Below are 141,421 nucleotides of genomic sequence, written 5' to 3'. Positions count from 1 at the left end.
AAAAAAACATGTTGCTATTTATTGGAGTCGAGAGGTAGCTAAAATTATATATTTACTCATATTGGCCCTAGTGAATAGCTGATAGCTGTAGTTGACCATATTAGCTGCTGGTTTGGCTGCGTTTGGTTAAGAGCGTTTCGGGGGAAAAAATAAAAAAAAATAAAAAAAAAAAAGGAGCAATTTGAGCATTTCAGCGGTTTATCCATTTCAATCAGCTGATTTTGGTGTTTAGTTGAGAGCCCAAATAGCTCTTTTCTTCTAGATCAGCCCAAATAGCTCTTTTCTTTTAAATCAACTATATCACCATTTCAATTAACTAACTCTCAAATACTTCGTATAAATGTTTAAATACTATGTATATAATTTTGATTCTCAATACTAATATATGTTAATGTCTTTATTGGTAATTTTACACACTCAAATTGATATTAGCTAAAAATTATTAACCAAACATTCTTATACAATAAGCTAATCAACCCAACTAATACAATCAACTAGTCAATGCCTTGTTTGGTAATAACTTTTAGCTTATTGAGCACTATTAGAAGTTTGACCATTTTTAAAACAAATTTAAATATTTGGCAAATAATTTATTAAAAGAGCTATTTTGGCTCAAAAAGCTCTGTTAGAAAAAGCTCTTAATAAGAGCTATTTGAAATGAGCTTATTAAATAATTAGCTTTTAGGGTATAAAAAAAAACTGAAATAACGAATAATAAATAGCTATTTACCAAACACTTTTATAAAATTAGCTATTTACAACCAGTTAGCAAAATAATGTACATACATTAAAATGAGGAAATTTTGTTAGAAAAAACCACTTATAACAACTATTTTGTTGGAAAAAACCTTATAAAAATTTTTTTGGCAAGAAGAAACCAGATTGTAAAATATTTTTGTTGAAGACAACCTAAGATCTCTAATCAGTTAATTAACCACTAATTTCCCCTTAATTCTTCTAATTACTCGTAACTCTCACTAACTATTTAATAATTAAGTTGATTTATAAATTAAAAAAAAATAAAATAAAAAGCACCCTCACCACCACCAGTCAGCCACCCTTTCCTTCTCCCACTCCCAGGGCAGCAGCCTCCTCCCCCATCCATGCCGGCGTCCAACCCGCCGGCCAAACCCTACCTCCGATTTCCTAAACGCAGCTAAAGCATTATCCAACAACATGAAGACCCATCGCCAATCCAAATTGGGTTTACCTTCAACCGCACATCTCTCTAACAATTTCAACGCTTAAATTGCAAAATCTAGGGCCTTAATCGGGCCATCCTCATAAGCTTCAAAAGGAATGGGCATACATCTGGGTTATCAAGGGAAGATTCGTCTAAATTGAGTGGGATTTTTTGTGGGTCGGCTTTTTCTTCCATGAGCTACAATCAAGGGAGGTTTTAGCCAGCGAAAAACAAATTGTCAAACCAGTTAGTACAATTAGCTATATTAATCAACTAATAGTTAATTACCAACACAGGCCAAAGTCACCTATAAATCCTTAATAACGAGAATGAATGCGTATTTTATAAAGCCTCAGCCTCAACCCTCAATTCTCAATCCAAATCTTACTCTTAAATGCTCAAATTCTCATTTCCACATACCATACGTAGGAGTATTTTTTATTATTATTTTTAATTTAAAAATTTAATTTTGAGTTTCCCACATACCAAATGTCCCATTTTCATTATTTATTTATTTATTTACAAATTTAATTTTGAATTTGATGCCTTCCTTAATCTTTTCCAAAATCACCAAATATATAAAAAAAAAAAAAAAAAAAAAGCCAACCAAACAAAGCACAACAACATAAAGCAATTCCATCCTAAGATACTGCCACGTGGATAAACAAAAAGATCAAACGTCTGGCGCACAATAAAACCGTAGGTTAAAAGCACTGAATCCAATCTCCACCTTTATAATACCCTATTTTCTCTCTCCTCTCACAACTGCTTTCCAGAGACTTCTAAATTTCACGGTAAGTTGCGTCTTCTTCTCGTTTTTTTCTTTTCTATAATTATTTTCTTCTGATTTTATTGTGCTTAAATCATCGAAAATTCAATTTAATTTATAATTCTTTAATTAATAAGTTGTTCAGTTAACTATTTCATCGTACTAGCAGTTAAGTTCGGTAATTTCGCTTTTTTTTTTTTCTGGTTTTTTTGGCATATTTTTTTTAATAGCTTGATTTCTTAGCTGGGTTGATTAAAACTAGGTTTTGGATTATTATTGATTTGTGGTATTTCGAATTAATTTTGGGATTTTTATTGTCAATTACCTTATTTTTTGAAATTTGATGACATCGACGTCTTATTCTATTAAATTAACGTTGAATTCTTGTTTTCTTGTGAGTTTTATTGTCCATTTTCAAAAAAATTTAAGTTTTCTTTTTTTAGTTAGAATTGTCATATTACTTGTTTTTTTTTTTTTTTTTTTTTTTTTTTTTTTTTTTTTTTTTTTTTTTTTAATCGTAATTAGCTCAATTTTGGGAATTTTTGTGATGTTTAATTGATTCGTCAGAATGAAGATTATCCAATTTATTACACTTAAGTCTTACTCCGTAGTATGTAGATTATAGGCAATTGCTGTAGTTTTTGACACGAGCTCGAAATATTGTTCTAAAGGAAATCTTTTGATTGTTTAAGTTTTCGGATTAAAATTTGCGTATTCGAATTTAAAATTTTGATAGCTAGTTCAATATGTGAAAAATTAGATTTTTCTAAATTTTAGTTAAAATAGATTGTTTTCTTGTTTTGGAGGGAATTTTTTTACAGAATCCTGGAAATTCTGATAGTTGGCTATATTTTGCTGTGCAGCTTTTGTCAAGTTTTAATCTTTGTGAAGGGTTGAAGAAAAACATGACGAGACGAATTTACCGTACTATCTATGTTGGTAATCTTCCCGGTGATATTCGCGAGAGAGAAGTCGAGGATATCTTTTACAAGGTTGGTCTTTATATAAGTTTATGGGCCCTATCTTGTATATGAGTATTGTCCTTGAAATGAATTATTAATATTCTACTAATTTATTAATAAATATCCAAGGTTAAGTTTGTGTAGGTAGAGATGAATATTCTATATGTGCTATTGTTGATGTTGTCATGATGTATTGATAACCGCAGTAGTTATTTGACATTGTATTTCACTGTATTGCGGAGGCTTTATTCTAGCCGTTTGAGATTGACAGAAAATATTGTAGTAGCTGAGTTAGGCACACCTATTTTTGGAGAAGCGAAGGCAGAAGAGATGAGAAATATTTAGGCTATTGGTATGTCCTTATGTGATATTGTGTTACTGAACGATAGATAATAATATATTGATGATCAATCTTTTCAAACCAAGATGTGTGTAGTGTGCAAGACATACATGGGCATTAATGGTGGGGAGTACGACTCTAATATATGTCAATTTTGAAAAAAAAATATTTGTTATGTAATAAGTCATTCACAGTGTCTCGTGATGCTCTCGGTTAAAAGTGTCAATTAAGAATGGTTGAATGATGATCCTACATGGGCCAAAACAATATAGAAAAGAAATTAGGATTGTGCTTCTCGCTCAAGAAAAAATGTACATAGGAGACAAATATAGCGCCTGTATGTGGATTTTTATATTTTATTTTAAATAAATAATAATGACAAATTTGTGTTATTGTGTGTGTGTGTGTGTTGGGGGGTTATTATTCTGTTTTAAACCAGTGTTGGTAGCAATCAAAAAATATGTTAGTATGGCCAACTCAGAAATTAGAAATTTACTTTAGTGGTTCTTGATCAGAGATGTAAAAAATGTAATTATGGTAGCTAAGTAAAACAAGCGACTACTCACTATTTGTTTACGCTCTGATGCAGTATGGCCCAATTGTTGACATTGATCTGAAGATTCCACCACGGCCTCCTGGTTATGCTTTTGTTGAGGTGAGGTCAATTTTGATTGGGAGAGAATGAGCTGGGATTAGATGGATGAATGTTATGAACTTTAGTTTCTTTCCCTTATTTCTCAGTTTGTCATTTTTTTTTTTTGTTATATGTTCTTTACAGTTTGAAGATGAACGAGATGCTGAAGATGCTGTGTATGGTCGTAATGGTTATGATTTTGACGGGCATCGTTTGCGGGTTAGTATGCTTGGGCCCTATTTTGCTGCCTGTCTATCTGAGCTTCCGTTTTTTATCTGTTTAGTGTTGCAACACTTACAATGGTGTTCTTAACTCTTTAGGTGGAATTTGCTCATGGTGGTCGAGGATCCCTATCATCTGACCGTCACAGCAGTTATGGAGGCAGCAGTTATAGGGGTGGAGCACCCAAGCACACTGACTATAGAGGTTAGTCTTGTACTCTTGCTTCTCAAGTGATATCTTTTTGGTTGTTTTACTGCTCTAAGAAATCCTAATGTTGGTGTTTGTGCAGTCATGGTCACTGGACTACCATCATCTGCTTCTTGGCAAGACCTTAAGGTGAGTGATAAATTTTTTTAAGCTAGATAGGATTAAGGAATCATTGTGCTGTGCAGTTGTGTCTCGTGCATGATTGTTATGTTAAATGTTCCCTTTCCCATTGTATATCCACTGTCTATTGTTCATGCTTTTTTCTGATCTACTTATTATATTCTTCATTATTAGGATCACATGCGACGAGCCGGAGATGTTTGTTTTTCAGATGTATTCAAGGATCGTCGTTATGGTGGTAAGTTGGTGCACTGGATGCCTTGAATTTCTGCTTTCTAAGTGCTTCTTGCATCCGTGTCTATGATTGCTTGCTCAATATGTGGTTTGGTGATATGGGTGCTTTAAGGTGGAATTGTGCTTTGCTGCAGTGCATCCTATGTTGAATATATATGTAATGATTTAAGCTGTCCCAGCAACATTTCAGAGAAGAATAATTATGAAAAAGAGACAGATCAAAGCAAAGGAGAGAGAATAACTATTATCATCATGTACGGTGTATTGATTTTTCCAGTAGAAGTGTGCTGATAATCAAGGAATTCAAGAGGCCTTGAGCTCTCCTTGTAATAATATGGAAAACATTTTCTGGATACTATCAAAATCCATAGTGCCCTTAGGTACCACACTTGGAGAGCCGGAGTACTTCAGCATGATTGGGAGACCCTAGGGTGGATCATTACAATGTAATCACTCAACTTTATGAAGATGAAATATGTAAGGGTTGGATATTTATATATTATCTGGGTCACTGGGTGACAAAAATGGAAAAATAGTTGGACTATTAACTTAATCTTATTGCTTTAATTTTAGACAGAAATTGTGACATCTGATCTTATATTTATTTGTTGACTAAATACTCTCCTTTCTGTTTGACTTATATATTTCCTTAAGCTTTTTACACCCTCTTGTTTTAGACAATTTCTTAGTCTTATCTGGAATCCGTCACTATATTCACTATTTACTATGGGATATTAATCATCTTTCTACCTAAAAAGGCCAATGGTCCTTTTTGCAAGCTTGCATGTGATAGATGCTGATGTGTATGTACAACGTAATAAAGTTGAAGGATGAGTATTATCTTGCTGCATTAATTTGAACTTCACTCATTTTGTATCATAGTTTGGATTATTGTGAGCTCAACTGTCCAGAAAATATATACATATATGTATATATATGTATATATATGTATACATATATGTACATATATATATATATATATATATATATATATATATATATATATATATATATATATATACATATATGTATATATACATATATGTATATATACATATATGTATATATACATATATGTATATATACATATATGTATATATATGTATATATATATATATGTATATATATGTATATATATGTATATATATGTATATATATGTATATATATATATGTATATATATATATATATATATATATATATATATATATATATATATATATATATGTATGTTTAGGTCCTTTGGGTTCATCTGTAAAAGTTGGGATGTTTTGTGCATTGCATGCTTATATCTGTATATAATACCCTTCATCTGATTGACTATTTTTTTGCAGGCATGACTGGAGTAGTTGAATATGCAAGTTATGATGATATGAAGCGTGCTGTAAGTTAGTTTGGTTCTGTATGTTGTTAAGAGGCAGTTTTTACTTTCTATGTCCCTTTCCTTGGGGTTTAATTCGGCATTACTTATCATGCAGGTCAGGAAACTGGATGATTCTGAGTTTCGTAATGCATTCTCTCGTGCTTATATTCGAGTATGTCTCACTTCAAACTGATTCTTGAAATGTGTATATTTGTTTGAATAGATATATATATATATATATATATATATAAATTTTTTTTTTTCCCCTAATCTATACTTTGCCTGTAGGTGAAAGAGTACTCTAGGAGTCTGAGTCCAGATGATAGGTCAAGAAGTAGAAGCTACAGCCGTGGCAGAAGCCGAAGCCGCAGCTACAGGTGCTGTTATTTGTTTTAAGTTGGAAATTGTTGTGAAGTTCCATGATATGATAGCATGTTGATGTGGTTTATTCTGATGCAGCATTTCTCCAAGAAAAAGTTCACGACGTTCTTATTCCAGATCTCCTTCAAGGTCTCCCTCGAGATCCCCTTCTCGTTCTCGTTCTAGGTATGTTGTTGTTCTTGTAACTTGTGCTTATTAATCAGACATTTTCTAGTATCAATTACTTGCCTGTTTAAAGGTTAATTAGATGGCTATCGGTGTTTCATTATATTTCAAGAATCTGCTTAGCTTATACCAATGACATAGCTAGTTGGTTTATGTTTAGCTTCTATTGATGGGCCAGATTCTGGTGACAGGCAATATTCTACTGATTATCCCTGCTTAATCTTAATTTAAAGATAAATTGGTTACATGTTTAGCTTCTAGTGTTGAGCCAGGATTATGTAATTGGTAAGATTATGCTGCACTATATTTCCCTGATCTAACCTTGGTTAAACAATGCACTGTTTGATTATCCTTTTGGCTGGTATAAGAGGGAACATTATGATGTACTCCACTTTGGAGTATAACAGCCCATTTACAGGAGGGCTTCTTTCTTGGTAATAGCAAGAATAGTACCAACCATAGTGTGAATTTCTGTGTTTTATTGATGGGCAAGCATCTCTATGGGACAATATAGTTATCTTGGTATCAGCCAGTTATAGATAATGGCATAAAATATACTGGATCAGCATACAAGAGTATGTATCTTTCAAATTAGAAATTACTAGTTTTGGGTGCTGCAAGACTGGATCATCTACAAATACGTGGATCATTCTTTTTCACTCTGTAGATTATTGGGAAGGCCATCAAGGATTCAGCAAATGTTGGGTTGTTATTACAAGTTGTAACCTCTTCCCCCTCTAGATTATCTATTTGTGTACACTTTTTTTTTTTTCTTTTTTTCTTTTTTTTTTTTGTTTATTTTGTTATCTATTTTGTTATCTGGTGCACATTCTCTTTCTTTATTTTCTTTGGTCTATGGGTGTTCTTTGTCTTGGGTGATGCCAGAATGGGAGTATGGAATAGTATGTAGTTTAGGTTTTTTGGGACCTAGAGAAATGTTCTTCTTTTTCATTGTCTCTTTATGTTCTATCTGTTTTAATCATTTAACATCTGCACGATATTGGTTATTTGGCTTGCTGCCTATCAGATGCATTTATGTGCAGTCGGGTGTCATATTTGTAGGCTATTGACCTGTTTCTGTTTTGGGTGGCGATTTGTGCTTTTTATGTCAGCATTGTTTGCATTTTTTCTGTCAATGAAATTGTAAAGTAAAGGATGGTGCCAAATTTCATTTTGATTTGTTACTTAAATTTTTGTAGTTGGAGCGATGGACTGTGGTGAGTAAAGAGGAGTCATTGGATACATGCAGGTAGTTTGTCTCGTATATGCCATATGATGTGATGAATTTGTTAGGACATGGCATTCTAGTGCTCTACCATGTCTAGTGACATTATGCTTTTTACATTTAGATCTGAAGAATTTGGAACCGTGTTTTTGTTACTCATCTTACTATGCCTTGTTTTTCAAGTTATGTGGAGTTTTGTCCAGTAAATAAATATGCATATTCTAGGGATAAGTTAAAATTAAAGACAGAACATTTGAAAGTGAAAATGTAGATAAAACAGACAGATTTTCCAAATTAAACCTGCCTCTTGATGGATTTTTAGGACACGGTCGTATTTGAAACATATGAGATGTTGCCTAATTGTTTTAATGAGTTTATGAAGCTTGTCTTCTTTGTTTCGTAGATCCAGCTCTTTGCGGCAGTCTGGGGATTGGACATAGGGGCTTGGATCTATTGCACATCAAACCTTGCTCATTTCCATCCAGGCTGGCGTTGTTTTATATTTGTTGGATGTGTTCACTATTGGGAATTATGATTGTTGGATAAATAATAAAGGTATTATGTTTGGTGGAGATTTTGGATGTGAGCTGGCAAAATCTTTGGTTCTATAAGAAAGAACTGGATTCTCATATGTGTTCTAGTGTCTTGGAACACAGAGCATTTGTAGCCCAATTGCATAAGCATGAGAGTTGGTAGGACTCATGGTAAAAGGATATTGGTAGATACAATGTTCTATGCAATTTAAGTGTGAAACATGGTTTTGGGCCTTCTTTGCTACTCATTGGTGAACATGATATTCCACACCGATCTGACTGGATGGTAAGGTTGGAATTTCTTGCTCTAGTCCAAAATGGCTCTCTGATGGTAAGGTTGGAATTTCTTGCTCTAGTCCAGAATGGCTCTCTTTCCACTTCCCCTTACTGGTGTAATTTTTCTGTATAGTTTTGAGTAAAGGCAAACCAAGGTCCAAAATCACCCTGTTGAATTCTTGTCAACATCATGACTAATTGCTGAATCTGTTAAATTTATGACAAATTGCTGAAGCTGTCAAATTTATTTAGACTGACATTTTACCAATGCTCTATTTGATTTTCAGATCTTTATCAAGGTCCAAATCTCCAGTTGGCCGTTCTGTTAGCAGAAGTGTCAGTCGATCACGTTCACCAGCTGTATGATTTCTTCTGTTATGTTCTGTAAATCATATTCTCTTTTTCAACTGCTTTGTAATCTACAATTTTGTGAACATGCAATGTTGTGTATTTTAGGCAAGATCTGATAGAAGTCGTTCTGTTGAGTCTGAGGAGCGTTGCTGAATCGAGAAGATTATTACTGCACAAAATAGTGGATGAGTGTAACGTTAAAGAGCTGTGCTGTAGCATATACTTGGGAGTAGAATTGTTAGAATTAGCTGATTATGTACACTCTTACTATATTGGGACTTGGGCGCGAGGAGTTTACTCAGTAGATCAGATTAGTGAATTTCTCATCAGGGGATCTGAACTTGTTGCAGATTTTTAGTTTTCTATTAAGCAATTGACTAATTTGGTCGACTTAGTTGGTCAATAAATGATCTAAGAATTGTGGTTGTAAGATTCTTATGTATTGGTTTAAAATCTATTGCTTTTATAAATGTTTGGTAAAAGCTGAAGCTACTACACTTAAACTTAAGTATAAATGGTTTTCTGACCATTGTTACGTTACAGTTTTCAGAATTTCACTTCAGACTGAACCTAACTTGGCTAAAACCCTCTTAAATTTATGCTAAAACCCTTGAAATTGTGCGACTATTAATGGCTAGAGAATTCGACTTCTTCAAGATAACCTCACTTTCTAATTACTAACAACATAATACGGAGTATGAATTTTCGAAGGGAGTAAATAGTCTCAGTCTAAGTAAAATATTGAGGCCCGCTTAGAAGAACCTTTGAAGGTTGAATATAGCAAAGGTGTTTTGGAAATAAAATTGCAAAGTTCAGCAAATTAGTGTTTATTTTTCATTCCTCAAGTTATGAAGTATATTACTATCTTGATTGATTAGTTTCATGCATGATGATGCCGAAAGTACATTGTAAGCAATATTGGAAAATCACCACGTTACTCCCTTATATCTTCTTTTGGGCAATTTTCGAATTTCTTCCTTGCAATTTGAGTGAATTTTCTAAATTTTTGAATTGATGAAGTGCAGTAAATACTTATAAGTAAATCAATGCAAATGAGGGACCTTATCTATCAAGTCTCTCGCATCAAATAAAAATTGGTGTTATGTCACAATTATTGGTGATTTTTTTTAGGTAGAACTATTGGTGATTTGCTTTAAAAGATCTCAACTTTCAAAGTGATAAGTTTAGGTGACATTTTATACTCAAAACAGTCCCCAATTGGTTAATGTTGTCAAGGGTTGCATATGCATTAGCCCTTGTGGCGGAGACAATGTTAATACTAGGAGTAAAAAATCAAGATTTATTCAAAAGAAATTTATAAATTATTGTTTTTTCATAGAAGTTATATAAGTATAACCTTATCAATCATGAAATATAAATGTCATTAAATCGTAAAAACTATAAATCACACGTAGGGGTGGCAATATCATTCAGACTCAATGGATAACCATCCACCCGATCCAAATATATGGATGAAAACCCGAACTTAAGCGGATGGATGATGGATGGGTTGGGTGACGGATCGGGTCGGATACGGATGATGATACATCCTACCCATCACCCGACCCATCCATCCACCCGTTAAATTTATATATAAAAAATAAATATCTTTTTTAATAACTTAATGTCTATTGTAATGTTAGGAACTGACATTTGTTTTTAATTTAGTAAAAAGGAACGAGTCTTAGAAAGATGTATCAAAGTTTTAATTAATTGATCAATTTTTTTTTCAAATCTTGATTTTAATTATTAAAGTGCAAAGTTGTATTTATATATTTATTTCACCCGATCCACCCGATTCATCCATGGATGACGGATGGATCGGATGTGAATGAAGGAAAATTAGGTGATGGATGGATTGTTGGTGGATGGAGGCGGATGAAGCATCACCCGACCCACCTCCAATCCATTGTCATCTCTAATCACACGATATCTTCATAATAATAATAATAATAATAATAATAATAATAATAATAATAATAAATAAATAAATAAATAAATAAAAATAAAAAAGTATCTTCATTAAAAAAAAGTTCATTAAAAATAAAAATTAAAAAGAAAATTGACTTTTAACACCAGACCAAATTTGTTTGTTAATTTTATTAAACAAAAAAAAAAACTTGTTTTAACACCACAACAAAAATTTAAAAATTGTTAATAAACCTCCATTATCACCTTCCTTATCTCTATGACCATCTATTCAATCACCTACTTGAATTTTATTCTCTTTTCATTATCAGTGCTTATATGATCTTTTAAAGGTTATTTCTCCTAAACATGTCTCATCTGACCTCATTAATTCTTAAACTAGAATTTAGGTGATTAAGACAAGACCTAAAGACTAATGACTCTAGCCTACTTTGAACCTACTCATCAATGCCATCACATCTAGTTAGAACTGAAAAAATATGAAAAGAGAGAATGGTTCAAAACTTCTTGAATTTTTGCATACAATTACCACAAATATACGGGGATAAGTTAACATGCAACAGAATTCAGTCCCCCCTTTCTCACAAACCTTCAGGCATTCTAGCAAGACAACCCCAATTCGCTTTCTAAGGCAACAGACACCTCTGCATAAACCATCGGTCATCTACAATTCAATGTCTTATCCTAAATACCCTTGAGGCTTAAGCTTTTCTATGAAGCCACTGCCAGAAAGGACCATTTCAGGATCCACTCAACATCATATAGGAGTCTCGCTTTTCCAAGCGAAACATCAAATAAAACCATTCTGCATCATTTCACACATTACATATTTCATTGGTTTCTGCAGTTGTAATATTGGCAATTTGTTTTCCGCTTTCACCCAATAACGGAAAAAAGGATAGACTGTGTGGTCTTATGACCGATTTTGTGATGGTGTCCGTTCAGATCCATGTCGTTGGCGGAAACTGCTGGACCCACCAACAACCTGGTGGGGAAGCCAATTGGAGTCTCTATCACCCTGAGTTAATGGGAAAGAACTCAAATGGTCTCTTTCCCACCCATGGAACCTGCTAGATATTGGATTCTCCGCTTCAGGAAAGCTCCGAGTGGATGTACCTGATGGGTAAACAAAAAAGCCTCCATTCGTCTGATCAGATGAGGAGGGAATTGGGGCCCCTTGAGACAAACCTCTATGGCCACCGGATCTTCTTGTATTGGACATGATGGGTGCACGCATGGGCGGGGAGCTGCTAGGTGGCTGAAAATATGCCTGAAGAGCTTGTACACGATCACGAGCTCGAGCCGCACTGCCTGGATATGGTGGAATCATAGATGAGGTGACAGAACTTCCAACCCTGCTGCCAGAACTGTGATAATAAAATAACAAGCAGTCATTAGAGGAAACACAAAAGTGGTCAAACAAAGTTTGTCATCAAGCCCAATTAGTTATACAATAGTAACACCCAGGTGTTTCAACCAACGAAGGAGAGATAATGATGTGTACACAGAATTAGAAATTGCCTGACAAGCTCCCTAAACAAGATGGTAAAAATTGATGTTGAAAAGACAGCAAACATTGTCACATCTAACATAATGATCAAACACATCTCATTGTGGGAGAGCAAATGTCCATCACCCAAAGCAAAAAATGGGAAAAGGAAGCAGGAGAACCATACGGTTGTCTCTCTAAAAAGACTTGAGAATCAATATAAGGCTGCTTTACTAGATTCAAGACTGTAGTATTTGTGGAATTGTGGTAGAAATTATACCGAGAATAAATCAGTTTCAAGTAGGAGACAACTCAGTAATTTTCCAAAACAAAATCCTTAATCCTTACCATTGAAAATTCTATATTATCTGATAGTCAGTGCTTTTCTGAAGTCCACCTTATTTTCCCTTATCCTTCAACAAGTAGGCTAGATTAAATAGCCCGAGCAGCTGGACCAATCCCATAAAGGCCCTAAAAGCTAAGGAAAGCTTAAAAATATACTTCTAAACAAATAACGACAGGCCAAAGGAGGATTGCCATGGTTGTCAGCACATACCTGTGGCTTACAACAAATGGATGGACAAATGACCCTGATCTTGACAAATCAGAATTCACCCGTGAAGATCTCGAAGTCAAAGATGGAGCTGAAGGTTGATCAGAAGCACCCATCCGATTTACATTAGAAGAGAAACTCAAGGACTGTTGCTCCCAACCATGATAATGGGGGTCCATGGCAGCAAAGGCATAAGAAGCTGGCATTTCACTGGGTCCAGATGGCCCTCCCCATCGATTATTAAAATTGGAGCCATCAGATACGCTTCCAACAGAGTTTGAGGATGAGGAATGGATTGGTCCATAATATGCTACATAAGGGCATTGATGTGTAGAAGATGAAACAGCCGTATGTTCAGCATAGACAGCTTGTTGACCCAAAAAATCATGATCTGTAAAAGCAAAAGAAATTTTAATAATTGAAATACCACCATAGTCAAAACGTTATCAGCATAAGGCGAATGCAAAAACAAAACTTACAAGGAGTAGATGGGAACTCTCCTTCCCTGCAAAGATAAGAAAAGTAACTCGTCAAGAAGCAGTCATCGATCAACAATAGAGTAAAACTGGCAGATCACTCATCAGGTAGTCAAATACATGGATTTAAACATGGAGATCCAACAAAATAATGGCCAAGAGCCCAGTTAACCAAGAAAGCCATCACAATCTTAAAGTAGGACAACGCAGAGGCACACTACATCTTGAAGCAACACTGGAATGAAGGAAAATCATGCAAAAACAACAAAGCCCAATTGGAAACAGCTACACTGGATCGATGGTGTTCATATAATAATCACTCACTCCTAGCATGAGATCAATGTAAACCAGTGACCCACTCATGATACAGACATGGATTGGAACATATAATTTAAATTGGTAAGATTTCATGACACGAGGACAGAGTGTCAAAATGACATGAGATGCTTTTACGTAATGCATGGCGAGCAAATTTTGGGACGATTAATATAATTACATCATTGATCGATGATTGAAACAAAATAGATTGAAGAGGGCAGCTTGAAGCCTTGAATGATATATGTTGCTCTAAATGCAGAAAAAACTGACAAAAAAGGTGGTTAACTTGTGACCGAACAGAACAAAAACATTACACCATCATATCCCTCATACCAGTTCCAAAGAGAAACAGTATGAGCCATGTGAGCAATGATGCATCCAGCTGAGAGCTATAGTCTTGAAGAGCATGAGAGCCACTTGGAGCCTTGGAGAGGCTTTTAGTTAATTTACAGAAACCCAGTTATTATACATAATGTTAATAAGATATATTGATCACAAAACCAAACTAATAAGCGTCTGTATTAGTTTGAAGTGTCCGAGAGTCTTATCAACTCTGAATGTTCCTAGACAGGGCAGAAGTAATTTAAGATGCAATAAAGGATCAAAATCCATAGCACATCTATTGATCTATTGTCGCAATCATCTTTAAGGGCATATAACATAAAAATGGTAGTCTTTATGTGCAAGTGTTTAAGACAGTAGTTGATAAGAAACTAAAAAAGACAGGGTTGGGGAAGTAGTTGATCACAGAGACATTAAAAAGATAGAAATAGCACACAAACTAAAAAAAAAAAGCCAAGAAATCTAGAAAACATCGAGTATAAAAGATCCTAATTTGTGAAGGCATGCTTACTCAAAAGAGGGAATCCGTGAAAATGCAGGTAATGGACACCATTGAAGACCAAACTGCACATGGAAACAACAAACAAATCAAAGTAAATAAACCTTTGCATATCAAAGCATTTACAGCTAATTGTCTTAATATGGTATTGTGGAGAGATTAACAAAAGAAACAAACTTATTGCTTTATGAACAGTTGTAATATAGAATACTAATGATATGAACCAGAAGGTATGTAAATCCAGCAAAGCTGAAGGAAGCTTCATCAAGGATACTCCAACAAAAAAACCCTAAATCATAAATACACTAATATCCCTGCATCAGCAATACAACAGCAGACAATAACGGGGTCTTTAAGAGGCTTAAAGAGATGCAGATTATTCACAATGAGAAAAGAAACAATCATGTAGGGTCATCACAACAGTCAACACTCTAGAACTAAATTAGAGCTTAAATTACCAGAGTTGGCCTAAAAAAAAAAAAAAAAAAAAAGGTCCACAATATGAACCCTTCAAACAAGGACAACCACATTTCTTTAGGGGCAGGATTGGGTCCTTCCTTAAAGCCCAAATAAATTAATCACATCCGATCTTTATTCCTCAATTAGTGAGGAAGAAGCAAAGCAGGTAAATAATTTCAGTTTCTTTGATTTGACGGCAAACAATGCAACATTTCCTAAATTTTCTCAAGGTTGTTGAGTACAAATAAGACAGTAATTGGTCAGTACACATGAGCATTCAACATTATATTGTGGTTGAAAACTCAATTTCCACAAAAACCTATGTGAGCTACTGTGTCGATAAATAAAACTATATTTGAGCAACAAATGAATGTTTTCCACTTCGGCCCTGTTCACTTCACCTTAAAAAATAATATTAAGTAAAAATAAGTTCAGTTCATTCAGTAAAATTAATTTCAGTTACTAAAAATAAGTTCAATTCAGTAAAATTCAGTTATCTTAAAGAAGAGTTATAATAGAAAATCAGTAAAAAAAAAAATTACAGTTTAGCAAAAATAATTTCAGTTCAATAAAATTAATTTAAGTTCAATATAAATAATTTAAATTCAGCAAATAAATTTTGTTTCATTAAAAATAATTTCAATTTAGCAAAAATAAGGTGAAGTGAACGGGGCCTTCATATATTATAAGAATCCCTCATCACTCACTGAAGCCAGGCGAGGCCTTAAAGCAAAAGATTGGCTCTTGAATTTGGTAATACAAAAGTGGAGTTAGATATAAACCTACACAGTTACAATACACTGAGATGCTTTAGTTTTCCAAACCGATGCCCCACTACCCTTCCCCCTAGGGACCCCCAAACGGCCAAACTGCAGGGCATCTTACTTTCACATTACTAACAAAGAATTTTGAGCCAATGAGAGAAAATGGGAAAATTGCTACAAGTAAAAATCAGATCAATTTCTTGTCTTAAATCTAAGGTAATAAATTCTAATAATCCTTTTCCATCATGGTTCCAATTTCTTGTAAGATTAGATTTGCTTGCCCTAAAATATGAAACTGGGAAGACTCTTTAACTCACTCTGACCCATCATTTTTCAACCAACCAAATACTCTCCTCCCATCCCCCTTATCTACTATATATCCTCAATGTCTCATAAATCCTCAAAGCCCTCTACTCCACTTAACAATTTAACACCCATGACCTTTGATCAAGACTCAAGGGCTTGCACATTGATCCTAATAGTGGGCACCAAGGTTGATTCTTTGTTTTTATTTTTAGTAGCTACTGATATTGTCAGAATAGTGGCAGAGATTTTGACATCAAGGGTGGGGCTGTTGGGTAAGAAAATGGGGTGGCTGTGGATGGTTGGGGCTTGAGAAAAAGGTGTTAAACTTAGGCAGCCGAGTGTTATGATAGACAAAATTGAAAAGGTTGAATAAAATATTCCCATAAACTTAATGCTCCAAAATAAGCAGATGATAACCCAAGAGTCACCGGACACCAATTTTGGTAATGAAAAAGAAATGACTAACAGTAACCAAAAATATGGATTATAAATGAGGAGTGTGCAATCCACTACAGCAAGTCGGTGGATCTATTGGAGCGTTAAATGAATATACACTCTGCTTTATTTTGAGTAAGCTTGAGTGCGCAATCCACAATTTATTGAGACCATGTAATTCACTCTACTTTATTTTAAGAAATGTCAAGTGTATAGTTGCATGAATACACACCCAAATTTTTTAAAATAAAGCAGAGCGAATTACATCGTCTCAGTTTTGGGGGCAGTGGAGGAAGTACATAGAGCCAAGAGAATGACTATTAAGCACATGAGAAGTCTTATGAATAACTGCCAACTCATAGGCAAGATTAAGTTGTCAGATAACAAAAAAGAAGCAGCCAGCCGAAATGAACAGAAAAAGGCTGAATGGCTTTACTAAATTACTAACATTAATGTTCATGCGCATACAATGCTAAGTACCCAAGGAAAATATGAACATAGCTTGACTCGAAGTTGATATAAAATAAAGCAACCATTTTGATGCTCATAAAAACTGACAAACTATTTTTTATACTGACTATGTTAATAAACTTATATTGATCAAAATATCTGTTAAATAAGTACCATCTCAGAGTAGTTTAGGTCATAAAGATCCTCATCATGGGGCCAGTCATCCATCATATCCGTAAATGAACGACAACCATTGGAAAAAAGCCATTGACCTTTCTCAATCTTCCGACAGTTTGGGCATTGCATTGATCCCTTGATATTGAAAGCAGAACCAATGCAATCTGCAGATCACCGCAGTTTATAAATATAGGATTGAAACATCAGCAAAGACAAATAGAGTAACACCACATGAAGCAGACCATCTACTACACAAGCAGCTTCCAACATATTCAACATTGAAAAAATAATAACAGCATCAATTATTAGAAGTCGTGAGCATACTCAGAATAAACAACAATTTTCTCACGACGGAAGAAGAAATGGGAGAAAAATCCCACAACCTTGTTTCAAAGCTTCTAAGGTTTACCTTTTCTTCTCCCTACAATTCCTTGGCACAATTTTCACACATCTCCAAGCTAAAGCATTGGAATGCCTTTAACATGTACTAATAACCTAAGTCTTATTTCCAGCATCTTAACAACAAAATGTAACAACCCAATTATTAGTATCATTTGTAATAACCTAACTCTTCTAATTTAACTACAACGCTGATAAGGTATCCTCATCTCTTATAACCTAAGAAATCTTAAGCCCCGACCCTTTGTCTCATTAGAGTTTTCGATTAAGTTTGGCAGATATTTTGAGGAAGCCTTGTCATTTAAGCCATCCCTACTTTCTCCAAAATTACACTTCAGGCACATTGTCGAGTCTACAAAGTCCCTTCAAAGTTCTCACTTGCCATTGACGCCTTGATCCCCTTCAAAGTTCTCACTTGCCATTGACGCCTTGATTAATTACAATTACCATAATAATGAATTGAAACAGAGCATAGACAAATAGGCTAATTGCCTTGACGATCCATGTAAAGTTCTACCTTCTGAAGTTGTGATGAGAAAGAATTAAGGAAAAAATCATATGATCATATCACTAAGAAATCACGATATTCAACACAGGTTCACGAAACACTAAAACTTAAGGACATACTCAGATTATCATGGAATACTAGAAGGCATGAGAGCATGAACAGCAAGAATTAGCCAACAATCGCCCCGTGTTGCCCATAATATTAATCTTACAGGTTAACATCAATCCATAACTCACAACTCTCACGCTTAAATATTTTAAGCATAGCATTAACCACCCATCCAATCCATGCAAAACTTCAAGCTCAATTTAATATTGTGATCATCTTTCTCAACAACCCAATTGCCTTAAATTAATTCCCCCCAATCATGCATCAACCCCAACCACTAATTTTCCTAATTCCCAACTAATGTTTCAATTCTACCAGTTTTTCACGATAATCAGTAGCATAATCAATACAATTTCCGGCAAAATTCAGCACAAGAATCGGATCAAACAAGCAGCAAAACTAAAAACCTAGATCTCAAATTTCTTGACAAAAACACATACCCAGATGAAATTCGTGACCACATTGAAGCTTAGCCCAAGATCTATCACCATTGTCGGTGACAGGTTCGAGACAAATTGAGCAAGAAACATTGGATGAACTCAAAGATTTACCCCCACCATCAGCATCATCAATTGTATCGGATTCATCAAGTCCCATGACGTTATAATTAAGTTTAAATCCTCCCCCAATTCGATTAAGGAAACCCTAATTCATAAATTTCCGAAAGATTCGATTATCACACACCCCAGAACAATCAAGCATAAAAATTAAAATGAAGATTAAAATTGAACAGTTTTTTTCCGGTAGAATTGAATTGTTGGTTGAATCAAAGTAGAATCGTGAATCCAGAAGATAAGATTAAAGGGATTTTAATGGGGGAATGTGTGGTGAAGCAGCGGGGTGGTGTTGGAAGAGGGGAAGGATGGAGGAGAGAGAAAGAAGACATAGATTATGGAAAACTGAGGAAATTTGTGAGAATGGGGGACCCACCGTCAATATATTGTCTTAATCTATATACGTACTCCTTCTTTCCTTTGGTATTTTACTATTTTTAATTGCCCTAGTTTAACTTTTCAGTTTTCACCTCGGTTAATGCAAAACTTTAACTAATATTAGACCTGGTAGTTTTGATTCAAACCCGATGATTCGACCCCAATAACTTAACCCATGACCCAAAATTGACAAAAAAAAATTGACCCGACCTGACCCATACCCGACCCGAAAATGGAGTTGACCCGATCCTAACCCGACACCCGAACTGACCCGATTCGAAATTGACCCGAACAGACCCAATACCTGAAATTGACTCGAACAAACCAGATACCCGAAATGTCCTGAACTAAAATTAACTTATAATTGAACTTAAAATGTCTTGTACCAAAAATAACTCAAATTGTTCATCTTTAATCGTAGATAAGCTCATAAACTAAATTGGCAGTGTTTGTTATAACAATAACAAAATATATACTGCGTATAAAATTATTGATTTGAGTTTGATTCACCAATGAAACAACCCGAACATGACCCGACCAGATTTTGACCTGACCTGACCTGACCCGAATATGACCCCAACATACTTGACCCAAAATTGACCCGATTCCTGACCCGAAGTTGACCTGAAACCCGAATCGACCGAACCCGACCTATACCCGACCCGAATGACCCATTTGCCGGGTCTAACTAATACTACCTCCGTTTTTTATTAGTTGACACGTTTTGACTTTAGCACTATTCACACACTCTCCTTTGACCATATTCTGTGCTTTATATGTAATGAAATATATAGTGATGTGGGATCTTGTTAGAAGCGTCACGATGTATATTTTCTAAATATCAAATTTTTATAAATTTTGGTATCGGAATTAAAGATATTAATAGTTGAATTTGTGCATTGGCAAACGTGATTAAAGAAACGTGTCAATTAAAAAGAAATGGAAGAAGTAATATTTTAAAATATTTCATAATTCGGACTAAATTGTACGGAATACTAAATTAATAAATATGAGTTGTTCCTAAATTTAAGTATGGTTCACTTCATCTTAAAAAAAATATATATTCAATAAAGATAATTTCAGTTCAACAAAGGTAATATTAGTTCAGTAAAAGTAATTTCAATTTAGTAAAAATAAGATATGTTCGATAAAATTAGTAACTTCTAAGAAGTACTATAATAGAGACTTAGTAAAAGTAATATCAATTCAGTAAATTAATTTCATTTCAATTAAAATAATTTCAATTCAGTCAAAATAATTTCAGTTCAACAAAAATAAGGTGAAATGAATGGTGCCTTAGATTACTTTTATTAAAATTATATTATATTTACTGAAATTAGATGGATTTAAATTAAACTTAAATTATTTTTTTACTGATTTTTATTTTTGGCTAAAATTATATTATATTTATTGAAAAATTAAATTAATTTTATTTAGCTTAATTTTTTTCATTAAGATTATATCATTTTCCTTAAAACTAAATTAAGGAAAATTTTCAGCTGTAACCTTTAACTTTTGCTACACTAAGGTTTACTGAACTGAATATTTTATGAGAGAAGAAAATTAAGAACTAAACGAAACTAAACTTATTGGAGCTGAACTAAACTGAAAATAAGCCGAAGAGAACAAGCCCTAAAAAGATAGCCCCATATTTCTTTAAAAGAAAAAAAAAACTTACAAAATGACACTAATTATAATACTTTCATTAACACGTTAACTATAGTTAAAACATATATAAATTACTTAAATGTCAATTGTCATCATCACCAATCTACCTCCTTACAACCTCCATCTCCACCACCATGGATCCCCCTCTTGCTCTCCATCTACTAGCCTTCTCCCTCTCGATCTATCTCCTTCATGGATACTAACACGAAATCCCAAATACTCATTCCTTACTTAACCCGAAATCAAAAGCTGAAACCTCAATCTATCCCCATCCTTACCCGACCCAAAACCCTAGCTTTAACAGCCAACCCCCTAACTTGTTCCAAAACTTCAACCCCAAAACCCCACCCCTTATTCGACCTGAAACCCCAACTGCCAACTGAGTAAGGGCCCGACCCCCTTAGATTTTTATAAGTTGTTGGCTATAAGTAATATGTTGTCCAATAAATGCACATATAAAGTTGTGGTATAATGGTTAAGCATTGTTCTTTTTTAGCTTATAAAAAAATTCGCCTCCGACGATCAAATTTGAGATCGAAAACTAAATATTTAGAGAGAAGAAAAAATGAAATAAGTTGAAGCATTTTAGGACTCTGTCTTGAATATTGCAATAATGTGGATTGATTGGCTGCCCATTGTTGAGAGGATGACATGTGTCCTTGGGGGGGGGGGGGGGGGGCACCGTCGTACGATGTTTACTTGAGATAGTGGGCTTTTAAGCCTTTTATCATTAATGTCTTTCTAATGTCACATATCATGCTCTAGTTGGCCACTTTGACCTGCGTTGGGTACCACGAGTTAGCTTGAGATTAGATTATCCGACCATGTGTTGCACTCTAGTTAGCCACTTTTGTAGGTGAGAACTGTCATATCAATCAAAAACCTCTCAGATCAGCTTGATTTGGGTTAGCGGACTAGACATATTGAGAGTGACGGACTATACCTTACATGCTAGCAACTTACTTATCTTGTTACGTATCATGTATGTATGCCCCTAATTTATTAGATGAAACCCAAACCATCTAGTTCATTGTCGACGTTGTTTGTTTTCTTAAATAATTAAAAATAATAAGGGCAACCATTGGTTGATGAATATAAACATTGAGGAAATTGGATATCAAAAGTAGTCTTAAATTTTAATAAAGGGAATACAAGCATTTTGGCCTTTTGATCCTCAAAACTTGAAAATGCAACAATTATCTAAGAACAAAGTTAGTTAATCTTAGACTCATGACTACTCCAACTTCAACTTGATTGATCCTTTTGGAGACCAACTCTACTTACGCGCCCTTAATATTGAGATCGATATAGTGATACTTCAATAACATGGGATTTGATTTAGTGGTATATATATATATTCAACCTGAAATTTACATATCTTATGTTATTAACTAGTATGAAATATATAAACATATTAGCTTTTATTTTACCTTATCTAATCTTATTACCCCTTATCTTTTGTATTATTTCATTCGTACTAATGAATAATTATTTTGCACATGTTAAGTTTGAAACCAATTAATATATGGTGAGAAAAGCCTTTGTAGAGATAAAATAAAACAAACTAGTTACGAATACGACATTTTTTCGCCATGTGAGACCGTCCCATACTAAATTTTCCCGAAACGCGAAATCTAGAATTGTCACAATGAAAGTCCAAGTCCAAGTCCAAGTCCAATCATAGAAAGAGTTGCACTCTTCCACAATTGCACAAACGGAGTACTAGTAGAAGAGAAGTGTCCAAAATAGCAAAAGAAAAAAAAAAAAAAAAAAAAAGAAATATTCCTGAGAACAAAGATAATATACTAAAACCCTAGATATATAAATATAGAAAGGGAGTGCACCACTGAAAATCCTCTCTTGTTCACAGCCTTTTTCTCCTCCTCTCTTGGTTGCGTAACGAATCTCAAATTACTGTTCCAAGGTAGGAGAGAGAGAAAAAGTCTGCAACCATGCTCGTTTACCAGGACCTCATTAGCGGTACTTATTCTCTCTCTCTCTCTCTTTTTTTTTTTTTTAAAAATTTTTTTGGGTAATTTTGTATGTATTTTTCTGGGTATTTGGAATGTGTTTGATTTTGTGTTTGACTGGAAAGTTAGAATTTTAATTTTGTGGGGTTTAGTTGGTTGATTGGATTGATTGCGATTTACTGTAGCTGCATGTTTTTCGTATGCGACAAAGCTTATGGTTTGATTAGTTGTTGGAATTTATTGTTGATGATTAGATCTAGGTGATTTGATTTATTTACTGGGGGTTTTAGATTTAGGGTTTATAGATTTATTTGGATTTCGATGTTGATGGAATTGCGATGAAGGTTTATGTTATTTTTGATCTATTCAGATAAATAGATCTGCGTTTCGTATGATTTATCTTACAAGATTTCACCTTTTGTGAGATTTGATTTAAATCTAACTTGCAAAAAACTTTGATGGTTATTTTTCGTTATCTGATCAATGTTAAATTTTGGTTTGTCTATAAATCACTGAATTCTTAAGGAATAGATATGTAGGAAATCAATTTTGGTATAAAGGCGAGCATTTTAATTTTGAAGTACTGCTTTTTGCTCGTGAGATTTGTCAATATTTCGTGTGTTTAGTATTCGTTTGATTGTTATCTAATGGATTCATCCGAAACTTGGAATTATTAGGTGATGAGCTTTTGTCCGACTCATACCCCTACAAGGAACTCTTCAATGGATGCCTTTGGGAGGTAGATGGAAAGGTATGAATCTGTACAAATCTTTTCATTTCTTGTGAGTTTGTGAATTATGGTTTTCTGGGCTTGCATCTAAATTGATGTGGTATTATATGCACTTGCAGTGGACTGTTAAAGGTGGTGTTGATGTCGACATTGGTGCCAACCCTTCTGCTGAAGGTGCTGGGGAGGATGAAGGTGTTGATGACCAGGCTGTCAAAGTTGTTGACATTGTTGAAATCTTTAGGCTACAGGTAATGGCCGTCTAGTTTTGTGGCTATTTGAGAAGTTGCTAGATAATTATGCGATGTCACTGATATTCTCGTGTTTCAGGAGCAACCTGCCTATGATAAGAAGCAATTTGTTGCATGGGTAAAGAGATACATCAAGAACCTCACTGGCAAATTGGAGCCTGAGAAGGCTGATGAGTTCAAGAAGAATGTTGAGGCAGCAACTAAGTTTCTCATGTCAAAGCTCAGCGACCTTCAATTGTATGTTTTTATGCTTTTTGACAAACAGTAACTGTGATGCTAAACTTGACAGTTCATATTCTACCATAGTTGTAAAATTAATTACCATTGATGGGAAAGGTTGCACATAAATCCGAGTGACCTTGCTATTAGGGTAATGAAACTAGATGTGGTAATTTTGTTAGGATCTGATTAGTTGAGAGGATGTTTAGTACTGTAATATTATGCTGTTGCATTATTAGTTGATTGCTATTGAAGTGTCATCTGTTGTCTTTAAAATCCTGAATAAGTGGTTATTTACAACAGAATAAGCCTAATTATTTGTGCTGTGCAGTTTTGTTGGTGAGAGCATGCATGATGATGGTGCAACAGTCTTTGCTTACTACAAGGAAGGTGCTTCCGACCCAACTTTCTTGTACTTTGCTCACGGCCTGAAGGAAATTAAGTGCTGAGTGAACGAGCTGTGCAAAACATCTCTCAAGAGGTGTTTGACGTAATTTAAGCTTTCTAGGTTAAGCTGTTCTAAGTTTTATTTTTGCAGTATTTTTGTTAACTCTTGTTGTCGACTTATTGTATGTTTTGACAATGTGGGATGGTGGCACCAGTTGGTTAGCCTTCCCTCGTGTTACTGTTTTGCTTGATTGAGACTGGATATATTAATATATATACAAGCGATTTGAGAATAAGCATTCTGTTGATTGTACGATTCGTTATCTATGCTGCATCTTTGGTCCCTACTCTGTTTCTGATGTAGGCTTGGGGTATGTGCATCTGCACTACTTCGTACTTGTCCAAATATAGCAGTAGAGATTCTCAGGGTATTAGAATTGTGCAAATCAATGGGTGCTTGTCTTCTGCAACCTGCTTAATTTAGTTACATATTGGAATGAGAGCTCATCTATTTGTCTTGGGTTGAGATATACGTTGTATTTTACAGCTGAACTGATACAAGGGAAAGGAATTAGAAATTGAATGTGCATCTTGTGTTGAAATTTGATGGTATTGGTAGTTGTTTACCATAATGCCTCACGCCATTTTTGTATTTCACATATACATGCTCGATTTATGTATTTGTAACATTTTTAATTAGAACAGGGTTGTTTAGGAATGAACACAATGTAGACTGGATAGATGTGGTTGTTTAAAAACATCGTGAAAGTATGGGGGAATAGACGAATAGTTATGGTCGAAATTGAACCGAGTGAACTCGTGGATTTAAAGCCTTACCCATAAATGGTTGGGGATTTTGTCACAGGAAGACAGGACAACCGATCCTAGGTTCTTACTTCTTAGTAACTTCAATTAATTTGGGTTGACATTATGTGATGACTGATGAGACATGAAACTTAGATAATCTTAAAATATGCGGCAGATGGACATTTATTATTAGCAAACATCATCTTATAAACATTTGGACAAAAGTGCAATTTCAACTTCATCACTTGCTTGTTTAATAAAGGAAGTGCAAATAGATTGTTTAATGCAACTAGCGGTAAATTTGCATATATGTAGAGATTATACTCAGAGAACTTCATTGATGAATTTTAGTTTTTGATAGTTAACATGATACACATGAATGAAAAAAATAAACTCCGAAATTTGCAGGTTATACGTAGAATCTCATAAGTCGTAACTGACTCCTACAGAACATCTACTAAAAAACACTAGATTATTGCCAGACACCATGCAGCAAGGATTCAACGATCACACAGTCTCACTATTTTTATAAGGGGAAATAAATGAAAATGCTTTAGTTTAATTTTGTTGAAGAATTTTGTTGAAGAATATGGGAAAAACTGAAAACACACTGACATGTCATCTCACGCATGGTCTTGTGTTCTGGTTGTTTAAAGAAAAAAAAAAAAAAAAAATTCAAATTACTGAGAAGATATTGAATCCCCGTAATGCAAGAAATCGAAGTTGAATGAATCATCAATGAGTCAAATTTATCATCTATTGAAACTTTGGAAAATACCACGAACGTTTGAGCCACCAAGCTCATCAATGAAAGCCTATTTGCAAAATAGCTAAAATCTCATATTACAGAAGGAAAGAGAGCTCTAAGCATAGTAATTCAAGCTTGCTTTCTTCTTAGCTTGAACTTGAATGATGCCTTCGTTGAAGTCTTCATGGTTCACCTGAAAAAAAAAAAAAAAAAAAAAAGCAAGTTTAATAGAGTAAGCGAGAAAGAGAGGGAGACAATTAAGTCAGCAAATTAGCCTCAGAGAGAGAAAAGCACCTCAGTGGCATCTCGGCGAAGAGCCAACATGCCGGCCTCTACACAGACAGCCTTCAATTGTGCTCCATTGAAATCATCTGTCGACCGAGCTAATTCTTCAAAGTTCACATCTGGGTGAACATTCATCTTCCTTGAATGGATCTGCAACAGAGATCCAATGAAATCGATAATTTGAACAAAAGAGACAAATTTACCAAAATACTAAGATATTTCTGGAATACAAACCTGCAGAATTCGGGCTCTAGCCTCCTCAGTTGGGTGAGGAAATTCAATTTTACGGTCCAATCGACCAGAACGCATGAGGGCAGGGTCCAGAATATCAGCCCTATTGGTAGCAGCAATGACCTGGAATATATAAATTGAGATTAAAATTGTTACGCAATCTAGAAGAAATTGATGTTAAAAGAGCATTTAAATCTTTTATTTGGAAGAGAGTGAAAAAGTTAACCTTGATCCTTTCATCACTGCTAAAACCATCAAGCTGATTTAGCAACTCTAACATAGTTCGTTGCACTTCTCTATCACCACTCACTTCACTGCAGTGCAAGAAACACAGCAGAAAATTACAATAATGAACCATCCATCACTGAAGATGTCTTGGTAGATGACTTAAGCTTGCTTTTGATTTCTCGTCAATCTATAGAGCAGAAACAGAATATATAATTGAACAATGGTGACAGGATTGCTCACCTGTCAAACCGCTTGGTACCGATGGCATCAATTTCATCAATAAATATGATACAAGGAGCCTTCTCTTTTGCAAGTTGAAAAGCATCACGTACAAGCTTTGCTCCATCTCCAATGAACATCTAAATCAATTGAAAAGAAGAAACTTAGACAACACCTAAATTTGTCACTGCAAAGATATTCAGGATCTGCCTATAACATTTAAAAAATCCATCACATGACAAGCTACTTCTTCCATCACTTTTAAATCTTTACATTTGGAATCTTTTTGTGAGAGAGAAATGGTCAAAGCATAGAGATTAAAAGTGACGGAGGAATCAACAAAAACTATTCGTTAAAAGAAATCAGTCACGGATAATCAGATCAGTTAGCAAGCAAAAAATTCTTTAAGTGTCCTCAAGCTATTAATACACAACAGATTTGCAGCCACATCTAACCAATGCTGTCAACAATTATAGGGGTCAGCATTCCATAGCAACTACTACTACCTCCGGATCGTATTATATGCAACTTTGGGGTATTATTTGTGAGATATAAAAAATTCCAAAGTTGCATATAATACGATCCGGAGGTAGTATTATTCTACACCAGCAAAATTACAATCTCCATGAGCTCAACCTCACTATGAATAGGAGCTCTTAAACATGTTCCAAAAAATTGTCATAGCCGCTAACGTCTTAGCTCTAGTCTGGAGAATGCAGAACATACATTGTACGAGTGGTCTTCAACTCTCAACATCGTTCCTGTATGCATATACCTCCTCTCTTCACTACCCTCTCAAGTCCCAACCCAAGCACTCCATGAAAACCATAACACATGATAAAACCCAAATTTTAATCCACTATCACCACCATTACCAACCTCAAACGACACCACCAATAACAGATCATATTTTACTGACACATAGGGATTCAAATTAATAGAATTAGAAATTGAGGGCTACATAGGACGATTAGAAACTAGAAACAACAGAATTTGAAATTGAACGCCTAGATTAATGGTTAAAGATAATTTGGTCTGAAATATAAAGGTGTCATCAAGAGTTGTCCGGATTCAGAGAAACAGCAGCAAGTACAATGATGAGGGTTTCCATGAGCTGGATAAGAGGAGAGACACCATTGATAGAGTAAAGGAGAGCTGGTGTGGTGGAAGATAGGATTACACTGTTGGTTGTCAATCTTCAGGAGGCATTTTAGCGGTGACAATAGAGGAGGTAGAGTGGGGTAGGATGGTGGGATGTATGGGCCAGGGTCAAGGAGGGAGGAGACGTTAATTTGGTAGAACGTGGAGGGAGAATTATTAAAAGATGGGACAGTCATTTTTTTTAATAATAAGTTTCATTTAATGAGCAAAATGGCTACCCAATAATAACACATGTTGAAGTTTCATTTAATGAGCAAAATGGCTACCCAATTAACAGTTTGGTGAAGCTCCAAATTCCAGTTTTTGGGATTTGGGCTAATTGAGAACCTATTTCTACAAATATCTAACCATTTAGTTGGCTCAGTTGCTTTTTTCGTAATCTAGAAACCTTTTCAAGAGCTTGGCCAAACACTATCTAAGTGGAAGATACAAAATGCCAGATGCCAACAGATTTAACTGGATATTGGATCAAGATTAGCAGGGTATAATTTCATACCATAGAAATCAACAAACCCCATATAGTGGAAAAAAGCAGGTAAAACTTCCTAGTTCATAAATTTCTGCAAATTATAATCTATAGGAACCTCCCCTGAGTAGAGTTTCATATAATATAATCATTAAGCAAGCATTGTCAACCCTTCTTGTCTTATAAAGCCGACACATTAACATAATATACAGGTCCACAATCTGAAAACAGGTGAGGTAAAAAAAAAAGGAGCTTTTCCCCATCTTTCCAGTAGTGTGTAAATGAATCAAATCAGAGGCAGAAGCAAACTCTTACACAGACCATTCAGGAAGGAAAAAAAAAAAAAACTCTAAACTAGCCTGAATCGGCAGCATCTAATAGCAGAAATAAAACAAACCTGGACAAGCTGAGGGCCGGCTAACTTCAGAAAAGTGGCATTTGTTTGTGCTGCACATGCTCTTGCCATGAGAGTTTTCCCAGTCCCAGGAGGACCATAAAGAAGCACTCCTTTGGGTGGACGGATTCCTATTGTCTGGAATCGCTCTTTGTGTGTCATTGGCAAAACTATAGCCTCAACAAGCTCTTGGATCTGTAGAAGTGAGAACAATTATTTATACGTCAAAAACAAGCTCTAAGTTTTACTAATGGTAGAGAAACATAGGGGGAAAGAAAAATTACCTGTTTCTCTAAGCCTCCAATGTCACTGTAATCCTCAGTAGGTTTCTCATCAACCTCCATTGCCTTTACTCGAGAATCATATTCTGAAGGTAGTGTGTCCAGGATCAGATAACTATCTTTGTTGACTCCAACTAAATCCCCAGGCTTTAGCTTGTCAGGATCAACCAGACCAACAACAGGCAGAAATATTGTCTGCGTATAATCAAAATATAAACGCAAAATTTGCGTATGCAAGTCAGAAATCCTAAAAATGATGCAGCAAAATACTTGTCTCTGTTGCAAAGTGACATCACATATACAAACAAGGGCAGTTTCTAAACCAAATATTCACATTGACAATGTTTCTAGTTTTGTTATCAGACAAAGTTAAGTCCAAAAACCCTACGGCAAAGTAGTAAAATTGTCAGATCACTTAATGTAAAGATGTCACAGAATACAGAACCTAAACCACCTAAAAACTAAAAACACACAATGCCTCCCCTCCCCCACCCCAACCCCCCAAAAAAAGGATATTAGCCAATAAACTTATCTTGCACAAGGTCCTAGATCAAAAATATAATACACATTAATAATTTCAACACCAAAGATCCTTAATGACAGAGTAAAAGCACCAAGATAAGCATACCTGTCTGGTTGATGTTTTAAGCACAACACACTTTCCTTTTCTTTGCGAGTCAAGATCAATATTAGCACCATCTTCCTCAGCTTCATCTTCTGGATTCATTTCCAAGATCTGTGAGACAGAAAAGTAAGAAATTAGATAGCTAGGCTGCAATAGAGCTATCATAAATCATATAAATATATCTCATGTCCACTAATAAACATTTGATTGATTCGTATCTCACGTCCACTAAGGGGGCGTTTGGTTCGCAGAGTGGTATAGGTTTGAAATCAGGAATAGGGTTAAGGTGGTATCGGGTTGGAACTTGATACTTAATACCATGTGTTTGGTTCAATTTTGGAATAAAATATCATCCCCTTAATTTCATATATTTGATACCTAAGGGAATGGAATGAGCCAAACCCACCTTCCCCCCAAGTTTTCTATACCCCATACCTCATGAGTTTGAGGTATGGGTTTAAAAATCATATTTTTGACAACCAAATATATGGTATGGGTTTTGGTCATTCTAAACCCATACCTAATACCTATAATCCGCGAACCAAACGCCCCCTAAATGGGATAAATGACATAAATCTCAAAATGGGATTAGTCTACCATAAGGAGTACTTGAACAACAAAAGATGTATACATAGATGAAGTTCACCAAGGCACATGTAAATGTGGATAATCGGGATTATGCAAGATAAGAACTCAAATTGATTAATATCCCTGTGCGTATAAATAAGATAAATTTTATTTAAGGACTTATCAATTAAACAAAAGAATCATTTTATAATACTATCTCTGTTTCTTTTCCATTATCTCATTTGAAATCTTTGTAGATTCTATTATAAACGGAAGCTAATACTCTTAAAAAATAAGGAAAAACGAAGTTGCATGGGAACTTGTTTGATTCATCTTAAATCTCTTGATGTATACTTTTAATATTATCATTTTTAATACGTATATGAAGATATTTACTTTGATGATTGAATATGTGCATTGGGAATTGTGCAAACAGTGATATGAGGCAATAAAAAAGAATCAAAGCAATGATTATTTCAGAAATTGGCACACTCCCAAATTAGGCCACATATACGTAACCCTTTTGGAAATCACGGTCAAAGAAATCTATACTTATGGAAGTCACGGTCAAAGAAATCTACACTTATGGCAGATTTAAGAGATGTAGTCCATATGCCAGAAAACCAGCAACATAGATATATCAATTAATCCTCTAAAAGTACCTTCAAACATGCAATTATGTGGGGACTTTCAGAAATGAACACTAAGCAGAAGCTTGATTATGCATTTTTAGCATATCAAGCAACAAACTGATACCAGATCACTAATTACAATCTCAACCAATGTGGATTAAACTACTCCATGACAACCATTACATTTGATGTAAAAATCCGAGATTTCACCTAAAAATAAAGTTAATTTTCCTTCTTGGTTTTCAATTTACTTCATTTGTCATTCACAATGAAAGGGCAACCACAACCCATGCTACACTTTGAAGAAGATCAAATCTTAATCTAGCAGGCAATTGACTCCCAGATGATAAGCAAAAACAATAACTCGTGAATACTCTAAGTGAAGGCAATTGACTCCCAGATGATAAGCAACGAAAATAACTCATCTTGCCCTCGAATACTCCAAGTAACTTAATCGTGACCCCAAGAAAAATTGAATCAGCCTACATGAGTGAGTTTCTAAATACCAGTAGTAAAAACCCTAATTGTACATAAGTATAGTTTAGCAATCAAATCAAATCAACATTAAAAAAACTGAAGCATCTTGCTCCTATTTGATAAAATTCACTGCAACTATAAAGTAAAGTTCACTGAAATTCAATAAACAAAATTAGAATCTATCAAGAAAGCTAAAATCACAATCAATACCTCAACAATATTGCCGACGAGGTAAGGAAGTTGCTTATTAAGCTTGATTTTCTCTTGATTCTCCTTTATCTTCTCCTTGAATGAATCCAATTCTAAAGTCGTCCTCTGAACATCCTCCTATACAACCAAAAATCACAAAATTAATCCAATCAAACTAATTCACAAAACTTCAAACCCTAAATCGAAATCCCGCCATTATCAAGCTAAAAACAATCAAAAAAAACGAAGAAAAAAGCAAAAAAGAGAACCTTAAGGATGCGAATCTCGTTATCGAGAATGCGAGAAGCCCTAACGATGTCTACAGTGGTCAAATTGGCGAGTTGGTCTTCTTGGAAGTTAGGATCTTCCGACATCGCCGCCGCTGACGCCGACGCCATTGAAGATACTGGAAGTTTCCGACGAGCTGATGCGGCGAAGAGAGAGAAAGACCGGCGAGTGGAGAGAAGGGGCAGAGACGGTGTGTTGCGCAAGAAATGAACCAAAGATTTTACGAAGCGAGAAAGTGTGTTGAGTCGAGTTGTACGATTTTTTTATAGGGTCTCTCACTCTCTCCTGGTGAAATCTTTTTAGTCAAGCAATATGAAAACGGCTCAATATCTCACATTTGCAAAGATATAGAACTAAAAGTTGGGTCGTTTAGGTCGGGTTGGGTCACCTTGTGAATCTTTTCGATTATTGGTAGAAAATACGAATAATGGTTAATCTAAGACTCTTAGTATTGAAATATAGATCGAATGCTCAAGTGTTTGACCTAAAAACCTAACGTTGAATGGGCACGAGTTTGCATATGAAATTTTATTGGGTTGTTCGAATACTCAAGTTTAGAGCTACATTCTAAGTTAATGAAGTACTTTGAAAGTAATTGAAAATTTTATTATGCTCTGTATTAAATATTTTTAGGATTTAATCATATGTACTACGGAGTAAAAAGGCTAATTAAACATATAATAGTGGTTTCGTAACTCGTTGATTTTTTTCATCACAATTCGATCAACATTAGTTATGGATGTGTTGCCACGTTTTTTCACCATGTACATTTCTACATTAAATAAAAAAAAAAAAAAAAAAAAACAACTCCAAGATTAAAAGTTAAAAGGATTTTTTTTTTCTGTTAGAGAAACACTTACACAGTTACATCTATCAAAGTACCATGGCATGGGTCTATGAAACCTTTTCCATAATACAAAGTAGATCTAAATTTCTGTTGCAAAGTTTAGGATAGGAAGATTACAACAACTGAAACTGTTACATGATTTGCCAATCTTTACAACGGTATGGAAGTATGTAACAACGGAAACCATGACTATACAATGGTGAAGTAAGTAAAGCTAGAGCTTCCAGTATATCTTGAGCTGGTGCAGAAAGCCAGAAACAACAGCCCAAAACAGGATTTCTGCAAAGATCACGTACAACAGGATTCCAACTCTTTTTGAATGCCAAACTCCAATGAAAACATGCTGTTGAATCCAGTATACCTGCAGCATAGTTATCCAACAATACTTTTAGATTGCGGCATGAATCTTATCTCGAGTCTCTTTGACTAATATCAAACTGAACTGAATTTAAAAGTGGAAATATTGACTCAGATTTCACACGGCGAAGTAGGGAACTAACTCAATATGATTTGGTAAAGATACAGTGTGAGTCATGTGGTACAAACTTACCAGTGTATTATGTGGATCATCATAGTACCACCCGTTAATAAATCCTGCAAAAATCCCCTCAGCAGCCATAACAAAGACGAGCATAGCATTCATGCCAATCCACTTGAATGGAAGAAACAAAAACTTAACATCTAAAATGTCAACCTGCCATGAAATTTCCATCACAAGTTGGAAGGGATACGGAAGGGAAAATCATAACTGTAGAAGCTTTTGTCAAAGTAATGTACCAGCACATAGAAGACTGAGAATACAAAGGCTGCTGCACCAGATGTCACACAAACGTAGCTGAAAGTATATAGCTGCTTGTTCAAAGGGATCGCTGTTTTTAGAGGTCAAGAGATTGGTGAAAACTTTCAGGAATAAATAGTCAACAGATCAACTGAAGATTTAAGAAATTCTTGGATTTACCATTGGTGAAATGAAGCAAAAATCCTAAGATAAGGAAGGCAAGACCCATTGAAACCCAATGCTTCAGTCTGCCAGTGTGATCCTGTAATTATTGAAGGAAAAATTCAGTGGAGCGGAAAAACATTACTTGAAACTGATTGTGTTAGTATTTCACTATAAAAGGGCCAACCTTAATGTGAATAAGTACATGGCCAAAATGTACTCCAATGATCGTTGAAAGTATGGCAGATATTGAGCTGCATTTCCACGAGGAAAAATGATTTAAAGAGCAATCTTTCACGGCCAAAATCATTGCAACCTCTTGGACAGTATAGTTAGCAAGGTGGAAGCAGAAAATAAAAGGTGTAAAAAAAACAAAAATGAAGTTATCGTTCAATTAATCATCACTCATCAACCACAAACACGAACATAAACTCATTAAAATGAAATTAATGAAGTATCAACCTTAAAATCCCTTCGGGATCAAATGGTGCATGACACCAGGAGGGAGCATTGTCCAGAAGAGGCCCCTCGTAAGGAGATTTTGCAGTGCAAGCCTGCAGTACTTCCAACAAGCACAACAAATCATAGCTTTTATTAAGGATTTGATAGGACTAATTAAGATTTTCCTTTCAGCTAATCTGTTCTTTGTTTAAGTTCTTTACACTATAATACATGCTTAACTTTATCTCTCACCTTAGATCTTCTCCATGCTGGATGTTTATACACATGATTAATCCCTAGCAATATTCTATCAACATATCCAACTGCATTACATGGAGGGTCTAATTTTCCTCTGACACCACACTTCACCTGAGACAGTTCCATAAACATAGTGAAAATTTAGCAAATTTAACAACAGGGAAAAAAGGCAAAATGTTATGGCTTGATTCTCATCAGCCTTCCAAGTCTAATAAGTTTCTGGAATTGGAAAAAAGGTAGGAATACCAGAACATAATTTTTGTTAAATATAAATCAATTTTTTTTTTTTCAAGTCCAGTATCCTTGAAGAGATTAAGGAAGATACCAAGACTTAACAAATTCAATAAAAGCAAGACAAAGATGTCACTTCATGCATCGATATCCCACAGACTTAACAATCAAAGACAAAAATAATCAGTGATTTCTGTAAACGGATCCCATAATAAGTTAAACCACTCAATATTGATTACACATTAAGTAAGGTCCGCAGAGGTCAATTTGCACATATTTTTACCCTTAACAAGTCAAGATTAGTAGAAAGGCTGTTTTCTGAAGTCCCAGTGAAACCATTTTCGAGTGAAAAAGTACTTACGAGACTATTGAAGCCTTGAAGGTAGTACTTAGGGTAGCAGTTTAACATTTGGCAGTCCTACTATAGTAAGACGAGAGTTTCCTCTACATAAATACAGCTAAGATATTGTGGGCAAAGTGCAAGCAAGGGATGACTAACAGTGAAATGTCTCCCATAATCGGGGCTCTCTGCATTCTGAACAGTGAATTCCCAATCGGGGACATATACTCCATAGAGCACAGAGAAGTAAATAATAAGAACACATGCTCCAACCACCCTACAAATTCAAGATCAATAACAAAACTGTTGATGTCAGGACCATCCCAAATTTACAAGCCTAGAGTAGATGAAATAACAGCGATCAGCAAGGCCATTTAAACAGGAAATTTACGCACCACTGCCAGCAGTATAACTTAAATATGGTGAATCGGCCAGATAATTGATAATTGTCTTGAAAGGATTTAGTTGCAATCTCCAGCAAGGCTACAACCAGATATGACAGAGCAATTCTCTGCAAATAGATCAGATTTGGTTCATCAAACCCAAAGTTTCACTTTCAGAACTTCAGTTTGATGGTTTCGATAGGGAGAGAGAGTTACATCACCTGGAGAATTCCACACCACCTTATTCTTTTCATGTCAACTCCATATGTCAGTTTGTCAGGAGCATGAGAGTACCCTCCTTTAGATCAATGAAAATATAGTTTCAGCTTCTAACTTTTCTTCTTGTTATCTTTCTTGATTTTAATTGTTCGTAAAGATTAAGAACATATATATAACGACTATACACATGTTCAGTTCATTAAACTAACCTTGCAAGAGGATGCCCCATAAAAGAAGTTTAAGGGTTCTAAAGATTACTTTTCTGCTAGCCATAAGTCGGTTCGGTATCCTCTGATAAAGATAAGAACACACAAAGCACAACCATATTATATGTATATTCTTCAAATTAATCGGAGCGCAAGGAATTTGTATGTAATTAGCATTCCAAAAAAAAAAGTCCAACCTTGAGGGCTAAAGGAATTGCCATGCCAACAATGAACAAGAAGAAAGGCATGACGAAATCAGCTAAGTTGCAGCCATTCCATGGTGCATGCGTAATCATAGGCCATTCTCCTCCAGCATCATCCACTAAAATCATCAGCTACAACAATGATAGTTTTAAGTCAATAAGAGCCAACAGCTGGTGTAATAAAACAACACCAACAACAACAAAGCCTTAGTCCCAAAATGATTTTTTTTTTTTTTTTACATCATTCCATATTTATTCACATAAATGTTTAAACACCTCTTTTCTACCCAATTAAATCTATTCCACCCACAAGGCCAAAAGATATCCAAGTAAGGAACAAAGAAAAATCTCGACAGTAGCATGGGCCCGCTGAACCAGTACACAAGCCTCACAGCTTAAATGCCCAGGACATGTTCTATGCAAGTAGCATGATGTTTATTTTATATATTAAGGAGATTGTATGAAGATAGAAAAAGAATATCCAAATTTCCTCTTGATCCCCATGAGATAATAGGAGGCAGATATATTCATCCCACAACACCTATTGAAGTTTCTGAAGCAATTCTTAAAAAAAGTTCTTTTGCACTGGATAATCAATATACCTTGTGTATCAATATCAACATGACATTCAAGTCACAAAAACAGGTCAAATGGCTGACATAATGAGACCTTCAATCTCATATACAATGTGCCTAGTTATTCTTTCTGATTAAATTGTTTGGTCAAGGATGAACACTATAATGATTTATAATCTGCCATGAAAAGGAAAGTGATGTAGACGAAATTTAATCTCGGGTCTTGGGGGTATTTAAGTCCTTAACCAACTAAGCTCATTGGAATTTAATAAAATGGTCACATTCAGAATTTCAATATTCAAATTCCCAACTCAAGAATTTAACTTTTGCAGAGAAAGAGTTTCTTAGCAGAGAGTTTTACAACTTCAATCATAAAGCAAAAGCAAAAAATTGACAAATTAAGGCTATACAAGTTAAAGTCTTACTCATTTAAGGTTAAAAACTAACTTTTGCTCCTAATTTTGACCAAAACTAGCTATTTGATAAGTACGAAGTATTGATTAAAGAAATTTAATTCAGTTACTAAGCTAGATGTTAAGATATGTTAAGAAATTCAGAACTTTGAAGCTAAAAATGACGAACAAAGCCAAAAAAAAAAAAAAAAAAAAAAAAAAAAAAAAAAAAAAAAAAAAAAAAAAAAAAAAATCAGAATTATTATTGAAGCAAGCAAAGAAATGAAAAGGGTGAGGAAAAAAAAAGAGAAATTACAGCAACAGTGAAGCCTCTAAAAATGTCAAGAGAATCAAGGCGCTTTTTCTGGTTGGAATTTTCAGAAGAAGGCAGCTCGTTCTGTTTTTCATGGCCAAAATCAAGTGATTTGGTTGGTTGTTCTTCATCAATTTCAATCTGACTTTGCTGGTTTTGCTGTTCTGCTCTCTGCAATAACTCGCTCATCTTGGTAAGTGTCTACCCCCTCTACTCTCTTTGCTACTTTGGTTATCTTTCTATCTTTTCTACTCCTCGAGTTCAACTTTAGAGCCCTTTTTTTATTAAAAAAAATAAAATAAAATAAAAATTGGTTAAGAGTTTTGAAGTAGGTGGTAAAATGGTTGTATGGATTTTTACTTTTTGATTCAGAAATTATTGATAGTACAAAACACATAAAGGCGAGAGAGATCTCAACCTTAGTCGTTCGTATAGGCTAACATTAGTCATATACCGTCATACGGAGTACACACATGGAAAGAAACCACCATGATACCCTAGACCTCCCAATTATGAAGTTGGTATGATGAGAATCGGACTTTTAACTCTAGGTCGGAATACTCAGAGCTCCCACTTAGTGATTCATGTTTTTTTCAATTTTAGATCAAGCGGGTTATTTCGTTTGTGTTTCCGATTTGCTTATTACGAGACATTAGTTATACAATGGGATTTTTAGTTTTTGAATTAGGCTTGGACCAAAATATACTAGTATTATTTGTTACACTATGATACACTCCTCCTATTATTCTCCATTTTCATATGTTAAGAATTATTACAAAACCTAATTGGAGAAGGAAACTCTTATATAGAAAACGGGGAGGATCTTGTTCTATTATTTGAATCAGGCTTGGACCAAACGTTATATTATTTGTTACACTTTGATACACTCCGTCTATTATTTTCCGTTTTCATATGTTAAGAATTATTAAGAAACCTAATAATTGGAGAATGAAACTCTTGTAGAAAATGGGGAGGATCTAGTTTTAGTTATAAACTGTAGTACTTCCCTCTCAAAAAAATAAAATAAACCATAGTACTCTATATAAGAGCAGTTTTTAATGTTCCGAGTATAATATTTTTCACTTATTTCGAAATACATATCCAAAATAACGCGTAAAGGTACATCTTTTTGACACTTGAACAAAAGCGTCACATTGATGGTCTTTACTACTTGTTGTCCTGCCTAACTTTAAAGGTTAAAAAAGATGGAAGTTTTTAATGTGAAAGCGTCACATTGATGGTCTTCACCTCTAATGAGGTAGAAGATATGTATACGGTATACCCTTTGGTTTAATTTAGTAGGCCTACTTATAGCAATGCAAGTTCGAAAACTGATAAAATTATTGCATCACATGATAGTGCGGAGCCAGAAATTGTAACTCGGGGGACAAATTTTTGAAATCTAATAGTTCAATAAAAAAATCACAAGAAAAAATATCACATAAATTATTTTATATTTGAATTGCATGCATATGAGTATATGACAATTATTCTTATTTGGTAAAAGAGGAGTTGTAACAAGTTTCATTGCATATTAAGCAAAATTAGAAAATTATCCAACAACACCAATTTTCTGAATTTAGCAAAAATTGAGATTTGCCGTGTAGAATTTTTTAAAACTTTTTTAAAATTTTGGTTATCTGGTAGTTAAAGAAAATAGAAACTAGAGAACAAGTTCAAAGTAGCTAGTTTTGGAGGTCTGACCTCCATCTTGCCTACAATTATTACAGACCAAGTTCAGTGCCATGATAAATAGTACAAGTACGAAGACAATTAATTAATTATTTTTTAGTTGACATTAATAAATGAGGTTACTTGTACAAATAAATACGAGTAAAAAATACTCTTAAAAATAAATGTAGCCACACACAAGACTTATCGAATTGATAATTGTATCATAGTTTCACAAATTTCATAATTCCCAAATACACAATTGTTTTTACAACAGAAAAGATAAAACATGCAATTTTTCCCTTGCAAGCTAAGGTTATTACACATAAATTGTTCAAAAAAGGAAACTAATTAATTATCAAAGAACACGCATAAATTGAAACCTAGGTTTACTAGCTAGCTAGCAAAACCAAGTTTAAAGACAAAGAAGGAAGCCATTCACATGAAAACTCCATTATCATTCTCATTCCATTTTAACGATCCAGAGAAAAATTATCACATACATACATTATTATGGAAGAAATGACAAATAAAAAAAAAAAAAAAAAAAAAAATAGATTTCAACTACTTATTGAAAAAGATGAAAAAATAATTAGGTCAAAAGGATCGAAGTTTTGGAGACAGGGAGAGAAAAATGATAAAATTGATCAAGAATAAAAAACGCAAAATTAATCAAGTATTTTATTGAGGATTGAAAGCATCCGTAATAAATGAGACGACCATAATAATCATCCACATAACCTTCATCCAAGGCACTATATAAGGACGGACAATTAATTACTTTTGTTGTGCCTTGAGGTACAACATTTTTAGCGTTTTCAGTATCAACTGTCAGTTTTTTGAAATATGCGGAATATGCGGTATCATAGCTTGCCATCCTACCACAACCCATTTCAGGACCTGGGCTAGTTGGTCCTGGATCATTGATCTCTCCGCCCCATTCAACTTGGTTTGCAACATCCGCTGAACTAGTAAATAGACTCTTGGGCCAATATCCAACTGGAATGATTTTATCATTTACATCATATACAATAAGCCACCAGTTTCCGTCTTCCGAATGCTATATATAAAGAGATACATACACAAGAAAATTGATTAACTAAATAACAAAATTTAAATATACAAAGTATGAGATAATGTGTCAATTCGTAGAAAGCTTGATTAAAATAACGCAAACAAAAATTATAAGTTGTATCTTGTATGGAATTAGATGAGGTTTTTGTATGGTGATGATGGGAACTCTTTGTGTGTGTTGTTTAGTTGTGTTGATGATCATGCATGTGATATATTCAAATTGTTACTTTTGATAAGATATACTGAGAACCCCCTTCTACCACAAAATGAGGGATGAGGTTTGAACCTCCGTCACACGGGAGGAGATATAGGGACTAACCATCCCTCCGTCTCTTGGATAATCTCTTGATATCATAAAATACTACTTATATTAGTATGATTTAAAAATAATTGACTACAAAAATTAAAAAAGTAGTATGAGTAAACCTTTTCAAGAGTTATACTCCAAGTATATAGTTTCCCACCAATTTCGGAGTATACACCTGGGATAGAGCCTAGAGGTACATTTGTTGGCACTTGAACAAAACCACCACATTCATGATTTACACATACTTGTTGTCCTACCTATAACAAACAAGGTTAATAATTCAATGTGCACATTCATGATTCAATAGTTAAATAAAATGATAAAAGAAAAGCTAAGAATAATAATTCAATGTACATATATTGATATATACTCGTACAGTCGTACTTACTGTATATCTTGCATAGAGGTGGGCCTCATTATCGTTAAACAAAGTTGGATTACCTATAAATGACAGTGAAAAGACTCTAGAAATTATGACAATGAAAACACTCAAGGAAAAGCCACTATGAAGCAAGAAGTGCCAAACATTTTTAGATAGCTATTCAAATGAAAACAACACATTTTTAGATAGAACTTTGGTAGTACTTGATTTAGTTAAATAATATCCCAGCTTAAAAAAAGGGGGTAGGGGGGATCAAACACACCATCCATCCAGCTTCGATACTATCTCCACCATTCGATAGTTTAATCCGAGCTGAAGACCATTGACCGCTCTGTACTTGAGGCTTATGTATGGACAATTCAGCATTTGATCTCAATAATTTTCTATTTGAATCATCAATGTTTGTTTGAATAACAGCAACCTGCATTAATAGATAATACTCCAATAAAAACTTTACATACTGTATTTATTGGTGCTATTTCTTTTTTTTTTTTTTTGGTAAGAAGAATGGCCGCCCTATTGGGTCGGGAGGACCTTGTGAGAGGTCCCGACCCGGGTTAGCGGGTTAGACACTTTGAAAGTGAGGGGGAAGGGTAAGGGAATCCTCACCCCAAAGTGTCTCTAATGGAGTTTGATCCCACAAAACTTGACCACTAGACCAAGCTCTTGATAACATAAGGATAAAGAGACCTCTAAACCAATAGCTATGCTTGGTGCTATTTCATATTGGTGTCTTTAAACTTACATATGGGCGTAGTATGTTCATGTGTAGTAGTGTTGGTAGTATGTTCATTTGGTGCCAGGCCACATGTGCGTCATGTGTCAACCTTATTTATTATTTAGTGCCGTATGTGCGCCATATGTCATCATTCTTATTAATATGTATAACCTCCATGTTTAAATTTGACATTTTTCAATACACATTAATGAAAATAATACTAGATTATTATTTTTCACTCACTCATTTACATTGTTCAACATTAACTCTTTTAATAATTTTGATCAAATTTATAATTTACAATAGGGGCATCGCCCGGAACAATAACATGTGAATAGAGATTAAACATTTAAGTCGTGAAAAACTCGCACAATGTTCTAGTGGTCCTGGTACGAATGTTGGTCGAAGTGGATTAGGATCTTGAACATTAGCTCTTTAAATGGGAACAGTGCCAGATGGACAGCCACCGTTCTTGAGTCCTTCACCCTTAGGTTTCCTTTCAGATGTAATTGATACTAAGGTTGATGCTACCTGCATGTATACACACCTCGAACATATACATAAGAAAAGGTATCATATTAGCTTTAGTTGCAACTAGAGGTTTTAAATAATAAGTTAAGATCCAAAAAAATAGACCATGTGTATTGAAGAGGACCAATTCAATTTTCGTCTTCGATTCAGTTTAGATTAGAGTTGTTCACTTTCGGATATCCGATCCAATCCAAAAATTCGGATATCTGAAATTTTCGGATCGAAGAAATTGCGATCCGAATTTTCGGATCGGATATCCAGATTTTGGGATCCTATAATCGGGTTTTCGGATCGGATCACGGGACGGATTTGGTAGTAAAAATTTTCGGACAATCCGATCTGAAAAACTCGATTTTTTTCCAGATTTCCGATCCGAAATATCCGAAACCTTAAAATCGGAGCGAATATCCGAAATTTCGGATCGGATATTTTTGAACACCCCTACTTCCTACATTTATATTTAGATGCACCAATTTACATTTGCCTATTTATTTTATGATTAATATATTTTTTTCAATATTAAAAGTTACTAAACGTTAATATTTGAAAATTATAAATCAAGACATATCTACCAAGAACCTTTATGACTATGCATTTTCTTGTGAAATACCCATCAAAACCACGCAAGTCAATCTTTACATGTTTGACCAAATGAATATATAGTAAATGCAAAGACGAAAAAAAGGAGTTTATATAGTATTTACCTTGGAAATATGACTTTTTGATGTCAAATGATCAAAGGATGGTTGCTTATAGAAATCTACGTAGTTGTAAAGTTGTCCAATTGGAGTCTGATCGAATTAATTCAGAATAAAAATATATATCAGGATACCGATATATATATATACATACAAAAATAAACCTCAAAAATTATATCCAACACCTTCACTTATTTACATAATAAGAATGAATTTAAGTATAATTTATGGACTAATTGAAGATCAAATACCTTAAAATTTAGAACAGGTTTTTGAGATGGTGTGAATCCATGAACACTTCCCAAAAGCATTGAAGAAACAACTAAACAAATGATCATAACCATTTGCATTGTTGCGATGGTTTGACGAGTTGTGAGGTCTTCCACCTTTATGAGCTTGCTTGACTTGAAATTTATAAGAATTATTGGAATCCTTTTTGGTAATTAAGATTATTTATAGACTAGACATTATTTGATTTATTTCCATAATTTGGGTTATTGAAACATTATCAAGGTCAAGAAATTAAATAGCTGGTCAACTATCCCAACACTAATATAATCATCCTCCAATGACGACTTAGGATGAAAGTGAGTAGTGTGACACTTGACGAAAATATTAACACATGTCAGATATATTTTATTACCTAATTAATAATTAGTAGAAAGATATATTTTATCCTACACATGAAAGTGAGTAGGATAAAATATATCTTTCTACTAATATTATATAGTAGAAAGATATATTTTATTACCTAATTAATAATTAGGAATAATATCAAGTCTTACAAAAGTTTGGAAGATATTGTAAATTTTGCAATTAATGTTGTTTAAAGACTTTGTATGAACGATAATCTGGTGTTAGAAATAAAAATAAAATAAAAAATTCCCGATCTAGTTTTATGTCAAAATAATAAATTTTATATTTTATTGTTCATGTAGGTTCGGATTCACAAAGCTACTCCGTAAAAGCATAGTATATTTCTTCGGTTGGTATTGTTTAACTTAGTTGTAAAAAACAAATGACTATTGTGTTGCCATTTGATTGCTCACTTAGTCACTTGAGTTTGTAGATTCCTTCTGTCATTCATACGTAATTTTAGCCTAGGTGATACGGAAATACTGAAAGCTGAGTTAAACCAACACTTTTTAATATGTCTTGTATATACTCTGTGACTGTGTCGTTATAAACCAACTTAACAATTAGCACTTCGTATTTCGCATTAGAACGGTAGAACAGTCCCAATATTTTCAGCTATAAAGCACAAAATCATAAAAATAAAGTAGCATTACAACCTAGAAGTCCCAATTTATTGTAATATACAAGTACTTGGTTTTTTTATACATATAGCAGGCTGTAGGCATTACCAGATCATAGAGTCAGATGTACAAACTGGTAGACTCGAGATAAGCATTGTGAATATAAAAAAACTTCAAGTGAACAACATCAACGTTCAAATACAACAAAATTTTACAATTTCACTGTGAAATTTAAAGGAGATCTATGCTAGCTTTCAAGGGGGATATGATCTGACGATTTACCCTGCTCCTTCATCAAAGGCATTGCTTCGGATCACCTAATGGTATTGTAGCAAATATTCTCCTCTTCAAATTTGCCTATCACCAGGGAAACCAGGTTAATTTTTGCAAATAGATTAATAAATCATTTTGTGCATGTAGTCATTGGAACTACAAATGGTTAAGCACAGACTGTACGCTATAATGAAAGCACACAAACAGACGGCAAGACACATGAGAACATACATGCAAATATACAAATTTCTGTAAATCTTGGCCAAGGACTGCCTTTCTTGTGCACCCAACTTGTGAAAAGAACAATCATAAAATGCATTGCTTGCTGAATAATCTTTGAGAATGTGACACCACTGTTAACAGTACAGACTCAAGATTCAAGAATTCACGAATTCACATAGACATCAGACTTGACATATGCTCCCTCCATCAGCACATAACTCTCACGTTTACTACTTTAGCTACCACTGTTTCTCATCATCTAGTAAGCCCAACCAAAAATTTAAAAGTGACAAAACCCTAAATAGTACAAACAAAAGGGGAAGGAGAGTTAGTAAATGGAGGATGGCACAAGCACATTCCAACATAATTGTTTCAATTTAAGTATGAGAAGGAGAAAGTAATAAAAACCATTTTTAAAACAGCACCTGTAAAACTGTAAGAGCAATTGACAGAAATTTGCCTAATGCTAGCATCATAACAAGACATAAGCATGATATAACAACCTTCAAAATTCTCATCTACTGTATATTGTACAATGAGGCCCAGGGCAGCTATCTGGTCAGCATGTAAACCTATCTCCAAAATATATCAATCACAAAGATACGCTACAACCTGTGACATCTCATCCAAGATCATCAAGTGCACACAAGAGGTCACTAAGATGACTTAAATGGCAATATAATGACCTTAGAAAAAAAAGCCACAAGGAGCACATCTGTATCAGATTTGGCTAAATTGCATCATTCCAGCAAGAACCCGAAAAAGGGCACATATATTAAAGTTTTGTCACATATGATGGCAAAAGGTGTCATTCTAAAGGTCAGCATAGAAATGTACTTTGAGAATGAGTTAAATCATAAATCATTTTGCTGGTTTAACACATGTCAAGTTAAATTCTCACAGATATGAATGAAAAAGCTTAGATACAAATTAGCATAAAGTACTATCTCTAACCCTGACTGACTAATGACTGTCAGTCAAAAGGAAGAGTGAACAATCCGAGAGTCACATATTTTACAACCATTCTTAAACTTTCATAATTCTGACCCATTTTTAAAACAGCACCTGCAAAACTGTAAGAGCAATTGACATAAATTTGCCTAATGCTAGCATCATAACAAGACATAAGCATGATATAAAAACCTTCAAAATTACTCATCTACTGTATTTGTTGTACAATGAGGCCCAGGGCAGCTATCTGGTCAGCATGTAAACCTTATCTCCAAAATATATCAATCACACAGATACGCTACAACCTGTGACATCTCATCCAAGATCATCAAGCGCACACAAGAGGTCACTAAGGGTCTGTTCCGATCTACTGATAACAACTTAACTGAACTGAATTGAATTTTTTATGAGAGAAAGAAATTAGGAACTGAACTGATTGGATCTGAGCTGAACAGAACAGGCCCTAAGATGACTTAAATGGCAATATAATGACCTTAGAAAAACAGCCACAAGGAGCACATCTGTATCAGATTTGGCAAAATAGCATCATTCCAGCAAGAACCCGAAGAAGGGCACATATATTAAAGCTTTGGCACATATGATGGCAAAAGGTGTCATTCTAAAGGTCAGCATAGAAATGTACTTTGAGAATGAGTGAAACCATAAATCATTTTGCTGTTTTAACACATGTCAAGTAAAATTCTCACAGATATGAATGAAAAAGCTTAGATACAAATTAGCATACAGTACTATCTCTAACCCTGACTGACTAATGACTGTCAGTCAAAAGGAAGAGTGAACAATCCGAGAGTTACATATTTTACAACCATTCTTAGACTTTCATAATTCTGACCCAGAAATCTATTGTGGGCACCAAATGACAAATATGCATCAGCAGAACTAAACAAGATGTCGAATGCCATAAAACGTGCAGCTCTTGTAAGTGTGCTAGGGACACAATTCTTTGCATTTTAATGAAAAAAGATGAGTTGTGCCAGTAATGACCAAACTATAGAAAATTTTCACTATAAGGAATAGCTACGAATTTCATATAAAATATATATTACACATCACCAATATTTGTACAGCAATTAATCCATGCTGCAATGATTGTACAACGGGTTTTCTTTATAAGAAAACCATAGTAACAGAGAAACCACAACCACAAAAGTTGACAATTCTACTGTTGTGATTGCTCTGTTACAATGGTTGTCTTTGAAAATAACCATTTTAAAAATTTTCAATAGAAAGTAATAATTAGAGGATTTGTTGGGATATAGAGAAAAAAAAAAAAAAAAAAAAAAAAGAAGAAAAAAAACCATGCAATTGAGAGAGAACTGTTTTTAACTCATAGAAATATGAAGCTTTTTCAGACATTCTAAACATATCATTCAACATGCAGTGTCCCTAAACTATTGAGATGCAAATGAGGGCACCATAATTTCATGGCTAAATCTCTTTAAGAAACAATGTGTTAGGCTGCTTAGGGCATTATTACATTTACATAGTCTCTAGTCTCTATAAGCCTTCATCTCCAAAGTACATAACACCCATGTTTCATTATATGTAAACAATAAATGAACAACGCAAAGACACATAGCCAATCTTGGATCCCATGATATAGGTATAGATACACATTAATAAAAAAAACATTCAGAACCTAGAGGCCATGAATATATTTCCAGATTAATTCCCTTCCTGAATCCCCTCCCAAAAATTCTATGGATAATGCTATTACCATAGTATGAAAGAGAAATACAAAAGTACTACCTCAATCTTACCTGTACGATACCAGTTGAAGCACGTACATATAATATGCATTTCGAGATCCAATTCCCTGTCCTTGACTGAGGAATAAAAGAACCCCATATTCTCACTAGGTCTCAACATTGTCATCAGCAAAGCCTTGACGTTTGGCAAGAGATGTGGCTTTGAGCATCTCTGATGCAATCATTTTTTGCATCTCAATATGATGCATCACAATGACAGAAACCATCTTAAAAAAGCCAACCATTCCTGCGCCAATATCTCCTAGCATTTTCATTAACACGAGCTTGTTTTACTTTAAGGAAAAGCTTATAAGCCCTATCTACTTTGTTAAAAGCCGTGAGTTTCTTATTCAGTTTGCTATACATGAGCCTGCTTGGACAAAACCCCTTACGCAGAGCCTCCTCCATAACACATACAGCAGCCTCAAGTTGTCCGTTGTTGCACAATCCATTTACAACATACTCATAAACTTCAATGTCAGCAGAATATCCACTTTCCTGTATTTCATCCCACAGCTTCACAAGCATTCCACATTTGCCAAATCGGGAAAGCCTCATTAGCAACAGCTTATAAGCATTCAATGATATTCTACACCCCTGTTTTCTAGCATTTTTATAAATTATCATGGCAGCGTAAGGTGGACCATAATTACACAATGGTTCAATGAACGAGGTTACCATCCCAGTGGTAGGAATTACTCCTTTACGCAACATCTCATCAAACATCTCAAGTGCATCAGCTACTTTTCGGGCCTTTATCAAACCACAAATAATTTTTGCGTAAGTGTCTACATCCGGTTGACAGTCCTTTCTTGACATTTCTTCATAATACTTCATGCATTCGTCAAAATTTCCAACAGAGACATAAATAGCAATCATTGCATTATAAACTCCTATATTAGGTTGACACCCTTGACCCTCCATACTTTTGAAGATCTTAACAGCATCATCAACCAGACCAGCTTTACCCAAACCTTCAATAAGGCAACTATACGTCTCACAGTCTGGACAAAACCCGTCTTCTACCATCCCCTCCAAACACTTCTCCATTTCACTAACCTTACCTAACTTCGCCCACCCACCAATCACCACATTGTAAGTCACACAATCAAACACCAACTTCCCCCTCATCGAATTCAGCAATGAATTTGCAGTGCCCACATGAGCTCTCTTACACAAGCACTTCAATAGCACATTAAACTCCTCAGTACCACACATCATCCCAAACTCATCCAATTTCCTAAACAACTCCACCGCTCTAGCTACGAAGCGAGACCTGATAAAACTATCCATCACAATCTCAAGCGTTCCGCAATTCAAACAAATCCCTTCGACATACATTTCTCGAAATTTATCCATCATAAAATCAAAATGCTTCCTCCTCCCTAAAGCCTTAAGAATCACATGATACACCCCTAATTCTCTACCAACACTATCATGCTTAATCGCCCAATTAAAAAACAAAACCATAGCATCACCCCCTAAGTCCCCCTTATCTAAAACCCTAGAAACAACATCAACACTTAGCTGTACATCACCTAAAGCTGCATTTAAGGCATTTTCTATCAAAGCTTTACTCTTTAACTTCTGAAGAAAAACCCCACGTAATTTATCTTCTAACGGTAAAAACCCATCAGGGGAAACACTAATTAGGGTTTGATTTTCAATTAGGGTTTCCTCTGAATTAGGAATGTAAAGATTATTAGGGATTGTAGTTGTCCGATTAACAGGTAATAGATTTGAGAGTTCAGCAAGCACCTTAGATTCGTCGAGAATACTAGAATTAGTAGTTGGGTGTACGAGTAAAAGATTATCATCTTCATCTTCTTCTGTTCGTTGTTTTTGTTGTTGCACGAAGTTAGAGGAAGCTTGAATGGTGGAAAATTGAGAAAATGGGGATAGTGAGAAGATAGAGTAAAAGGAGTACCTGGAATTTTTGGCAAACCCCATGAATCTTTGAGGAGAAAATGCCATGGTGAAGCTCTGTTATTGAGAATCAGCTCTCCGCCATTGAAGCAGCAACAGCATTCATCATGTTTGAGAAGAAGAAGTGGACTGTCCACTCTCCCGGAGAAGGCAGAGTGTGTAAAATACGCTGTTTGAGCAGAAGTGCGGCTGATGAATCATAATTTTTAGGTATTTATGGACAATTTGGCCTCGTTTGGCAAAAGCTTTTTAAAGTGCTTTTGTAAGGCTGTGCAAAAAGTGGGTCGGACCGGAATTTTGGACCGAGCCGACCCGGACCGTTGGTTCCGGAACAAACCAGACCAAATATAATCGGTCCGGTCTTCAGTTTCGGAAAATTATATTTCTGGGTTTCGGTCCGGTCCGGTCAAAACCCGGAAAAAGCCCAGACCGGACCGAAACCCATTTTACAGATTACGATGGGCTGCGTTAATTGCTAACAAAAACCCTTTGATTTAAAACGTTCTAGACTAATTCTAGGGAAATTAAACGTCAAAACATAACTGTTGAAAAAACCCTAAAACCTACAAACGTTAACCGCAATACTGATGAAAAACGCAACTTGTAAGTTTGCAGACCGATCATCACATCTTCCTAAATTTCTTTTACGATTGCTTCTCTGATTTGCTTCTCAATATTATTATCAATTATCATCAATTTAGGCCAAGTGGAGTAGTATTGTTTCCTGATTTGCACCGACAAAGGTAAAAATCTTGAGTATTTTAAATTTATTGTATGCTTTCATAGTTTCATGTAGTGGAATTTCTTCTTGAAATTTGAGATTTGTGTTTATTCTGCATGAAATAATTGTAATATGCACTTGAGTACTTGATAACTTGAGTCTTTTATTTGACAGTTGCCTCTTGCATGTATAGTGTATAGTTGTATACAATTGTTTAATTGTTTAACATGATTACAAAACTACTATATTATATTTATATACTAATCTTGCATGAGGTCACGAGTTGCATCTTTAATAACAATATATCATACTAAAAACATAGATTATATATGCATTGCAATTAAAAACTACTATATTATATTCTTCAAAAGTTAAAGATGGATTATATAACTAAAACAACCTACAAAGTAATATAATATATTCTCCAAAAGTTAGATAGATTATAGCACTAAAACAACCTAATATATTATATTCTCCAAAAGTTAGATATATTATATAGCACTAAAAAACTACTATATTATATACATGCTAGTATGCTACTAGCCCACTAGATATATTAGTAATATTACTATACAAGCTAAGCTTATAGCACTACTATCAAGCTCATAATTTACATCCAACGAATATGTCAATAGTTAATTGCATTTAATAAATAATATATTTTATGCATAAGAAATGCTTTATAATTTACATTTCCTTGTAGACGTCAAGCTCCAAATCAACAAATAAGAGGCCATTCTCTGAGTTTGAAGATTCAGAGGCAAATGATGCAACTTTTAATGAGGATGATGTTTCTGATAATGTTGATAAAGAGGAGCAAAATGTGACAACACTACTACCACCTAGGAAAAAGTTGGAGGGAAGAAATTATGTTCCAAAGGCAAAAGGAAGCAGAGCAGAATATTGGGTGCATTTTTGGGAGTATAAGGAAAATGGTAAGCTTAGAGCCGAGTGTATGTATTGTGAGAATAAAACATTTGCTTGTGATGTTAATATCAATGGGTCAAAAAACGTGAAAAATCATTGGCAGAGTTGTCCACCTAATCCTAAAAATAAAACTAGAGGAAAACAAACTGAGATAGCTTTTGACCATGATGTTGAGGTTGGACAAGATAAAATGAAAGCTTGGGCTTTAAATATTGATGATGCTAGAGATGCTCTTGCTTACATGATTATTGTGGATGAACTACCTTTTCGTCATGTAGAAAATCCTGGTTTTAGGCATTTTATGTCTGTAGTTTGTCCTAGGTTTCATATACCATCATGCACTACTATTGCACGTGATTGTTTACAACTTCATGCAAAAGAAAGGACACAATTAAAGGAACTACTAAGAATGAAATGTTAACGGATTTCTGTCACTACTGATACATGGACAAGTATCCAAAGAATCAATTACATGTGTCTTACGGGTCATTTCATTGATACTAAGTGGAAGTTGCATAAAATGATCTTGAATTTTTGTCCTATTTATAACCACAAGGGTAAAGATATTGCTAAGGGGGTGGAAGAATGTTTGACTTCTTGGGGTGTGGATGAAAAATTATTCACTATTACTGTTGATAATGCAAGTTCTAATGATGTTGCATGTTTAGAATTAAGAAAAATGATGCAAAGTAAATTGTCTTGTATTGGTAATGGTGATTATATGCATATGAGATGTGTTGCACACATTATTAACCTTATAGTGTGGGATGGGTTGAAGAAGAATAAAAAATCCATCAATAAGGTTAGATATGTTGTGAGGTTTGTTAAGAGTTCTCCATCTAGATTGAAACTTTTTAAAGACATAGCTGCAAGGTATGCTCCAAACCATTCTTCATTGTCTTTAGATGTTCCAACTAGATGGAACTCCACTTTTGATATGCTAGAAAAAGCATTGAAGTTTCGAGATATTTTTTGGAGGATGGATATTCCAACTAATCCTCAATTAGATCAAGATACGATTAGTGAAACCCATGATGGATATGATGATAATCAGAGTGGTGGTATTGGAGAAGATGATTTGAGAAATTCTAGAGCTCCCCTTGAGAGTGATTGGAAGGTGGTTGAAGGGCTAGTAGTTTTCCTAAGAGAGTTTAAGGTTTTGACTGATGCTGTCTCTGGTTCATTGTATGTAACAAGTAATAATACTTTTTTTCGCATTGCTTGTGCTCTTGATCAATTGAAAAGGTGGATGAATAGTGATGATGGAGATTTTAGACTTATGGCCATTACAATGCAGCAAAAGTTTGACAAATATTGGGGAGATATTGAAAAGATGAATGTGTTGATCTATATGGGTACCATACTTGATCCCAAGGTGAAATTTGTAGGCTTGAAACTTGCTTTTGCTCGTATGTATCCATCACCTAAAGATGAAGAGTTAAGTCAAATTATGTATCGTAGAGCTACTTCATTGTTTGATGACTATAGAAAGATGTATACTCCTTTCACACCGCACAGTGATGACTCATTCACTACTAGCAATAGATGTACTTCTTCACAACCTACTATTTTTGACTTAAAGAAAGATATTGAAAATCAAGTGAGGAGTTTAGCGACAGATGGAAGATATTCAAGTTCGGAATTGGATAGATACTTGAATGATCAAATAGGTGAACACGAGTTAGAGATGGACATACTAACTTGGTGGAAGATGAATGCTCATAGATATCCTATATTGGCACACTTAGCTCGTGATGTACTAGCAATGCCAATATCCACAGTTGCATCCGAGTCGGCATTTAGTGCCGGGGGTCGTCATCTTGATTCATTTAGAAGCTCCTTAACTCCTAAGGTAAGGTGTACATCTTTTTTATTTTTCTTTCTTATCTTTTTTGTTTATATTAAATTAGTAATTAATAATTTTATTGATTTTTGTGAAAATAATTGTATTTCATTTAAAAGATGGTGCAAGCTCTTATATGTTCACAAGATTGGCTTCGTCCAAGGAAAGCTAAAGAAAGAGGAGTTGAGGAAAAATTAGAAGAAATTGAGCAACTTGAGAAAGGTATTTTCTAATACATCATTAGAATTTTTTTTTTCTTTTATAGTAGCTAATTTGATATATTTTTTTGAATAGATTTGGAGAGCTCTACTTTAAATGATGGTGAATCTGATGTAGTTTTTGTTTGATAATTAAAAAAGGTAATACTACTATATTATTACTAATACTTCAATACATATATTATCTCTTTGGAATTTTTTAATTTATATGTGTTTTCGTTTTCTTTTGCAGATTGATACTGATGATATGATGACGTTCAAGATTCTTGGAGGAGTTGGGGCACTTTCATAATTTCATTTTTATTGTCCTTATTGATGTTTTGGCTTTAATACGAATTGTAGTATATTTAATGTATACTTTTGGAATTGTGGATTTGTGATTTGACTTTTGAGTTATACATGGGTACTATATGACTTAATGACTTGATTAATAATAATAAATATATGTGTAAATAGGCATTAGGCAAGCAGTAATGATTAATATGTTTATAATGTACAATACTCAAAGAATTAAAGGCTTAAAGGCCATAACAATAAGGTCCACATTAGAAAACTATTCAGGATCATCGATTATCGGTTCGGTCCGGGGTTTAACCCGGACCAATCGGTCCGGTCCAGTCTTGGACCGAATTTGACTGGTCCGGTCTTCGGTCCCAGCTTTCCTAAAATTCGGTCTTCGGTCCGGTCCGGTCCGGTTTTGGACCGATGCACAGCCCTATGCTTTTGCTGTTGAGGTTGTCTTGAGTTACCTTATTTTTACTTATTTCAGAAAAAATAAATTCAGATTGGATTAGAAAAAATAATTTTAGATCATATAAGAAAAAATAAGTTCAGATCAGATTATTATTTTATGTTCAATTTTTTATCGCTATATATCTTTAATTTCGTAATGAAAAAAATTATAGAAATTACATATTAATAAAATACACACTATCCCACTTGATATTTTTTTCCTTACAAATTATCGTACACTTAAGGTCAAAATTTGGTCAAATCAGAAAATAAGATAAGATAAGATCAAATCAAATCAGATCAGATAAGCAAAAATAAGGTGAACTAAACAAGGCTTGGAGAGGTTTGACCATTTTATAAAGCCGGTTTAGGTGTTTGGTATAAAGCTTATTTGAAAAAGCCTTTTTGGATCAAAAAGCTCATTTAGAAAAAGCTCATTGAATCATTCTTGGGAAAAATAATGTGGAAAAAATCAATTGAGATAATGGGTGAATTAAAGTAATTTTGTCAACAGCTTATGCCATTCTATAACAAATGCTAATATATGTCAAAGTGGATTATGTAAATATTTGTACTACTACCTCCGTTAATTGTTTTGTGCAACTTTCAAGTGATTCACGGTTGCCAATGCAAAAAATAAAGGGCATTGATTAGAGGATAGTAATATACAATTAAGTAAAGGTAGAGGAGAGAGAAAGTAGGGACCCCTCTTTTTTTTTTGTGGGGAAACCTGATTCCTTTAATAGGAATTTGATTCCCTCCCATCTTTTCACCAAAAATTCAAAACATTTAAATTTCAAGGTGGGTTTAAAATTCCCTCCACCCTTTTTAAAAAAACAAGGCATGCATTCAATATTTCACAACCATTTAAACTGCCACATTCATCATTTATGAGGCTTATAAAAGGAAGCCCCCATTGTCAAAAAGCTTTGAAAGTTTAAAGCATTAATTACAACACCCATTGTTTCAACAAATCCATCAAATGTTTAGCCCAAAAGTTAGCACCTAATTCCAATAATTAGCCCATAATTACCCAAAAAATTACACCCTAGACTGAATTAGTGCTGCACAAGGTCTTCCCCCTTCTTCAAGACTGCATTGGGTCGTTCTTTATGTACACAAAAGTGTAGGGCAGCTTCATCTTCTCAAAAACCTGCATCTGCCACCCCTATAACATCATCAACCACCTGAAAAAAAGGGACCCCATGGCAGATTTTGAAGAATCTCAGTACTATGATGTTGATGAACTACTAACAGAGAAACATATGGCAGAATTATACTATGAAGAGGAAGAACAAATTCAAGACCAAGACACAGAGTACTATGACTCTGATAATGAAAACATGCAGCAAGAAGAAGGAGATGAAGAAGGGACTTTAGAAACTAATGGGGCAGTTGATGAAGAAAGCATCCAACACCACACGGAAAATGCAACAACAACAGTCAACAGAAAACAGCTTACCATGTACCGGAGAAGAGAGATTGTTGATGCAATGTTGATGAAGATGCAAGATGGTGAGTTGCCAAGAGGATACAAAATGCAACTTTCAACACAATTCAGAGTTCACAAATCAACAATCACAAGAATCTTCACAGACATAAAAAAAAACAGATGGCACAAGGGAATATGATTGATGTAAGGACTAAGAAGTTTGGCAGGACAGGTCCAAAGCCAAGGGAATTTACAGATGAATTCCTACAGTCAGTCCCTCTTTATTTAAGGCAGACAGAAAGGTCTTATGCAGCAGCACTTAAAATTTCTCATGTCACTCTGCATTATTTGAAGAAAAAGGGAAGGCTAAGAACACACACGGCAAGTTGCAAACCAGCACTGGCATCAAATCACAAGATAGCTAGAATGAAGTGGGTTCTCAATCATATCAACCCAGTTGAAGGAAATCAGGACCCCACTTTTGAAGACATGAGTTATGTCATTCACATAGATGAGAAATGGTTCTACTTGAACCCTGGCAAAAGGAGATTTTATCTCCTTCCAAATGAAGAAGATCCATACATGGCACAGTAGTCAAGAAGATTTAAGTTAAAGGCTATGTTCAAGGAAGTTATTGGAAAGCCATTATATGACAACAATAGGGAACTACTACATGATGGAAAGTATGGTATTTTCCCATTCACAGTCAAAGAAAGAGCAAAGAAGTCAAGTAAGAATAGAGCAGCAGGCACAATGGTGACAAAGGCACTCCAGAATGTTTACAGAGAGGTTATTAGAGATATGTTGCTCAACAAAGTCATACCAGCAATTATGGATAAATGGCCTGAAAGTCTACCTAAAAATATTGTCATCCAATGGGACAATGCAAGGCCACATCAAATACCAACAGATGAAGAGTTTAGTGCAGCAACATCAGCCTATGGGTTTAACATTCAATTTGTGTTCCAACCAGCTCAATCTCCTGATTTAAATGTGTTGGAATTAGGTTTATTCAGGTTTATCCAGTCCCTACAATATCAATCTTTTCCAAAAAATCTTGATGAGCTAGTTAAGAAAGTGATTGAATCTTACAACACATTCAAACCAGAAGTGAACAAGTACATATGGGTGACTCTACAAAGATGCATGATCAAAATACTCAAGGTATAAGGGGGGAATAAGTACAAAATTCCAAACATGAACAAGAAAAAACTTGAAAATCTAGGCATTCTGCCAGATCAAGTGCATGTTCAGAAGGACATAGTGCTAGAGGCTGTAGAGTACTTGAACAAAATGTTCAGACCAGCACCAGAAGGGAATGAAGATGCAGCAGAGGACATGAAGGTGGATGCAGACTAGAGCATAGTACAAAGCAAATCAGAACAGGAACATATATTGCCACACATAACCACTTAAAGTCTTTATTTTTCTTTTTTTAATCTTTTGCAATGTTAATGAATAGGTGGTTAGGTGTATTTTGTGTTTTAGGATGTGATAAACCACTAAGGCAGTGATGTGTAAGTTCTAGTGCTCATGTAATAGGCTTTTTGTAGCCACATTTTGACTGGAATGAAAGTGTTGAAGGAATTATGGTCAATGACAATTAATCCATTAGAGGAATTCTTGTGTGTTGAATACAGCAATTCAAACAAGTTTACCTCAACAACAATGACTTTATTGACATTGTTGGAGCAACATACTTTTTCAAATTGCAATTCATTGGAGTCCCTTCATCATATGGATATCACAATAACATGCTACTCAGATAAAAAAGGGACTCAGTACTGAGTAATACACAGGCAACAATAAGGGACTCATGAAACAACATTAAGGAAATCACACTGTTCTCTACAAATTTGATCATTGAGAACATTATAGGTAACACACATGCCAACCTGACAAGATCAATAACAACATAGCCTCATCATTCATCAATCAAAGTCCCTTAAAGCCCATAAGTAATTCAAGCACAATAATACAACCACAACAACAATCCAAACAGTTTACCATCAACAAAAGCAAACAAGCAACCATCAGAACACAATAATATAGGCCAGTACCACACAACATAACCCTGCAGGCTGTGCACAATCCATACTACAACATAGTAAAGCTAAAATGCTCAGCAACAAACAGCATAGTCCACCATCCAACATAATCATATTCCATAATCCAACAACAACAATTTCTCACTCAACAAAACCCACAAATAAAATCATTCAACTTCCAATCTGAAGCATTAAATAGGGACTCATATGATAAACAAGTACTGTGACTCATCAACCAAAAAACATAGCCAGAACCATTTAATCCAATCAAATAACCAGCACACAATCACAACATCAAAAGCAATAAATCATAAAATCAAATAAGAGGGACTCAAAAAAATTAATTAACGAAATTAGGGGTTAGGAATCGTTATGAGAGCAGTCACTCAGAGGGTTGAACCCTAGGGTTCATCCGCCTCACATAGCAGTGCACAACAGGGGCAGAACAAGAGGCAGCATCAGGTTCCTTGGAAGGAGGTTCCTCATCAGGCTCCTCATCAGATGATAGGACGATGAGCTCCTCGTCAGGGAGCCCACACATCCTTCTCAAAGCAACACGCGTCGCCTTCCTCGTAGCACGCACCTTGGAGGGTGGCCTTTCCCTCTTAGATCTAGGTTTTTTTGGAGCCACAACACTCCCCTCGCCACTCTCAGCAACCAGATCTACAGCAGCCTCAGAGAAATCAAGGGACTTCCTTCGGGACTCACCTTGACCCTCCTCCCTCTTCATTCTTTCTTCCTCCTCAACACTTTTAAGGACTTGACCCAGAGCTCTGTAAGTGTACAAACTACAGTAGGGACCCGTTTCTGTTGACTTGTAAAATTGACGAGGGAAAGGAGAACTAGTCTCGAAGCAGTGGATGAGATTCTGAATCAGTTTCTCCTCTCTTTTGTCGTCAATAGCCATGTAAGCATCTTTTAAATGATCTAAGTTAACCATTGTTGTGAGGGGACTTGATTTTGTGAAAGATCGAAGAAGAGAAGAGTAGATCTGAAGAGAGAAGTGGAAAATCGCAGAAGAAGAGGAGAGAGAAAACCCTAGAAGATGAACTAGGGTTCATCTGGAGAAAACTCCAGAAGATATAGAGGAGCCCAACCATCGAATTTAATTTTTGGTGGTTGGGGATGTGAGTAAATGAAGAGAGTTGGGGGGAATTGGGGTAATAAATGGAGGGAGTCATTAGATTAGGGAATGTAATTAGATTTAGGTTAATGTATTTAGATTAGAATAAGGGTAAAGATTAAAAAAAAATTGTTAAGTAAGGGTAAATTTGTAATTTCATGCTTTTTTTCCACTAAAAATAGAATGAAAACAGAAAGTTGCACATAACTCATAGCATCCCGAAATGGCAAAAGTTGCACAAAACAATTAACGGAGGTAGTATAAAAATTCAACATTGGGCACTTAAATAAAAATGGAGGGAGTAAAACACTATTCATGCTCAAGCAGCCTGACTTCAGATTGAATGTAATTCAAGATACACAAGTTTTCACCATTTTTATACTAACAAATGGCATCCAATCTATCAACTATACACCTTTACATCAAAACCAAGATCAAAACAAGTAATAGCAGTGTCATCGAACAAATGATGAGCCTTGAACTGGAAAATTGGATTACAAAAACTAACTCTAGAAACTCAATTCATTCACAAAGACCGAGGAATTATATACTAGGCCAGCCTTGGCATTGGTCACTTTCGAATGTTAAGTTCCTTCACAATATCTCTTGTTAGGCTGAATTGCATAGTGCTGTGCCAAGGAAACAAAGTTCTGGTAACTGGTAGCTTTCTCCGAAGATCCTGCCATCACAATTGTAAGAGGTCTCAGAAGTTAAGAGAGAGAGTTGTGAAGACAAATGAACATCTATCCCAAAACTCTTTCACGTCACACCTCAACACATCCATGACTTTTAAATTTTGCAGATCATATAAGACCAGATATAGGAAACAACAATCAAAACAAATTTACAAAACCAACAACAAGAAGCTTGGATTCTGTAATAGCTGGATAATAATAAGTTACAAAACCAGCAACAACAAGAAGCTTGGATAGAAAGTACCTTGAAAGTGGTGTCCGGTAGCTTTAAGTATGAAGCCTGTAGATGAAAAGTAATCAGCAAAGGATACAGAAAAGTAAACCAAAACATTAATTCACAAAAAAGGTGGAATGGAAAGCAAGGATATTCAATTTCAGTAAAAATTTGCAATGGCAAGGGCAGCAGAACAAAGAAATGTGTTAGATCCTTTTCACTTTAAAGACACCTGAAGGAGTAGGAGCCTTTCTCCCCTTCGCTACTGTTATTTTATATACCATTATGACCTTTTCCCTTCCATATTCTAATCTATCCAAGATTCCAAGCTAGCTGTCAGAAAATCAAATAAAATTACCTCCAGAGCTGCCAAGTACTCTGTTTCCTGATGTCGAATGATGTTGGTAATGGCTAAGGCTGAATCTTCTGGGTTCTGAAACAAAATGAAAATTACTCAGGACACAAGCAGTTTAATTAAGTGTGTAGAGGGTAAAACACAGATCAGACAGATATGCAATAGAAGCACATATTTCTCAGGATAGACTACATCTTTCTTCTTGGGAAGGAAAAAGCAAAAGGGAAATAGTCATAAACACAGCTCCTGAAGCCAACCTCACCAAAGAGATCCATTTAGGTACAAGTTAACTAGCTTCAGGGCAGGGCAAAGTCTTCTTTACACAGTCAATGTATCTCCACAAGGCATATGAAATTTACAGAATATATTGGTAATAATGTAAAACTAAAAATCCCAATGACATTTATCCAAGTGTGTATGATGTTCACAAGTAGAACTGTAAGGTGTGTACACCCATTGAAGATAAGCAATAGCATAGCTTACTAGGGAGAGAGCTCAGAAGGATAGCTCCAAGAGTGTGACTTAGCTACATCATCTCGACGGTAGTATTATTGCAAACAGAACAACCAAACAAGTTATGAAGTATAACTCTGAGTAAGCCTGAAACCCATCGCTTGGTGAGAAGCTTTCATTAGTCAGAATTACAGGTCTTCAGAAAAGAAATCCAAGATTCTCTTCAACAATGACTAGCATACCAATCAGTAGGTCCGAAATGACAATGCCCTAGCCAGATATTAACATGACAACATTGAAAGAAAACAGATGAAAAATATTAAATCTTAATTCACCTGTAGTAGAGTTGAATCACTGCATTCATGATTTGCATCCAACTGAACATTTCCCTCCTCAAAGTAATGAGCCCCTACCTAAAAAAGTTCAATAAATAAGAATTTCAGAACCCATTGATCAAATTTCAAGTAACTTTTTTCATTTAACAGAAAATATGAAAATTGCCCCAAACCCCAATTCTATCCAATTGCAAGTTGCAACTACCTGCAATTTGCCTCGTATTTCCACCATTTGATCCTCATCCTTGAACTCAACATTCCATATCGATCTCCAACTTCCATTGCTGTGTAATACACCAAAGATACTTAGATCAATCATCAACTGGAAGATAAGCTCCAAAAACTTTCCACTTGGGGGACCATTAATTGTGATGCATCAAGAAATTACTACATGATTTGATACAGCTCTACAGAAACATATATGAAATACAAAACATATAGAAATTTAAAATCTCATCCCAACCTAAATATAATGCAAATTACATCTTCAGTTGTTTTTTTTAGGAACATGACAATAGTATTGGATTTTAATAATATAACGAGATGCTGAGAGCTAGAGAGATAAGGGTACTACAGGCTTTCTGAGACACTAGGCGACTGCAAAATGAAATTTAAGAGCAAGGTAGCTGTTTCTCTTTCTATGCATTAGATATAAGGAAATTGCCATTTGCACAGTACCAACAAATGTTTCCGGAAATGATGATGAATATCAAATGATATATGCTCTAATCGTATCATATATAAAAATGTAACACACTCAAAATTTCTGATTAAATACTTAGCATACAGACTTCATGAACGGAGCTCTAGCTAGACCTCTAAATTTCACCGACTCAAAAACATAAGGTGGACTAGACATGTAATGCTATCCGAATTAACATCTAAAAAACAAGAAAAGAAAGGGTAAAGCCTGGAAAGCAGAGAATAATAGTAGCTCTGAAGGAAAATAAGTACAGATGAACTGACCAGAAATTATTAGGACTAAGCCTGGCGGCAGAAATAACCACAACTAACTCAAAATCAGACCCTGGTTCTTCCACATCTTTTCCCTTTACACAATAAACTGCAGAGAACCCTTTTGGATAAGCTTCACTAGCATATTTCATTACTTCAGCATCCAAAGCACATCTGTAACAAAAGTCAAAAGATAGAACTGCAGATCAACAGGAGTGATTTTAGAGTGCAATAATGAGAAAGGTATTATATATACTCAATCCACAAGCCAGAATATCAGGACATGCCACTTATCTTAATCAAACTTGAATTAGAATCTTAAGCACAGTCAGTTAGATACTTAGATTCAATTAACTGTTACCATAAATGAATCCAGTCCCTAGAAGAACAAAAAATGCAATCCAACTGAACATTTTCTTGCATATGAGAGATATATGATCCTACTCATTCATTTGATTTGGCTAGAATTCAAGCAGTACTGTTTTAGGAGGTGGCAAGAGCCATAAATTTAAGAAAAAACAAATAACAGCTAATTAACCTTTCAATTGTATCATAACCAACAGCTTTCAGACTACTAAGAAAAGTCCTGGCTTTAAGGGTAAGTTAATACTTCAGAGCACATCTTCATTCACCATGACATTTCTTATTAGAAATCAAAGTACCAAAGTATTTAATCACCTGAATTCCTCAATGTAGGAAGATGGAAGTTCCTCGTCACTAGCAGGTCTCGCCTCTGTACAAGCCTGAGCCAGTTTAGCAAGTTATGATAATTATCATATGAAAAATGTATTAAAAAGACAAGTATAAGACTATGAAGCAGAAATCAATTTGACAAAAGCTTACATGCAGACATGCTTCCATCCAATCCTTTAATATTTAAAACTAAACAAGATTAAAATGTAGCCCAAACACCCCGGGGTAATTCCTTTGTAGTAAACAAGCAAAGATAAGTCAAAGGTAAGAATGACAAAGGGATAACATATTACAAAGAGCATAGACATATTTTACCATTTCCAGTTTAGGTTAGTCATATCACAGGATACATGTGGGAGATGGGTGTCAAAAGGAACAGAAAGCTGAAAAAGAGTAATAAATGCAGAGAAAATAATTAAGACAGACTTATCAAGTTCTTTTCAACAATCCAACATTTAAGAAAAATTGAGGAAATTGACACAAGATGGTCACCCAAAAAGTCTAAGAAAATTCCAGCTTGAGATATGTAATTTCTTTCTTGATCCTTGTTCTTTTAGCGTAAAGGTGTAAATAGTACTCTGCACTATGAAGTACATCATATATATATATAAAAAAAAGGCACAATACCTTTGTCATAGGCTATAAATTCAAAACAGGGTTAGAAAAGAGTAGCAAATGACAGCAAAGACTCACTTGTTTGACATGATCTACAATAGCAACTTGGGCAGTCCTAGGATCAAGGTACTCGTTCTCAGCAACCTCGCTGAATGGTGCAATTATCACCTGCAACGAATGAAGGTCATCAATTTTCATAGACATCACAAGCACGTAACCCAGATGGGCCAAATCTCATTTCATTTGATACACTCTACATCTTTTATCTCCAATATCGAATAATTAACATCAAAATTCCACTGTTTGACATTCTTAAACACAAATATCTTAGAATACATCTTAAAAAGCACTCAAAAACGAAAAATCGAAAGAATCAACAAAAATAGAAATAGTATAAAGAGTCTTGTTTAACCAAATTAGTGACATGGTGCAACATTTCACACACATCAAACAAAAAGTAGCTCAACAATTAAATGTCAATTTAATCAGACCGATTAACACAAGAATTAAGGTTTACATCTGTAAATAATCTACTTTTTCCCTCCACAAAAAATACCTATAATTTGAGCGCAATTTCACAATGCAGCCAAATATATCCGAAAAAATTTCCAGTAATAAACCCTAAAACATCAAAAAGCTAAACATCTAAAATACAAACCAAATAACAATAAAAACAGAATGAAAAGTAAAAAGCTCAAAACCGTCGAAAAAAACACTAACATCACCACTTCTATCAGGAAGCTCGAGACAAATCAAATGAGATTTGTTATACTGAGGAAACGCCTCCAAAGCAGCCAAATTATGCACATTATCATCCTTCAAAATCGTCTTCAAATCTGTTCATCATCAACAACACAAAAAACCGCAAAAATCAGCGATAAAATCTCAAAAAATAACGAAAAATCAACGACAAAAAAACGAAAAAAAAAAAGCGACGAAAATTGGAGAGAGAAAAAGAAGATGACCTTTGAAAACGTACTGGATTTCGCCGGCGGGAGAGTTTAAGAGGAACCATTTGGCAATCTCAATCTTCTGTTTATCGCTAAGTTGAAGGTCAGAGTCATGGTCTGCCATGGAAGTTGAGCTTTCTCTCTCTATAAAAATGGATTTTTGATTTTCTCTCTCTAGAAATGAAAGAGGAGGGTTCAAAGGTGCCGTTGGTTTGAAGTATTGAGTGAGTCTGGGTAGAAAGTGCGATGTGCGATGTGCGAAGGGGAAGCAAGTAGTAACGTGGGTTTCAAATGATTTCAGCGCAGAATTTGCGACACTTTTTTTTAATTAAATTATTGTGGTGAAGCTTGGGATGGGAGATGGGACTTTCTTTGTCCGTTTCAATTTTTCAAATTTATACATTAATAATTCAGTATATAGAGGGATGGGGTCCATGTTTGTCTAATCCAATATGAATAGTTAAATATGGAGTACGACTATCTCTTATTTATATTATTTGCAAATTTGAGGCATTATTTGTGGATATAAAATATTTCAAAGTTACAAATACTGTAATAAAAATCAAAGGCAGTAATAATATTGACATTAACAATTTAGATAATATGCGTATGAATTAGATGATGAGAGAGTTGTTCTAATTTTATTTTAAACTCTCGAATTGTTATAAACCTTTATGAGTCATAATTTGATTACTTTAGATTAATGGATAAAGTAGCCTAACATGGAAGTATTATCAACATTTTAATGACAAAGTCAGATCTCCTTATGTTCCATAAATTCTTTACTTCAGCTTCTGTTCTATAAAATATACTTCGTATTAGCAAGCATCCAATTGAGTATCATGCACGCTCATGCATGGGAGCATCGCACCACAGTCGCCACCACTAGTTGTACTCTTAAATGTCAAGCAAGAGACTTGAGAAGACTCAGATTATATAAAATAAAACATTAATCAAGCACCTAAATGGTTTTGGAAGCAGCAATATTGGTACGGTGGTACCCTAGTATCAACTAAGAAACTCGAATAAACAAAACAAAACAAAACTTAAGTACTCAGAAATCATACACTGATACACCACATCCAGATATCCTGCCGACTACAGAAAAAATTGTCTCCAAACAAAGTAGAACAGCAGGAGATACATATGTTTTACATTCAGAATGTTCAGCATCATTCATAAAGTTCTCTAACTTGGCATTTTCCTGAGTTTTCAGGGTTGAAACTACAAACTAGGACAAAAACCGCTGCCTTCAGGAACAGAAGGTAATTAGTCATATCTACATCTGTCAGATAATCCTATCCTTTATCTGTACAATTTTCAGGGTTACAGTATGCTTCCACTGCTGATGACTGGGAAGAACACCGAGCCAACTCAAGGAAAGCCACTATAACTAAAGATACTGTTAATTTTGACTTCACTACCAAGTGCTAGCATAAATTCACTTTTGAACCATAACTAGCTTCCAGGTACTGTTTCCATGCCCTTAAGGGATTCAATTGCCGATATTCCCGGGACACAAAGTTCAACTGTTCCGGTAATACACTTCTTGCAGCAAAACCAATATAATCCTTGGAATTCGTGAAACTCTGGATTCTAGACATAATGCTGCCATTAGTAAACCTAGTCTTTTCATCGAATTCATAAATAGATTCCTCTTGATGTGATTGAATCACTTCTTCATTTTGCCTTTCTAGTTCAGACCTTTCTGAGTCATCTTGAGATGATATATAATTATTCAGGCCAAATGACTCCCAATCAACCTGCTGCATGATCTCAGCAGCTCGGTCAATTCCCTTTAAGGCATATTCTTTAATTTGACGAGGTTTCTCAAGGGCCAATTTGTCCACCTGGAGTTTCAGTTCATTCAGTCTCTGGCCTATCCTTGTAGACACAGCATCATATGAATTCCCTCTTGATGCAAGATCTGTTTCTTCGGCATTAAGCAAATCATCAAACTCCATAGGATCACCAATAAGTACAGTCACCTACATAATTCCACATGCAGAAGCTATTATTACTCATACCAGCAAAACAAATCAACAAGAAAACAGTTGCACAAGTCAATGGTTTAAGGAAATGAAACTGCACTATTATTCTCAACATAGCATAGCAAACAAAGAATCAATGCTATTGCATTAAACCCTCAACAAAATAATTATTGTTCTTTGGTTTTGTGGGATGAGCGACTAAATAACACACTACATGATGCATACAAAATCTGGGAAGAGCTAAGTTTAACTTACGGTCTTGCCAATCCTTGGAAAGCTGGCTCCAATAGGTATAATCTCTTGCATACCAGTATGCACAAACGGGACTACAATTGGTGTTTTGTCAGCATCCAACACCAACCTGTAAAGGAAAAATCACACACACAAACTATTTAGAATCCTGTCATATTCAGAAGTATAATGTACGAGTGCAAACTACCCATCCTCATTACCCACCAACACCCCAAAAAAACTCAAAACATGCATGTGAAGAGCATGAAAAAAATGAGATGCAATGCTTTCTTCTCAAGAAGTATATCATTTACGAGTGTAATGCATACTTCAGATTATTTATTAGAGGTTTCATATCCTAATATACTAGTCTGAAATCACTTAATAAGGAGTCCATATGCAAAGCCAATTTAGATGTCCACTTCTTCAAATCCAACTTCTCCCTTCTCCGTTAAATAAATAAAGGTTCTCCCTTCACCTACATTGGTAACTGTTTACAACATGATTCAATTGAAGCACCTCAGTAAACTTTTATAAAAAAAATACCCCTAAGGGAAAACCCAATGCAGAAAAGGATATTAAAATGCATTGTAAGAACTAAAGATCTTTATGACATTTTCATTAAGTCTTTATCATACTTTCTACTTTCTCACGAGTTAGTACAGTTTCATCTTTACTATGATTGCTTATTTTCTTTTTGGGGGAAGGGGCAAGTTGATATTATGAAGATCCCTCACAGCAATATGAATCAGAATATCAAGACTACAAAGTTTATAAACAACTGGCATAAAGATCTGACCTCCCAACACCCCTCTTGGCTGACCCAATAGTTTTCCCACCATCTCGTGAACGGCTACCTTCAGGGAAGATGTGGACCCATCCGCCATTATTTAGTTTAGATATAGCTTTGTCCAGGCCCTGGAGCAGGCAAAGCCACAGATAAGTGAAACAAGATGGCACAATATTGATCATACATTGTACAAATTTCATTACAGTACCAAATGATTTACTATTTAGGAAACTGGTATACCTTCTGGTATATCCCATCACCACGAGAAACTGGCAAAACCTTTAATGACTTGAAGAATGCAGAAGTGACTGGATTTTTGAAGCATCGATCACTTGCACAGAGGGTCCATCTTAAGTTTTGAGCATCCATGAGAACACGTGGAGGGAGCAACGATGCAATCACAAGTGGATCATCCATAGAAGCAACATGATTACTAACCTGCAATGCACAAGGCAATTAAAGGAATAAAGGCCACATCAGATCATATTTCTTCCCCTTCTAATAAAGAACCCTCTCCCACTATGTATAGAGCTACAGATATACAACTATACACTTCAAGAAAATCTTAGTACCGACGAAATATGGAAGAATGCATAATTTTAACCATAAATGATGATGTATTGACTGGTATACATGATTTTTTGGCTCATCAAGCTAGTAAGGCCCATATAAAGAAAGCATGAGTCCATGGTAGGCCAGCATGGGTGATTTTCTAAAAATGTCGTGCCAACAGCAATCTTTTACTCAACATCACAATAAATAACGCATCTGCAATGTACAACAATCAAATTTGTTGGGACTTTTACTGTGATTATAGAAACTGCCCTTCATTTAAGAGCAATTTTAATTCTAATTTGTTAATAAATTATCTTCTCAGCATAAAGCAAGTAACCAACATAAAAAAAAAAAAGACCATCATGACCACAAACACACATCATCCAAAACACCTCACATACAACTCTCTAAATGTAACTCATGAACAAGCGCTCACACAATGGTTGGAAGGAAATACTCTAGGCAGTAAAGGAAGATAGAAGGAAACGGTACAAACTGTTATCAGAGGCTTCTCTTTAGATTTATTCTGCACAGCGCTAAGTAACTTCTCTGCACCATAAACCTGGACACGGTTGAGTCCATGCATAAATACATGGCAAACATTCCCAAGAACAGGTACTGCCACAGCCTGAACCATGCGGGTGATAGCTGACTCTTCTTCAGCATATATATCCCTTTTAACTGCATACATTCAAATTATTCACGGAATTAACAAACAATTACATACAAATCCATATCTCAACTTATATATAAGTGCATTTTAGCATATTGATTTGCAAGTGATGGAAATGGAATTAATACACAATTTCCATTACATATTGTTTGGTATGACTGTATGAGGGGTGTAGTAACGCACTCCATTTCCTTAAGGTAATAATTATCACCCATATCACCCTTTCTAACCCTGTGGTAAGTTGGTAACTAAGTTTTACCCTCCTCATATCCTCAATGCTTAATTTTACATAGAAGATAATTATCTTTCTTTATACTAAACAAAAAAAAAAAAAAAAAAAAAATGGTAGCGGTTAGCATACCCTATCTCCTCTTCAATATTTTACTTCCCAACCTTATACCAAACATCCACGAAATATGATTCAAGCATTCAACACTAATTGTATGTTTGGTATGAATATTGGGAAGAAAACAAATAAGAAAGAGAAAGAGTAACATTAAGTGTTAGCTTTTTTGGGGGGATAAGCATAATAAAAGGAATCTCTTGTGTCAAATTGCAGATTGAGGAGGGAAACAAATTTGTTATCAGAGGGGTTAAAAGGGTAACAAATGGGAGTTATACTTTTAGGAAATAAAGTGTGTTACCACACCTCTCATACCAAACAATGAGTAACGGAAACAATTAATTGACTCCATATCCACCACTTAAAACACTGTAACACCTGGAGCATGTTTAGTATGAATATATATGGAGCTGAAAACAGAATCACTGAAGTATTCCAGTTATAGACTTATAGGTAGTTGTATAGTAAAAGTTTCAACTCAACTACCCTCCCCCAACACATTGGTAAAAGTTTGATTACACAGACTGTTACCTTCCTCAATTTCCCTCTAACCCCTCTCAATTGATTCCATTCCGATTCATCGTAATACCAAACAATCCATCAAACGGTTATCGTTAACTCGATTTCATTCCAATCCGGTTCCTTCATCCACTCCAAATACACCCTAATTCTGCCCTAATACATCTAATCACGATCGAATTTTATCACATACTATGTAATAAGTTTCATACAACAATTAATAAAACCACATGATTTGAGGCAGCCTAATTTATACATTATGTTCATGTACTAATGCAACATATAAGTGTCATTTACTTCGTAGATCATCATCAGCTACAAAAATTCGATACAAAGCTAATCAAATCAAAACAAACATCAATTCAACGCATAATCAAACCAAATACACCTTTAACCTGACCTAAAAATATCCAATCACGATCAAATTCAAGCACATAGCAAGTTCATTCAACAATTACAAATTAATACAATATACAAAACTAATCAAATTAAAACATACAAACATGAATCCACCGCATAACAAAAATATTAAACTAATCTTCAAACTAAAATCACAAACTAACCTCGTTTCATGCGAGAGAACGCAGAAGAGGAAGACGCAGAGGTGGAAGTTGAGGAGGAGAGAGAATTACGATGGAAATCACGAAAGCGATGAAACCAACGCTTAACAGCGGAGGAAACACGGCCATCAACGGCGGAGGAGAGAGAATCACGACGACGGTAAAGGTGACGATCGACGGCGACACGGAAGCGTTGGCGGAGCTGAAGCTGCAAGAAGCGAGCATTGGATTTGAGAAGATCGCCTCTGTCGAGGAGATGGTGGTAGTGATACTGGTATTGTTGGCCCACCATTTCAATGGAGGAGAGAGAAAATCTGAGAGTGTGTTTGTTTGTTTGGAGGAGAGAGAAAGAGAAAGAAAGCGACGGTGGTGCGCATGATAAGGGAGATATTTAGGTTTTGGATAAGGGAGGTTCAAGGTTGGTGGAAACATTGGGGCCCATAATTTAGAGTTTGATTGGATTTTAGTCTCTTCGTTCGTTTATGTAAACTATTTTTCACCGTAAAAATCTTTAATCTCATACTAACAATAAGTATAAAAGTTAAGATTGATTTAATGGAAAAAATTGCACCTTAAGGTCGGAGGTTTAATTTTCACTAGAGGCACTTTGAAGATGGGGATCCCTTATTTTCCCCCCTACTCTCAAAGTGTCTGATCCGTAAATATCGGACCAATAAACCATGAGGGTTGAAGTTCAACCATGATCCTGCTTACCATAAAAAAATGTAGATATGTATGTTGGAGAACGAGGAAGGCCTAATGTCGATGGGTTCTAAATTAAGGGGTAGATTAGTAAATTAAAGTTTGATTAAAAAAATAGAACGAAAAGTAAGCATGTGGATGAAAGTGAAAGGAAAAGTTTCTTTTATCGGCTAATAATCACTTGAAAAAAGAGGCAATAGTCACAAATCTCGCAATACAATATCGTTACAGCTTACAAAGTTACAAGATACCAAAGGGGCAAAATGCCCCAATGGTACGATTTAACTGTTGAATGTTTGGATGGTAGTACACTAGTACATGCTCTAAAATAGACATTGGGTAAATGTGAGTTTAGTTGTTATGAATTCTATTCTTAAGCCTTTTTTTCCAACCCCTGTGAGATTGATTCGAAATACTTTATACAATCATATAATAGTCATCCTAATATTGCTCATTAAAAGGTTATATTACAATAAGAATAACAACTCTATGTTCAAACTCAAATGATATCTTGAATCTAATCGAAAAAGGTCAACCTTATGATCTCAAAGTTATAAGGTGAATTCCTTACCAATTACACCAAGCCACACTTCATTTAAGCGTTAAGACATAGCTAAACTTGTGTTCATCAATATAGCTTCCCACAAGTGGAACTTAATACATAAATTGTTGATCGCTTATAAGAAGTACGGAGTATTATATTTGGGTCAATTACTAATATTTAATGAACCTATAGGGTCACACATTAACAAGTAATGATCTGATATCCATAATTTAGGGGTAACAAGCTAATTTTATTAATAGAATTCAACCATCCTGGCTTTTACTCCCGATCAGCAAAAAGCCAAAATTGTTGCTATTAATTATAAAAATTTTGATTACTCATACAAGCAAGCAATTCGGTGAAAAGAATAGATTTACAGTACACATACAAATTAATACGGAGTAATTTATATACAGAGTATCTTACACTGCCTTATTATTGAACTTGAAGGGTTCAGAAAACAGAACTTACATCTGAACGCTAAACCTTATTCTTGAATGAGAAATGACCTTGACGACAGTCAACAGTCTCAACACAGGAAGATCTGATAATTTGGGGAGGTACCTCCCACGTCAAGGTAGTTAACATCCACAGCAAGTTCTCCAAATTTTTCTGTTAGGATCAAGCAACTTATTCAAATGACTTTTACTTTTGAGAAAACGAATTTAAGATTACAGATAAAGAGCCAAACCTTCATATAATGTCCGTACAAACTGTACATAATCAGGTATGAGATCTCTGTATATAATACCATCAGGACGAGCATCCAAAACAACCAACACACCTGATAGAAAGAAAATCAAAACCCTGTCAGCAATCTAGAAGAATATAATTGGTGGTAGTTGATCTCCAAACGAAGTTAGGAAACAGCAACATTCAAAGTGAGCATAATGATGCTGTCTCAATTCCCAGAGAACCCCACCCTCCTCAACATACAAAAATACATAATCCAATGATATTCAGATCATGATGAAGTTCATGTGTAAATCTAAATGTAATAAGATACATCAGTTACAAGGAAAAAAGTAGAATTATGAATTTACCAGGCGCATCCCAAGCTTTACTCGAATCGCTCGGCATAGGAGCTAACCAAAGAATGTTCCGTAAATTCATTGTACTGTCATAAGCTAGATCAGAACCTGCAATAATAGAATGATTAGCAAACTAACATCAGTATAGCTACGGCTTTAGCCAATAGTGTCAGAGAAGTCATTTCAATACTACAAGAACTAGGAAATCAGATTACAGCTTTGTTCTTCTCACTTTTTAATCACTAAACAACAACAACAACAGCAACAAAAAAGCCTTAATTTGGGGTTGGCAAACATGAATAGTCATAAGGGCTACCCAAGTTCAGTACAAACAGGTTACATTTCTGGTCAATAAGGGCTACCTAAGTTCAATTCAAATAGGTTACAATCCTGGTCAATAAGGGCTACCCAAGTTCAATTCAAAATTACAATAAGTTGAAATAACTGAAATTTAGGTAAAGATACTAGGCATTCTTGGCTCTTAGGATATTTTACCAACCAATCAGCAATGGCTAGTTCATGACTTAGATCACATTTGGACAAGCTAACAGAAAACAAGTTATAATTATTACTCCATTGTCATTCATATTTAAAACCGTTTAAAGCTGGGCCTTCCCCCCCACCCCCCACCCCCCCTCTTCTCTCTCTCTCTCTCTCTCTCTCTCTCTCTCCCTTTCTCTCCTCTTTCTGACTGTGTTTCACCAATTCCTTAATGAATCTGGCAGTAGGCATCCCCACTTTTTTTGGCCACTCCATTTATTTTATTTTGTTATATTTGTTTCCAGAATTCTTCTTATATGATACAAATTCCATCAGTCTTTTCTGTTCATTTTATAGGGTTGTTAAAGATTATACCATTGCCACAGTTGGCCTTATGGACCGGGCAATGGAGCTTTTGCAGGGCTTAGAAATTAGAACAGTTTAATCTCATTCCCTGACATGATTCCCTTTCCTAAGCTCTTTTCCAAGATTGTTGGGTTGGCTTCTTTGAGTTTAATTTGGTGCTGTACTGTACAATTGAATGTGGCTGACACACTCCCAAATACTTTCCTAAGACTACTGGATTGATTTCTTGGGCCACCAATTTTACTTTTACTTCTCAATGGATCCAGATTCCCAACTTCTAGTGCCCATGGTTTGTAGATTTTATTTTATTTTATTTATTTTTTTTTTTTTTTGGAGAGTGACTCTGCTTACTCAGAATATTGAACTCCAGCTTCTCTAGTGTATACAGTCTGCTTGCTGAGAATATCAAGCTCGAGTTTCTCAAGTGTGCAGAGCTTCATCTTTTTTTTTTTTTTTTTTTTTTTAACTCAAGAAAAAAAGGAAAAAGAAAAAAGAAGAAATAAAAGAGAGAGAGACAGAGAGGGGGGGGGGGGGGGGGGGACCTGTTATTTTTTATTTTTTGGAAACCACAGATCTGTTTAAGAAAGAACTGAAAGGAGTTCTGATCATAGTAACTGACCTCTTTGGCAGTACCCCATATTATATGGAAACACTTTTTTGTCATAGGCTGGGTATTCCTTAGCATGGAACCTGCCATTTTTTTTGGGCATAGAAATAATGCAGCAAGTGAGAAAGAGTTCAGTATCTAAATAAAGGATCAGGGGAACAGCAACAAACTAATTAAAACCAGCACCCATTGTACTCATTTTCTGTTAAATCCAGGTTTCCCTGTCTATCCAAGAAGTCTACATAAAAGAGTGTGTTTTGCAATGCAGACTACATATATTTTCCATTAACCACTGGTATGATATTATACATTAAACAATTTCTTTATTTGTCTCTGAATATATACATTTTATCAACAGCAGAATAGCTATCCAGGCAAATCTTTCAACCACTAAGAAACTTTCATCATACCATCAAAAACATCTTAAGGAGTACCAATTCCAAAACCTCAATAACTTTCCAACTTTTTGATCCTAAGTCACCAAACACCTCACATTCTCGTTCCACCAAATTCTGACATTTGACATACTCATATTTTCATAAACCAAAATCCAGTCCAACTGTAAACCTCTTAGGCTCTTACACATTTCACATTCAAGGGTATAAAGAGAATTGCACATAAAGCAACCACAAACAATTTTATAGCCACAACGTCAAGGAAATTTTTTTTAGCGCACAAAATACTATATTATCTAGCACCATGGAGTTTAAACAATATCATACTGCAACTTCAATTACAGCTTTAAATTCATGATTGCACTGTGCAAATTGCCATAGATAAGATAGGATATGTTGTCCTCTCTACTATGCGCATTTCTGGAGCAGTATAGTTACAATAGGAATTTAACTTACAATATTCCAAGTCTTCCGGTGTCTTTGGCAAGAAAGAGGTGACCATGGAAGAAGTCATAGCGATTTAAAGAAACATTAAGTCCCACACTTGGACCCCGCGAAGCAATCATGTCAAATAAGAAAACAAGATAAGCATTCAACTCCTGCAAGTTGAATAACATCTCACATAATCTGTGAAGAACAAAGAAAATCATAATGCTATGTAGTATTAAAGAATCTAAAGATTTTTAGTTTAGTTTGTACATACATCGTTTATAAAATGCCAGCCATAGGGAGTTCTGGTGAGCTGACACTTACATTCCTTCGATCCTTCAACATCAGGCACCTATTACATGGATTCAGAGTGTCAACCAAGTATATACTTATGAAATGTTTTCTTTTTTTTTTTTACCGACCTAGCAATATGGATTCAGGGAGTGAAATGCAAAATGTAAGCAAACAAAAAAAACAACCTTTTTCTAGATTTTCGAAGCTTCCATTGGACAATTCATAGTTAAGGGTTCCTATTTCATTCTTACAAATCAGATTTGTACCAGTTTTTGGTTGATTGCTCAAGTGAAGAACAAAACAAATTAAATAACAAAAACTAATTCACTCTTCACATTCTGTTAAAAGCCACCCCGTATCAGTAATCCGAAGTTGTAAATCCGCATAAATATCACTCATCAAAGCCACACCTTATAATCACATCAAAAGCCAGCCTAGTCTTAAGTGCACATTACCTTATACAAGACCTACTTTATATAGGAAATTTTCACTTACAGTTTTGGAAGGAAATCTGTTTGGTAATTTGGTTTCCAATAGAAATCAATCAATCATATCTTAGCACAAGAATCATTCGTTCTGAATCTCAACGAATTTCATATACCGTCCTCCCCCTCGAACACAATATCTATAATACACCCAGGCTAATGGGCAGTCTGTAGCTATGTACCTTAATGTTCTTCTATTATTCAAATTTATTTATTTATTTTTTCAAAGGAGCAAATTTTTTCAATTAATTTTTGGAAACCAAATGACTAAATGAGCATTCTTATTGTTTTTAATTAGTCATCATCTCAATATCAATTGTGCAAACCTTTTGCTCTACTCCGAATTATCATCACCAATTCAAACAAACATTGTACAAATCCTGCACAAAAATCGATTTCTTAGGTGCTAACAATTGTGTGATTGTCATTAACTAATTCGACTGATCAATTTCTAACAGCATTAATTTCTAAAATCCAAAATATACATTATACAAATGAAACTCAAATTTTCTGGAAAAAAAAAGAAAAAAAAAAAACTCACAGGTATGATCGTGGGATCTAGGGCACGATGAATAACAGCAGGATCACCACCAGAATCAACAGAAAGGCGAGCAAGCTCCAAAACCGAGGAAGGCGGCGACAAAATCAAGTCATCCTCTTCATTCTCTCTCCTTTGACCAACAACACTAACCATTGACCTCCGCTTAACATCAACATCCTGAATTGACGTAGAATTGAACGGAACAAGAAATCTGAAGCAAGACCTGAGTTGTCTGGCAACAATTGGATGAACCTTAGAAGCTTGATCTTCGGGGCCGAGGAGAGAGAGTAGGTCTGCAACTGTGGCTTTGGGAGGTCGAGAAGAAGGGTTGCGAGAGGAGAGAGAAAATGGGAATGGTGGTTTAGGGTTTAAGGAGAAGGAGGAAGAAGAAGATGAAGTGAGTGTGACGGAGAGAGAAAAGAGTAGCGCCAGTTTGATTGAGGGGGAGAGAGAAAGTTGCCTCATTTCAGGAGTTTCTTATCTTTTGTTTTTGCGCGCTACTCGTATCTCTCCCCTCCTGTTGGTTATTGCTGGTTTCCCTCTCTTTCTTGTTTCGGTTTTTGTAGGTTGTCGCGGCGTTTTGGTCTAGTTGAAAACTTGTATACTACGAGTGTATTATGAATTAGATCATATGAAATGAAAGTCAATGTTATGATTGATTACAAATTTGATAACTTATTGTATGCAATGGTTGCTATATTATTTAGCTGTGTGCCCGATTACAAACCATGATGTTGAATTTATGAACATTAAACATAACAAATTGGTTGTGGAAACTTATTTAAGATAGTCATATAATGATTAATGAATGCTTGCAAAATTTTCCAAAGATTGTGTGTATTGGACATTCATCAACTGCCATCTACTTGAGTTACATCAAGCATTATATTTTATGAAATCTACTTTGATATTTTAGCATAAAAATCATAGCTATGTAGCAATTCTTGTTAGGAAAGCTTTTCCTCTAATTAGGGTCTGAACCGATTTGAATCCAGATTAGTTAGAGTTTAGTAGGCTCTAGAATATCATTATGCTTGCATTAAAAAAAGTCATCTTGTACTTTTTTTCCTTACTAGTTTAGTCATTCTCTCCTTTCTTCTTCATCTTTGCTCCTCCATACGACTTAATTTTCATTAATGTATTTGGATTAACAAATATTAATAGATTGCATCCAAAAAAAAAAAAAAAAAAAAGGAATGGAGTATAACCTATGGAAATAGAATGTGCTTAGATTATGCCAACATATCTACCCTTATAATGAGCGGCAGGTAGAAAATGACGAGGATACAACTCTTACAACGAGAACTACGGTGCATAATTACATATGGAAAAACCTTGATCAGAAATTTTGAGTTTTACCATTAATGTTTAATAAGCATAAAAGTATCGTGTAAACCGTAAGATATTAGTACATAAAACAAGAAATTGCATTTGTGCCCATTAAAAGGGAGTAACATTAAACCATATACACTTTGGATGCAATTGTACAAAATCTACAAAACCAGTACTAAACCTTTTAATAAGCTTTAAGTTCCAAAATCTCAGCATATGAAACTATGAAAAATCACTATCATTACGCTGGCTATCTTAAAATCAGTTTGCAATGTACATAACCATTGCCATTCGATAAATAGAGTTCGGCTTTTACATGATATTGTTACTGTTCATGATTATATCTTGGTTCTTCAGAAATTTTCCATGATCATATAGGCACAAGCCCATTGCCAGCACAAGCCACTGCACCATTCGTATATCATGCTCCGTCAAATCCTTGTTGCTTTGCTATCAGCCAACAGTATCTGAAGCCAGCACAAGTACTATGAGATGAAAATCCCCCCAGTTCCCAATGGATAATAATAAATTACATATACTCTGATATCACTATGGAGAAAATACCTTCAATAAAAGATAGAGACCACCAATATTTTAAAAGAAAGAGCTTGAGAAAATGAGGTAACCAAAATTTACTAGCACCAAATCACCAATATATGATATAGAGAGTACAAAATACTCTGCATATGATTATATATATCTTGCAAAGATTTGATGCTACAACCAAGTTTCTCTTCTGTATTCTCGTGGGGACAGAAGTCATAAAACATCAAATGCCATGTTTTATTAAAGCCTGAAAAGATACTCCCACTGAAAAAAAAAAAAAAAAAAAAAAAAAAAAAAAACTATCCCTCCCCAAATAATAATTGCCATATTATTTTAACCCCTTAAACTTGGCTATAAAACTGTAAGACATAAATCATGAAAAAAAAACCTTAGTACATTGTAATCAACCAACTCCTATGCCCTCCCTGTCTCTTAAAGTAGGAAACTTTATGGGGACTTTAATAATAAAGCATAAAGAATTACTATTTCAAGAAAGGTGGCAGTCTTTCTGTACATCCAAAAATAGTATTCATGTCAATTTTCTGTTGTCCTTAATTCCTCTTCTTCATGCCATGAGATGTTAATTCCCTTCTATATAACTCACTTTCTACATGATCTTGAAACTCTTGATCACCTACCATAACAAAATTTTCCCCTCCTATTTCTCAAAAAATTTCCCCACAACCAAATGTAAGCTTAGCTAGATTTAGAAGCCTCCACATCAATTACAATATAGCTAAAAATATAGGAAGAGCCGAAGAGCCATGATATGATATACTTACCGAGAATTATAAATTATGTCAATAAAAAAGGTTATATAGCATCAACAGCTTTAATTCCAGCAGTCTTGTCCCAGTCCTCAGGAGCAGAAACATCAGACATAATTTTTTCTTGGCCACGCCAAAGAATCTGTGACAAGATCAGTAAATTCATACATCAAACTTTTTTGCTTTCTATAAAGATGATGCAAATCAACTTTATGATGGAACCACTATATAGATGAAATCATACAAGAACCATGTAAGTATGTAGCACAAGAAAATTTAGAAGGCATCATTCATGAAGAAACTTGCCTTGTCTACAACACCAAAGTCCTTGGCTCTGGTTGCATCCATGTAAAATGGCCTTCTCATCACATTAGCAACAGTTTCCTCAGACTGATAACAAACATAACAAACAAATTGATTGAATAAATGCCTCACAAACAACTTTTGTTTTAGACAGCAAGAAAATCTATGTCATACTTACATTTTCTGTGTGCTTAGCCAATAGTCTCACAAGAGTGTCCCTGTTTATAACTACCTGCAACTCAACGAGATCAAATTCCCACACCAGTTTTCAAGCATAAGACTTAAGTTAATTTTAAAGAGACAAGCAGCTACATGATATTTACTTTCACATTACAAGACCTCTTGAATCTACAATCAGATACAAACTGATCAATTATATATAGTGGCATACCTAACTTAGACTTTGTCCAGCTTTGCACTGTGAAATAATCGTTTTAATACCAGGATTTGGATGCTGCCAATACTTTAACATGTTGTCCAATTTTAGAAACATATGGACAGATAACATTATCAATTTTTACAGGAATCCACAATCACATCTGGGATCAGCAACGAGATTCAAGCAGTTGAATTAAGGCACACACCCTACTCAAACTATAGTTAACCTCCATCATGATAGCATAATGGTTTCAAATTAGGTTCACCACATTGTGATGATGACCTAAGCCAATAGAGACAGCATTTCACATAAGTCAGAAATTTTACTGGCTTGGGTCACCACATCAGCATGATGACTAGGGTGCTCCAACACTATTAACCTAGAACAGATCCCAGCCAGATAAAGAAACAGCAAGCTAAGACCATGGCTGACCCCTAATGTTCAAGTAAATAAGAAAGTGGAAATAAAACTTGAGAGCTTAAATGGGAGCTCCCAAGATTTAAAGCCCGGTATAGAAGTCATTTGGAGAGAGAGAGAGAGAGAGAGAGAGAGCAAATTGGACTAGCGCTTTGTTTGTATAGCAAAGAAGGAAAGAAAGGAAGGGTAGGGAAAGAGGAGGAAGGTGAGGGAAGAAAAAGAGAAGGGAGAGGGCTCCATTTTCCCTCCGAAAAAGACAGAGGGAAAATGGATCCCTCCCTCTCCCCTTCCCCCCCCCCCCCCCCCTCCCAAAAAAAAAAAAAAAAAAAAAAACCCAAACTAGAGAAATTGTCCTCCTTTTCTCTTCTCTTCTTTTCCTTCCATTTCTTAATATCCAAACAAAGCATAAAGCTTTAACATGTCTAGGAAAATGGATCCCTCCGTCTCCTTTCCCTTTATCCCTCTCCCCACCCCCAATTTTTTACCCAAACAAGAGAAGTTGTCCTCCTTTTCTCTTCTCTCTTTTCCTTCCATTTCCTTGTATCCAAACAAAGCGTAAAGCTTTATATGTCTAGGAAATACGATGAGGTAAGATATCGACATAAGTATCTCTTATTCGCTAGTCAAGCTAATACGATGAGGTAAGATATCGACATAATGTTTCAGTGTTTCACTATCTCACAACTGTGGACAGGAACCATATGGCACTACTAGTTAGCTTTTCGGGCCATTTCAAATCACATTAATAAAACAAGTTCAATGAGTCAGATGGTGTACATAAATAATAAAACTTCAAAATACAGGCTGATTTAGAGTCTAAAAAACTGGGATGAACCTCAACTTCTTTGCCCATATAACTTTATCTTTCATTTCCATTCACATACATTCTACATGTCATCATGCATGTCTTATGGTCATGACTCATGCCAGGAGCAGTGATTTAAAATTGGGTGTACCATATTATAATAATACAATTACAATGTCTATAAAATTAAATTATAGTGCTACCACAGGTAAAGTTAGGGCGTCGTTAGGAATATACAAAAAAACCTAGGCAACGAGGTATGGGATAAATTTTACATCTTGAATACACTAGATAAAGATTATATCCAGTGTAATTTTATAACGACACTTCTGCTTCAGAATAATTTACTCTCACAGCTTTCAAGCATAAATAATATCTATCAAAAATGTTAAATAAATTTGCAACAATGGAATTTGTTTTGCTGGGAAAACCCCATAGGAAGAATATGATACAAACATACCTCTTTTGCACGAATTGCAACATCACTTGCTGGCATTAACCCAGATGATGGTACACGAGGTTGTTGAATCATGGCTGAAAAGTGTTTAAGCAAAATAATAATTTCACCTCATGCATAAAAAGTTTATAACCACATCAAACAAATATAAAGTGCAAACCTTTGGCATGCGGCATCATAAACCTTTTTCCCTTGGTTCCGGAAGAAAGAAGCAGGCAAGCGTGACCGATAGCAGCCCCTACAGCAACTGTGTGTATCTGAACTTGCAATAATGTCAAAGAAGCAGAAACAATGAGCAAAAATTTAAGGAATTAAAAAAAAATGCTTACAGAAACAGAAAGAAGATGCAACAAATGTAAGCTCATTCAGATACTATCATCAAAAGCAAATAATTGATCAGAAAAGGAAGAAATCGTCAATAGAGAGTAAAACAAAGAGGCATCTAAGTGGGCATACAATGGTACATGTTAAGATTATGGCCTCGATTGGTAAATGCCCTTTTACCAAATTCTAAATTGGCAGTTAACCATTAAATAGTTGCTCTTTTCTACATATAAACGAAAGCTTAGGGTACATCAAATCAAAAGTAAAAAAGCCTTACACTTCCCATGTCTCCATCACCAATCTAACTGTCCATAATACTCCTAGAGCCACCACACCTGAGCAGATTTGCTACGGGAAGGGCCACATCTTAGGACCACGTCAGCTCTATCAATTTTAGAACCAAATTGGCACATCACGAGATTCACGGGTATAGGAGCAGAGGCAAAGTGTGTGTATGATGATGCTTGGTGTATAAGAAAAGCAAGGAAGAGTCAACACAAAAGCTAGGTTTGAAACTTTGAACTAACAGTAAAGGAGAGAAAGAGGCAAGATGAGACAAGAAAACTGCAAAAACTCAAGAGGTAGGGGAAAAGAGAATAGGTGTTAGAAAGATAGCACAATAGATGTAACTGATACTACTTCCATTCTTCTTGTTGGTTTCGCTTTCTACTTTCATTAGTTCCTTTTTGCAGGTTGCAATTTTGTTTATTTACTATTTTAACTAATATTACCTTAAACATACCCCACTTAAAACACTCTTTTTTCCATACAAAAACCATTATAACACTCTGTCCCAATTTTTTTTACACTAGCCCCACTTTATATACTCTCTCTCCTACTTGGTTTCAATTTAAATCCTGACTATACTTGCTATTTAGGAACTGACGTAATAAATAAAGGGTTGAAAATAGAATGTTACTAATAAATTCTTAAATGTAATGAAATGGATTTAAATATACTTTTTATTCCTTTTTCATTCACTTTTTTTTTTCCTGCCTCAACTAAAAGAAACAACTGCCAAGAGAGACTCCTGCTTAAGAGCCCCCTGAGGAGTAAAAACTGGAAGTAAGAATGAGACCCAAAATATTCATTGAAAGAAAGAATGTGAAAATGAAAACTATACTTTTAAGAGGATTCTCCGAATTTCTGTTCCTAGTAATAGAACTGGACTACCAGGCCACTAGCCAACAATCAAAAATTCAAATGGTGATAGTATCAATTAATAATATTGGTAAAAACATATCATGTGCTAATAAAATTGCTAATTAAGGTGGCAGTAAATTATAGCTGTAGTAGACAAATATAACACCAACACCAAAAAGAAAAACAAATTACATAAAGTAAGAATACTAGTGACACACCACACTGCATATTCATCAACCAAACTATAAAACCCTAAATTGTATAGCTGTAGTCCTTTTCATCTAAATAGATAACATTATCTCTCTCATCTGCTTGACTTAATCATTGCTCGAAAGCCTGACTTGGCTTATATTGGGACTGAATGTTGAGTGGCACAAGTGACTGAATCAAAGCAGTTGCCACCTGACATGCAGCTGACACTAGTTGGACTCCTGGTAGACTAGAATCATATAGCAATCATCATTGTTTCAACCAATACTCATGAATAGCATGCTTATTGACAAATTGAAAGCTCAACAAATGTCACTAGACTTACCATTTAAGACTAATGACAAGGAACAAGGAATTACATAGCAACCTATGTGTTAAAAGTTGTAAGAATCCACCAGAAGCAAATTGGCAGAAGGAACCTACCTCATTTTTAAGCTGCATCATCGCGTCATAGATAGCAAAACCTTCGGTTTCCATTCCAACCTGAAAATCATTATGAATAAGCCAATAAGCTTTATGTTCCAGAATAAAGATATAGATAGCCAAACTCCCAATTAGTACCAAGCCCAACAACAGGAGAAGAGGGTTTTAGTAGGAAAATAAATAAAAGATAGTAGATGGAGTGAGTTTTGAGACTTGACATACAAAACCTTCGCAGCCAAAAATCATCATAAAGAAGAATAACTGTCATAAACTAACTTTACACATTTTCTGTTACCCAATTGAAGTATCAAAGGACCACATAGCCAAAAACCTTCTATATTACTCCTCTACATTTCATCAAACATGCTTAGCCTTTTACATCTGAATGATCAGGATGGACAAACAGAAAGCAGGAAAGAAGCGGAAAAAATTAATTGACATCTACACCGTTGTGTTGAAAAACAGTAATCCAGTCATATAAGCATCAATTAATTACATAAGTTAGAAGGTTTCAGAAGAGATTTCAAATAGGAGGCATGCATACGACTGGATAGCCATAAATAAATCAGGCATATTCTTACAGAGGATCAGAAATCCTACATATTTTCTTTAACACTATCATTACAGACATATACAAGATAAATATTCCATTTATTCTTTCCATAATCTTCATTATATCTGGCAAAGGAAATGGTGCAAGTATATTTCCTATAAAATTCATGCCATTTTTAAGAGAAAGCTATGCTAACATTCTGTAATTACGTGTCATCTAGTCCACCTTATTTAATACCAAAACAGCCTCGTATAGCCAAAACAGATTGCTTGAAATACACAGACACCAAACATTAGCTTACCGTTTCACCATCATCCCGGGTGGTACCAGTGGAATTTATATAAATATATATAGGTTCCTTTGCATCCATCCATTGCAAGTACATCAGTTCTGCAATCACAAGCTCTGTGACAGCAGGAACCAACTGGCATCCAAATCACATTTTTGAATCAATATTACAAACATCTGCATGCAACTTTTTCAGAGAGAAAACAGAACAATTTGAAACACTTAGACAAAAAGAGGGGAGGGATACACATAATTACAACGAACAGTAAATACATATTTGATCATATTCCTTGTCATCTTTTCTTAAGGACAAAAAAGAAGGAAAAATAGACAAGTTGACATCAGCATAATAATTTTATAATATATCAAACCAGATCCTCAAACAAACATTGCTTCACTTAACACCAAACACTGCCTTATTTTATTCATGTCTAAATCTAACCACCACTGTAAAAGGAAATATTATCGACCAGATCCGAGAGTATAGTATAACTACTAGCATCACTCTATATATATATATAGCCTGCTACCATTATCCAATTAGTTAACACATCAGAATGGCATTTTGACTGGGCTCTTCTTACTACTTTGAGTCCATGATGCCAAGTTGCCAACTATTTTATACTCCTCTGCCTTAGCCAAGCCTTTGGTTGCATTAGGGAGGAGGAGAGAGGATGAAAGTATCAAATTTTATTTTTTCATAAAAGGGAATATGTAATCTGACAACTGCAATGCAGCCACACAACTAACGAAATACAAGAATTAATGTATGATTGGACAGCTTAATATTACAAAATCCCTGTCACGCCACAACACAGAGTCCCCAAATTATAGTTCTTAAAATCATAAACTTCAGCATACTTACCCCACATTAATTACTCACAACAAAAAAGGAATTATTGCACAAGAATACTTACAGGCATTCCAATGTAAACAATTCTTCCATGAAGCAACAAAGAAGGCAAATCTGGTGGAGGCCTCCTTGGCCTGTGCTCATTGTAAGAAACCGATCTTTCCACCTAGTTCAAAATCAAGCAAGTGTAAAGAATCAGAAGACCTCCAGAATAGGAGCAGATATTGGACATCATACTGAAATGGATGAGAAGATAAGACCACACAACAACAAAGCGGCCATTATAATTGTTTAGAGTAAGCCTACTAATGAAGCAAACAATTTAACTGTTTCCAGAATTTTGAGCTATAGCAATGAGCAGAAAGCTCTTTGTTCCACCTTTAGACAAACAAAATGCAAGAAAATCACTAATATGAATTATGAACACCGTGAAACGAGCTAATTGTGGCATTCACAATCAACAATTGTACAAGGGAATGCTTTAGCCTTCACTTTCCACAATAGCATTATGTAATGGAATAGCAATCTTCTTCAATTCTATCTATTGGCTTGTGATAGCTTTTCCCTCATAAGTACTAAAAATCTTTTTCAAAAGGACATTACTTTGCTTTTCTTCCTGAATTTCCACTATCGCTTAGTATTACCTCCTGTACAATGATGAATATGTTGTCACCCACAATAAGTCTCACATCTATCTACAACACTCAAATCTCAAAAATGCAAGTTCCATCAAACTCCACACCCAAGTAATCAAAGAGACAACTCAATCACCATTGTAGGTATGAGAACTTCTCAGAATCCCTAAGGCCTTATTACTCAAGATAATCACGGTATTCACACTCGGCATCATTAGTTAAAATTACTGACATCATAAAGCTCCACAGTTCATACAGACTACAATTACATTATCTAACCAGAAACCAATTTCCCATAATTCTATCGAAGTCACACTTAACAAGACTTACGCTTTGGTTTTCTCACAAATTTTCATTACCACTCAATTATCATTCTCAAACACACAAAATCCATCAAAATCAAACAACAAACACCAAAATAGTTATCATCCCTTGTTATAACTTTCTAAAATTACCATATAAAATTCAAAAAATCAATAAAATAAGATACAAATTCGATTAATTGGAAGAACTTAAAGTAGTAACGCAGTTATAAATGGTACCTGAGCAGGAGTAGCCATGAGTTGAGGAGATTCAAACAAATCCAAATAAGGAGGAGAATCCGAATCAATAGGCCTATTAAGAAACGTTTCAGGAGAATTAGCAGCAACCGAAGCAAGTTTCTTAAGAAAAGGGTCTTTAGGGTTAACTGGGGGCATAGGAATTTGAGCAGAATTTCTGGGTTTCATCGATAAATTTGTTCTGAAACATCGTCTAGTTGAATTAACAGAGGTTGAAGACGATGAAATTGAGCAAGAAGCCATGGGAACCTGCAAACAGTTTGCCATGGATAATAATCTGAGAATTTTCAAGCTTTGTGATATGAAAATGGTGGTTTAATTTGTTGCTTGTTTTGGGGATTTTGAGTTTCTGGTTAGCCTGCTACTGCTGAGTGCTGAGGCTGAGCAGCTAATTACAGAAAGAGTTTTGTGATGAGTTGGGCTAATAGGATGGGCTATATTTGGAGGCCCTCTTACTCGTTACTCCGTAGTCCGTAGAATATTACTCCGTGCATCCGGATGTATATTACCGGTATATGGAGTAATTGAGTAAGCGGTCTAGCTTTATATGGTTTGGACGAAACCTTCTGAACCTAATAATGATGGTTCGGTAAGTTCTTTCGTCTTATCTAAAAAAAATATAGATTGAAACACTTTAGTCTTTAACTATTTACAATCCTTAACTCATTCCTAAATAATCGCAGGTGGTAGTTATTCTTGTTAAGGTATAATTTTGAACTTTAATACGGAGTAATAATTTACATAGTAATAATGAGTTTTAGACTATTTCATAAATATATTATTGTATACTACATATATGAGTAAAGAAAATAAAATTGCTTAAAGATTACTGTGAGTAAGGGTCTATTCAAATTTACTAAACTGAACTGAACTGAACAGAACTAAACTGATTGGAGTTGAACTGAGTTAAACTGAATATTTTATGAGAGAGGGAAATTAGGAGCTGAACTGAACTGAACTGAATTGATTGGAGCTGAGTTGAACTGAACTGATTGGAGCTAAACTGAACTGAAATTATGTAAATATGAACAGGCCCTAAAAGTTTTAAAATAGAGCTTAAATACTTTATTAAAAAAATGAAATTGATGAATTTCAAACTTATTTGAGAAAATTTACTGATGTGTGAGTTCGTATTATACCAAAATTAAGTTTTGGGGCATATTGTTAAAGTTTTTGGTTAATTTGATTCAAATTCTATTAGCAAAGAATGATACTCAAATAGTGACATAGGTACATGCATATTGTTAAACTTTTCTTTTGTAGGGTCAAATAATTAGTAGTGGATAATTTTGTCATGAGTATATGGACAAGTTTTTCCTAAATAATCCTTCTAATTTTCAATATCTCACTTCGAAAATAACATGTTAACAAGACATTCCAAGAATTTGGTTCAAGTCACTGTCTCACTGAACTAAGGAAACTTGTGAGTGAAGAGTGTTAAGCCAGATTATTCTAAGGCCATGTTTTCATACACCAAGTCACCAACTGAATAACATGGTGCATAATGGCAACTTGGCAAGCTACCTATTAGTGTAATACTAAATGAAGGCGGTTCACAAACCACAACATATTATACTGCCATAAGTCTTACTTGCCATCCTCGACATACTACAGAGACCAACAAAGTACCAGCAAACACGCCAGTATTTGCATTATTAATCAAAGAAACAGGAAGTCAAGTACAGCAAAATGTTAATCTTTTTATAAACCAGGAATTCTTAAAACAGCATCCAGAACAGATTTATACATCATTACCATCAGTCGAAGGTCCGAAAAATAAAGCAATAGATTTCCAAAACTAAACATGAAAACAAGAACTGAACAAAAACACCACTAACATATTCTACCCACCAAAACTGCATTCCATAACCCAGAAGCTTCAAGCTATGATTTATGAACATCCTTTTTTTTTTTTTTTTTTTTTCTTTTTTTCTGTTTGCAAGTTCTAATAAGGGTAATAAAGGCTCAGTGAGCAGCGGCAGGAACAGCAACACCATTTCCATCAGCAGCAACAGTCTGTGTCTCCCCATCCTGACTTTCAAACACCTTCGCAATCTTGTCAACAGGCACAAAGGGCAAATAGTTGGCAACTCTGTAACCCCTCTCAGCACCAACTTTCACAGTTTGATTATACTTCTCAGAGCACAAGGCTGCTGTGGGAACAACTACCTCAGCCACCTTGGGGAACAGGGGAAGGCGGTTGAGTGACCGCCAGGCTGAAACAGCATACTGCTCTGCTACGGGCTCATACTTGGTATAGATCTCTTTGGCTGTGGGCTCATATTTGGTGTAGACATCCTTTGCAAATCCAGATGCGGTATCCACAACACCTACACGTTGAACTTCGGAAGCTACGCCACGAGCCACCTCAGGGGCCTTTTGGGCAGCATCAAAAGCTCTGCTGGACACCTGCTTCACTAGGGGTGGAACACTATGCTGCACCTTGGACAAAGTGTCATCAACCTGCCAATATCAATTCAACATAATCAGAATACAGGACTGCTAGAGCAATAGAATTGCAATTCTTTTCTTCTTCTTTTTCCAATGATCAGGTATGACATACTGACATAGTACAAAACTACAAATGGTATCACGAGTAGCTTACAATAATCATGTAATCAAATGGAAAGACATCTTATTTCAGCTGGAACTGAACTAATCGCTCTTACTACTATTTCAAATATGCCAAAGCTACCAAAGATTCAAAGGTAACATGGATGGAACTACCGCATTACAGTATTACACTAAAATGAAACCTTAATCATCATCATCATTGACAATATATCCACTCAAAAAAGAGTAATATCAAGTAGTCTAGTACCAACTAAAAGCCTAAAAGGTTAATTATTTCCTCTCGAATAATAAAGCTAAGTTTTTGGAGGGTTAGTGAACGATAAATTTTCTTCAAAACAAACCACATAATATGCATAACATTCACAATAGACAGTATATGCACAACATTCTCAACTTAAATCTCAGCCAACTCGATCAAAGGAATCTTAAGTTGTCATAGCTGTTTTTATTACTTGAAAAACCCTATGCCAACACATAACAATTCGCTATCACCATTAAAAACACAATATACAGGCAACATGAACAATGGTGAATGATATATAACATTAATCAAGTGGCTGACCTTGCGATCAACAAACTTGAGAAGTTCAAAAGGAACTTCATGAAACCGGTCATAAACCGGACGGACAACAGTCTTAACTGTACCCTCAACAGTCTCAACACCAGGCTTCAACGGCCCGGCCTTGTCCTTAGCATAACCATAGATGTTTGAAAAGCATAAAATGGTTTGCAGTGCAGTAGAATGCACAAATTGAAAGTATTTCAATCTTTCTTCTTCGCTGCCACTCTTCTGTAACATACAAACAACGAAAACAACGATCAGTAACTTCTTATAATTGCTTTCATAACACCTATCATTAATCTTTAATTGTAACAAAGTTTCTCAATCCAAGGTCCAATTTACACTTTTATAACGCCATTGTTATTCATCTTTTCACTAACTACGCTTTAATTACTAAATTGTTATTCTTCTATTTTTAAAAAATGATTTGAAAAATACGGATTCAAACCAAAAATCCATCTGATTCAGACAAACATTCAAATTAAAAATTAAAAAACAATAAACAGATTGTTTTACTCTGAAAAACAGCAGACGTGATAGCAGAACAAGCGAAAAAAAATTCAAACAATATTTTACTTGGAAAAAAAAAAAAAAAAAAAAAAAAAAAAACGAGCATTAAATCGAGAATTAGCAACCAAGAAACCCTAGAAATCAAATCAATAACGTGAATCAGGTCAAACAGACAAGAAAATCATCAAAAATAAATCATAAATTGAAAAGTCAATTTTAAAAAAAAAATTACAAAATTAGAAAGAAAACTACAATACGAAACAAAATCATACCACTTGCTTGTCAACTTTGTAATCACCTTCCGCCATTTTTTGCAACGACTTCTCAAACAAGAATCAAAGCGAAAAACTTAGATTTAACAACAAAAATTAACGAAACAAGAGATATGAGGAATGAATTGGCGTGAAATTCGTTGGTTAAATTGAATTTATTAAAGAAAGGAGGAATGATTCGTTCCAAATCTGGAGAGAAAATAGGAGGAAGAGAGAGAAAAGTCGGGGAATTTGTGACGATGTGATGAGCGAATGCATGAAGTGGTCCGTATATAAATATAAAGGGGATGGGAATTCGGGAAGCCGTGTGCGCCGTGCGGACGGAGTTATTAATAAACGTAGACCAATAGTTTGCTTAATTTGGGCAATATTTTGACTACTTGGTCGTTAAGCTAACCACCATTCACCACCTTTCCTTATTTTTCCATCTACTCTCCATGAAATCAATCAATATATATATTACTCCCTCCGTCCTATAATGTTAGTCCCATATACAATCAATTACATAAAATAAAAAAACAAATATATTTGAAATCTATCATTAAAGTACAACATAATTCATAATTAGTTTACCTTATTTAACTTTTTTGATTTTTTATTAGGAAAGCACAAGTTATAATTGCATAATTTAAGGTAAAAATTTCCTTACTTGGATCCAGATCCGTTTTTCTAGCTTGGATCCAGATCCGACCCGGATTTGTCGGGTCTGAAAAATGAAGACCCGGATCCAGATCTGACGGGTCCGGGTCTAAAACGGGTCCAATACGTTTTGCCTAATTTTTTACAATAAATGTAGTGTTTGGGTCAAAAAACTTCTACCAGAAGTTTATTAAGTTCAACCTAAATTAAAGTTATACAACTAATCTAAAAATACAAAGCAACCAACTTATACACTTGTCTTTTGAAACAAAAATTATAAACAATGAAAAAGTACGATGTTACAAATGAGCAAGCAAAAAAACAACGATAATGTATCCGATGTGAGCATCAAAAATCCATTTTTTAAAAGGGCTATTCTTCATCACTAACATCATAAATATGTTTAATAAAGAATCAAATAATTTTAGTTTTTTTTAATAGGAAAATTATAAAACGGGTAAACGGATCTAGGTCCATGTCTAGGAGTTGGACCCGAATCCAGATCCGTTTTTTTCAACAGGACCCGGATCCGTCAGGTCCAAAATTTAAAGACTCATATCCGTGAAAAACGGATCTGAATCCACGGATCCGGGTCGGGTTCACATCCGCTGCCATCCCTACTCCCTCCCCCTCTCTTATCAAAGTGTCTGAATACATTAAGAATGATATATGAAAAATGAAATTTGTTATGAATAGAATATGCACATTACACATTAAGTTTTAGAACAAAAATATAATACTCCATTTAGATGAAAGGTGAGTTGAACAAGAAAAGCAAAATATGGCATTCCGTATAAAAAGTTTAAGGGCTAGGCTAGCTAAACATGGGCACGGGCCGTGCCGGCACGCGGGCGGCACGGGCCCGGCACGACTCCGGCACGGCACGGGTGGCGGCACGGCGGCCCACTTGTGGGCTGTGGGCCGTGCCGTGAACAATTTTCTGGATTTTGGCACGGGCACGGCACGTGGCACGGCCCGGCACGGCACGGCCCGTGCCAAATGACCGTTGGAAAACTAGCCGTTTTTGGTCGTTTCCAACAGCTATAAACGGCTAGTTTTCCACCCCATTTCCCACCCAAATTCCCTATAAATACCTCATATTTTCCTCCAAAAATTTCACAATTCATCAACTCATCTCTTCTCTCTTATTCTCTAATTTTCTTACTCTTAAATTCTCAATTCTCAAATTCCTACAAATCATACAATCTTGCTCTCTTTTGTGAAAAGAAAAAAAAAATTTCTACTCTCTTATAAATTTTACATTTTTACTATTATTACTTTTATTAGTCTACTACTAAAAAAAAAAAATTGTTATATTTACATTCGGGAAATTATAAGTTCGAGAAATTATAAATTTGGGAAAGCATTGAAGCGTCATTGTAAGATCTAACTCAACTTTATTTTAATTTATTATTGTTATTGTTATTGTTAGTTATTATTATTATTATTATTGTTATTATTATTATTATTATTATTATTATTATTATTATTCTTGGAACTACTTAATTATATAAAAACTACTTTCTATTTTAATTGTGGGTTATTTGGATTGTTGAAATCTGTCTAAGGCGGGATTTGGGCTCTGGACAACGTCGCTCCTAACCTCTCCTACCTGGGATCTCATTGATCCAAGTAATCTACTATTATTATAATTATTTTTAAAAATTTAATTTATATAAAAACTACTTACTAATTAATTCTTATTGTTATTGTTATTATTATTGTTGTTAATTGTTATTATTATTGTTATTGTTACTTTGTTATTGTTAGTTGTATTATTATTATTATTATTGTTATTGTTACTTTTATTGTTATTATTATTAATTAATCATAGCATCAAACCCGAACGTTTCCTCCTCCTCTAGAAAAGCCAAGTCAAAACGTAGGGAATCATCAAACCCAAACACTTCAATGTCTATGCCCCCCCCTAATATGCCCTTTCCCTCCCCTAACATGCCCTTTCCAAACACTTCCACACCTTTCTTTCATCCCCAAAACACGGGAGGGCAAGAACAAATGGATGATATGGCTCCTTGGACCCAATTTCAACAAACCCAATTTCAACAATATGAATTTCCTTTTCCTCCTCCTTCCCAAGGTAGCCAAACACAAGCCTCCGGGTCGAGTGAACCATCCACCCAATTTCCCAACACCCAAAATCCTAACATATTAGAGTGGTGTACCGAAGAGGATTTTGCTCAAACCAAAAGAAAGAGTGAAGTTTGGGCACATTATCAATTAAGTAAAAATGGACAAAAAGCCAAATGTCGGACTTGTGGTAAAATTTTCTCGGCCGATACCAAGGGAGGGACGGGACACCTTACTAGACATACAAAAAAATGTGGTGGACCATCTAGTGATCCAACCCAACCCAAAATTTCTCAATTCCATCCACAAGACTTCATTTACAATTACGAGAGAGATAGGGATGAACTTGGGAGAATGATTGTACATGCAGAACAACCTTTTCTTTTCGCCGAAAATGATACCTTCAACAACTATATTAACCGAGCACTACAACCAAAACACAAAAAAATCTCCCGAAAAACCGTTCGATCTGCTGCCATGAAGACTTATCTAGAGTACAAATTGAAATTAGTAAATGAATTAGCTAATCTTCCTAGTAGAGTTTCTTTAACCGCCGATGCATGGGATGGTGGGTACGGACTTCACTATTTATGTGTTACTTGTCATTGGTTAGATAATGAGTGGTTGTTACAAAAACGCATCATTCATTTCAAAATGCTTGAATACCCTCATACCGGTCTTAACATTTCACATCATTTAATGGAAGCCATTGATGCATATAGTCTTAGGGATAAAATCATGTCTATGACTTTCGATAATGCAACTTCTATGACATATAGTGCGAATTTGGTCAAATCCCAATTGACCGATGTTATATTAGATGGAGATGCACTTCATGTTAGATGCATTTGTCATGTTCTTAACTTGTGTGTGAAGGATGGAACACAAGCAATTGGTCCATTTTATCACAAAATAAGGAATGCTATTATGTCTATTAATAGCTCTAACATGAGATATCAAGAATGGAAAGGTTTTTGCAGGCAACAATGGATAAAAACCATAAAAATAGCACCGGATTGTCCAACTAGGTGGAACTCCACCTATGAAATGTTGAGTCGAGCAATCGAGTACAAGGTCTATTTAACACTTTTTTATAATATGAAATTTCCACAATGTGCTTTACTAGAAGATGATTGGGTTAATTGTGAAAAATATATGCAGTTTTTACAATTACTATATGGTATGACACATTGTTTTTCTTCTGTATATAATCCTTGTTCTCATTCTTTTCTTAGCAATGCATGTTTACTTGCACAACTTTTTGCGGAACACCGATCACAACATGTTTATCGTGGATATCTTCCATCCATGGAGGAAAAATGGCGTAAATATTACACCGATATTCCTATGATTTATATTTTTGCTTCTATTTTAGATCCTAGACAAAAATAGGATGACACCTTTTTATTAATTGATATTTATTATAGTAACATGAATTTTGAAGATGATGTTGAAACTTTTAAAAATAAGGTGACTGATGAGTTTTTTTCTTTATATAGAGTTTATGAAAGTAAATATGGAACCGTGTCTCGATTTGCCCCTTCTCAAACATCCAAAAATGTAAGTAAACGGGCCAAAGGTTAATTTGCACAAGCTGCTAACATGATGTCCAAGTTTTCAGGTACGGAATCATCATCAAGTAAGAGAACGCAAAGCGATGTTTCGGAGTTGCAAATGTACTTAAGTTACGACTTCATGAAAGGCATGGACGATGAAGAGAAGTTTGGCCTCGATATCCTCGATTGGTGGAAATCACAAGCCGTGAAACATCCAATTTTGTCGGCAATGGCTCGTGATATTTTTGCTATCCAAGTCTCCTCCGTTGCCTCCGAAAGAGCTTTTAGTGCGTCGGGACGAGTTTTAGACGATAGAAGAACAAGACTAAAACCCGAAACACTTGAAGTGTGTGTTTGCTTCAAGGATTGGTTGGATGCCGAAACTCGTTCTCAAGATCGTACTTATGCACAAAACGACGACGATGAAGGAACGTCGACTTCTTTTAGTTCTCATACTTCTCAATCAACTCAATTGGCGGATGAACTTGAACCTCTAGGAGACGAAGACGAAGACGAAGATGAAGACGAAGGCGAAGACTAAGACGACCAATAATAATTACATCATTACATATTTACATTATACACTATTGTATTCTTTTTGTATTATCGAACTTTGTATTCCGTATAATAAATGAAGTTATTCAATATTCATACACTATTGTACGATTTTTAATTATCATTACTTATTTTGTATTACTGAATTATCGTACATTCGTACCGGCTACCGTCATATAATAAAATAAGTTATTCTTCAATTTTTTGTGTTTTCGGATTATCGCACTCGTATTTTTTTTTATTATATGCATTGTTGTTTTTTTGCTAAATTAATAAAATTGTTTTTATTTGTTTAAAAAAACTTAAACATAATTATTAATTAGATAAATAATTTATATAACCTAAATTAAAATAAAGTTGTTCAAAAAAAGAAAACAAAATATATTAACATTAACATAAACATAAATTAATCACATATATTAAGTTGTACTTAAAAAAATATATATCGTTTAATTCGTTTTTTTTTCATTTATTAAAAAAAAAAAAGAAGGGTGGCACGGTTTGGCCCGCGGCCCGGCACGGCACGGCCCGCAAGGCACGTGGGCCGTGCCGTGGGCTGGGGTGTGCCAATTTCAGGCACGGCACGGCACGGCCCGCCGCGGAGCCGGCACGGCCCGCGGCGGCACGGGCACGGCCTGTGCCCATGTTTAGGGCTAGCTATTATTATAGTAAATAATACCTGTAGAAGTTACATATATAACAAATATTATGTCAATTGATCACTTTAAAACTCAATATATACAATACCATTTTTGAAAATACGAATTACAATATATGAGTATTTTTTCCATAAGTTTATACTCTATAATAAAGTAGTCAATACCATTTTTGAAATGTACATTAATACTGAGTTAAACATTTCTAATTATAATCCTTATTATAACTTATTATCTAGGATATATTTTTAATACTCCACAAAATTTAGTCTAGAAACATCTATGTGGTACAAAATTTAGTCTAGAAACATCTATATGGTACAAAATTAAGTTTAGAAACATTTTATTTGAATTCTTAATTAGCCGAGTTATGTAGAGTTAGTTCATATTAAAGGGAGATATGGTAAGATTTGTTTTTGTTTGTCTTTATCAAAGATGAAGTCATTTTTATCAAGTTATTATAATATTATGGGCGGTGGGACATGGAGATAATAATTATTATCTCAAAGTTATGTATATGGAGTTATGGACTACGTGTACTTGTATAACATGGATTAGGTATGGGATGTGAATATGTGATCATGGGATAAGAGTAAAGTATGATAAGGTATTTTTTTACGAAATACTTCCCCTGTTTTAAATTACTCGTAATATTTTGACTTTTTGCACTATTTACACATCTCATTTTGACCATCTTTTTTAGCTATTATTTGAAAGCCAATATAATCACGTAATATGTTCTTTGGTCTATTGTAATGTATAATTTCTTAATATAAACTTTTTATGACTTATATTAATATATAATAAAAAATATTAACGGTCAAACATGTACATCGACAAGCATGTCCAATCAAAATGTTGCAAGTAAATTGGGACAGAGGGAGTATTAAATAGATTATCTTGTAAAAATCCAATTACCCAAGCCTAAGGGTTTGATGAAAGAAACAAAGGAAGGTGGTGTGCTGGTGTCATCTTGTTTGATGAAAGAAACAAATAAAACTATGGCTATGATCTTGTTTGGTGAAAAGCTGATAGCTTATAAATGAAGCTGATTATGTTAGCTGATTTTATTAACTGATTGTATAAATGTGTTTGGTAAACAATTACTACCTCCGTTTCATATTATCTGCAACGATTAGACATTTTTCCTCTCTACTTTATGTCAAATCGTTGCAGATAATATAAAACGGAGGTAGTATTAGCTTATAGCTTTTTGGGTATGTAAAATTACCAATACAGACATAGGCATAGTTTAATGTTATGGAACTATTTGTTTTTTTTTATCACAATGTTATGAAACTAAAATGTACAAATGTTTTTTTTTTTTTTTTTGGGCATAATCTTGTACATTATTAATATACTCTTATGTGTTAATTTTTGGAATGAGATTTTACTAATACTCGTATTGAATATTAATCATTCTTAAGAAGTTAAGATGTTTAAATATACAATTTTTTGTTTTTGCAAAGACTAAATTATTTATTACTACAATTTACAATAATAGTTTTTTTTTCTTTTTTTACAGAGTATTATTATATTATGGTAAATATTAATCAAGTGCCATGTGCCAACTACTCCATACAAGTCTACAAAACATTGAACCCAACCCCCCTAAATAAAGCCCCCCCCCCTTTTTTTATGAAATAAATAAAGCCCAATAAATGAATTTTATTTTACAAAGCAAGGGAATATTTTAAAAAGCAAGGGAATATAAAAAGTAAAAAACCCTTCAAACCTCACACCTCAGTCTTCTTCTTCCTTCTTTTTTTTTTTTTTGACAAAGAGCACTACAAAACAAAACAAAAGAAACTAACAAACAAAGGAACCAAAACAAAAACTGTCTAAAAGGACCAACAAAGGTAGTCACGATTCCGAGCTCGAACCGCAAGCCAATGCGCAGGAGCGACCCAACGTTGGGGAACCTTGCACAGACGACAGGCCGAAAAGCGGGGGAAGCATCTCCTGAATTTCCCTAAACAAATACAAGAAAGAAATATCAATGGAGCAGGGATGCCTGAATGCCGAAACTAAAGCTGTGCAGTCCGTATAGATGAGGAGACTACGGTACCCTCGATGATTGGCATCCCTAAGAGCACCCAAACAAGCCTGCATCACTGCCTGAAATGCAGAGGTGGCACGGCCAGCCTTAGCGCCTCCACCAAGAACCAACGCGGACGAGACCCCCCGGAATATCCACCCAGCACCAGCGTTATTATCGTGGGAGAGCCAAGCACCATCAAAAATAAGGCAATGATCCAGCCAGGCTGCATCATCACCCCAAAGATAATCCTGTGAGCGATTTGGCTTAGGCAAAACAGGACACCGCGAGGCAGAAACTAGAGATTGCCGAAAATGTTGAGCTTAAGAAGCCCGTGTCGTCCAATCCTGAGCCAGATGATGAATTAACGAAGGAGACCACACCGCTTACCGAAAAACACATTGGTTCCGGACTACCCAAATAGCCCAAAGAAAGGAGACAAACGATACTAGGCCAATAAAGTCCTTAGAATGTCTGTAATAGGAAACCACATTAATCATCCAGTCCTTACAGTTAGAGTGGCCCCCTGGAATTGCAGTTAGAGATAACAGGTGAGAAGGCCAAATAGACTCAACGACCTGGCAGTCGCGAAACAGATGAGAAGTTGTCTCGGAAGACTCACGACAAAAGATACAAGTTGGATCCACTGGAATGCCTCTGGAATTCAAATGAGCCTTAAGCGGAAGAGCATCATGAAGCAACTTCCACAGGAACAACTTAAATCGTGGAAGAAGGGAAAGTCCCCAGAATTTCTTCCACCATTGCTCCGAAGCTGGTGTACTAGCAATCGAAACCATTGACTGCTGAACTAGCAAGGAATACACGGATTTGGTTGAGAATCGACCATCCCGCGAAAACTTCCAGTAAACAAAATCGTGGAATACGCTGAGCCGAAGAACTATCAAAGAGCCTATGAATCTTGGAAATGTCCCACGCGCCTGAGCGCGGAATAATAATGGAAAAAACACGAGTCGGAATTTCCGACTCAAGAACCGAAGATTTAAATCTAATCCCTTCAGGAACCCAATCATCCTCCGGGAACCCGAACCTACCTTCCAAGCCATACCCTTATGCAAAACCTCGCGCCCTTCCAATAAACCCCTACAACCCCAGGACATCCGAGAAGGCCGGACTGCTGCAGAGCCCAAAAAGGGGTACTTGGCGTGAAGGACCTTTGACAGAAGGAGCTGAGGATGATGAATAGTCCTCCAACATTGCTTAGCCAGAAGGGCCTTATTAGCGTGAGCAAAGCTACGAAGGCCAAGACCTCCGAGGCCTTTCGGAAGATGCAAAAGAGTTGTAGAACGAAACGCCATGCCCTTAGCCGAGGAAGAAGATCGCCACCAGAAACTGGCAAGCAACCTGTCAATGCGGTTGCAAATAGAAGACGGGATCTTAAAAACCGACAAAACATGGTTGAAAGAAGCCACTAACACGGAATTGATAAGGACCAACTTAGCAGCAGCGGACAGGCCTAGAGAGGCGAACTGGGAAAGACGAGCAGAAACCTTGTCGACCAAAAATCCAAACTCCGACACCTTGCTGCGACCCAAATCCACCGGAAGACCCAAATAGGTACCTAGGGACGAATGTGGTTGCATACGCATACAACGAGCCAAATAATCCTTATAATCAGGAGGAGTATTGGGACTGAACTTAATAAAGGACTTTTGGAGGTTAATCACCTGACCCGACACCGAACAAAACTTCTGCACCACCTGAGACAGATTGTCACAAGCCTTCGGTGACACCTGGAAGAATAACAAAGAGTCATCTGCAAAAAACAAATGAGAAATGGAAGGAGCCCCTCTGGAGATTCGAATATCCTGAAACAGAGCCAAGTTCTCACCCTACCGTAACATGGCTGAGAAAACTTCCATACAAAGGACGAACAGATATGATGACAATGGATCCCCCTGTCGCAAACCACATTGAGGATGAAAAGTCGGGGATGGGCAGCCATTCACCAATACTTGATATGAAACAGTAGAGATGCACTGGTGAATTATATGAACCCAGTACTGAGGAAACCCAAAAGCCTGGAGTGCACTTAAAAGAAAAGACCAGTTTATTCTGTCGTAGGCCTTGTTCATGTCAAGCTTAAGGGCTGCAAAGAAGCGCTTCCTAGCCTTAGAAGCATTCATGAACGAAAGAATCTCGTGGGCTAGTAAACCATTATCTGTCATCAATCTGCCTGGAACAAAGGCATTTTGATAGTTTGAGATCAAACAAGGCAAAACCCGACAAAGTCGACCCGTAAGACATTTGGCTATGCATTTATAAAGAACATTGCACAAGCCAATAGTTCTGAACTGAGAGACTAGCTCCGGACTATCCACCTTAGGAAGGAGAACCAGAAAGGTGCTATTCCAGTCTTTTAACAAGTAACCATGTGCAAAAAAATATTGGACTGCATTGATCACAAATGACCCAACCTCTTGCCAATGAGTCTCGAAGAAAGCCGAAGGAAATCCGTCAGGACCTGGAGTTTTGTTGTCGTCAATGGAAAACATGGCGGTCCGAATTTCTTCTGCTGAAAAAGGAACCATAAGAAACTGTTGCTGGCTGACAGACAGAGATGGTAAATTAAGCTGATCCTACCAAGAAACATCTGGCATTGCTACAGAGATATTGGGAATATAAAGATCCTTATAAAACGAGAGCACGAGAGATCGAATTTCATCAGTATTCGAAGTCCACATGCCTGTTGAGTCCTTTAAACAGTGGATAATGATTCGTCGTCTCCTAGCCTGAACGAGAGAGAACAGTAGCTTCGAATGTCCTTCCCCCGTAGCGTCCCATCGAACTTTAGCTTGTTGTTTCCAATAGTGAAACGCTGCCTGCACCGCCGCAAGTTTCTCATTTTTAGTAGAAATAAAGAGACAACGATCAACCCTACTGTCCAAATTGAAATCCTCTTGATTAACCGCCATGGCTAACGCTTTCCAATTAATTCCCCAGAGTTTTTTATTAGTAGTACACCAGGCTAACATACGATCCTTGAGCCAAACAAGTTTCTTGGACAGCGAAAACATAGGTGAACCCGCAAAGAACATAGAAAATGCGGAGAGAACTAGAGCATAGACCTCTGTCGCTGTCAGACAACAATTTTCCACTCGATACGTCGCTTAGACTTCTCCTGGGAGTTTGTGTCGGACAATATAATTGCCGCATGATCCGAAAACAAAATGGGCTGGTGAAAGACGGACGCCTGTGGATGGTTATCATACCAAGAAGGCGAGGCATAAGCCTTATCCAGCCGTTCAAGAATTGAATCTGAATCAGATCTATTATTTGTCCAAGTAAACCTTGGACCTGAAAAGGGAATATCTAACAGGCCTACTTCCATTTTCCATTGCATAAAATCCCATCTCCCTGGAATATCTAAACTGCCCCCGACCTTATCTGACAAATATTCAACTTGATTAAAATCACCAATCAAAACTGCATTTGGATAGTCGTTTAACAAGTTTGAAATCAACATCCAAACCTCTAATCTATCAGCAATGTGAGGCGCACCATACACAAATATATAATATTTTATTGCTTCATCTACTACGTTTTTGCAAAGTATGACATTACAGGATATGTACATAGGAACCAAACCCATCAGAGCAAACCAAAAAACAAACAGACCACCACTTGAACCTACCGCATCTATACCAAAACTACCCAAAAATGATAAAGATGCTAACTTCCTAGCTACGGTATCCACAGGAAGTAAAGTCTCCATAAGAAAAACAACATCCAACCCGAAAGAGCGGACTAGAGACAAAATGTATGGAATTTTAGGGGTGTTCGCCTGTCCTAAACCCCTACAATTCCAAGCACCAATTCTCATCCCGACCCGGGTGGCCTATCACGGGCAACCACCGAACCCTTAGAAGAAGAAGAAATCGAAAGCGAACCAGAAGACCTGCGTCTCTTCTTATAGGGCAGCAAACATGAGAAACACCCTGTTTCACTGGAAGTAGCAATATGAAGGGGTGGAAAAGGGGGAGCCGACGGCTCCAAAGCTCCAGAAGGACGCTTGGCAGGACATGAATTCTTGAGCCATTGACAAACCATGCTCTTACCCTTGCCTATTATATCGCGATTACTACCAGAGTCCTTGTTCTAATAATCAATATCACTTCCAGTACGGTCAGAGAAATCCGAATTATTGACCAAAATGTCCAAAGTTGGGGGAGAGGAAGGCGGAGAGCAATCCATGGGAACGACCTCAACTGAAACCGCGCCATTTGACATATCTTAGTCGGCAGAAAGTTGTTGCTCAGTGGAAACCACCACCTCCGGCGAGTGAAAAGAGAAAGCTTCGGAGGGAGAATCTGCTATGTATCCTGATTCTTCCGACTTATCCACCGGGAATGACTCCGTCAAAGAGTGAATCGGAGAAGGGGATTGAACCGTCGACAAGCCCCAGTTGCTCGGTCCGACACCAAAAGGGTCTGCAAATATCGGTCCCTGAGGTCCAAGCGGAGGTAGTGAGAAGTACGACATTGGAAACGGTTGAGCTGGTACCTCCTATTCAGAAGCTGCATGCGAAACATTCTGATGAAACAGTTGGGGCTGATCTTGTGTTATATCGGTCCTCCTTTCTCTTATTTCTTATTAAATGAAAATGCAACAAAATCATGGTACCGTGTAATTTGATACTTATTTATTTTCCTCATAGATCTTCTTAAAATTTCAAGTATTCCCACTTTTCTCTTTTAATTTCTCTTTATTCCAATTTTATTATTGTAGACATTAGCTTTTTTTTTTTTTTTCCAGATTTTTTTTTAAGCAAATCAGATTCATACTTCATTCATGTATTTTCTCCTTTATTAATGGAATTTTTCAATTGAATTTAGATGGTTATTTATCTCTGATCAAATGGGCAATGTTGTAAAATTGGGTCTAGATTTCAATCAGCTCTTCCAAAACGTTGCTAAACCCAACGTTTTCAAAATTAGCTTATTTCATACAATCAGCCTTTTCTATCCGTCAATTACCAAATACCCACATTAGCTGATTGACTTGGTCAACCCTCTAATTTGAGGCCTATTCGCTGAATTTGGCTCAATCCGCTGAACACCAAACTCCCCCTATAGCTTTTTATTTTTTTCAAATAGTTCCAACTTCCAACTATATCCTAACTAGTAACAACAATTTTAATATTCATTTTGGCGCTTTCTTTTTGAAGTTTTATGTTGATGACATGTTAATTTTAAAATTAGTGTTCATTCATTATTCCAAAAAATAAATAAATAAATTAGTGTAATTTTATGAGGTTTGGACCTATTTAATACTTTGAATGTTATATCTTATATCATGAATGTCATGAACACCAGATCGAAGGTCCAGAACACATACTTTTTCCTATTCATTTACTTAAATTTTATTTTGAATGGTAACATGGATTAGTGATCGGTAACAATTAGGCCCCGTTCTCTTCACCTTATTTTTGATGAAATGAAATTATTTTTACTGAAACAAAATTATTTTTACTAAACTTAAATTAATTTTACTGAACTGAAATTATTTTTGCTGACCTGAAATTATTTTTACTGATTTTCTATTATAATTCTTCTTTAAGAAAACTGAATTTTACTGAACTGAACTTATTTTTACTGAACTGAAATTATTTTTACTGGACTGAACTTATTTTTACTAAACTGAAATTATTTTTACTTAATATTGTTTTTTTAAGGTGAAGAGAACATGGCCTTAGTCTTCAAACTTGTGATCATAGACGAAATTAGGAACTTGGCTAGTTGGCTAAAGGAATGAACTGATGCATAATCCACTAAGTTGTCCCAAGAGCAATCAGCAATGGTTGAAGAAGCTCACCGCCCTAACCAAAGCAGTAGCCACTTCTATGATTTCATGCAACAGTTGTACTGTACTAGTTTTGTTGGTTGATTTGCTTTTCCGATGCCGCCATAAAAACATTTGTGATTATGGGGTTCAAACTACGTATAATCTATGTTTCCAAATACATAAAAGGAAAGATTGATTGATTAAGCAGCACAAAAGTGGACTTGTGCTGCATCTATATTTTATCTGATGAGGTGTGATAGGCAAAAAATATAGTAATTTGCCTCAACAATTAATTTAAAACTAGTTTTGGCCCGGACGATGTTCCGGGTCATTGTTTGTAAATAAAAATTTATAATAAAATAAATTGCAATAGAAATGATCACTTGTTTATTTTTGCTAATATTAGTATACATTAAAATTCATTATTCATTATTCATTACGTAGCAACCTAAATTTTATGCTTAGTATTAGAATATTTTTCACTTGTCGTAAAAATTCCTTCAATTAAAGTAAGTAAACATATATGTATTTTTTTAAGAACAAAGTAAACCTATCTTGTGGTTAAAAACCTTTAAAATTACTATGCATTTTAATTACATATTTGAAATACATATAACCTATATAAATTGAAAGAAATGAATTTAACTTTGTAATCATATTGTTGTTAAAATATGCACATATAAGTTGACAATTAAAATTTTAGAATTTATGAACGTGGATAACTCATTTAAACTAAAATGCAAATTTATTACGAAGTATCATAAGTTATGTCATTGGCGTACCACATGATTTGTCAAGCCATAATGACGCGTGGCGAGATAAGCAGAGTGGTATGAGTTTGGAATCATGAATGGGGTTAAGGTGGTATTGGGTTGGAACTTGATACTTAATACAGAGTATCATTTGTTTGGTTCAATTATGGAATGGAATCTTATCCCCTTAATACCATGTATTTAATACTATACTGAGGGAATAAAATGAGCCAAACCCACCTTTCTCCAGGTTTCTAAACCCATACTTTTGACAACCAAACATATGGTATGAGTTTTATTCATTTTAAACCAATACCTCATATCTATATTCCGCAAACGAAATGTCTCCTAATGGGATCCTCGGTTCCAAGGATCAAGGTTTAGACAATTAGACTTTAGAGTGCACATTGAGACATTACTCCGTACGCAGTATATTGCGCGCAAATCTTCCAGTTGGGCAATTTGAACATCCTAGTACGTTTTCTTATTTTTCCTTTTCACTTTTATTACACTGCACCTCTCTCTATCTCTGTCCTCCAGCGCGTTTCTGAACTCTCCATTGAAGCGGCTTTGAGATTTCTCTCTTCCATTGAACCAGCTTCTGAGGTAAGGTTTTACTTTTTAATAATCGAATACCAATTTCACCGTTTAGGGTTTATCGATGATCTAATTGTCAGTATAATTGATTTAGGGTTCTTCTAAGGTGGATTATTGAACTTTTGGCTATAATTACTGACGTCATGAAAGATTATAGCAATCAATTTTGTTGCTAGACTTTTTCTATGTGCAATTTACGTTGATATTCTTAAACAAGAGGAATTTAATGTCATCTTTGGAGCTTAATTTGATAATTGAATCAATTTTGGTTGCAAATGTGTTGCATTTGGTTGTTTATAAGTTACAACCCTTTACTGTAGAATGGAACTATGAAAATGTACCCTTTTCCCTGGACCAGGGCGGCCGCGCCTCCTGCGCTTGCTCAGGGAAGGGCCTGGTTGAGTTGACAATACAGGGATTATCACATGAATTCTGGTTCAAATCCATACAACTTATAGTGAGTGTTTAGAGGGTGGTTACTAATGTTACTTTTTAGGCATGCATATGAGTAGGCTCTAAGGATGGCTTTAAGGATGATTGAATTAAGCAAGCGCACACCTTGCTCTTTTGATTATGCTATTGATGGAAATATTCATAGACCTTCCATTGTATGTGTAAAACATGCCACTAGTGTTTTAGATTGCTTGGTAAAAGATGGTGATGAACAATATAAATTAAATTAACAAACACTTTATTTTATTATCTTTATTCTTGGTAAAAGATGGTGATGAACGATATAGATTAAATGATTTGATGCTTGGTCAGTCCATTGAGACTATCTTATCTTAATAAGTAAAACTTAGTTTGGACCAATGGTTTTAATATGAACACTAGTGAATTAACAAACACTTTATCTGTTATTTTGTTTAACATGCTCCACTTTGATCATATATTATCCATCATACTCATCCAACTCATGTGATGTGGGCTTGAATTAATTGCAAAAAACACAAGTAATTCTGCCTTTTTATTAATTGCCAAAATCCTTGTTTAAGAAATATTAGGAGAGAAGGTATTGAAAGCGCATTATGTAATGAAAGGATAGGAAAGAGTGTTGTTTGTTGCAATGTTCCTTAGTTATTGTTTATTAGTATAATCAATTCAAATCAAACTCCTATATTTTGCAATCTTCAAACACCCATTCTTGAATGCATTTCATATTCTTTCATGTTGAATACCACTATTTTGTAAAGAAGTATATTTGATTTATTTAAAACCATATAGGTTTTTGCAGGAGGAAAATATGGCAATGCTTGCACTTACTGATGACGTGATCTTGCCTCTTAGTACTGTAAACGAGCTGAAGCTAGAAGGATCGATGACCGATAATGCTTTGATTATCACTATGGCTTCAACTCAAAGTAATTTTTCAGAAACTTGTTCATATCTAAAAACTGATTCGTTGTATATGTGAATTTGTTTATCCGGAATTGTTTTGCAATTTGGGACATGGAGACTCATGCTATCAGGCTTTGGAGGTTTTCTTGGTCTTGAGAAGATTTAATGCAATTGATTAATTTTTTTTTTTTTTTTTTTTTTTGTTGTTTTTGAAATAAATGGTCATTTATCTATTATATTTACACTTATCGTAACAAAATACCAGCTTATTGTAAAAAAGGGTGCTTCCTTTTCACTTGCTTGTGTCGAAGGCATTGCTGTAAAGTGGGTTGATATTTGATTTCTAATTTCGTCTACTTGTGAACCGCTGTCACACATCTTGACCCTGAATTTGTGATAGTGTTCTCAATAGTGTTATCCATCATTATGCTTTTTTGTGAAAATTTCCTTCATTTATTACGCAACATTTACTGTGAATTTTCTAATGGCACGAACATATCAGGTACACTGCCTTTGGACCCATCATCCATGGATACTGTTATTGGTGTCTCCAAAGAACATGACTTTCCTGCTGCTTCACTGCTTGCTGAAATATATAGAGTTCTGAAGGCAGATGGAAATGTTATCATTCATCTGACTGGACTTGCTGTTGATTTACCTTCTGACAATGTAATATATTATGAAATTGCTTGGTTGATGTAAATATTGATGGTTTGTGGCTTTGCATGTGTCCGCCTATCCATTAATACTTGATAATTTTTTTTTTTGGTGATCTGCAGATTCTTTCTTCTCTGAATCGGAAGATACTTGTAGCAGGATTTTTGGAACCCGAAGCTAGCCTGCAGCAGCCAGACACTTTTTCGGGAGTTCAATCTATTCAAGTTAGTGAACTACCTTTAGTGCTGATTCTCATATTTCCTGCATAAATATTATATGCATTCTGATAGTTTTATATTAGAGTTCTACATGATATCTTTCTATATTATGGTAAAAGTACCTTTTGTGCTGATTCTCATATTTCCTGAATAATTTTTCTATGCATTCTGATCAATCTATATTAGAGTTCTACATGTGATCTTTCTGAATCATGGCTGAAAAAAGTGAATGAAAGCCCTTGGAGAACGAGGTGATAAATAACCTGTCTGGAGTGGTGTTGATAATACGTGAGATTAGATTTAAGTTTTTTTTGAGGGGATTTTTTTTTAAAAAAGTATTCTATATTTACCAGGCATTGTACATGGCTGCTTATGGGGAGCTTCATGTACTTTTTGAGATGAATGTGTAGGAACTCCTTCAAGGATAGAGCTAGGAATGTAGATGTTTGGAAGGAAAGCCGGAGGATGCGATTAAAGAGAGTCGACAATGTTGGTTTGAGTGTGTGAGACGTCACTGGTAAGGAAGGTATGTAGTTGGGATTCTGGAGATTTCAAAAGACGTTTAGGGTGGCTCAAGATGACTTGGATGGCGGGAGTTAAAGTTAGCACAAAGAAAGTGGGTTTGCAAAAGCAAGTAGTAATGGAAGAAGTGAATGGAGGATCTACGTGATGACCAAAGGAAATAGATTCTTGGTTCATGTAGCCAACCGGCACAGCCCCATCCTCTTGGGAACAAGGCTTTAGTTTTGTTTGTTTGCACATTCAAAATAATATTTATGCCAGTGCCCTAGACCGTCAAGTCCTTGTTAATTTGTCATTTCGTAGATCTTCTTTCTCAAAAACTTTTTGTGCGTATGGCCAGAAGAAACAACTTGAAGTGGCTTTGTGAAAGTTTCTTTTCTTCCACTTGCATCATTTATTTTTAGGCTCTACTAAACTGTTCTCACCTATTCATAAATGTTTGCCTATATACTACTTCAACCAGAACATGAGCCTATTTAAGTGTTGGAAATAAGTTTGCTGAATATTCTTCGTGACTTGAAGATATTGCTTGAGAGAAACACTGTTCTAGGATTCCTAACGACTACCATAGTTGCTTATTTTTGCCATATCCCTTTTTATTGGGCCCTTTGGAGAAAGGAGTGGTTCTCTTGCTAGGCTATGGAAGCAATGATGACATTCAGCGGATGTGGTACATTAAATACACATCTTTAAATTAGGTTGCGTAATAAGTAGATGGCTCCATAACTTCTAGCTAGGGTTTAAATAAAATTATACAACCTCCTTCCAATTTTGCGTTTAAGTGTACCAGACTCGACCTGCTTTTTTCTCTTTAATATTTCCCCTACATTAATAAGCATGCCAAAAGCAATGGGATAAGTAATTTGGGATGGATGGAGTATTTTTTTTTTTGTATTACGACCCTTGTGAGCTGGATTCTTTACTCCAAAGGTCCTTTGTTTATTAAACTAATGAGACCACCTTATGGAAAACAAGGTTAATTTGTCTCGTGAAAGTCTTTACATGTTTACAATTGTGAAGAAAGGAAGTCATTTGATCCATGTAAATACTAGAAAAACTACATCAATACAAATGATATGAATATGTAGAATTAAAAATTAAGAGTTGAACATGTTACATTTGCTTGCTTGATTATGAAAACTTCTTTTAATTGGAAACATGAGTTCAACTATTCTAGAACCTATCCTTTACGCCAATGTTCTGTGCTTGTTCACTTCTTTGTCTCTCCCTGTCTCTCTCTGATGATTTTTGATGTTGCAGTGGGTGTAAATTTCACTGATGTTGGGTGTTAGACTTTTTAGTTATGGCAATTTTGGTGTCATTGTTCTCTTCCTTATAGAGGCAAGAATAACTAGGTTTGTTATAGATTGAAACGAATTACAGAATTTCATCCTTGAAACAAATTGATAAATTGATTTATGCGTCTTTTATTGAATTCATCTGATGAATATATTTTCTATCATAGGTTAAAGTGAGGAAGCCATCTTGGAACATTGGATCTTCTTTTTCCCTCAAAGCCTCAAAAGGTTTACCAAAGATTCAAATGAATGATGATATGGATTTGATTGATGAGGATTCTTTATTAACCGAGGAAGATCTGAAGAAACCACAACTGCCTCCTGGTAACTGCTTGATATAATTATATCCCCCCCCCCCCCCCCCCCCCCTCTCTTCAAATTTCTAGTATTGCATAATGATTCACTTTGTCACTACAGTTGGGGACTGTGAAGTTGGAAGCACTAGGAAAGCTTGCAAGAACTGTAAATGTGGAAGGGCTGAGGAGGAGCAGAAAGTTGAAAAATTGGGGTTGACATTGGATCAACTGGATAATCCTCAATCTGCATGTGGCAGCGTATGTGTTTTATCAATTCAATTTTTGATATTTTAATGCAGAATATTTTTTTTTATTTTGGAAGATGGCTGCAAATTCATTTTGTGTTTAGATCTAATTGATGTCGAATAACTTTTATTGCTTGTTTGCTTATTATTTGTTGTCAATGTGATTGAAATTATTGTTGGGCTTCCTAAAATTACAGTGTGGACTAGGAGATGCTTTTAGGTGCAGCACATGCCCATACAAAGGTCTTCCTGCATTTAAACTCGGGGAAAAGGTACATCTCTTAGCTCCCAACTTGATTGCTCACTCAGCTATATATTGTTATTTACTGCTTTTATTATCCCTGTGTTTCTAGTTTCCTGCCTATTTATCAATATAAACAGGAGCTTTTCACATTTCTAGATATGTAGTGTCAAGCTGATTAGTTGCAAGTATTTGGGAATAAATTAAGTATATACTTATAATCAGTTTGTCTGGTAAGACAGAAGTGGATGGGAAAGAAAAGGAAGGGGAATGAAATAAATAGAGCATTATGCTTGGATTTAATATTATAATGGAATTGATGGGGAAGGAAAAGATGCAATAATAAAGACCTACTATTAAGCTCTTTATTTTATTCATCCCAAATTGGCGATTTTGGTTGGAAGGAAAGTTGATAATACGAAGTCCTTATCCAAACAAATGAACCAATCCAATACCTAGCAAGTAAACCAAAGGAATATTAGTTTTTTCTCCCCTATAGTTTCTTTTCCATTTTCTCCATTTCAATCCGTATCGGGGGAAAAAAAAAAAAAAAAAAAAAAAAAAAAAAAGACCTGTATGTTATGATTGTAGTGACTTTGCTTATTATAAGTTTGGTGATAACAAATACTTGGTCTTTGTAGTTGACAAGTTGTAACTTTTAACACTAATCACACTTCACTTTGACAGTCTTTTATGATTTATATACGAGGAAAAGTTTAGTCATGTGAGATCTTGTTAGATTCGAACGTTACTTATTGGCAATTAAAGTTATTAATGGTTGAAATATGCACCGACAAACATGATAAAAGAAACTTGTCAATTAAAAAAAAAGGAAAAATTGTCCTGAATAATCCGACATTTGCCTCATCCGTCCAAAATAATCCCACTTTCGATTATTTTTAAATAATCCGACCTTTATACCCAATCCGCTCCCAATGGTCCCAACCAGATTACCATTTGTGACTTGGGATTGTTTGCACATATGTCACCATGCAATTGATCTGATTTATAAAAAAAATTTAATAAAAAAAAAACCAACGGCCACCTCTCTCCGGCAAACCCACCACCGAACCACCTCCCCTACCTAACCCATCCACCGAAACCACCTCCTCTACCCAGCCCACCCACTGAAACTGTCCCTCTCCCCTAGTAATGGCAGTTGTGATGGGTTTAATTTGTGATTTGGGGCTCATTTGTGGGCTTTCGAAGAATCAAAGCGGCTGCTCTAGCTGTCTGCCAGCTGTTGTTGGTGCGTTTGCAAAGGGGAAGCAGCAGCAATTTGTGTTGCGGGTTTGTGTGTGGCGCGTTTGCGAAGGAGAAGCAAGATGTTGTGGGCGGCGCAATTGCGAAGAAGCAACAGCAGGTTTTGTGGGATGGTGCTGGGGTCGGGTTGGCCGAAAACAGGGAGGGAGAGGAAGAGGGTGATCGGAATCGGGAAGGGGAAGGGAGTTGGTGGTCGGAATCGGGGAGGGGAAGGGGAAGGGGAAGGGGAATGGTGGTGGAATTGGATAGGGGGCCGGTGGCAGTGGTTGCTTGAATCTGGGTTTGGGGTTTTCTTAATTTTTTTGACCAATCATAGACTGACACCTATCTAGTAACTTATAATAACAAGTTAGATGACCGGTTGGGACCATTTAAAGTGGAAGAGGTACAAAAGTCGGATTATTTAAAAATAATCGAAAGGTGGGATTATTTTGGACGGATGATGCAAAGGTCAGATTATTCTGGACAATTTTTCCTAAAAATAAAAAAAATAAAAAAAATAAAAAAAACAAAAAAAAAACAGAGGAAGTATATTTTATATAAACAATGAATAATGGATTATATAGTCTTATCACTTGTATGGTTCTTGTTATGGCACATCATCATGATGCATATGCTCCTGTGAGGTGGGAAATCAAATTTTACTTAGAGATTTCTGCTTCATAAGTGAGTCAAAATAAACTTTTTCCTTCAAAAAAATAATTTTATGAAACTTCGTTGTTTGATAATCTATTCTTCTAATGTGACTTCTGTAGTGTAATTGTTCTGGATCCTTCGATGTTGCAGGTTTCTTTGTCAAATAATTTCCTTGATGCAGATATATAGACATCAGCAGGATTCAGTTCAGTTGTATTTTGGTTGGCAACATGCATGTTTTTAGGGTCAGAATATCGTAGATCCCTCACTGTTTAGAATGTAAGTAGCTTTCTGAAATTTTGATTCTTCTGGATATTGACTGTGTTGTTTAATTTGCAAACTTGTTGATCTGAAAAGAAATGCCGATCTGAAAAGAATTGCCTGCATGGTCTGATGAGAGGTTATTTTCTGTTTTGATATCAAGTCATCCGCCTTCATTCACCTTGTGGTGTTTACGCGAATCCTTTGTAAATCATTGTTTATGGTGATCATCAAGTAATGGAGAATGGTGATACTTGTAATGATAACTAGATAGCATGAGTGTCAATTAACACAATTCAATTATACAATTTTGTCATGTCTTTTATAGAATTGGCCCATAGAATACTCAGATTTTTGTGCAAATACCTACTGTCCAAGATCCTTAATTTAAAGAGTTTAGATAACTTCTCCCTTTACAATGTCAGTATTTGCTATTCATTTTCAACACATATTGTACAAATTTTGACAATCCCTAAGGTTATCTATTTTGATAACTTCAATTTTTGTGGGGCAAATATTTATCCTACCCTACTTAAATATCTAAAGTTAAGTTTAAACCATGTAAAAAAGTTATAATTCATTTGAATATAGGCCACAAGGCCCACAACCAAGGATAATGCTAAATTTCAACTTTAGTATATACTAGTCGTTGGAGCACGCGCGATGCGCGTGCTCCCCCGACGGCAAGATAAGTAATATTCGTGGTTGTGTTCGGGGTTTTGTGATATTCGTGGTTGTGTCGGGTTTTGCATTAGTAGGACACATGAATTTACAAGTCATAACAAGAAGTAGTGATAAAGTTTTCACGGAGAAATATTTATAGAAAAACAATTTTAAAAGAACAGGTTTCTAGAATTTGTTAGAATTTAAAGATTTTTTAAAAAAATTATACAAATTCTTTTAGATATTATTTCTGAACGCAATATGGTTTCTTATTGAGTAGCTTAATTATTAACAAATATCTCGTCTTAAAATGATTATGATAATAAGGAGCAGTAATAAGGAAATACAATTTTAAAGGTTAAAGTTCTGTAAAATGGATTAAATGCAAAGCATATGAAAGAATTGTATATTTCTTTGTTATCAGTCTACATAGTTGGTGTGATCTAAACTTCTTCAAAGCTTGTTTTGTAATTTTACATTTTTTCTTCGAGTTGAATGTTGAATTTAGTACTATTTTTATCTTCGAAATTTGTTTTCCCTAAGTGAATATACGATCTAATTTAGGCAAAAGTTACTGTATTCCCTTGGCCTTTGTCTCCTTGTTTTTTTATTTTTTATTTTGTTATAAAATATCTCCTTGCCCTTCTTTTTCTCAACTCCCCCCTCTCTTTCTTTCTCTCTCTTCCCCCCCCCCCCTCTCTCTCCCCCTCGTATGTGATGAGTGTCATTTTGACATTTATTTTCTAGTCATGTTCCTAGATTTTTATGTTAATTCCTTTAAAATCTAATGTCTTTATTAAGGTTTTTGATATTTTATGACTTATTTCTCCTTTGTGTGTCTTCATACATTATTGAGGTCATTTTGGAAGATAATAAGATGAACAAAAAAAAGGGATTCAATGTCTTTGAAAAGAAATATGATATATGCAAACTTAAGGAAATATTACGTAAGAATCCAACACGTTCTACCTTAAGGTTGAAATCATTTCTTAAATATGTTATCAATCAGATTAATTTTCTATACAAATTACAATATTGATTTTTTATCATATGAAATTGACAATTAATTGACCATCCTTTTCTCCCCCTCCCTCCCTCCTTTTCTTTCCTATCCTATCTTATGATTTTCAAAATTTATAAAGTTATGCTTTATTTGCATTTCCCCCTTTCTCAATCATTCTCCTCTCTCTTTCCATCTTTTGTTACATTGCACCACTTATGTTTTCCAAATTTTAAAGCCTTTTTAAAAATAATGTTTTTTTTTTTCAATTTCTAAATCTTTTCAAAAGTATTATACTTCCTCCGTTCTTTTTTACTTGACACGCTTTAACTTTTACACTATTTGACAGTCTTCTGTGAATGATATGTAAGGAAAAATATATTCATATGCTATCTTTTTTAATTCGTCTCAATAAGTATTATCGTAATATACAACTTTTATAATTTTTATTTATAAAGAATTAAATTTATTGATCGCTAAAATTTTACATTGGCAAGCATGATAAAGGAAACAGATCAAGTAAAAAAGAATGGAGGAAGTATATCTTTAATTCATTCGGTTAAATAGAATATTGTGTTTGCACATAACTTTTTTGAAAGTGTTTACATTTTTGATATGTAAGTATGTAACGTTCATGCAAATGAAGGAGCATAGAAAAAAAGTATAACCACTCAAAACTCTCACCAATTCACTTGCCAATTTACTAAAATTAGTACGAATTTCACAAAAAAATTGCATATAACTTCAACTGATCTTGTTTCTCAATAAATCAAAGTGAAATTCCATCAATTCCTCAAAACACAAACATCAACAACAGGAAAAGAAAATTCTAGAAATTAAATACAAAAAACAGGTCGAAATTAACTTCAATGGTGTTTTGTTCAGAGCTCAAATCTCCCTTGCTTCTCTCCCAAGCTTGCAATGACCCTCCCAGTTGATGGGTGTCCCGGAAAGGATCCAGTAGCCTCCAGGCCGCAGGATCTGTCCACTTCAATCAAGTAAAGTCCGTCTGCTCGTTCAAATCAAGTGATTAATTAGCTCATGAATGAATGTGTAGCATATCATTAAATTATGAACACTCACATACACACATATACCTAGAAGCAATTACCTCCCCTAATTCAGCATCCCACATAAGATCAACCTCAATGAGACCCGTATGAGTAATCTACTCTGATTACTTTCGAGTGTTCATAAATCTCTCCTGTCCTGACATGCTGCATATCAGATACAAAATTCAATAAACAAACTTGTATAAGAAATGTTTATGAACATCATAACAAATCCTACACTTGTACATTCCAAAAAGAATTCAAGTCTGTAAAATCTTGGCAAAGAAGATGCTATAAATTATATTAATACTCTTGATATATGAAAAAACTTCTGAAAACAATCACTTTAAATTAACCAAATAGCAAAACTAAACAATCTTTTTCATACCAAACAAGATATGAAAACAAAAAAACAAATTCCGATGCCATATTTTCCTACCAGCGGAATCTACTAAGTAACAAAATAAGTGAAAAGAACCATAACTGCAGAACAATCTAGAAATATCTTTCATTAGCCATTGAAAGACCTCCACAACTATAGCACAGAATATAGAATCCAAAAGATTGCTTAGCACATTATGCTAATTGCACCAAAATGACAAGTAAAGTTTATTAATTTCATAGTCTGAAAAAAAAAAGAACTTTGTTTTGCACCAAAATGCTTCTTTCATAGGCACTTTAAGAATTATATGTTAACTAATTAATTAAATATGTACCATAGAATTACAAATTTATGTAACTCCATATGTCTTTGTCTCCTCTTATCTAATATGTGACCACTATGGACCAGGAAACCTATGTGAATGACCAATGAGGAGGTAATGGAGATATATTTAAAGACTTGAGGGAATTATATACATTAACTTAATAGCTGCTACGTATTTCAAACTTTCTCAACTTGTTAGCCTCTTCTGAGTATACAGAAGAGTAGATAACTCGGTAAGCTAGTACCATTGAATGGAATTAAAAAACATAGCCAAGCAAACTTCAACTCTCATCCTCATATTGATTTCAAGACTGATCAGAAGTTCCACCTAGCATATATGTTACACAGTCTGCTAATTGCCTAATTTTTCCCCCCACCCACCCTGGATTCCTAGAACTACGATTCGAAAATTATTATTTGGTACAGTGAGCACTTTTGGACTAATTTAACACATTTAAGTAGCCAATTGTACCCTGTACCCTTTCTGCAACGAATTTTTCCCAAAAACAAAAATAAACCTAGATTGTGAAATTCATATTCAGTGATTAAAAAGAACTGATAATTAGACTAAAAATCTAGTTATTACCTCAAAGCTGCCCTTCAATGGAGGATAAAGCTACAATACCAAAAGGTGCAAAATATATTCCTCAATATCTTCTGGGTTATAGCTGTCGAATGACAGCAGAAACACAGCAGTCAGCATGCAAAAAATTATGTGCTTTCACAAGATTCAATATTACTATATAAAATTTTATAAAAATGAAACTTTGCAATGTATTACCAAGAAGAGTAGAGAAATAAAATGAATACATGAACCGCATCACGTGAACACCATGAATGATGGTGGATTTGCGTCGATTTTTGCCTTTGGATTCCTTCACCCTGTCAATATACAACTATGAACTATCAGCTGTCTTCTTAAATGACATCATAAAATTTATCCTAAATAAGTCATTTTTCCATCAAGGTAAACTAAATACATGGTAATTCAAGGAAACTCAGAAATTTTCGACCATGCATATTATATACTGAAAGATCAAAGTTGACAAGCTGAATTAAGAATTGTCTGATTTCGTTCAAAAAAAAAAAAAAAAAATCAAAAAGTCAAATGGGTTCTAAAAGATCTTACCAATATATTAGCATGGGCATAAATTCGGCCACCATCATCTATATGAATGACAACATCAGCTCAATAATCTTCATCAAAAAGGCGGTCATACAAATCCGTTATTGCAGTGCTCACAGAGCCTTGGTCTTCGTAAGATGACACGCCCTTGGACTTAAGCAAAACCCTCTTAGGTTGTGCACCGGGCAATGGAGGTGCTAGTGGAGGATTCACACTCTGAATTGTCGAGCACATCTCAATTATACACATTTTATTGATTTTAACTCCTGCTAATAATGAAAAAATACTCAATTTTAGTAAATCATCAATTTCTTAATCAAAATTTAGAACTCTTCATCTTCTACTCAAAGCTTATATAGATTATATAAGGGTCTTATCAAATACATTGCCTAAAATCAATCTCTAAATTTAGTCCAACCCAACAAATACATGAATTTAACAAATTTTTAAGAAAATACATACACAAGTATATAATAACAATTAAATAAGATCCCTTTTGGGTTTTATGATATAATGATCAATTATACAAATGCAAGCATAATTGAACTAACAATTACTACCATATAAGATCATACTACAGGAATAAGAGATTCGATTTGAAAAGGCTGTAAAGGCCAAAGCCGGATGGATTGCTTGACACGACACCGATTCCCAGATTAGGCCATATCTGATACCGGTTGGACATATTCATTAGTGAAGGACCAGGCCCATGCCAGCACATGGCACTAATAGAAATCTATATGTTGGAGAAGGATTTTCCCGAAGGCAAAAGTAAGAACCATCGCACACAGGAAGCTCAAGCCGAAAGCGATCACCTGCTAGCTCTCAAGATATGGGATAAATACGTCGTTTTAACGCATGTTCATTGCAGAAGTACTCTGAGAAACTTCTGGAAGCATCCAGGTTGTCTGAGAAACTCATTTCGGAACTGGAGAAGGAGAGTCTTGATAAGAAAGATGAAGTTAGTGTGTTGTCTGATCAAGTACAAGGATTGAGAATGGGGATTTTTCATTTGTTAGATGCACTTGAATCTGATGCAGGTTCAGCACTTGATGACTGCGGCAAATCCGGCAATGAGGATCAAAGAGTTGTGAACCTTATACATGGAAAGCTTGATGATATAAAAGCATCTCTGTATAAAGCCTGGGATGAAAATCAAGAACATGTAATACAAAAGTCTGTTTTCCTTGCAATGATTTGGCATCTTAAACAAGATATGGCAAATTTAAATGCTGTTATAAACTCCCTCAGGCAGAAGGTTGAAAGCAGGAACCTGGAAGTAAATCAACTCCAGAAAGAGATACAGAAGCTTTTGGAGAGTAATGAAGAGTTAATTCTCAAAGTTAGGGAGGGGAGTCAGAAAGAAGTTGTTCTTCTCACTGAAATGGAAGATCTCCGGGAGAAGCTGTTTAATCTCCAGGGGGCTTATGATGATCTACAAAAAGAGAATTACAAGGTCATCGAGGAAAAGGGATCATTGATGAAGGCATTTGAAGATTTGGAGGAGGAGAAGCACAACCTACAGGATGAGTGTTCTTGTATGGTCGGGGAGGTAGTTGCACTGGACAATCTGTCATTTATTTTCAAGAATGTCATCTCTGAGAAATCAAAGAAAGTCATACAATTGACTGGGCATATTGAAAAGCTTTACAGCGACAATAGTATTCTCGAGGAGAAAGTGCAAATAGTAGAGAGGAAACTGGAAGATGCCCGTAGTAAAAATATCAATTTTGAGATCTCATTGAAGAATTCAGAGAATGAACTGAAAAAAGTGAGAGTTTCAAATGACAGGTTGAAGGATGAAATAACTAATGAAAATAATCTTTTTTGCTTGAAAGAAAAGGAACTTCTGGAAGCAGAGTCAATGAAAGAGAATCGTGATATCCAATTACTTGAATTGTCCAAGAATTATGCTTAACAACTGAGAGAATGCGAAGACCTTCATGAACTTATTGAATATCTGGATTCACAAATTTCTAAAATGCAGAAGGAGCATGAAGATAGTGAAGCAAGAATCCGAGTTTTGAGCTCTGAATTGCAGAAGGGAAAAGACGAAGTCAAACTATGGGAGACTGTCGCAGGCAAAAAAATTATGAATTGTATCAGATCATTTCACAGACATGGATACCCAAATGAATGACAAAGCTCAAGTAAAGAAGAAATTTTAACACCCATGAATATTATAAACAAAATAAAAAGAAAACTCAAAACTTATAGTTTAATGACAACAAAGAATGCCTGAATTAAGAAGTTGCTATTTAGAAGTATTGTTAATAAAAATTAAAGCCTAGTTTTTCAGAAATGAGCACTTTTTCTATCTTGGCGGTCGCTAATTAATTATAAAAAATTAAAAAAACAGAAACAAATGCAACCCAACCTGCATTAACACCGTACCCACGCACCACCACTGCCAACCTTCCAAAACCACCTCGATCTAACCACGCACCACCACTGCCAACATCCAACCCAAAACCACCTCTACCTACGCACCACCACCGCCAATCTTAACCCAAACAACCAGAAACTAAACCAAAATACAAAATTTAAATCAAAATTAACAATAACAACCCCACAAAATTACCCACTAAAAACAAACCAGAAAATCAAACCACAAAATCAAACCCAAAATCAAAATTAGCAAAAATCAAAACGAAAATAAAACTGAAATTTAACAAAAATAAAACTGAAATTTAACAAAAGCAAAACCCAAAAATTAACAAAAAAGCAAAACAAAAATTAAACCCAAAACGAACATAAATAAAACAAACATAAATCTCTGAGCCTCATAAAGCTCCTCCTTAGATATTTGAATTCTCTTTGATATTATTAGCCAGCTTCTTCTGTAAATGATCGACGTCCTATATATTCTAAGCCAACAGTCGTCCTAATATTCCAATAAACGTGCAATGTTGTAATATTACTCAGTTTAAACCTCACATTCCAGCATACAACATATTATTTTAAGATAAAATCACCCAGTAGCTTTATTCAACAAACACAAATAAAAGCCCAGTAATGAGTGGTGTGCGATCCAGAAATGCACGCAAAAAATCTAATAAAGTGGCAATGATATAATCAATAAAAGGTTCACAATTCACAAGCTTATATATCCACAAACACAAACAAACCACAAAACGCATCAACAAACCCAAAACAGCACCGAACGAACCGGGGTAAAAACCGGACCAAACCAAACCGAACCAAAACTGAAATAAGATGTATAATCCTCAAAAACAAACCAATATTGATTCAAAAACCCCGGCAATTGACCACAATTCATAGGCACACACATACACAGAAACACAGACCATAAAATTCATAATCAAAACAAACCCTAAAATTCCGGGTCGCAAAAAATACAGGGTATCATTCAATTACTTGCAAAATGCAAAATTTAATACAAATTCACACAACTCAACATCTTGAAGAAAATATAAGCAAGATTATACCTTTATAATACCCAATTGGTATAAAATTCATGTAATTAAGAAGAAAGTGCATAAATTTCAATTTCACAAACAATCTTTTATTTAAAAAAAAAAAAAAAAAAAAAAGGCAAATTAAATTCAAATACTTACAAATTAGGTGATATAATGAGCTAACCTTGAAATTGAGGAGGATCGGATATCGGCGGCGTTGCCGGCGGTAGAAGTGATATCGCCGGAGAGAGTTCCAATAATTAAGCAAGCTACACTGCTACGCCGATCCACTCAAAACCACCCAACTATGACATTAATAACATCGAAACCAGCAATTAACAAAATACAATAAAATCAACAGATACCCAAACCATAAACTATATACACTAATCATAAATTAGTAGAAGTATTGAACAAAAAAAAAAAAAAATCCAGGGAAATGGATCGTACCTTATTGGATCTAGGTTGGAGAAGACTGATATAAAAATTGATTCATAGTATAATTGATTCAGAATACCACCTCCACCACGAAACCTGGTAACAAAGAAGAAGTCATTAGATCATACCACATTAATTCAGCTTGTCACGCATCAATTTTCACATAATTCCATTAGTTTAATTTTCATAACTTAATTCCCATAGCTCAATTCCCAAATCACAACCTTCTATTAAACCGAATTCTACCAGAAATGATTCTATATAATTTTCTTAAAAAAAACTGAATTACAAATGGGGTTTTTGTTATTTTAGTTGGTAGTTTAATACTAAGAAAGGAGTAGAATTATACCTGAAGATCGGAGAAACGACATCAAGAATCATCTTCCACAAGCTCCCATAACCATCGTCGAAGGGATGATTGGTGGTTTTGAGCTCATCGCCATTGTTGTTGAAGGAAGACATATTTTCTCTCTCTAGCTTTCTCTCTCCTTGTTTCCATAAAAACTCTGAGCTTTTTTCTGAGATGAGAAGAAAGAGAGCTGAGGGAGTAGGTAAGGGAAGTCGGTGAGAGCAGTCAATTAGTCAAAGCACTCAAACATTCATCAACCAATTAGGAATAGGGGCAAAATTGGCAATTCATTAATGTTGGGGGCAAGGCTGTAATAGCACCACATATTACTATTCATAAGCTACAGTATCAAGTTTGCATTTTTATAAAGGTTAAGGATTGTAAATGGTTGGTATTACTAAATGCCAATGTTAATTATTTTATGGTTGTCTTACACTCTTACATGAATAGTTGATAAGTTCATCATATTATTACAAAAATAAAGTGGTCTAGTCAAATTACTCAAACAAGAATGTGGAGATGCGAACAATGTCGAGTTTCGAGTTTCAGTGAACAACCTCAGACCAACGCTGACGCTAGTAGTTAGTTTGTTTGGGATAGCCAGATCGAGACTGCTAGTACTGTCCTGCTTTTGGATTTGCCAAAATATTGATACTCGTAATACTTGTACAAAATGCGGAGTACTGTGTTAGGAAATGCCCTGAATAAAACCTTATTCGGTTAGTGAGTTGAGTTGTTGAGGTCTAGGGGTGAAACACACTATTTAGATATTTGAGGATTTATAAATTACGATATCTGTTGTTACGTAGGTTATGATTTTCTGTTTATGCACTTACATTATTTTAAGAGAACTATCTCCTTACAGTTTAACCTAGCTATAATTCATCAGTCTATACAATCCTCTAGATCAATGAAACTCTCAGCTTATCTGTTTATGGACATAGCTAACTCATCGTAAGTGAATCGCTGCATATAAAATCCCTGCTCATGCAATCATGCTTATTGATTTCGTCAATCCTTCTTGCATCTTTTACAAATTACAATACACTCCCTATGCTCCAATTTAGTGTGCTCATTTCTATTTTTGTTTGTCGTGATTTATTACCTCATTCTCTTCTTAGCATAAGCTCGTTACCTTTTTAAAATATTATTTTTTTTTAAAAAAAAAAAAAAAAAAAAAAAAAAAAAAAAAAAAAAAAAAAAAACTACTTGAAGTTTATTATTTGAGGAAAGTAGTCAGGAGTAAATGCTCAGAGGAAGATGAGGGAGAGGATTTAAAGTACATTTGCTCCACCCCATCAAAGGGGGACAAGTGAGCAGCAAGATGTTCAGCTACATTCTCGGCTACACTTACTTTGACAGATGAGGTATATTATTAACATCAAAACATCAACTAATGTGCCTATTCTATTATCATCAACAAATCAAGTCATTAGGGGATCTGCCACTCATAAGAATTAATTGCCCTCATCACATTTCTTGCATCTGTTTCCACCACAACCTTCATTAACCCAAGTCTCAGGGCAATGATCACCCCGAAACCAGCAGCAACTTCCGTTGGTGACACCCTTCTAACTACGATCACCTTAATCATCGCGGTATCTATATTAACATCAAACATACCTCTTTTTTTTTTTTTTTTTTTTTTTGGCCGAGGATGACCACAACTATGCAAAGGAAACAAGACCATTACCAAAACAATTTACAGCATGGCTAGGTTGTATTGCTGCATTTTCGAGTGCTCAACAAGTCCATGCCGCGGTGGCATTTGCAGCGGCTTCTCTCCTTGGTGATTACTTTGGTACTTGTATATACTATATAGATGACAAAATCACACCTAGATATGTGATACACTATATGTTTGGTTGATTTTTAATGCTTTCTATTACTTCTTATAGTTGATATATAGGATTGCGTTACTTTTTTCCAGTTGGATATATATGAATAAAGATATTTCACATCATACGTGCATGTGTGAATGCATATTGTTAAGATTTTAGAAATTCATAACATTTCTTATATTTGTCACTTCAAAATAACATATCAACATTGAAAATAAAATCTACAAACACAAAAATACAGAGTAATAAATAAAGGTATAGACAAACATCATTCACTTAGATTGGTAGTTGAAAAGTTCTTTCATGTCACAATCACCATTAACAAGTGAAGATATGAGCTTTTAGAGCATATGAAACCTTTTTACAAGTGAGAATTTCTATTCTTTCCTCCTTGTCGGTAAGTTGTTTCAAATTCTTCTTTTTTACAATTTTCAATCCATATTTGGAGAGAATTTTACTGTGTTATTGAAGAAGTACAAATTTTGCGAACAGACCTATTAGAAATTCATGAAATTTTTTACACAAATAACTTGAAAGTTCATGTTGCCAAAGGCAAATTGTCTGGTTTGATTTTGCTCATTTTACTAAAATTAGGTAGGGGTTGTTTTTTTTACCCAATGTTCTTTATATGTACTGTACTAAGTATTGAAAACATGCACACAATAATGAATTCATGAGTGCTCTTTAATATGCTATTTATTGTGCACGTATGCTTAAATCCATTTCCTCTAGTACATGAACATCAGAACATGTTACTAAGTACAAAGTGCTATTTGTTCTTGTGGTTAATTTTCATGACTTTAAGGTTATGAAATCGAATCCCATCATAGAAATTTAGAGGTGATTTCTTATCCTTCTTTTGTGCTTTCAAGGGTTTTAGCCTACTAGACTTGAGCGTGAGACTGAAAGGATTAAAGGAATCTAAAGACTAGAAAAATGAAACCATATATATTTTTTTAAATTGGCATTTCAAATCAAAGAAAACCCCTCTCTAATCAACTTACTTTCAATGAACTTAAAATTTAGTGTGATCGTTTTAAAGATACAATTATTTTAGAACACCTTATTAATTACCGAGTATAATGTTAGATTGGAGTAATAGTTTTAGCATATGAATTACAAAGTTCTATAGAACATGATATAAACGAAATTCCATCCAATTCTCGAACCGTCGAACACGTCATCGGTGTATGCAATTTTTTTTTTATTATTTTTTTTAAGGTAAGATGAAATATCCTATTGAACCGACACCTCTAACAGATTTAATTAGCCCTGTTTCACAAGTTAATGCTTGAGAGTAGAGGCAGGAGGTAAGGAAATCCCCTACTTACAACCATTTTTATAGTTGGTGCCTTAATGGGACTCAAACTTGTGATGTCAAAGTCACAAGATAAGTTCTCCACCAACTCAAAGGTTGGTATCGATGTATGCAATTGGGTTACCCTTTTCCACACTCACAAGCTAGAACCATAAAACTTCTAAAGTGACCCCAAAAATCTACGAAAGTTCCGTGTTGAAAAGAAGAGTTAGGAATCTAGTACGGGGTCCATTCCCCCACAATATTGTTTGGCAAACCACACAACATACACCATCAAACGGATTCCTCTATTTCTTTGATTTGATTGAATATCTACAATAGGTGTGATTGGACCCCACCTTATTCAAATCAAAACAGCTCAATACTTTTTTTTTTGAATTTATTAATTGAAATTTTAAAAAATGACAGACAAACTATTAACAACTTCTTCTTAGAAATTTCATCAATCCACAATATACTCCTTCCAAAAATCATTAGGTACACCCATATCCCATGTGATATGGCCTTATTTGTAATTTTACTACCAAACATCTTCATAGTTGTAAATTAATTTTGCAACCACAAAGCCACCAAATTCCAGCCATCTCAATCATAATATATATTTGTACAATTATAATATTTCAATATGGTAGAAATAATGTAATACAAAGTATAAAATAATCCTTAATGTTCATAGTAATGTTTAGTTAATGACATAGTTGGTGGATTCCTTTCACTAATCTCCTTTTGTTTACGAAATTAGCATACAATGACAAAAGACCATATGCTTATTCTTGCCAACTCACTAATCCACTTCTTTAGCTGGGATACAAAATCTTCCCCCATTAAAACGACATCCCATGAAAGAGAAAATTTTTAAATTAAAGATTCGACAATTGTTTCCTGCAATTTAGTAGTAGTAAATTACTGTACATGTCGTGTAACTTTTTATTAGCGATAGGTAAAAACTTGAATAATATGACAACTACCAACCCTTTTGAAAGGGAGATATTGAAAATCGTACAATTATTGTATTTTGGCGATTGCCGCCCCTTAGAGTTAAGGAATCGTTCCTTAGATTGAATTCGATGTTATGAAGTTATATATCGTGTACGGAGTAATTTATTGAAACAATGTTGACGATTTCTTGGTCTAATCCTCTAGAATTGGCTTGAATTGTGGAAGAAATTTGAGTGAGAATATCTTTTATAAAATCAAATTCTCCTAATCTACTGTCTAATTATACAACTAGAGTATCTATTAAGAAATAAGTGATACTGAAAATTCAGATTACTTATTTTTGGACAAAAGTCACTTCCTAGGACTACAAGAACAAAATCTACCTTGTAGCCAAAAATCCAGGAATTTGGGAACTAATCAAAAAATGGCAACAATGTATTCCCTCTAATTCTGCCCAAAAATATTCTTAATTTCTTACTCATGTTACTCATTACACACTTTAACACGAAATTGAATCTCATCTACAACATTGCCTGAGCTAGTGAGCTCTAAAACCACTTGAAATTTTATGAACAGCAACTTTTATGAAATTCCTGTGGTGCATTACTTTACAAAAGAGAATCCCCCCTCCTATATTTCAATCAAAAGATGAAAGAATTTCATTCTTACACAATTACTTTACATTTCTTAAATCTCTAACTTTATTTTTCTCCTATTCTTTTCTTGCTCAACTTTAAACAAAGGCTAAGAAAAGTAACTACATGAACAATTCAAATTTTCAAAAGCTAAAGCCACCAATTAAAGATGCAATACAACTATACAAGTATACAACTACCTTTAGTTCATACCCACAAAGTCAATGTCAACTTTTACCAAATAACAATAATAATTGAAGCCTAAATTTCATTCAAAAACACACCAAAATTAATTCCAACCACACCACCTACCTCAAATCAACAACCCAAGGGATAAAATTGGAACAAAAAAATAGCAAACAAAATTCAATTTGACAACTTATACTTCATACATAACATATTATCATTATTATGTATTAAATCTCATCTCATCTCATATTAGAAATAAAAAGAATAACTAAATATTTATTACCAATATAATACAAAACCAAAAAAAAAAAAAAAAAAAGTGTATCACAATGAAATTAACATTAACAACAAACCCATCTTCAAATTCCTCTTACCTTCTTTCTTTTTATCCATGTATACCAAACAAACCCCAAATCATAGAATTAATATAAAAATAAAAAATAATAAAAATTACAACATTTTTTTTCTTTTTTTTTAAAAAGAAAATTAAGAAATGGGGATAGTAATAATCATCATAATAACAAAAAAAAAAAAAAAAAAAAAATCTTAGCGTCTTGCACAACGAGTAATAGCACTGCAACCACGAGAGTAAGGATTAGCTTGAGCACCTGGACGACAATTATAGTACGAAGCACCACGTCTTGAACAAGGAACTCGATTCTTATTCAGCGCATTATAGCTAATATAGTTATTTGTTGCTAATATACGCCTGTTGATTTCTGAATCCATTTCATCTTCTTCATTCATCCCCAAACATTCATCAACTGTTCCTTTACACCCAGATCCACCACTTCCGAACAACCCCATTACCGTTGGATCAAGATCAACCCCTGCATCTACGGTTGAGATTAGTGCTAGGAATAATCCAACGGCTATTATTGCTACTAGCTTTCTATTGTCGGCCATTTTTGTTGGTGAGATAGTTTGTTTTCTCACTCACTTCTGGAAAATAGGTTGAATTTTTTTGGGATTGAGTTTGTTTCTCTCTCTAAAATGAGGGGTTTTTTAGGGTTTGTTTCTCTCACTAGAATAAGGGATTGTTTGGACAGCTGTGAAATGGGAACGGCTAGTTTGAGGGTGGAACTAGAGTATTATAAGTAGCGGTTTTGTTGGGAAATTGGGCTTGGTCTTTGGATTATTTACGAATATTGCCATTTAAGAGTTTTTTATTTGAATTTTAAAAAAATAAAAAGAAAATTGCGTGAGAGGTGGTTAAGTGAGACGTTTGACATTGGAGTGAGGACATTTCAATGATTTAATTTTGATGTGTGATTTTTTTTTTTTGAGGTGAGATTTTAACATGTGCAAGGATTGGTGTAGTGTGACATTATTAAGGTAAAAATTATTAAGAAAATTAATTGACTTTGTTAATTTACTAAATTAGATCTTATGATATTATAAATTAATTAAATTAAATTACAATTGGGGAATTATATTGTTTCAACAACAACAACATTTTTTATAACATCAAAAGTAGCATAATTTTGAATATTGACTTGTGAGTAAAATATTATGAGATTCAATTGACTTTTATTATATGAAAATAATATAATTGTACATGCAATAATTAGGGTTGTTTATTGGTCCAAGACCGAACTGGACTGAAGATCGAAAATTAGAATTTTTAAAATCGAAGACTGGTCCGATTAAGCTGTGACCGATTCCAGATTGGACCGAAAGAATCGGTCTAAACCCCGAACCGAACCGATTTGAGAAACTTTAATAAATTTATGGAAAAGTTGAAAAAAGTGAAGGAAACTATTATTTAAGGTTCACGCATAATTTTAAGCAAAAAATCAGTCTAGTTCAAGAACGTTTTTTTTTAATAGGGTTTGAACCGGACCGAAAAATTAAACTTTTAGACCCGAAGACCGGACCGGTCCATTTTTTAGGTCTGGAACGATTTATGAACTCCCCTAGCAACAATGCACGATTACATTTAAGGGTGTGATATGTTCACCTTAAATTTTGTTTAAGACTAATTAGATTTAAATTCGAGATGATCAAGTCAAAAATCAAGTGTGCACTTATAAGATAATCAAAGATAGTCATGTAATAATGATTTAAACTTAGTAGATCTTAATAAAACTTTATTAGTGGTAATTTGAACTTGGGTTTTCCTTATAAAAACTTATCTTATCTAATATTAAAAGTGAAAATATTTAACCAAAGATTAATATTAAATTATGTTAATTAAGGGGCCTATTCTCTTCAGCTTAATTTCATTTCAGTTCAGTTTAGTTCAACTTTATTCCTAATTTCCTTCTCTTATAAAATATTCAGTTCAGTTCACTTCAACTCCAATCAGTTCAACTCAGTTCAGTAAATCAGAACATAACCTAACTCGTGATTTTGTCATATACTTTCAAATTAATACAGGAAAATATTGATTGCTCATGTGCAACCTATATACATTACCATTCTATTTTACCAAAATTAGGTCTAAAGTTATTATATTTTCATTAATATATATATATATATATATATATATATATATATATATATATATATATATAAAAGCACCGAATAGATTAGCTATGTCAAAGAATTATTAAAAAGAGTCAGATCAAGTCAGGTTTGAGTCATGTTAAATTATCGAGCACGTGTAAATTTAGTTTTGAATCAAGTTACTTTTAAAATAAGGTTTTTTATTTTTTTTTTTTATTTTTTTTTGTGTTCTCCCCGGTTCACCCTTTAGTCTAATCCGAATTCGGGTATCAATTCTGAGTGGTTAGGTTCTAGTTCCCTCTCGATTATTGTTGTGGGTGATCGAACACGGGTCCTCTCTATCAAATGCAGTTTCAATATCACTACACCAACAACAAATTGGTTAAATTAAGTTAAATCTAGATGAATCAAATTAATTTTTGATAGCTGCATTATTTAAATCCGCGATCATAGTAAAGTTTTGTAATTATTCAGGTTAGGACTTTAGGAGGGAGAGGCGGCGTCAAGGATAATTTCAGACCTTTTTAGCAAGGGGGCGAGCATATTCTTGAGAAGCAGTTGTAATTTTGGTATATTTAAAAAAACAAAAATTGATAATAGAGTATTAGTTGGAGATTATTAAATTAATAAAAGAACTTCAAACTTTGGAAGTAGTCTAACTGAAAATGACGTTCCTACTGCCTTTAAAAAATTGGAAAATTTAAAATGATGTATTGTCACAACTCACAAAGTTATGAATTGCATTTCGAAAAGAAGATATGTGAAGCGGTCTCATTAATTGAGAAATGGTAATTTGGTTTGAAGAGTTCAGATCAGATATGAACTACTACTGTACTACATGTATGTCACGCAATCCGTGAAGGTTGACAAGGCAATCAGTATTTATCGTAATCGAATTGTCAATTTTATATTCCGTACATTTTGAGATATACTCCATTACATCGTATTACACTTGACAAAATTGATCTAATTTACATTAGTTGTATAAAAACTTATGATTTTAAACTTGATACGTACTTATGATTTTAAACTTGATACGTACTCCTTCTGTTTTCTTTTATTTGCATCAGTTTTGCCAAGATGCAACTTTGACCATTAATATCTTTAATTGTTAATTAGTAAAAATTATAACAAAATTATATTATGAAACTAGACATTAGACGAATCTAATGATATATTATATAATAACATTTATTTGTTTCATAGAGGTGAAAAAATCAAGTCAACCATGCTATATGAATAATGCAAAAATCAAAGTGATGCATTTAAATAAAACGAAGGGAGTATAAAAATTGACGTAGTCTTCAAATGTTATACCGGGTATGTAGAACAGGATTGAATGTAGTTGTTCATTTGAATTTAAATTGATTACTCATAATTCAAATATGGCCACAAAAAACCTAAATCAAATAAATGCAAATGCCACACTTGCTAGAGGATTCACCAAAAGAGGATTGTATAAGTCTCATTTTAATCAATACATGCTTAATTTCACACGTTAAGGAGTTTAATTTAGAGTTTAGTCATTTTAATAGGGCGATCAACCTTGAGTCTATTCTAACAAATTTGATTCTTAAGCAATGTCACTTCTTCAAATAATTGTAGATATAACATACTACGTATATTTATGTAGTTTTTCTAATACTGAAAATGACGTAGAGTTGTGTAAAAAAAAAAACACGGAGAAACTATATGCTTGTGTACATTTTTTTTTACCTACTTTCAATTTTCGCCAAGAAATTTGAAGTCTATTTATTAAAGAAATGTATATTTACATAATTACATGCCTAATCCTAATTTTTGATACATGAAAAGTCAAAAGACGTAATTATTTAAAAGAAAATGTTACTAATCTAATTAGTTGGCATCTACAATAAACAAGAATTAGGAGAACAAAGTATTAGTCAATCACATGTTGATGATGTGAGAAAGACCTTTATTATAAACAAGTAGTACAACATTATAAAACACCAAGGAGATTACAAAGAAAATACCAATTCTCTACAAATAATACCACAACAATAGTTGTCTAACGCGTATAAGTTTACAAAATGCCAATTCTACCCTCCAACAACCAATCCACCAAAAACTTAATCTAGTCATTCCCTATTTTAACCAAAAAAAAGTCAAAACAACAACTTCATCCATTTAATAATGCACATAATCCATCAAATATTCTAGATGACATAATTATTAAAACATAAACCTTTGGTTAAGGAATATTGACAAATAAAGCATAACCACGAAGAAAAGTGGTAAAAAAAAAATTCAAAAGAGAGGTTAGTAAAAGTAAAAGATTTATTTGGAAGATAGAGCCACAAAGAATAAACGTTGTAGCCGATATATAACCTCATGTATTCAGGATCATCCCAAATTAAGCTAGTTGACATATACAATACAAAATAAGAGACTAATAGCAATAACCAAAGTTCATAGAGTTATAATATACTAAGTATGTAAAGTAAAAAACTAATGTATATGTTACCAAGGTTTGAAATTAACTGTCACGTCAACGGTGACAACTAAATACGGACAGACCGATCGAGTCATAATTAAAGTTTTCAACCCCTTCTACAACGGGAGATATTACTACACCCACGTTTGTAGGGATTAGCTTGTGCACCTGGCTTGCAATTGTAGTAAGAAGCACCACGTCGAGAACACGGCGTTTTATTCTTGTTCATTGCACCGTAGCTAATGTACTTTGATTTAGCCTTTAATATACGCCGATTTGTCTCCGTGTCCACCATGAACTCCGACTCGTCGAACTCGTCCCCCACCGTGCACTCCGCCATCGAACCGGTGCATTCGAGTTGACTCAGCGATTTAGGATCTACATCAACGGTCAGGATTCCTACAACAAAGAAACTAAGGGATAAGATTAAAATGAGACATTTTGGACCGCCCATAACATAAAACCAATTTTTTGAAGTTATTATTATGATTTGTGTTGTAAATGTTTTTAAGAGGAAAAATTGTATTGGTGGGTTAGAGATATATAGTTGCAAATTAAATAAATGATTGATTGTAAAATATATAATCTGTTAATATCATATGGCTTGCATGTCTTCATGTAATGCTTGAGCACTAACTTGCAGGCCGGCCTTGCTACAAATAACATTTTATACTCCATTAATCATGTGAAAATTGATGAGTTGCTATATATAATTTCGTAAAATATTATTTGTGTATGATTTCTAGTCTTTATTACTAATTACTACGGACTAGACTTGTCAATTCGGGTTAACGGGTCGGGTTTGGGTTAAATTTCGAATTGTTTGGGTCATTTGGTCCGAGTGGTATGAATTGTTTGGATCATTACAAATTATGATGAATGAGTCATATCGGGTCTATTTCGGGCCATTTGAGTCGGGTCGGGTTCGGATTTGGGTTCTCTCAGTAAAATGGGTTTGGAATCGGATTGGATTGGGTTACTAGGTCGGGTCAGGAATTGTCAGGTACTACGAAGTATAAAGTACGAAGTGTAAATTAGACTTATAGAGTACGTATGTAATATAGTTACCCGTATTATTTTTAGAATTGAAGTTTTAGTATATTCTCTTCCTAGCTAGGTGATGGTTTGACAAGTTTACATAGTCAATTTGACTTAGTGGTAAGGCATGAAACCTTCATGTAATGCTTATTAGGAGTTTACTTTTCAACATCAAATAATAGTTAATTGCATATAATTGTAATTAGTAATTACGTTTTGGTAGTCCTTGATAATTATGATAAACTAGTAGGAGTAAACAAATTAGATTAGCAACCGAAAGAAAAGTTGTTTAAAAAAGGACACTATGAAATGAAATGTTAAATTAAGAAACAGTACTTTGATTATCATATTTTATTGCACTTAACTTGTAATGTACATCTTTAATGTTCTTTTACTTCATATTTAATCTTTAATAATGATTTTGCTAAGCTAGGGACAACATCAATAACTTTGCGAATCATGAACAATTCCAAACATCCTATACTCATCAATATATGCTATAGTTTTAACTAACATTATAACCTTTGAATATGTACGGTGTTCTTTGTCTATCGATTTTCATTATTGTTCTTACAATTGTAATTACAAGTACATGTACACATGCATTGTACATAATTAGAATCGAGTTTATAATAGGAGTTTATAATAATGCACAATGCATGCAAGTTAAATGGGAAAAATATATATTTCCTCCATTTCATTTTGTTGTTCTTATTTTTTTTTTAATCATACGTATAAAATAATTCCAATTACGAACAACAAGGGTATTAACGAAAAATCGCAAAAAGTAGACGAGGATATTCCAATTTTACAAACTGGTGACTGCCGTAGTTTCACAATCAATGCCGTATTTGCACGCCGCGTCGATGATCTAGTCAACCTTATAAAGCACCGCGGAAATTATAGATGGAGATATTCCTTGTAATTGTGTGACACCAGGAGGTTTGTATAGTGCTAGGACTTAATCCACCAATAACTAAATTAATTAAACAAAATAACTTAATTTTTTATTTTTTTTTAAATATTTAATAGAGAACAAAAAATAAAAATAAAAAAGTTATGGAGCTTCTATAGCTCAAGTGTTTACAAAAAAATAAAAGTAAAAATATAGCTCAAGAATAATGCTTCGATACAATTAGCTTATACAAGTGGAAATAGGATAGAATTATGAGGAACAAGTCCGATAATTAGTCGACCGTTTAATCGTATATTAGTACAGTCTTGCGTCAATTTTCTTTTATTACATATGTTGTGCATTTGGACTTTGGTTATTCTGTTTTTGGAGTGATTTTATGTGGAATTAAAATGCATTTTAATTATCAAATACTTGCTTCGTCCACAAATCAACTATATAGAGTATATTTTGGTATTCATTCATAGGCCGAATACTCATAAATAAATCTTCAATCATCCCGCACCACATTTTTCTCACACCATAGCTTCGTTTATCTTGAGATTGATAAGGTGTGAGCTCTCTCACCAACTTACAAAGTTACAATTATCTTTTTGTCACTTTAAGGGACTGTTCTGATTGATTGAACTGAGCTAAACTGAAAATTACGAGAGAAGGAAATTAAGAACTGAACTGAACTGAAAATAATCTGAAGATAACATGCCCTAAGTTTTGTTTTTAAGTTATTTTTGAAACAACCTAACCCATATTGAAATCTTAAATACATATACCTAAGAAACTTATTTGTTGACAACAAAGAAAGTATAACGTAAGCCGATTTAATTAAATACTTGTATTAAGTTCTTATGGGAAGAACAAGGTTAAGCATGATAATTTAAGAACCCTTTCACGATCTACCCACCATAGATTAAAACAAGAAGAAAGAAGGATTAAGGTGAACGAGAGAACGATTATTCAATTACATACCAACCCTGGCGGCCTAATTTTCTATGTAAGGTGAATGCTATAAGAAGATTATATTATAGGGTAATTGGCCTAAAGCATTCATGAAAGCTTAGACACCCTTTAAGATCTTTTTAAAATTATACTCCGTATATGACTAAATATTAAATTGAAATTTGCCTAGTCAATCACTCTATATAGTAAATAATAAACCTATCTAGTAGGAAACTCGAATCATTAACACTACATGTTGTGTAAAATTTCTTATAATTTAATACAAATATAATTTTACAAGTATATGTTAATGTAAACCTCTTTTATTCTCTCTCATTTATTCTTCATCCTTCTCAAATAAAAGAATATGATATTGATATATACGGAGTACTATTTTTCCGATTTTAGCCCGTCTTGTTTGTGGCTAGCCTTACTATGTGGCCACTTATAATATAAAACTGATCAAGTAACCCCTGTAATACTAACTGAGTAACTCCTATAACACTAACCAAGTAATCCTATAGCATTGACGAAGTAACCCCTTTAATAATGACCAAATAACCCCTATTACACTAATAAAGTAACCTCTGACACACGGTGTGCCCAGCCACATATAAGACTTTGTGTTCCGATTTTATTTTAATTAACAACCTGATCATCACACCAGCAAAGCTAGGCTAGTTTGGTAGATAAACTAACCAAGAACATCAACTTGGTAATTTATGTAATAATAGTAGTAGTTACAATTCTATTATGAATGTGTAGTTTGTCTGTTATACCTTCTTTGATTTGTTCTTTCTAGCTAATGTACTAGCTATAAACTTTTATTAAAAATAACATACATACCTCAGCGGCTCAAGTGCTCAACTGCAAGTCTACAGTACAGCAATTTTTGGTGGTTTGTTTTTAGTGGCCTTGTATTATTTTTAGGCAAAAAGAGCAATAGATGCGTATAAAATCCAACATTATCAAATCATATGATAATGTTTCCAATTATTGTAACAGATATTATTAGGGTGCCTATAACTGTATAACAATATTATTGGTTAAAGGCACTTGTAATATGAAATTTCATACATGATTATACAGTAATAAAATAAAGTATGTGCATATTTTAGTATTTATTAAGTCAATTATTTTAATGCCTCAAAAAAAAAAAAGTCAATTATTTTAACAATTAAACTTATTTTAGGCCCCGTTCGTTACTTTTTGCAAACAAAAGTCTATAAACGACATAAAATAGGTCTGTTCTGATTGACTGAACTGAACTGAATTGAATTAAACTGAACTTATTGAAGCTGAACTGAAAATAATCTGAAGAAAACATAGTCTATAGATTATATGTTTCTAGTCCGCAAATTTATATGTAGTATTTCATTTGTTTCATAAAAATTGCGTTTGTTTAACTTTTAGTCGGAGCAGGAATTAATAGCATAATTTAAAGATAGCATAATTTCCACTATAAAAATATCACCTGAATTTCCACTACTCTCTGGAGAATTAATACGTAGTACCATAATTTAAAAATAGCAGCTTTAATTTGTAATAAAAGGAGCAGGAATTGGGGTTTTATGTGGAAGCTGGGACAATTAATTCATTGCACTTTCCTGCATTTCAATTGAAACGCGTCTCCACTTTTTTAGTCATGCAAATATAGTTACTCCAAAATGTTATCCACTTCCCAACTACTATCAATATCATTGTTAAATTATTTTATTTTACACGTACGGTAAAATAAGGGTGTGTCCGACACTAGGTTTTGAGTACTTTTTAGATAGCTTTTAGTGTTTTGACTTAGTCAAACCACTACTTATAAAAAATATAAGTGTTTGACAAAGTAGTGGTTATGGTAGCTTTTAGTGGTGGAGGTAAGCTTTTATGAAAAGTTAGAAATATTAGCTTTTGAAGTTAGAGGTAACTTTTGAGATACCTGTTGAAAATTTAATCTATAGTTTTAAAAATAAAATATTGATTTTATATGTAACAACTAGTCAAATGCTAATTTACCGAATACTTATACCTAAATTATCTATCTTCACAGCTAATAACTTGTTGATAGCTAAACAGCTACCTACATAACTAACAACTACCTTTACACCTAACAGTCACCTTCATAACTATATTTTGCCAAACACGCCATAAAAAAACCAAAGGCAACTTGTAAGTTAAAAAGTGTCTACCTAAATCATTCTTTTAGATAAAATAATAAAATGGTATAGGAATAATATAAACTTCCCATGGAGTTCTTAAACACAAAAAGGGCAAAGAGGTTAAAAATAATATGGTTTTGTTCTCAATTTTTATTATTATTATTATTATTATTATTATTATTATTATTATTATTATTATTATTATTATTATTATTATTATTATTATTATTATTATATTTTTTTTTTTTTTTTTTTTAAGGTTAGAAGAAGGACTCTACTAAGGCGGTACCTCTCACGGGTTTAGCCAACCCAATTCTGCAGGTCATCGCTTCAGAGTAGAAGGGGGGAGGTAAGGGAATCCCCATACTCCCATGCCTTTGGGGCTCGAACTCAAGATCTCAAAGTCACAAGGTGAGTTCTCCACAAACTTAAAGCTTGGTAATGGTTTTGTTCTTACTTGAAAGTTGAAAGCCAAACATAACATGTACAAATACGGAGTACCATCTAAATATTACTCCCTCCGTTTTTAAATACTTGCTTCACATTCTTTTTTCGGCCGTTTTTAAATATTTGTTCCATTTCCTTATTTGGAAATTTTTTACAATATTTAATTCATTTCTCCCACCTAGTGGACCCAACATAAATTATATTTTATTAATTTCATATTCTTTCTCCTCTAATTCTCTCTACTACTTTTGCTTTTTAAAATTTTTTATTCTTTCCTCTACCCCACTACTTCTATATTTTATTATTTTCTCCAATTTCTCCTAAAACTCCACACATGGAGACATGGAGCAAGTATTTAAAAATGGAGGGAGTATAAATTACGATGAGTGGTTAACATGCTTTGATGTTGTTCTTTCAGTATTAACTTCACACTAATAATTTACCCCTATTTTATAAGCATAAGTCACACATGTGTCGTTCTAAGAATTTCTTGTTGAAATAAAAAATCAAAAGTCGCAAAGTGAAAACTAAGTAAACTAGCTTAAAGCCCATGCCATGCATAGTAAGTCTAATTTTTTTAAGAAAATTAATTATATCCAACAAATAAAATTTGATAAAACATACAAATCAAATATATAAAAATTATAATGTCATAATCTATATTAATAGGCAAAGCAACAAATCATCTAAAAAATGGATTTTTTAGTCTGTCCGAACTCGAGAATTTTTCAGGCGGGGCTTGATCAGGTCTAGCGGCCATATTAGTGAATACTTATTTATAAATGCATTTTTAATAAACATCAAAAATCAAGCGAACAACAAACTAAAATCTCCACTAAAATTATTAGCAAAAGTGCAAACATACACAAAATTACAAATAATATATCACCTTTATATCTAAAAACTCATTTGTCAACATTTATTTTATAGCTATACTATACTCTATAAATCAATTTGTGATAATATGTGCGTATAGTAGTAAAATTTCATAAACAAAATTGTAATTAACTTGAATATATAATTATATTGAACTGAAATTGAAATAAAATATTAGCTAGAGGTATTTGAAAAAAAAATAAGTGATGTTTTAAAGTAGTTTCTTTAACATCTATTATATGAATCAATTTATTACAACTTTTTTTGGTAAAATCTAATAATACTCCATTTAAAAGATTACAAAATTTTATATGTGGCTGGCCACAATTTTTTTTTTTAAAAAAAAAATCGAATAACCAGGACTAATGGAGGAAGAGCAAATTCAATCCCAAAATCCCCAGAAGTTCAACCGTAATACCCAAAAATTCGACCAGCAAAACCCTATAAATCCGACCATCACCTCCGACGTCGTCTTCGTCTTTGCCGACAAAATCAACCAAGACCACCGTCTTCGTCTTCTTTGTTGCGGAAATCAGCCAAATCGACCTCCACCTCCGCCATCGTCTTCATCTTCTTTGTGGTGAATTGCAGATTTGAAGGAGAGATTGCGAGAAATTGCGACCAAATTTCGAAGCTCCAAACCCTAACATATCCCCAAAATTTCAAGAGATTCGGGTACAAGTTCATCAATTCAATAAGTTTTCGTGGCTGAAATGGTGACCTCCGCCACCGTACGTCTTCTTCGTCTTCTTTGTGTGAATTTCGATGTAGGTGAATGTGTGAGATAGGAGGTGTTGCGGTGGTCAGGTGGCCTTGATGCGGGTTGTGAGGAAGGTGAGGTGGTCAGGTGTGGTGGAGGAGTGGTAGTCAGGCGGCATTTGATTAATGTGAGTTGTGAGGAAGGTGAGGTGGTTAGGTGCAGTGGCGGAGGAGCGGTGGTCAGGTGCGAAGGTGGTGGCTGCTACAGCTAATTTTGTTTTGGGGTTAATTGGTCAGGGGTTACTAGGTCGGGTAGGGGTTACTCGGTCAGGGGTTATTAGGTCGGGTAGGGGTTACTCGGTCAGGGATTACTAGGTCGGTCAGGGTTACTCGGTCGGTCAGGGGTTACTAGGTCGGTCAGGGTTACTCGGTCGGTCATGAGTTACTCAGTTGGTCAGGGGTAACTAGGTCGGAGGGGTTACTAAGTCGGAGGGGTTACTAGGTTGGTTAGGGGTTACTAGATCGAAGGGGTTACTTGTGTGTTAGTTGGCCACACACAAAACCTGCTGTTAAAAGATAGTTAAAAAGGAGTTGAAATAAATTTTTTTTTTTTGTTTGAAAGAAGTTGAAATAATTATTTAGGTAAATGTATATAGAATAATTATGAACACCAAATGAAAGAGAACATATATATTTGTCATAAAGAAAATATAAAAGATTTGAAATGATATTATTATTGAATCAAACTAGATTAACTCCCGTGCGATGCACGGATATAACAAAAGTTTTTATAATTGTGTAAACTACTTCAAAGACATATCAGTCAAAATATGTAAAATATTTGTATTACAGACGATATTATTAACATAAACCAAACTACAAAATTAAAATAACACATAGTATAACAAAAGAAAACTCACGTCTATAATAAAATTTAGCGAACTTTGTAAATAGATGGAATAATCACATATGTAAATTGTAAAAGGTTGATATTTGTTTTCCTTAAGGTTTTTTTTTTTTTTTTTTTTTTTTTTTTTTTTTAATGCAATGAAAACTAAAAAGTTTAAAATACTGTATTAAATTACTTTGGAATCAGTATTTAGATTTTTTTTAAAAAAAAAAAATATGAAAGGGGAAAAAAAGTTTGGCGGGAAAAAAATGAAGGAGAAGCTGACACGTGTTTGAAAAAAGTGATGATGTCAGCGGTTATTCCTTTAATAATATTTATAGATATTAACAAAAAAAAAAAAAGAAAGGTTAAAAGGGGAAAGGGGGTTTTGGAGAGAAAAAACAGCACTAAGATGTGACACGTGTCACTCCCGGTGTCTGTTTTAGTATTAAGTTATTAATGATTGTTCATATTTCTCTCGCATATGCATGTCATCTCATTTGCCGAAGAATTTTTTTGCCTTTTTCTATCTCTTGCTTCTTTTCTTCAAAAAAAATTAATTGATTATCAATGTATTTCACGAGTCATATGAATAGTAATGATAATAAAGCTAAATTTGAGCCGCTAGCTAATTTAAACAAATTTATTGATAAAATTCATTATTTTTTTTAATTAAAAAAAAAACATAAACAAATGAGAAATTACATTCTACCATGGAGGAAAATTAATGAAGTATAGTAAAACTATAAGGATAAATCTATATCACAATATACTTAGGCCCTGTTCTTTTGAGCTTTTGGGCAGAGCAGAGCAGGGGCAAGCAGAGCAAAGCAGATTTCAGCAGAGCAAAACAGAGCAGAGCAGATTTCAGCAGAGCAGAGCAGATTTCAGCAGAGCAGAGCAGATTTTAGCATTATTTTTATTAATATTAATACAACTATTATTATTAATTTTATTATTATTATTATTATTATTGTTGTTATTATTATTATTAATTTTTTTTAATTTTATTTTATTATTATTATTTTTTAATTTTATTATTATTACTATTATTATTATTATTAATATTATTATTATTATTATTATTATTATTATTATTAATGTTGTTACTATTTAATTTAACTACTATTACTATCATTATCGCATGTACTACCATTATTATTAGTAGTATTAGAATTATTTTTTAATTATTATTATTATTATTATTATTATTATTATTATTATTATTACTATTACTACTACTACTACTACTACTACTACCACCACTACCACTATTATTATTATTACTACTACTACTACTACCACTATTATTATTATTTTTACTACTACCACTATTATAATTGATGGGTGAATGAAAACATAAATAGATGTGTACCACGTTAACATATGTTTATACTGAATATATAAAAGACGATAATGGGTTAAAATATTCAAATTATTACATATTCAAATTAGTAAAATATCTTCCTTTTTATATCATTATTTTTCACTATTATTATAATAATGTAGTATTATTGTTCCCAAAAAAAACATGTATTATGTGTTATTATAAAGATCAATATGTATTTAGAAATTGTTAGACATTATTATTAATAAATAATAAAAAATTTGTATTGTGAATTTTTAATTGTTATAATTTTAAAATATGTACTTTAATTATTGTGTACTTTAATTATTAAGTATTATTAATTATTGGTTTATTGATATTATTAATTGATATTAACCCAGAGCAGAGCAGAGCAGAGCAGAACAGATTTTAGCAGAGCAGAGCAAGGCAGAGCAGGGGCAAGCAGAGCAGAGCAGAGCCAAGCAGAGCAGAGCAGCTCTAAAGAACAGGGCCTTACTTGACAAATTTATTGGCCCCATAATTTTAGTACTCGTACTTCATATAATCAGTTAATCACAACATATATTGCCACATAAATCATAATTAAACACACACATATATATATATATATAATTTTGACTTGGCTTCATTCACTCAGTATTTCAAATGTACAATATAACTGTATTTACATTAGCAATAAATACAAGATAAAAGCAGATAAAAATTTCAAAATCAATGACCTAGCTTAGGCAGAATTTTAAATACCACATCCAACCAACCCGATGAGGTAGCAAGATTAGCAACCACAAGAAATTTGTATTACAGTAATTAGTACTAATAAAAACTCACTCCAATTAAAAAGAAACTGATTGTCTATCAATTTTGGTTTCGGCTCATTTTATTGATCATAAATGCTTATAAATTCAAGCTCATTTTGTTCTCTATTTTTATTATCTTATTAAGGGTACAATTTCTTCACTTAATTTCGCTTATTAATATCGTAAACGAATGACTTCATATTATTAAAAAAATAATCTCTAACTACCAATTTAATGTAAGAATTTTATTGGAAATGTATTGTAAAATATCCTTGGGATACCACTCACTTAGGGTGAGAATCAAACACTGCACCTCCGACATAGGTGGAAGTGTCTAAGGAGCGCCTCAGCCATTAAGCTAACCTTGATTTTTTTTTTTTGAAATAAAGCCAACCTAGATTATCTAAGGTAAATGACCTGTTAATATTCATAACTAAAAGAATCGATTTTAAAATGTACTATGAATTGTAATAAATTTAAACACTTAATAATGAATATACCTCAGGATAAATGTTTACATGATATAGTTTTAATGTAAAGCTGTATCATAGTCATTTATTTATCTTATTTCAGTACACAATTTTAATTTAATTCATTTATGGTCATTTTAAAATGAAAAATATTTTGAAAAGGAAATGTATGTGAATATATGACTAGATGAGAAACATAGTGAAGCCACATGTTAGGAGAGAAAGAGAATAAGAAGCTCTAAAAGTGGGCCCACAAAAGAAGTTTGGGCCAGATTTCTATGCAGATTGGGCCCCACTTATTCAATTAACAACGGCTTCAATGCTGTTAAGCGCGTCTTAAGCCCAGCCTTTATTCATCCCAGCTGTCTTATTTTCAGTTGTATTCCATGATTTTCGCCTCCCTTTATAATAATTTAGACCTATATATATAACAAATATTAGTGTATTATTGTATTAATTCTCTATTTTTATTTAACTTTGATTAGCCTAAACAATATTATAGTGATTATATGCATGTAACATGATGCCTACAAAAAAGAAAATATGCATGTAAAATGATATCAATTTTATTGCTTTATAATATTTAATGAAAAATTAGAATGTGGATAGGTTGGATGGCAAAATTTTGATGAGAATTATGATTATTTCCTTTTTGCAGTTTATATTATTCAAAATTTACACATGGTTTATTTTGGTAATAATCTAAGACAAAGTTATGTAGAGTTTTGTTATTTTTCTTCAACTTTATATACGATATGGGTAATGCTATAAGCATTTAATATATACTTCCTTTTTTAGTATTAAGTTGAGAATTTATCAACAATTCATGAGTAAGGGCCTGTTCACATTTACTTAATTTCAGTTCAATTCAGTTCAATTCAGCTCCAAACAGTTCAGTTCAGCTCCAATCAGTTCAGTTCAGTTCAGTTCAGCTCCTAATTTCTCTCTCTCATAAAATATTCATTTCATCTCAGTTCAGTTTTGTTCAGTTCAGCTCCAATCAGTTCAGTAAATGTGAACACACCCTAAATCGATGTAATAAAGGTTTATTTATTGTCAATTCTTTTATTTTTAGCTTCTAATACGCAGCACTTAGGCCTGCATATATCTTTTTCCAATCCTGAAATACACTAATATTAGCTTAGATAAATTGAATAACATTGTTTCATTAAAAAAAAAAAACCATAGCCCAAGTCATAATGTAAATCTATCATCTATAGAAAAGTCGTTACTCATAGCATATACTGTACTCGTATATCGTATGAAGTGAAGTAATATAGATACGTACATATGCAATGAGTATTTCAACCAATCATTGACCCTTAAAGATATGGGTCAACATTTCATAATATCGTTGTTTGAAATCTGATTACTAATATAAATGGATGAAAAATACTCTCCACCAGCTTCTACGGTTTTTACTTGTTAGCTACACAATTCTGGATTCTGATCTTTTAAACCTTATCAGGAAGTATCTAAGCATCTATCTTTATTTTATTTTTTTGTTAATCTAAGTCTTTAATTACTTGGTCATACTTGTACTCAGATTTTAATAGTTGTAAATATATTCCATCTGTCCAAAATTAAATCATATTAATGTGACAACTAACTTAAACTAACAAAAGTTGTATAACTAATTGATACAATTGATTGATCCATATATTTCATCTATTTCGTTTCATTGTCATATTACTAGTTTAAATTACATTATTAAAATCAGAATCCTAAAGAGTGAAGATACTATCTGATGGTTTGTCATTAATTTTACAATTACAGAACTTCCTCACAAGAGTTATTGAGTTTGTATGATT

At 34.4% G+C, this 141,421-nt stretch overlaps 17 protein-coding genes and 1 long non-coding RNA gene across 25 annotated transcripts; 4 read left to right on the top strand and 14 right to left on the bottom strand.

Annotated features, from left to right (window-relative positions):
* Positions 1-1,860: 1,860 nt before the first annotated feature.
* On the top strand, positions 1,861-9,446 carry LOC145574515 (serine/arginine-rich splicing factor SR30-like). 4 transcript variants are annotated; one of them, XR_014098096.1, is made up of 14 exons: positions 1,861-1,977; positions 2,816-2,944; positions 3,844-3,909; positions 4,033-4,107; positions 4,209-4,314; positions 4,400-4,446; positions 4,612-4,675; positions 6,005-6,054; positions 6,149-6,205; positions 6,322-6,410; positions 6,493-6,579; positions 7,779-7,828; positions 8,901-8,973; positions 9,070-9,446. XR_014098096.1 is itself a non-coding variant. In XM_081632325.1 (13 exons), exons 2-12 carry the CDS (start codon positions 2,858-2,860, stop codon positions 7,798-7,800), a joined length of 750 nt encoding a protein of 249 aa, XP_081488451.1. In that variant the 5' UTR covers positions 1,861-1,977; positions 2,816-2,857; the 3' UTR covers positions 7,801-7,828; positions 8,208-8,894. The 4 variants fall into 4 exon arrangements, 3 of the variants coding, with proteins under 3 accessions (XP_081488451.1, XP_081488450.1, XP_081488449.1); XM_081632325.1 differs by lacking the exons at positions 8,901-8,973; positions 9,070-9,446 and adding an exon at positions 8,208-8,894; XM_081632323.1 differs by lacking the exon at positions 7,779-7,828 and having other exon boundaries at positions 1,865-1,977.
* Positions 9,447-11,363: 1,917 nt separating this feature from the next.
* Positions 11,364-19,084, bottom strand: LOC145574514 (E3 ubiquitin-protein ligase RFI2-like). The gene is made up of 6 exons (XM_081632322.1): positions 18,617-19,084; positions 17,159-17,325; positions 14,583-14,635; positions 13,415-13,440; positions 12,939-13,326; positions 11,364-12,260 (listed from the first exon to the last, which is right to left on the bottom strand). The coding sequence occupies exons 1-6, from the start codon at positions 18,771-18,773 to the stop codon at positions 11,807-11,809; spliced, it is 1,245 nt and encodes a 414-aa protein (XP_081488448.1). The 5' UTR covers positions 18,774-19,084; the 3' UTR covers positions 11,364-11,806.
* A 3,514-nt stretch (positions 19,085-22,598) lies between these two features.
* LOC145574513 (translationally-controlled tumor protein homolog) lies at positions 22,599-24,626 on the top strand. Its single transcript, XM_081632320.1, has 5 exons — positions 22,599-22,756; positions 23,424-23,497; positions 23,596-23,724; positions 23,804-23,961; positions 24,275-24,626. The coding sequence occupies exons 1-5, from the start codon at positions 22,729-22,731 to the stop codon at positions 24,390-24,392; spliced, it is 507 nt and encodes a 168-aa protein (XP_081488446.1). The 5' UTR covers positions 22,599-22,728; the 3' UTR covers positions 24,393-24,626.
* Positions 24,627-25,860: 1,234 nt separating this feature from the next.
* On the bottom strand, positions 25,861-32,200 carry LOC145576209 (26S proteasome regulatory subunit 6A homolog). The gene is made up of 10 exons (XM_081633990.1): positions 31,910-32,200; positions 31,662-31,778; positions 29,779-29,886; positions 29,154-29,345; positions 28,873-29,064; positions 26,870-26,988; positions 26,628-26,715; positions 26,405-26,524; positions 26,180-26,320; positions 25,861-26,078 (listed from the first exon to the last, which is right to left on the bottom strand). The coding sequence occupies exons 1-10, from the start codon at positions 32,036-32,038 to the stop codon at positions 26,001-26,003; spliced, it is 1,284 nt and encodes a 427-aa protein (XP_081490116.1). The 5' UTR covers positions 32,039-32,200; the 3' UTR covers positions 25,861-26,000.
* A 543-nt stretch (positions 32,201-32,743) lies between these two features.
* LOC145576208 (uncharacterized) lies at positions 32,744-37,616 on the bottom strand. The gene is made up of 13 exons (XM_081633989.1): positions 37,280-37,616; positions 35,991-36,128; positions 35,797-35,878; positions 35,590-35,666; positions 35,381-35,496; positions 35,145-35,262; positions 34,409-34,525; positions 34,178-34,269; positions 33,903-33,969; positions 33,734-33,815; positions 33,553-33,644; positions 33,326-33,469; positions 32,744-33,136 (listed from the first exon to the last, which is right to left on the bottom strand). Exons 1-13 carry the CDS (start codon positions 37,463-37,465, stop codon positions 32,990-32,992), a joined length of 1,458 nt encoding a protein of 485 aa, XP_081490115.1. The 5' UTR covers positions 37,466-37,616; the 3' UTR covers positions 32,744-32,989.
* Positions 37,617-43,901: 6,285 nt separating this feature from the next.
* On the bottom strand, positions 43,902-49,247 carry LOC145574512 (uncharacterized). The gene is made up of 2 exons (XM_081632319.1): positions 47,141-49,247; positions 43,902-44,270 (listed from the first exon to the last, which is right to left on the bottom strand). The coding sequence occupies exon 1, from the start codon at positions 49,100-49,102 to the stop codon at positions 47,357-47,359; it is 1,746 nt and encodes a 581-aa protein (XP_081488445.1). The 5' UTR covers positions 49,103-49,247; the 3' UTR covers positions 43,902-44,270; positions 47,141-47,356.
* Positions 49,248-55,545: 6,298 nt separating this feature from the next.
* Positions 55,546-56,286, top strand: LOC145575155 (uncharacterized). The gene is made up of 2 exons (XM_081633063.1): positions 55,546-56,091; positions 56,182-56,286. The coding sequence occupies exons 1-2, from the start codon at positions 55,546-55,548 to the stop codon at positions 56,284-56,286; spliced, it is 651 nt and encodes a 216-aa protein (XP_081489189.1).
* A 2,128-nt stretch (positions 56,287-58,414) lies between these two features.
* On the bottom strand, positions 58,415-63,669 carry LOC145576207 (F-actin-capping protein subunit alpha-like). Its single transcript, XM_081633988.1, has 10 exons — positions 63,378-63,669; positions 63,133-63,248; positions 62,491-62,580; positions 61,783-61,847; positions 61,117-61,278; positions 60,356-60,434; positions 60,151-60,228; positions 59,366-59,440; positions 59,038-59,073; positions 58,415-58,777 (listed from the first exon to the last, which is right to left on the bottom strand). Exons 1-10 carry the CDS (start codon positions 63,484-63,486, stop codon positions 58,670-58,672), a joined length of 918 nt encoding a protein of 305 aa, XP_081490114.1. The 5' UTR covers positions 63,487-63,669; the 3' UTR covers positions 58,415-58,669.
* A 719-nt stretch (positions 63,670-64,388) lies between these two features.
* LOC145576206 (uncharacterized) lies at positions 64,389-69,388 on the bottom strand. Its single transcript, XM_081633987.1, has 6 exons — positions 69,028-69,388; positions 67,426-67,610; positions 66,615-66,812; positions 66,384-66,502; positions 65,609-65,714; positions 64,389-65,350 (listed from the first exon to the last, which is right to left on the bottom strand). Exons 1-6 carry the CDS (start codon positions 69,314-69,316, stop codon positions 64,793-64,795), a joined length of 1,455 nt encoding a protein of 484 aa, XP_081490113.1. The 5' UTR covers positions 69,317-69,388; the 3' UTR covers positions 64,389-64,792.
* Positions 69,389-70,559: 1,171 nt separating this feature from the next.
* Positions 70,560-75,444, bottom strand: LOC145576205 (uncharacterized). The gene is made up of 7 exons (XM_081633986.1): positions 74,899-75,444; positions 73,853-73,930; positions 73,606-73,748; positions 72,767-72,837; positions 71,314-71,409; positions 70,962-71,054; positions 70,560-70,882 (listed from the first exon to the last, which is right to left on the bottom strand). Exons 1-7 carry the CDS (start codon positions 75,361-75,363, stop codon positions 70,800-70,802), a joined length of 1,029 nt encoding a protein of 342 aa, XP_081490112.1. The 5' UTR covers positions 75,364-75,444; the 3' UTR covers positions 70,560-70,799.
* An 859-nt stretch (positions 75,445-76,303) lies between these two features.
* Positions 76,304-85,305, bottom strand: LOC145576204 (ATP-dependent Clp protease proteolytic subunit-related protein 3, chloroplastic-like). Its single transcript, XM_081633985.1, has 10 exons — positions 84,876-85,305; positions 83,763-83,864; positions 82,859-82,981; positions 82,005-82,064; positions 80,065-80,161; positions 79,908-79,981; positions 78,025-78,078; positions 77,850-77,933; positions 77,559-77,685; positions 76,304-76,697 (listed from the first exon to the last, which is right to left on the bottom strand). Exons 1-9 carry the CDS (start codon positions 85,158-85,160, stop codon positions 77,590-77,592), a joined length of 975 nt encoding a protein of 324 aa, XP_081490111.1. The 5' UTR covers positions 85,161-85,305; the 3' UTR covers positions 76,304-76,697; positions 77,559-77,589.
* Positions 85,306-86,573: 1,268 nt separating this feature from the next.
* Positions 86,574-89,180, bottom strand: LOC145574511 (stress-related protein-like). Its single transcript, XM_081632318.1, has 3 exons — positions 88,812-89,180; positions 88,030-88,257; positions 86,574-87,356 (listed from the first exon to the last, which is right to left on the bottom strand). Exons 1-3 carry the CDS (start codon positions 88,845-88,847, stop codon positions 86,859-86,861), a joined length of 762 nt encoding a protein of 253 aa, XP_081488444.1. The 5' UTR covers positions 88,848-89,180; the 3' UTR covers positions 86,574-86,858.
* Positions 89,181-96,168: 6,988 nt separating this feature from the next.
* On the bottom strand, positions 96,169-99,276 carry LOC145575154 (uncharacterized). Its single transcript, XM_081633061.1, has 4 exons — positions 99,010-99,276; positions 98,317-98,940; positions 96,855-98,094; positions 96,169-96,641 (listed from the first exon to the last, which is right to left on the bottom strand). Exons 1-4 carry the CDS (start codon positions 99,274-99,276, stop codon positions 96,169-96,171), a joined length of 2,604 nt encoding a protein of 867 aa, XP_081489187.1.
* Positions 99,277-99,440: 164 nt separating this feature from the next.
* Positions 99,441-100,184, bottom strand: LOC145575153 (uncharacterized). The gene has a single exon (XM_081633060.1). The coding sequence runs from the start codon at positions 100,182-100,184 to the stop codon at positions 99,441-99,443; it is 744 nt and encodes a 247-aa protein (XP_081489186.1).
* Positions 100,185-103,404: 3,220 nt separating this feature from the next.
* Positions 103,405-110,899, top strand: LOC145576203 (anamorsin homolog). The gene is made up of 8 exons (XM_081633984.1): positions 103,405-103,503; positions 104,719-104,855; positions 105,335-105,501; positions 105,612-105,713; positions 107,695-107,851; positions 107,945-108,081; positions 108,266-108,340; positions 110,359-110,899. The coding sequence occupies exons 2-8, from the start codon at positions 104,738-104,740 to the stop codon at positions 110,395-110,397; spliced, it is 795 nt and encodes a 264-aa protein (XP_081490110.1). The 5' UTR covers positions 103,405-103,503; positions 104,719-104,737; the 3' UTR covers positions 110,398-110,899.
* Positions 110,900-112,851: 1,952 nt separating this feature from the next.
* LOC145574509 (uncharacterized) lies at positions 112,852-119,379 on the bottom strand. 5 transcript variants are annotated; one of them, XR_014098092.1, is made up of 8 exons: positions 119,223-119,379; positions 118,886-118,969; positions 118,620-118,740; positions 115,020-115,285; positions 114,672-114,772; positions 114,477-114,558; positions 113,244-113,349; positions 112,852-113,141 (listed from the first exon to the last, which is right to left on the bottom strand). It is a non-coding gene; the product is annotated as an uncharacterized LOC145574509 (long non-coding RNA). The 5 variants fall into 5 exon arrangements; XR_014098093.1 differs by having other exon boundaries at positions 113,230-113,349; positions 115,020-115,282; positions 119,223-119,377; XR_014098091.1 differs by having other exon boundaries at positions 115,020-115,282; positions 119,223-119,377.
* Positions 119,380-124,199: 4,820 nt separating this feature from the next.
* On the bottom strand, positions 124,200-125,237 carry LOC145574508 (rapid alkalinization factor-like). Its single transcript, XM_081632317.1, has one exon. The coding sequence runs from the start codon at positions 125,048-125,050 to the stop codon at positions 124,691-124,693; it is 360 nt and encodes a 119-aa protein (XP_081488443.1). The 5' UTR covers positions 125,051-125,237; the 3' UTR covers positions 124,200-124,690.
* A 3,916-nt stretch (positions 125,238-129,153) lies between these two features.
* On the bottom strand, positions 129,154-135,968 carry LOC145575152 (rapid alkalinization factor-like). Its single transcript, XM_081633059.1, has 2 exons — positions 135,905-135,968; positions 129,154-129,446 (listed from the first exon to the last, which is right to left on the bottom strand). The coding sequence occupies exons 1-2, from the start codon at positions 135,966-135,968 to the stop codon at positions 129,154-129,156; spliced, it is 357 nt and encodes a 118-aa protein (XP_081489185.1).
* Positions 135,969-141,421: the final 5,453 nt, after the last annotated feature.

Source organism: Chenopodium album, chromosome 13, assembly GCF_948465745.1.
Source record: "Chenopodium album chromosome 13, dcCheAlbu1.1, whole genome shotgun sequence".
In the NCBI taxonomy this organism is placed as follows: Eukaryota; Viridiplantae; Streptophyta; class Magnoliopsida; order Caryophyllales; family Amaranthaceae; genus Chenopodium; species Chenopodium album.
This window is presented reverse-complemented; position numbering and strand designations above follow the sequence as displayed.

Bases quoted from the DNA above. Each gene is read 5' to 3' on its own strand.
- LOC145574513 (XM_081632320.1), top strand. From the start codon at position 22,729: ATGCTCGTTTACCAGGACCTCATTAGCG. The intron at 22,757-23,423 runs GTACTTATTCTC...TGGAATTATTAG, and splicing joins TTACCAGGACCTCATTAGCG to GTGATGAGCTTTTGTCCGAC. The intron at 23,962-24,274 runs GTATGTTTTTAT...TGTGCTGTGCAG, and splicing joins AAGCTCAGCGACCTTCAATT to TTTTGTTGGTGAGAGCATGC.
- LOC145574512 (XM_081632319.1), bottom strand. From the start codon at position 49,102: ATGGCATTTTCTCCTCAAAGATTCATGGGGTTTGCCAAAAATTCCAGG.
- LOC145574515 (XM_081632323.1), top strand. From the start codon at position 2,858: ATGACGAGACGAATTTACCGTACTATCTATGTTGGTAATCTTCCCGGT. The intron at 4,315-4,399 runs GTTAGTCTTGTA...GTGTTTGTGCAG, and splicing joins CAAGCACACTGACTATAGAG to TCATGGTCACTGGACTACCA. The intron at 4,447-4,611 runs GTGAGTGATAAA...CTTCATTATTAG, and splicing joins CTTCTTGGCAAGACCTTAAG to GATCACATGCGACGAGCCGG.
- LOC145576203 (XM_081633984.1), top strand. From the start codon at position 104,738: ATGGCAATGCTTGCACTTACTGATGACGTGATCTTGCCTCTTAGTACT. The intron at 105,714-107,694 runs GTTAGTGAACTA...TTTCTATCATAG, and splicing joins CGGGAGTTCAATCTATTCAA to GTTAAAGTGAGGAAGCCATC. The intron at 108,341-110,358 runs GTACATCTCTTA...TCGATGTTGCAG, and splicing joins CATTTAAACTCGGGGAAAAG to GTTTCTTTGTCAAATAATTT.
- LOC145574511 (XM_081632318.1), bottom strand. From the start codon at position 88,847: ATGGCGGAAGGTGATTACAAAGTTGACAAGCAAGTG. The intron at 88,258-88,811 runs GTATGATTTTGT...TGTATGTTACAG, and splicing joins ACAAAGTTGACAAGCAAGTG to AAGAGTGGCAGCGAAGAAGA. The intron at 87,357-88,029 runs GTCAGCCACTTG...TGATATTGGCAG, and splicing joins TCAAGTTTGTTGATCGCAAG to GTTGATGACACTTTGTCCAA.
- LOC145575153 (XM_081633060.1), bottom strand. From the start codon at position 100,184: ATGAGAATTGGTGCTTGGAATTGTAGGGGTTTAGGACAGGCGAACACC.
- LOC145575154 (XM_081633061.1), bottom strand. From the start codon at position 99,276: ATGGCGGTTAATCAAGAGGATTTCAATTTGGACAGTAGGGTTGATCGT. The intron at 98,095-98,316 runs GTATTGGTGAAT...TTATTCTTCCAG, and splicing joins TCTCTACTGTTTCATATCAA to GTGTCACCGAAGGCTTGTGA. The intron at 96,642-96,854 runs GTAAGGACTGGA...GGCAATCTCTAG, and splicing joins TCCAGGGGGCCACTCTAACT to TTTCTGCCTCGCGGTGTCCT.
- LOC145574514 (XM_081632322.1), bottom strand. From the start codon at position 18,773: ATGGGACTTGATGAATCCGATACAATTGATGATGCTGATGGTGGGGGT. The intron at 17,326-18,616 runs GTATGTGTTTTT...GGTGATCTGCAG, and splicing joins TGGTCACGAATTTCATCTGG to ATTGCATTGGTTCTGCTTTC. The intron at 14,636-17,158 runs GTACTTATTTAA...TTCCATGTGCAG, and splicing joins ACCTAAACTACTCTGAGATG to TTTGGTCTTCAATGGTGTCC.
- LOC145575152 (XM_081633059.1), bottom strand. From the start codon at position 135,968: ATGGCGGAGGTGGAGGTCGATTTGGCTGATTTCCGCAACAAAGAAGAC. The intron at 129,447-135,904 runs GTTGATTTTGTC...TCTTTGTTGTAG, and splicing joins AGACGAAGACGGTGGTCTTG to GAATCCTGACCGTTGATGTA.
- LOC145576204 (XM_081633985.1), bottom strand. From the start codon at position 85,160: ATGGCAAACTGTTTGCAGGTTCCCATGGCTTCTTGCTCAATTTCATCG. The intron at 80,162-82,004 runs GTAGGTTCCTTC...TTGCAAGTTCAG, and splicing joins TGATGCAGCTTAAAAATGAG to ATACACACAGTTGCTGTAGG. The intron at 77,686-77,849 runs GCAAGTTTCTTC...ATCTTGTCACAG, and splicing joins ACTTTGGTGTTGTAGACAAG to ATTCTTTGGCGTGGCCAAGA.
- LOC145574508 (XM_081632317.1), bottom strand. From the start codon at position 125,050: ATGGCCGACAATAGAAAGCTAGTAGCAATAATAGCCGTTGGATTATTC.
- LOC145576208 (XM_081633989.1), bottom strand. From the start codon at position 37,465: ATGAGCGAGTTATTGCAGAGAGCAGAACAGCAAAACCAGCAAAGTCAG. The intron at 35,497-35,589 runs GTGATGTAACTC...ATCTATTTGCAG, and splicing joins GGTGGTGTGGAATTCTCCAG to AGAATTGCTCTGTCATATCT. The intron at 35,263-35,380 runs GTGCGTAAATTT...TTGAATTTGTAG, and splicing joins AAGTTATACTGCTGGCAGTG to GGTGGTTGGAGCATGTGTTC.
- LOC145575155 (XM_081633063.1), top strand. From the start codon at position 55,546: ATGTTCAAGGAAGTTATTGGAAAGCCATTATATGACAACAATAGGGAA. The intron at 56,092-56,181 runs GTATAAGGGGGG...GTGCATGTTCAG, and splicing joins GCATGATCAAAATACTCAAG to AAGGACATAGTGCTAGAGGC.
- LOC145576206 (XM_081633987.1), bottom strand. From the start codon at position 69,316: ATGGTGGGCCAACAATACCAGTATCACTACCACCATCTCCTCGACAGA. The intron at 67,611-69,027 runs GTTAGTTTGTGA...GAATGTATGCAG, and splicing joins GTTCTCTCGCATGAAACGAG to TTAAAAGGGATATATATGCT. The intron at 65,351-65,608 runs GTAAGTTAAACT...GGAATTATGTAG, and splicing joins TTCCAAGGATTGGCAAGACC to GTGACTGTACTTATTGGTGA.
- LOC145576205 (XM_081633986.1), bottom strand. From the start codon at position 75,363: ATGAGGCAACTTTCTCTCTCCCCCTCAATCAAACTGGCGCTACTCTTT. The intron at 73,749-73,852 runs GTATGTACAAAC...TTCAACTTGCAG, and splicing joins GCTGGCATTTTATAAACGAT to GAGTTGAATGCTTATCTTGT. The intron at 71,410-72,766 runs GTCAGTTACTAT...CTATTATTGCAG, and splicing joins TATGGGGTACTGCCAAAGAG to GTTCTGATCTAGCTTATGAC.
- LOC145576209 (XM_081633990.1), bottom strand. From the start codon at position 32,038: ATGGCGTCGGCGTCAGCGGCGGCGATGTCGGAAGATCCTAACTTCCAA. The intron at 29,887-31,661 runs GTATTGATTGTG...TCTGTCTCACAG, and splicing joins TCGTCGGCAATATTGTTGAG to ATCTTGGAAATGAATCCAGA. The intron at 26,321-26,404 runs GTTTGTATTCCA...TCTCTGTTGCAG, and splicing joins CTAGAGCCCGAATTCTGCAG to ATCCATTCAAGGAAGATGAA.
- LOC145576207 (XM_081633988.1), bottom strand. From the start codon at position 63,486: ATGGCAGACCATGACTCTGACCTTCAACTTAGCGATAAACAGAAGATT. The intron at 61,279-61,782 runs GTGATTAAATAC...CTTTTGTTACAG, and splicing joins TCCTACATTGAGGAATTCAG to ATGTGCTTTGGATGCTGAAG. The intron at 59,441-60,150 runs GTGAATTAAGAT...ATTTTGTTTCAG, and splicing joins GTGATTCAACTCTACTACAG to AACCCAGAAGATTCAGCCTT.